This window comes from Taudactylus pleione, unplaced genomic scaffold (genome assembly GCF_031769625.1).
Source record: "Taudactylus pleione unplaced genomic scaffold, aTauple2 ptg000329l, whole genome shotgun sequence".
Taxonomy (NCBI): Eukaryota; Metazoa; Chordata; class Amphibia; order Anura; family Myobatrachidae; genus Taudactylus; species Taudactylus pleione.
This window is the reverse complement of record NW_028284730.1, coordinates 13,716,543-13,860,721: the sequence shown is the minus strand read 5'-3', so window position 1 is coordinate 13,860,721 and position 144,179 is coordinate 13,716,543. Positions and strand designations below refer to the sequence as shown.

General features: G+C 44.7%; 3 protein-coding genes across 12 annotated transcripts; 1 reads left to right on the top strand and 2 right to left on the bottom strand.

Annotated features, from left to right (window-relative positions):
• The first annotated feature begins 24,282 nt into the window (after nt 1-24,282).
• NKX6-3 (NK6 homeobox 3) lies at nt 24,283-27,391 on the top strand. Its single transcript, XM_088443272.1, has 3 exons — nt 24,283-24,652; nt 25,454-25,623; nt 27,161-27,391. The coding sequence occupies exons 1-3, from the start codon at nt 24,283-24,285 to the stop codon at nt 27,389-27,391; spliced, it is 771 nt and encodes a 256-aa protein (XP_088299398.1).
• A 10,959-nt stretch (nt 27,392-38,350) lies between these two features.
• On the bottom strand, nt 38,351-110,480 carry LOC148509393 (inositol polyphosphate-5-phosphatase A-like). 8 transcript variants are annotated; one of them, XM_088443437.1, is made up of 17 exons: nt 110,228-110,480; nt 109,311-109,382; nt 99,586-99,627; nt 99,402-99,502; nt 98,780-98,867; nt 59,342-59,405; nt 52,962-53,065; nt 50,398-50,450; nt 47,335-47,454; nt 46,951-47,029; nt 46,781-46,852; nt 40,461-40,535; nt 39,471-39,544; nt 39,261-39,372; nt 39,096-39,164; nt 38,961-39,017; nt 38,351-38,555 (listed from the first exon to the last, which is right to left on the bottom strand). In XM_088443437.1, the coding sequence occupies exons 2-16, from the start codon at nt 109,365-109,367 to the stop codon at nt 38,964-38,966; spliced, it is 1,164 nt and encodes a 387-aa protein (XP_088299563.1). In that variant the 5' UTR covers nt 109,368-109,382; nt 110,228-110,480; the 3' UTR covers nt 38,351-38,555; nt 38,961-38,963. The 8 variants fall into 8 exon arrangements, with proteins under 8 accessions (XP_088299563.1, XP_088299561.1, XP_088299560.1 ...); XM_088443435.1 differs by lacking the exon at nt 110,228-110,480 and adding an exon at nt 109,967-110,147 and having other exon boundaries at nt 109,311-109,421; XM_088443434.1 differs by lacking the exon at nt 110,228-110,480 and adding an exon at nt 110,003-110,147 and having other exon boundaries at nt 109,311-109,421.
• A 5,970-nt stretch (nt 110,481-116,450) lies between these two features.
• GPAT4 (glycerol-3-phosphate acyltransferase 4) lies at nt 116,451-132,055 on the bottom strand. 3 transcript variants are annotated; one of them, XM_088443430.1, is made up of 13 exons: nt 131,956-132,055; nt 130,216-131,030; nt 129,140-129,209; nt 128,217-128,508; nt 128,063-128,137; nt 126,143-126,232; nt 125,599-125,692; nt 125,395-125,510; nt 125,113-125,168; nt 123,376-123,461; nt 123,167-123,295; nt 117,547-117,626; nt 116,451-117,465 (listed from the first exon to the last, which is right to left on the bottom strand). In XM_088443430.1, exons 2-13 carry the CDS (start codon nt 130,378-130,380, stop codon nt 117,357-117,359), a joined length of 1,362 nt encoding a protein of 453 aa, XP_088299556.1. In that variant the 5' UTR covers nt 130,381-131,030; nt 131,956-132,055; the 3' UTR covers nt 116,451-117,356. The 3 variants fall into 3 exon arrangements, with proteins under 3 accessions (XP_088299556.1, XP_088299555.1, XP_088299557.1); XM_088443429.1 differs by having other exon boundaries at nt 131,864-132,053; XM_088443431.1 differs by lacking the exon at nt 131,956-132,055 and adding an exon at nt 131,667-131,834.
• Between the last annotated feature and the right edge of the window lie 12,124 nt (nt 132,056-144,179).

The following is a 144,179-nucleotide window of genomic DNA, read 5'->3' as shown; positions in this document are numbered from 1 at the left end:
CCTGATTCAGAGCTGCTCGTAAGCGGCCGCTCGTTCGTTCCGAGCGATGTTCGCACATCTGCGCATGCCTATGGGTTGTAATACGCATGCGCGAACCAGTCAGTGCTGTCGGAAATCATGTGCTCGCAAAATAGCGAATGCCTGCTAATTTGAGTGACAGGGTGAGGCGTATGTGGGTGGTAACAGGGGAAGGTGCTTGAAAACGGGGAGTGGAATTCCGAACGCAGGTGTGCCAAAAGGTCAAAAAGGGCGTTTTAAGGGTGTGCATAATTAACAAAGCAGCGTCATCGACCACGTCAGTTGGTTGTCTTTTAGTCTGAACTGCTCGCATGATTGCGATAGGAAAATGCAACCACAAGAATAGCGAGCAGTTCATACGCCTTTCGATGTACTCGATTAATCTTATAAATAGCGGAGATGACGTATGATGCGAGCGGCCAGGGGGCGTTTTTAACAAAATAACGACCGCATGTTTTGTTCGCTCGTTCAGACATGGAGGCGTCAACAGACCGCAAAGAGCAAATGGTCACTTTAAATAGCGTCCGGCTCTGAATCAGGCCCTCTGGCCCTGATTCAGAGCCGGACGCTCTGACAGAACGCTCGCTCTGAATCAGGGCCGGCCTTCTTGTTTTTTAGAGCGGCCTCCTGGCTGCTCGCATAGCTGTGGGTGACCACCCACAGCTATAGCGAGCGGCCAGGAAGATGGTCGCGATGGTCAAGACCATTGCGACCATCGGGCTTGCGACGAGACCCTTGTGGTAGGGTCTCATTCATCGCAAGCCCCAGAGAGCTTTTGGCTCTAACAGAGCCGGAAGCTCTCCACTGACATCACTCGTGATGTCAGTGGGGCCGCCCCCAAATGGCAAGCATTCCCTCGGGAACGCCTCCGTTTGGGCAGCCACCCCCCACAGCCCGCCCACCAAACGGGGGAGTATTCACTCAACATCGACAGCTCGCCCCCTTTGGTGCGAGACCTGGAGTGACGGATTACCCATCGCTAGCCAGGTCTCGCGCATGCGCACGACGGAGCCAGCTCCGTCGTGCGCATGCGCTGTGGGCCACCATCGACCCGCTGCAGCCATTTTCCCGGTGACCAGCGCATCCTCTATAGACTCTGGGCGCACTCTAGTGCCCAGAGTCTATAACTCCGGCACTGGCCGCGCACAGCTCAGTGCGCTGCCGGACAGAGAGGAGGGGACCCATGTCGGAGACTGCACACGGGCCCCCTCCTCTCTAGAAACGCCCCTGGGTCCAGGTCACCACCCCCACGGTCTCCCAAACGCCACAGTATGGGACTGTGAGTGACCACGCAGGACTCGCATGCACACACCCACAAACATCCTAGATGTACATAAACCAATGGGACTCTGTATATCTCTGAATGTTCTTAAAACACAATATGCTGCCTGCATTACAGACAACTACAAGGAATACAACGAAGTACAGTAAGTAAAAATCGGTTGTACCACTGACTCACCCCTCCTGGGTTGCAGAGTTACTGTACAATGCTGTACTTGGTCCAGGGTCCAGGAACTGCTGCTCCCCGATTGCGGGGTTTGGAGGGTTTTGCCAGAAAAAAACCAGGGGACCAGGGGGCTCCCACACTAGTGGCACATTTTCCAGGAGACCAGGGGAGGAGCTTAGCGAGACCAAGGCATAGCAGCACACTGAGGACACAGTGTCGTATGCCGGGGGCGGAGCTTACTGTGGCCAGGAGGCGGAGCTTACCTCGATAAGTGGGCGGAGCTTAAAGTGACAAGGTGGCTCCCCCGCTGTGGGAAAGGACTTCGGAAAGGCCAGGGACGGATCTTAGGGCAACCAGGAGGCAGCGTTTACCGCGACCAGGTGGCTCCTACACTAATGACACAAGTTTGGGGGCGGGGCTTAGCGCGAGTAGGGGGCGGGGCTTTGGTGGTCAATGCTGGGGGGGGTATGGAGTGGACGATGCCTTTGCCGGTCTGGAGGATAATGTGCTGGGCTGCTGGTGGTGACAGGAAAAACTGTTTCTGTCACCACTGTTACTGTGCACTGCAGGGGATCCTGTGTGGGCCTATTTTCATGGGAGGCTTGGAGCTGAAGCTCCACCCGCCCCATTGTTAATCCGGCCCTGGTAGGCCGGCACTCCTGTGCAAAGTATAGTGCTATGGCGTCTGGTGCCCTCCTAATTACCTCTGCCTGTGAAGGGAGGGAACCATGTAGCAGTCGAATGGGCGGCAGGCACTCTGGACGAATTGTATAAAACACACTAAAAATCCATTTAAGTTATCAACAATTCAGAACTTGTATTCGTCCTCTCAGTAATCCTGATGTAAGAATAAATACAAGTTCTGAAGCGTTGAAAACTTAAACAGATTTACACATACCCATACCCATACCCACACATATACACGTAAATTGGGAGGGTACAGGAATTTGAGGCACACTTAAGGGGGCCGAAGCAGGTGTGGTGAGATATGTTGACAGTCATAATGTCAACATTCATTATGTTAACATGAAAATGTCGACATCAGGGGTTAGGCACTAGGGGAAGGTTAGGGTTAGGCTACGGATGGAGGAGGTTAGGATTAGGCTACATGGGGTGGTTAGGCACCCCATGTTCGCTGACGACATCTATCATTGCCCGTACTTACAGGGCAACCTGACGATATCGTCAGGCTCTGCAAGTACGGGGTTGAGAGAGGGTGACGTCACTGAACAATATATCGTTCAGTGTGGGTGCTCAATGTCATTAATGACATTGAGCACATCACTGTTAGGGAAACACTAGACGATATTGCTCATGGAGCATATCGTCTAGAGGATACACGCCTTTAGACTGCGGGGGGGAGGAGGTTAAGGTAAAGACCTATAAGGTAGGGGTAGGCATTAGGGTTAGGGGGGAATTCGCACAGGAAGGCTAGAGCAGCAGAGGTCATGACCGCTGGGACCCAGAAGCCGCACTAGAGTCACTGCAGCCGTCAGGAGCAGGTTAGACAGCACTGGGCCAACAGGGATGATATGTCGACATTCTATCACTGACATGAATAACTTCAACACTATGACCATGTTGACAATCTCCTATCAACATGATGAATGTTGACATATCACACCACACCCGCTTCAGTCCACTTAACTGTGCCTCAAGCGCTTGTACCCTCCCTATTTACCAGTGTGTGTATGATATATATATATATATATACACACATATATATATATATATATATATATATATACATACACACACATATGAATATATACACGCACTATATATAAATATATATATATATATATATATATATACTGTATATATACACACACACCTAATTTAATGTGTGTATATATATATATAGATATGTGTGTGTATATATATATATATATATATATATATATATATAGGGAGAGGGAGAGAGAGATATATTATACACATACACACACACACACACACACACACACATTTGTGTAAAAATCCACAAAGAAGAACCGCACACACTTAATAGAATTAGCGGATGCTGAGGTTACATATTGTAGCATATATCATATTCAATCCCAAGGGATCAAAAAACGAGACCAGCACACCTTTAACTTAATGCATGTAAAATGGAATGTATTAAAACACAGCCATGCTTAATCGGGTTATACACAAATGCACGTCACATCTGCTATGCAGTAGATTCCTGTTATACTTATCAGTGCCTGGTGACCATATGTATATATTCAATCTAGAGCCCGACAGGCGTTTCAGTGGCAAACCACCTTCATCATGAGCACAGAGTAAATGGGCCTATCCATCAGAAGACTTTTTGAATAATCCGACCAAAACCAGGAGGTTTTGGTCGCTTCGCTCAGAAAATCATCTAATGGATAGCCGGCAAGGACCAGCGATGCGTGTGCAAGCTGGGTCCCTGCCGACTATCTGTGGAACATGCCCGTCAACCTGACGATGATCGTCAGGTTCGGAATGTTCTCAGATAGGAGGTCGGTCTCCTGCACTGAATGACGTTCAGTGAACGCCGTTCAGTGCGGGCACCGCACCTAGGCGACCTGAAGGACTGAACGCTAGTCGTTCAGTTTTTAAGTCACCTAATGGATAGGCCCCTTAAGTGTCAAAGCATGGTGTTAAATAGGGAGTGTGGCGCCAAATCAAACAAACATACATAGATCTCACCTGTCACCCGGGGGCCAGACTACATGCTGGCAGCCGCGTCCCGGAATCAATGTCACAGAGAGTTCCATCTAACCAGCCGGACACATGGTCAGGCATAATAGGTCCGCCCAGAGGGAGAAACACGCTGCAAAGGGGCCAATGCCAGTGTGTCTCCTGGGGGCCGGACACGATGCAATGTGATCACGGCCATCAAACAAGGACCAATAGCTAGAAGCACGTGACTCACATACATCACGTTTGTTTCAGTCAATGGAACATCAATGTTATAGGCGTTGACATAAATGTTATAGGTGTTGCCATAGAAATCAACATAGGTAAACATAGACAAGATCTAATGGTGGGTACACACTGGGCGATATTACTGAGCGACTGCACGATTACAACATCGTAATCGTGCAATCGCTCAGTAATCGTGCACAAATCGTGCACTTTTATGTCGGAAACGACCAGCGATGCGCACTCCCGCTGGTCGTTTCCAACATTGTCCATCGCCTGAACATGCAGCACAATCTGACGATGTCGTCAGGTTGCTGCATGTTGGGGAATGGGGGAGAGAGCCCGGCGCTGAACGATATCGTTAATGATATCGTTCAGCGGCTGTGCTCAATGTCATGAACGACATTGAGCACACCCTGCCGGGGACACACTAGACGATATCGCTCAGGGAGCATATCGTGTAGTGTGTACGCACCTTAACAGTGTGAGTGTCTGACAGGCACCAAAAACTTGGCAAACAGACTAACATATAAGACAAAGATATTAAGCGCCAAGATACACAGATGGCCCAATCACCATATTAAATAAATGTGAACATATAATATGGCGCACTCAAATAAAACCCCAAAAGAGAAAATAACGACATTAATAAAACTAATAATTATTAATGGAAAACAATTATTAATGATTTTTTTATATATAATATGCATATATATATATACATAAATATATACACACATATGTATATGTACATATACAGTACACACATGTATATATTCACACTGACCTGTATAAACGGACAAGCTGGGCTGATATACAAGTAACCTTGTAGGTGGTGCAAGGATTACTTTGTCAGGGCTCCCCTGCGTTTGTACTATACTTCACTCAGTGAATGCTGCACTTTCTCCCTGTACTTTGGATTCATATGTATATATATATATATATGCACACATATGTATATGTACATATACAGGATACACATGTATATGTAACATATACATGTATAATATGTTCACACTGACCTGTATAAACGGACAAGCTGGGCTGAGCTACCTTCCCTCTTCAGCTTGGCGATTGGTTGAGAGCAGGAAGGAACAGGGGGCGGGGCTTCGGCGGACCAAAGGTGGGCGGGGCTTCATCTGCCGAGTGTGGGCGGGGCTTCGGCTGCCGCGGGTGGGCTGGATCGTCCAAGAGGAGGGGGTCAGAATGGGCTAAGCTAAGCTGTTCTGGCGGCTGTTAGGTGAGTGGCCTGGGCTGTTAGTTGGTAGTGTCAGGAAAGAAAAAAAAATATTTTTTCTTGCCTGCACTGCAATGCAATCTGCGTGGGCCTATTTTCAATGGGAGGCCTGGAGCTGGAGCTCCACCCGCCCCATTGTTAATCCGGCCCTGCACTACGCTGATACCTCTATCTACACTAAACATCCCACGATAGCACTACGCTGATACCTCTAACATGATACTTTCAAAGTATTTCAGATAGTCTTCTGTTTGTTTGTCAGTAGTACAATAATAAACACAAGTCCTATTCTTTCTTGGCTAACCGTAGTGTAATAAAGCTGTAAAATTTGAAGAGACAAATTATGCACAATATACTGGTAGATATAACAGGTGGACTAAATAAATGAATGAGGATATTTCCAGGTGTGGCCTGTTTTTCGTAAATAGCCTACTAGGGGCCATATTCAATATGGGGTTGAGAAGTCTGTTATCGGCGATAATTTATCGCCGATTACGTCATTTTCGCCTGTTTCAATTTCAAAGACTTTTCGCAGGTGCAAAAAAGTCTTTGTTAAAAAATGGGGATAACTTTCCACCATGTAACACATGGCGAAAAACAATGCAGAATTGGGGTTTTGGGGTACAAAGTAATAAAAAGTAGCCTGCACCCATTGTAATGTCCCCCAAAGGTTTTCTATCTCAAAAATGTTTAAAAAAAATGACCTCTGGTCACCCAAAAAATGTACTTTTGTTTTGGGGGTGATTAAAAAAAATGGGGGACAAACTTCTAAAGTAGCGAAATTGATTTCTCAATGGTTCCCAAGTATGCGGCAGGTGTTTTCTAGAACGCGGGTTGTAGCGGCAGGTGCATTTTTGAATAATTTCAAAAATGACTCTAGGGACTTAAAAATATGCTTGCACCCATTTTCATGTTCCCCAAATTTGATGGGCGTATTTATTTTTCCCCCAAAAAAAACCCTAAGTGCTATTCTTCATCGCTTCTTCTAAAGACGCAGACAACTGTATAGATTGGAAAAAAGAGGTCACAGCCAAATTTATTAAGATCGAATTAGAATTGTCAAATTAATCCTGGTGGCGAAAAAGCAGTGATACCTCGGTCCACAGCTCATAACAAGTGTTTATTTACCAAAATGGGGTGTAGTTTCCGCCCTGTGCGCAAACCATCTTGGGTGGTATCACCTCCCCTTAACTAGCACATTGCTGGTCCTCCGCTAAAGTAGTAACCGACTCGCCTCGCACAAAGGGGAAATGCTAGCCAAGCTCTGCTGCACTAAATTGAGCCACCGAGGCTTTGCTCCCGCTGCGCCTCTCCTGCTGGAAGAAAAACATAATGCATTCCAACGATAATTATTGGTATAAAACAATTTACGAAATATGTTGCGTGGATGGTTGGGATCACAAATCTGCAAAGAGGAAGTTGACTCCTCCAGCCCTAATATAACACTGCTAAACCCCGCCTCAACGTGGCAGTCAATAGGCTACAATTAATGATTGATAACTCACGACCACCAATTATAAATTATCAACAAAAACCAGCTCTAACTAGAACTGCTCCAAATAAAAAAACAGGGTGCTTATATCCTCTCGGGCTTATGCAAGCTTTCAAGTATTTAATTGGTGAAAAAATTAGGTGGACGGGCAGGGTTTGGGAATTACCTCAGGCCTTGCTGGCCTTCATTTGTTAAAGAATTGTGCTCCCCAGGACTAGAAAGGGAGAGTTACCAGGATCGCTGTAGAAAGTGGCATCACTGGGGGGGATGTGGACTGCACTGGGTGTCGCCCTTTGAGGGGGTGACACCAAAATGCTGGCTCCTCCCCAGTGACAGGGAGCTGGGTGCGGCACACTAACATCACTGTGCAGCTGCCGGTCACTGAGGAGCTGACAGTGCAGAGAGCGTCTCTGGGGGCAGCTGGGCATCAACGGGAATGCTAAAAGCTCCTCCAGCGTGATCAAACCGGCAAGGCCACGCCCCCATTTTGGCGCATGCAGGGGGTTTACTTACCACACTGGGGGTTTCACCGACCCCAGTGACACCACTGATTGTAGAAACTGAGTTTTACTGATTAGGAAGATTAAGTAATAGAAAAATAAAGTAGATTACTGTAGTTTAGATAAAGCTAGTTAAGGACATACTGTAATGTTACTGAGACAATGCAACAGAGACTACAGCTGCTGAGACAAGGCTGTCATAACCATGATGCAGAGATTACAGCCACCTAGCCAACACTGCAAAGACTACAGCTGCTGAGACAATGTTAGCACTAGTAACATTCTATTACATTACTATTTCTATTGTGGTCATTGTGTGGGCTGGGGAGGGGGGTTTCCAGGCAGATGGAAACCCCCCCTGCGTTTGCCTATGAGAACCCCTCCACCACCTTCGTGCTTCCTGAAGCCTTTACCTGAGGTGGAAGTCAGCACCAAGATCCATCCCACCAAATTCAATATGGCGCGTGGTGATTAAAGGGGCCTGAATCGCTGCAGATGCAGGCCTGCCACCATTCTCCATGCTGTTGTGATCTGGCGGATTTAAAAGGTGTGAAATGGTTTAAGTTTGCACTTTCTATTAATGGTTGAAAAATTATCAAAAGTAAGTGTTTTTCATCAAATTAAAATATTTCCAGCATTTTGGGGTACAGAAAAATGTCGGTATAGTAATTTTTCAGTGTTTTTATACAAGTTTGTAAAAAGTTGGAATAAACACTTTTACCTTTCATCTGTAAATTCAAAAAACCCCTCTCCCATCAATACAACACCTCTACATACATGACCAAATCATTACAAATCCACACACCTGTCCCACATCACCTGCACCTCCATGCACCTGTCCCACATCACCTGCACCTCCACGCACCTGTCCCACATTACTTGCCCCCCACGTACCTGTCCCACATTACTTGCACCTTAATGCACCTGTCACACATCACCTGCACCTCCACGCACCTGTCCCACATCACCTGCACCTCAGAACAGAAGGAGAATCCCGATGGCGCAGGTAAGTCACCTAACCCTACCCTCCTCCCCCCCTTTACCCTAACCCTCCCTTGGGGGTGCCTAACCCTAAAACTCCCAGGGTGCTGCCTAAACCTTACCACCCCTCCGTGCACCCTAAACCGAACCCTCCCGGGGGGGGTTGGGGTGGCTAACCCTCCCCCGGAGGTGCCTAACCCTACCCCATGCCACAGCTGCAACACTAAGGGGCATATTCAATAGGCTGCAAGATTAGCAAAAAACCTGCACCTGCGAGCTTATTCCTGCAGGTGCAGGTTTTTTGCTATTCTATCAGGTGCATGGTTATTTATTAAACACATACCGGGAGGTTTTTTTCCTCGCACCTCCTGAGCAAGCGTGATTTTTCCTAAAATCGATGATTTTAGGCTAAATCACCGACACTTGCTCTGGCACCCCCACGGCACCCCCCCCACGAGGACTAATTAAACAATTGGAAGTATCCAATTAGCTTAATTAGTCCTTAATTACTTACCTCCAGCAGCGCTGTCTTCATCCTGCGTCAGGAGCCGGCTCTTCTGCAGCAGTGGTGAGTATGTCAGTGTGTGTGGTGTATGTAAGTGTGTATGTCCGTCCCACTGTCAGTGTGCCCCCACATTGCTACCCCCGGTATGGGCGCTGGGAGAACTACATTTCCAGCAGCCCTTGCTCCTCCCACCAGCCACTGGGACTCCCAGCAGCCCCCTCTCCAGTAAGAGAGGGGAGGCCGCCGGGAGCCGCGTAGTCTACTGGAGACCCGCAGTATGGTAAGTGGTGGGGGTTTTTTCAGTTAAAAATACGCGCCACTGGGTTTTCAGAACTGAAAACGAACGAGCGAGCGCAAATAGCATCCGGCTCTGAATCAGGCCCTCAGTACAGGACATATAGATGGGGGTGTGAAGGAAAAGGAAGGCCGGGGTGAAGCAATAAATGCAGCATGATTTACAAAATGTGACGTGATGTATAGTAATAAAGAAACTTATTCATTTTAAACTCCTAATCAATGTACGCTTTAATGTACAAAGGACCTGGATATCTAATAATCTCAGTTACCATGGGAGAATGGAGAAGATGGCCTGATAGAGGTCTAACCAGAGAAGCCATATTGCAGAAAACTTGTTCAGCTTGTTAGAGACAATACAAAAACTATATGCCACATTATAACCGTACCAAATCTTTTGGATAATGGAGCTTAATGAAGGTGGACATTTTCCAGTAAGAACAGATTTGACAATGAGTAGCATTAAGTATCTGCCATAGAAAATGTTTCTTGTGTTGGGAGACATCAGGAAGTGTAATACGGCCGCTATGCAAGGTATTACGCCTAACACTGTGCTCTGCAGCTGCTCAGGAGGACGGGAGCAGGTGACATGACCAGTGTCAGGCAGGTGGCAGTGGGAAGAGAGTGGCAGTGGGAAGAGAGTGGCAGGTGGCAGTGGTAGTCCTGAGGTAACAGAGAGGAAGTCCTGAGACCTGCGCACCTAACTGGCAGCATACAGCAGCAAGCAGCAGCCGGAGATGAGATAATCTGCAGACGGAGCACAGCAGCTACCAGGGACTTCCGCTGGTGATAAGGGAAGTCCGGCCGATCTGAGAGAGGCGGTGCTTTCCGCTGACGTCCTCCCTATAATCAGTGAGGCCGGGGAGGTAGAGAGTGGGAGTGGAGCCCAGGCGGCGTTAACACAGGACCAGCCAATTAGTGTAAAATGGATAATGAGTCAGATTTTTAATAGTGAATAAACTCTTGTATTGTTTTAAAAATTATATTGGTAAAACACCTTGTTGCCTATATTAACGCCTAACTTACTGGGAGCACTGATAAGAATCAGGAGACAAATCAGACTGGTAAGGACACCTCTATATTACACCACGATTGGGGCCATTCTAAAAGAGGTTTATCACAGAAGGGTTTGTGGGAGTAGAACGTAGAAAAGAATATGTGTATTAACCTGCATAATGCTCAAAATAAAACAATTGTATGTCTGAACTCTCATATGGAGCAGGGTGACAACAAAGAGGTGACATTTCCGGAACATTTTTGGGATCCAAAAAGGAAATAGGTGCCATCAGAGGAACATCTTGATAGTATAATCACAGATACGCATGCAGGAGGAGGATATTACGACATTAGACCTAATATAGGTCTAAATTTCAGTCTCAAGAGTCTCCCCTGTGTCCTGCTCCCAAATCATCTCATTAGGCTCTTTAATGGGGGATTTGGTTGTCAGTGAGAGTACATAGATCGAGGACAACCAGGAGGTTCTGAGCTAACAGAAGATGCGAGAGCAATATGTCAAGGCCGATCACATTGTCTACACAGAGAAATAAAAAAGTGATTCAGAGTAGAACACATCTCAGCTGCATCTCCACTTGTGGCTTAGCGAGTATAACTGGCCATTCATACGTAAAATAAATGTGCCGTGGGTATGTAGACAGAATTGCAGGCTACTCAGAGGGGAGCTTACATACAAATCCATCTGATTTTAGACTGATCTCTTGAACCAACAATAGGGCCGATGCAAGTCTGCACAGATAGTGATGACATTTAACAAGTATATAGGTGGATATTTGTAGTTATTTCCAGGCATGCAACTTTAAATCAGACCCTAAGTAAGAAAACAACAGCGGCGAGCCATTTATAGACCTTTTTTATTTGTAGTTCAACTACACAATGTGTTTTTGACCAAATACAGAGTATAAACAGCACTTGGGCATGAAGCAACTGCAGTGGATGGGATTATACTACAAATATCTGTGCATATTATTTCTGTTACCACTCAAACTAACAGAATATGCAGCACATTAGCATAATGCTCAGGGATGTAGGCCTCTATTATCAATTGGGTTCACATTGTATGTAAAAAGTTGTATGGATTATAATGTGCATTACATCTCTCCCTCCACAGGGTTCTCTACATTGGGTAAGATGCTTTGGCTTCACTCCCCTTTGTCTCATCTCAAGTAGAACCACAGTGATCCAGGTAGAATGACAATAGACAGAGATGGAAATCTCCTGATTAAAAGCCATATCTCAGTATCTAATTTGGTGATACAGTATACAAGTTTGGGTCAATTTGCTCTCATTGTTTGGCCATGACCTGCCCTATATGATTCTTTGGCTACCTATATTGGAGCAGATCTCGTGAAAAATCCTGCGGGTGCCACCACAGTTCAGGACACCCCTGCTCCAGGAATACTTATGCTGGGATGTGTAAGGTTTACCCATTATTAAATAAGACTAGTAAGAAACATTTTTGGAGACTTCTGCAAATAAGCACCTGAGATCACACATGCCTCTTTTCTGTCTCTCAGGCTTCTCTTCCTCATACCATGAATTAGTAGTGCCTATAATTCCCTGGTCTGAATACCTATATATGTCCTATTAAGAGAACATTGTTGACTGTTTTTATAGGTGTTGTTTAATGTATATATTTATTATATGTTTCGTACAATCACGTACATATACTCTAGATCACTGGATCTCAAACTCGGTCCTTAGGACACCACATGGTTCATGTTTTCCAGGTCTCCTCACAGAATCAAAAGTTAAATAATTATAACCACCTGCGGATCTTTTAAAATGTGTCAGTGAGTAATGAGTACACCTGTGCACCTGCTGGGTGACCTGGAAAACGTGACCTGTGTGGGGTCCTGAGGACAGAATTTGAGAACCACTGGGCTAGATACATTTAGAGTGGCTCAGATGCATTTATATTGAATGTGGTTAGCCAAGTATACCTCGTATATTTTGAAAGGTGCATTAACTAATTGGGTGATAACTTTCATACAATCAGCCACAGTAATTGTATTGTCTGATTTCATCTTCAGTTAAGCAAATGTGGACAACTTAGGACACCAGTTATTTAATTTATGGTGTAATATTTTTGACACAACTAATTCTAGTAATTGTATCCATGTGTTTGTTAACCACTGGCTCCAAAATATACTACTAATATCTCTTTTCAATCTTCAGAACTGACTGTAGTAACTTTCTTATTAGCTGTTCAATGCCCTAGAGGCAAAACTGAAAGCAGAAGTGAAAGAACAGACGTAATTGCAGAAATCTTTATCTTTCAATAGAACAGTGGGCAGTACACATCTCTCATTCACCATTCACTCCCTAATTGGCACACTATCCTACGATCATCTCCATTTATCAACACTGGAATATGCAATAAATGTACCTTCTTCAATTATGAGACATACACTATATGGACAAAAGTATTCAGACGCCTGACCATTACACCAAAAGAGACTGTAATGACATTGTATTCAAATACATATACTTTAATATGGAGTTGGTCCCCGCTTTGCAGCTATAACAGCTTTCACTCATCTTGGAAGGTTTTCCACAAGATTTTGGAGTGCTTCTGTGGGAATTCGTGTCCATTCATTCTGTGGAGCATTTATGAGGTCAGGCACTTATGTTGGACGAGAAGGCCTGGCTTGCAATCTTCGTTCATCCCAAAGATGCTCATTGGGGTTGAGATCTGGGCTCTGTGCAAGCCAGTCAAGTTCATCCACACCAAACTATGTCTTTATAATCCTTGCTTTGTGCACTGGCATGTTGGAATAGAAAAGGGCCTTCCCCAAACTGTTGCCACAAACTTAGAAGCATAGCATTGTTCAAAATGTCTTGGTATGCTGAAGCATTAAGATTGCCCTTCACTGGAGATAAGGGACCTAGCCCAAACCCTGAAAAGCAGCCCCATACCATTATCCCTCCTCCACCATACTTCACAGTTGGCACAATGCAGTCAGGCAGGTAATGTTCTCCCGGCATCTGCCAAACCCAGACTCACCTATCCCAGCATCCGCCAACAGAGAAGCATAATTCGGCATTCCACAGAACTTGTTTCCACTGCTCCACAGTCTAGTGTTGGTGCGCTTTACACCACTCCATCTGACGCTTGGCATTGGACTTGGTAATGTGAGGCTTGCATGCAGCTGCTCGGCCATGGAAACCCATTCCATTAAGCTCCTGCCGCACAGTTTTTGTGCTTACATTAATGCCGGTGGAAGTTTGGAACTCTTCAGCTATGGAATCAGCAGAGCATTGGTGACTTTTACGCACCATGCGCCTTAGCAGTCGTTGACCCCGCTCTTTGATTTTACATGGTCTTTCGCTTTGAGTTGATGTTGTTCCTAAACGCTTCAACTTTCTAACAATATCATTTATAGTTGACAGTGGAATATCCAGTAGGGATGAAATTTACGAACCGTCTTATTGCAAAGGCGGCATCCTATCACAGTACCACGCATCCTATCACAGTACCACGCTTGAAGTCACTGAGCTCTTCAGTATCACAAATGTTTGCAAATGGAGACTGCCATGGCTAGGTGCTTGATTTTTTACACCTGCGGCAACAGGTCTGATTGAAACACCTCAATTCAATAATTAACAGGTGTGGCTAAATACTTATGTCCATATAGTGTATGTTCCCAGTAAAAAATGCAATAGCATAATGATACCTGGTGCATATTAAGATGTGTTTGTGATTAGTGTCACTTGTATTGGTTTTTTGTACATCTGTTATTTTCACAGCTTGTGAGTATCAAAGACTATTTGGATAGTCTTAAGTCTGTGATCCCACCACTATGCTTTTCAACACTCTGACAACACAAAAATGAATGAAAAAAAATGAGCAGTGATAATTTTTAGCACATTAAGGTCTGGAATAAAGTTTTATAAAAAGATATTCCGTTGATAAGAGTGCCCCCCTCATATAGAGCACTTATCTTTACCTATTTTCCCAATAGTTACCTATTACTCTTAGAAAGTACTGCCCCTCCCAATCTGTAGGACCTTACAGTCCATATCTGTGATATATTGGTTATCTATATAATCTATAACAGCCTCTAAACCAGTGCAGGAGTCAATTCCTCTTCCATATGTATGTAATCACTGTATGGCTGTAGCTCACTTTGACCGGCTTGAATTGACCAACACCACTTATGAATTGAGACACTTTCGTTTTTCATACTCCTTTAGGGGCTGATGCAGAATTAAATGCAAGTTGGCCACAACTGTACCTGTATTGCATGCACTGTGCTACATGTGGATATATGCCCATATGTTGAGTTGTACCTATCTATATGAACACAGAGCCATTATCCATATGCTTGTCCTTATAGCTATTTCATTATCAGTGCGCACTTGACCCAGTCTCATCTTTTTTTTTTTTTTTTTAATTGAGTTTATTTATGAAAATTTTTTGGTTTCCATAACAAAACACAGTACCAATACACAAAAACATAATCCCCCCTCCCCCCATAAACCTTAAAAAGAAAAAAAAACATTTGCATTATACATCCATTTTCATATAATCTCATGAGAATAAAATCATAATTAAAATATCTGCGCAATACCTCTGAACCATAGAAAACAGCAGGAGAACTACAAATACAGATGCAGAAAGCCAAATCATCATTGTGGCACCCCGCCGGGTGCCAATCCATCAGCGTCTGAATTCCACCCCCCCCCCAGCAACATAATGGGAAGAAGCAATCCAAGGGCCCCAAATACCCTCATATTTGTGAATACAATTTCGTTTAGTATATAGAAATCGTTCATGCCCCACAACTTCATTCATCAGCCCACACCACTCAGCAAAGGTAGGGCCCCTAGATGCCATCCAAGTGCAGGCAATACAAGCCTTTGCCAAAGTCAATGCATTCACTATATATTGGCCCTTTAAATGATTAACCCTGTCCAAGAGACCCAAGCCAAATATACACATTTTAGGGAATAAAAGGGGAATTACTCCTACTCCTGTTCTAGTGAGACAATTGGTGAATCGGGACCAAAACACTTGGACAGCAGAACACTCCCAGAGGAGATGCCAGAATGAACACTGTGGAGTAGAACATTTAGGACACCTATCAGAGGCACCAGACCCAAATCTACTCAATAGCACGGGGGTAAGATACAATCTATATAATAAGAAAAACTGAATCTGTTGAAATTGCACTGCAGAGATGGCAGACAGGGCTATTCAACATTAAAGTCCACTCTTCGTCTTCTATTGGTCCCAAATCCTCCCCCCCCATTTAAGTCTAAGCGGTGCTAGGGCGACATCTGAGTTAACAGAAAGGAGGTAGTTGTAAATTCTGGAAATTAATCTCTTACCACTAGTTACTTGCAACCGAGCTTTAACAGGATCAGGAGCAAATTGTGGAGGGCCAGAAGAAAACTGGACAGAAAGGGCATGTCGGAGCTGTAAATAGTGGAAAAACATAGCATTCGGGATCCCAAATTCAGTCTTAAGAGTATCAAAGGTTTAAAAACCTCCATCACTATACAAATGTCCAAGGGAGAAGACCCCTCTCCTGGACCACAAAGAGCTGCCATTAAATAGGGCCAATTCTCCAAGAGCGGAGGAGTGCCATAAGGACAATTCAGGGTCAATACCCTCCGCCCCCACTAAAGTACGGACCTGTTTCCACAATGTATGAGCCTGTGTGACCAGTGGAGCCCCCCCCAGGACATCTGTCATCAAGTAAGAGCTGGGGAGCATCCTCTAGAAACAATATGCACCAATAAAGTAGGTAGATCCTGGCTCTCCTCACCCAAAACCCACCCCCACAGATGGACTAACTGAGAAGCCAGATAATAAAGGCGGACATTTGGCAGTGCCAAGCCACCCAACCCTCTCGGCCTACATAGAGTATTCAATTTAATTTGAGATTGTTTATTTGCCCATACTAAAGAAGACAAGTAACTATCTATCAATCGAAAAATACGAGGCGGAATATAAACAGGGGCCTGCTGAAAAACATATAAAAATTTGGAAAGAACTGTCATTCACCCGACCTGTAACGGTCAATGGAAGTTTATTCCAAACGTGCAGTTTAGATTTCAAGAAGTCAACTTGTGGCTGGACATTAAGTGGGATAAAGTCTGACATAGATGACGTAATCCAAATTCCCAAATATTTAAACCTGGAGGTCCATTCCAAGGGAGTATTCGCAGCCCCAACAGGAGAGGAAGGACCATGAACAGGAAGAATGCAAGATTTACTCCAGTTAATGTGCAGCCCAGAAAATGGTCCAAAATAATCTACCACGGAGAGGAGGGTGACCAATGAGATGCATCAGACAAGAATAACAGCATGTCATCTGCATAAAGAGCCACCGTGTCAACCCTTTGCTTTATCCGAATCCCCATATACCAGGGTGACTTCTAACAAGACATGCTAGGGGTTCAATGGCCAGGGCAAAAATGGTCGGGGAAAGAGGACAGCCCCGTCTTGTACCTTTAGAGAGGCGAAAAGAAGGAGAAACATACCCATTAATGCTGACCCGCCTTGAAGGGGAAGAATATAATAATTTAACACAGGCTATAAACCTAGGTCTCATCCCAAAACGGAGCAGAATCTCCCCAAGATAGTGCCACTCAACAGAATCAAAGGCCTTGGCGGCGTCCAAGGACACCACCACTGCCCCATCATCGACCGAGTCTGCCAGCTGCAAAATAGAATACAATCTCCTAAAATTCTGTGAGGTGGATTTTCCTGGCATAAAACCGGTCTGATCGGGATGCACAACCTCACCAATCACCCTATTAAGCCTAAGTGCAAGCATTTTAGCCAATATTTTAAGATCTGTGGAGAGGAGAGAGATTGGGCGATAAGAGCCAGGATCAAGAGGGTCTTTGCCAGATTTAGGGAACATAACAATAATGGCCTCAGACATGGAATGGAGAAGAGAATCTAGGTCACACAGCTCATTAAATTGGTCAAGGAGTCTAGGGAAAAAGAAAAGGGCATGCTTCTTATAGAGCTCGACCCAGTCTCATCTTTAGTGCAAACGAGTCATGTACAACGCTGCATAGTCTGCAATTCCATCGACGTGCCCTCATTAAACTTGACCTACATGCAAGGTTACCACCGATTTGCGCCCCTCCAGCAGCCAATGGAGTAACTAGGAAGCTGTGTATGACTGAATCGCCGTTGAAGCCGTATCTCATGATACCACAAAAAATACGTCAGAATGGATTTGTGTCCAACACTACATCAGCCTCTGAGTTTGCTACATCAGTGACCTCCATGATCTGACTATTTTTTTTTAAGTCAAGTACATTTTCATTACATCACAACTTTTATACACAGACAAAAAAGAGAGAAAGATAAACAGTAGAACATTATATTACCACTGTTGCTGATAAAATACAAAAAGTAAATGTCAGGGAAAAACAGACATAGCAGTGAGGAGAAAAAGTGTTGGCACAAGTCGATTAAAACAAAACCAGGTAATAGAGAAAATTGGAACCGGTATATATAATCAATAAATGAAATAACTAAAGGAAAGCCAAATACAATCCCAGCATATGAAAGCAACAAAACAAACAGAAACAAGGAGGGAGACAATGATCTATTAAATGGAGACTTCCTGCGTTGACCTCCAGAAACAAGGGGGTACTGAGACCATTTGCATATTTTTGCGTACGGGGTCACAGTTGCCATGGTAATAGCGTACATCTCGGAATCAGACCAAAAGTACTTTATAAGCTGCCTCCATAAGAGATACACAGACAATGATTACATTCATTTCCATATGCAATCCCAATTTGGAATGAATGAGGTAAAAACTAAATGTTATTCCCAAGCTCTCACATGACCATATTACATGGATATTAAGCCCAACTAGATGGTCTTTCCAGTAATGTAGGGAAATTGCATTCCTCAAAATGGTGATAACATTCATGTCTGCTTTTTAGATCAATAAACAAAATCAATCAGTTTCAGATTAATTGGTTTCATATCCTCTAAGTGACATTACACAGAGACATAGCTAGAGAAAATATAGATGTCACCTAAAAACAATCTGCAGGACTGCATTCTGGGGGCGATTGTAATTGTATCATATAATATGTGAGGGAGAGATTTTATTGAATGCCTGATGTCCTCCATTTAAATGCTGCAGTGTGCGAAAGTTTCTCTGAGAAATGCATTGATGTGATCTTTCATTGTCTCAGACTTGCCTATGCTGACCCTTATACCCAAACGTCTCCATTGCACAAAGTCGATTTGATATAGATATTTTGGCGGTTGAATAAATGTTACAGCTTCTATGCAAGTCTAAAATGTGTGTTGTATAGAATTACTTTGAACTACGGATGAGCAGTTCAGTTTTGATTTGGTTCTTTTGTAAAATTAGCACAAGTTCGGATTAGTTTGGATTTATCTTATTGGCTATCCAAAACACGCGAGAGCCGGACAGCCAATATGATGCCGCTTTTGAGATCTGAACATAACTGAGTAAAACCGAACTGATCATCTTTACTTTGAACCCTACTACTGCCAGATTATTACATACAGTCAGGTGCATAAATATTGGGACATTGACAAAATTTTGATATTTTGGCCCTATTCACCACCACAATGGCTTTGAAATGAAACAAACAAGATGTGCTTTAACTGCAGACTTTCAGATTTAATTTGAGGGTAATTACATCCAAATCAGGTGAACGGTGTAGGAATTACAACGGTTTCTATATGTGCCTCCAACTTTTTAAGGGGCCAAAAGTAATGGGACAAACTAAACAAACCTAAATCTAACTTTCACTTTTTAATACTTTGTTGCAAATCTTTTGCAGGCAATTACAGCCTGAAGTCTGGAACGCATAGACATCACCAGATGCTGGGTTTCATCCCTGGTGATGCTCTGCCAGGCCTCTACTGCAAATGTCTTCAGTTCCTGCTTGTTCTTGAGGCATTTTCCCTTCAGTTTTGTCTTCATCAATTGAAATGCATGCTCAATTGGATTCAGGTCAGGGGATTGACTTGGCCATTGCATAACATTCCACTTTTTAGCCTTAAAAAACTCTTTGCTTGCTTTTGCAGTATGCTTCGGGTCATTGTCCATCTGCACTGTGAAGCGCCGTCCAATGAGTTCTGAAGCATTTGACTGAATATGAGGATATATTGCCCGAAACACTTCAGAATTCATTCTCCTGCTTTTGTCAGCAGTCACATAATCAATAAATACAAGGGAACCAGTTCCATTGGCAGCCATACATGCCCACGCCATGACACTACCACCACCATGTTTCACTGATGAGGTGGTATGTTTTGGATCATGAGCAGTTCCTTTCCTTCTCCATACTTTCTCTTCCCATCACTCTGGTACAAGTTGATCTTTGTCTCATCTGTCCATAGGATGTTGTTCCAGAACTGTAATGGCTTTTTTAGATGTTGTTTGGCAAACTCTAATCTAGTCTTCCTGTTTTTGTGGCTCACCAATGGTTTACACCTTGTGGTGAACCCTCTATATTCACTCTTGTGTAGTCTTCTCTTGATTGTTGACTTTGAGACATATACACCTACCTCCTGGAGAGTGTTCTTGATTTGGCCAACTGTTGTGAAGGGGTTTTTCTTCACCAGGGAAATAATTCTTCTGACATCCACCACAGTTGTTTTCCGTGGTTTTCCGGGTCTTTTGGTGTTGCTGAGCTCTCCGGTGCGGTCTTTCTTTTTAAGAATGTTCCAAACAGTTGATTTGGCCATACCTAATGTGTTTGCTATCTCTCTGATGGGTTTGTTTTTAATTTTCAGCCTAATGATGGCTTGCTTCACTGATAGTGACAGCTCTTCGGATCTCATATTGAGAGTCGACAGCAACTGATTCCAAATGCAAATGTCACACCTTTAATCAACTCCAGACCTTTTACCTGCTTAATTGATAATGAAATAACGAGGGAATAGCCCACACCTGTCCATGAAATTGCTTTTGAGTTGATAGTCCCATTACTTTTGGCCCCTTAAAAAGTGGGAGGCGCATATAGAAACCGTTGTAATTCCTACACCGTTCACCTGATTTGGATGTAATTACCCTCAAATTAAATCTGAAAGTCTGCAGTTAAAGCACATCTTGTTTGTTTCATATTAAAGCCATTGTGGTGGTGAATAGAGGCAAAATATGAAAATTCTGTCAATGTCCCAATATTTATGCACCTGACTGTATGTAAACCCTGCTCACCTTTCTGTGGAGTTGTGGGGCAGTGTTGTGACGAGAGTTGTAATACCAGGCAGTATTGTTAAAGGATGAACAGGCTGCCTTTAACTAACTATAGTGGTGCTAAATAATATTCTCAAAGTGTGGAGAAATAGGCCTTTAATGATCGGTACAGATTACCTTGTATACTAGGCTATCACCACTAATGGAATGTGCATTAAATTACCTGGTGCCACCTGCAAGAACATACAACTTTACTGAAGTCTGATGCTCAGTATGGCAACTGATCCAGGTAAACAAACTGGGAAAGTTCAACCAAGACTCCAGAATCTTTATTAATAAAAAAAAAAGGAAGCATCCATCCCACTGTTACGATTGATACTGTAGCTTACTTTTGTGTTAATGTATGAACCCAGTCTGTCTTTGGGATAACAGAAGTCTTTGTTTGCTGTAAATATGAAAGGATGGGTTATTACTTGCATATCTCATAGTAAACTCAGTGGGGTACAAACTTTTTATAATAAGAGCCAGATATTCCCTGATATCTAGTATTTTTTCAAAACTGAGACACTGGAGCCATGTGTAGCGCGTATGGGATCGCAGACGCAGGATGTGACACGCCCCCAAACCGGTTGCGACATGACACAGTCCCTGTTACCACCCCAAAATGCCCCCTGACTGTCAATCACACTGAAAATAAATACTCACTGCCAGCAACTATGGTAATATACTTTGCCGTATGCACAGAGAGACTCAGACGTATGCACAGATGCCTGATAATCGCTCAACTGCAAAAACATCAACATGAATCCGGAGATTTAGTGCCAGCCAACCAGCTCCTGTCATTTTTCAAACACAGCCTGTGACATGGCAGTTCGGAGCAGTGGTGTCCCTCTGAGAAGGGGCATGGCCTCGTGTGAAGGGCATGGCCTCACGGGAAGGGGCGTGGCCTTGCGGCCTAATCCCCCGTGGTCCCGTTTTTAATATTACTGGGGGGGGGGGTGCAGACTGCTTGTGTTGCAGTGCCGGCTCCATCACAGTGTCAGGAGCCGGGTGCTGCTCTTAATACTACAGGGCAGCAACTGGCTTCTGCCAATGTGAGGGAGTGTCAGTCTGCACCTTGGTGTAACCCCTCGGCGGGTGACACCCCCTTATGACGCCACAGGCTAGGAGCTGATTGGCTGGTACCTTATCTCTGTTCACTTTATCGCCATCCAAGGCTTATTATATAGACCCTACAGACTCCACTTTATCTCTCTGGAAGGTTTGATACTTCTCTTCAGTACACAACTTAGACCTGGCACTATGGGGGAATGGAGGGGCATGGTCAAGTCCCATTGCAAATATAGTCCCCTATGTAGATGTTGCACTGCTGAAGGAGGCATGACGACTCCATGTTGGCGTGGGCTGTGCCCCTTTGGCTCTTTACCCAACTCCCCTCAAGCCCCGTCCCCCATCACCACCCCAGTATCCCTGACTGGGGCAACTGCAGTCAAATCCCATTGAACAGGATTATTCAGCCCATAGGCAAATAGTTACACCAAGATTGTGGCACTGTTCATGTACAGGTGCTTCTGTGTATAGCACTGCTCCTCCTCTGTCTCCAGATCACAATACTACCTTCCTGTTACATCTCTCCAACATTGTGGCTCTATTTATTCTACAAAAAAATACTGTAAGAAAAAGGGAGGGAACTGCGCTAATAATAATCTGATTGTAAATTGTGAGGTAGTCACGGCTCCGTACATTAAAAAATATATTTGTATTTAATCGCATAAAAAACATCTATATATACTGCATATATAAGCAATAACATACAATAAAATATAAATTGTTGAATATCAGTAATTAGTTATATATAAAACAGTATAATGCATATTCCTCTGAAAAATCCCCTAAAAGATTCTTATTTAATGAAGGGGAAAAAACATTGTTTAGTGCAAAATGTCACTAAATTACAATTTGAATCTAGCCCAAAATAAAAAAAAGATTTCAATATGGTGATGTTGGGTCCAAATTAGTAAAATACTGCAACACCGTCTATATGTATCATATGAATAGAACACGCTATTAAGTCACAAAGAATGGTGACGCATAGTACCTACGGACAACTGTAGTCAGCGTATCCTGGACAAATAACACGAGAAGATGGATTTAGTCTCCGATATATCTTCTATTTATTCTCCACTAACTTCCTAGAGTGACAAATCTACTTCTACATTGACCTTGAAGACATTAGTCCCTCACAAGCCAAATACTAGTCTCATTTATCCCAGAACCAAGCAGTATATGAATAGCTACATTAGTAGGCCCAAAACCTGCACCTGAGCTCACTGCTGACTACCTCACGTAATCCCCACATCGTTTTCCTTCTCTTTTATGCAACATACTACATCTTATCAGCAATTGTCATATCTTAATTAACCGAGATATGATTAGTACTTTCTAAGATAATTTGTGAAGAAAAATCCTTAGTATTACATAGGAGTTGTATAATCAGAAAGTGAAAACAGACCCCCATAGAGATTTCACAATAAATATAACTTTGAATACTTCAAAAAATAAAAAGTGATAATAGAAAAGAATTGACAAAAGATAAAAATGGTGTTAAAGGACTGTGTACTGCAATCTTTTAGCTTGCCATAAATCCCATTGTGCAGGAGAGGGGATAGGCAGCGCGTCAGTTTGTGGACAAACATCTCTGTGGAAAAATCAAACTCATTAATTCCCTATCTTAAAGTTCAATTTATCTAAGGATATCCGGCAGGGTGTGAAGGCTATGGGGAACGGCCAATAATTGGCCATCACCCATTGCCTCGGCCAATAACCGAGTGATATGGATAAGTGGGGGGAGGTGAGCCAATGTGAAGTGTAGGCTCACCTGCTTGGTATCCTTATCAATTGGTGCCAGCAGGGTTATAAGACAACAGAAAGTTATTGAGATTGTAGAGGAGGCTATTGGGAGAAAGGTGCGAGCAATGCTGGTTATAAGGCAGGGAAAAGAAGTAGAGGTTCTGAAGCAGTAAAAGGGGATTCAGAAAGGAAATTGTATTTAGAGGCAAACGATATAATAAAATAGGAGAAATCCAGCAGTGAAGGAGAGCAAGCTCCGGGGAATATAGGTAGAGGAATCGACGAAAGGAAAGTGAACAAAGGAAAAGATGATTGCAGAACAAATGAGATGGAGTGGAAGGTAATAGAGGGAGAGAACAAGATAGAGGGGGCAAGAAAAAGAGAGAGTGGACTAGAGAGACACCGAAGGAGTGAGGGAGATGAGAAATTAGATTTTGAGAGAGACATTGACTGAGTGAGAAATAGTAAGGAACGTACATACAGTGGGGCAGGGAGAGAGAACAAGGTGAGACAGAAAACCGGAGAGGATAAAGAAAGGAAGAGTGCGGCAGAGAAGAGATAAACTGGGACCGCAGAAAAGTGAATAGAAAATCAACAAAGAAATATATATATATGTGTGTGAGACTAGGAGAGGTGAGCAGGTATACGGGGAACGTGAGAGTGCAGGGTAATCAGGAAAGTAAGCCTGGAAACTAGTTGTACTTCTGAGTGTTGCAGCGGTCTCCCTGGCAGCTTATTCTGTTTTACCCTCTCGACGGTCAGCCACCAGAACCACACATTGAGGAGTTCCAGCACCTGTCCATGGGTTTGACCCTCTGCGAAATTTCCAGCAGCTCCTTTGCTGGTGCCATATTGGGAGTGCAGGCGAACTAAAGAAATCTAGGATATGGAGACTCACCATCCCGGAGCCTTTATGCTGCCTTCTTACTCCAACATAAAAGCCCCTGGTTGCCAGTTCCCTACCCATGCCACCTTTCACAAGCTGAGCAGCTCCGTATTGGGATGCCATCTCCCATCAGGGACACCGCACGGCATCTCAGACATTCTTGGGAGACCACTACCCTCTCCGCATGGTGGCATGTTGCCAGCATACCCTACTATGCCAGGATATGGAAGAGCTTCAGCTCCCGGGGGCTGTTTTGCAGAGCAAGGTGGCATTGTGGCCAAAAGTGGAAGCCCATACAGCAATCAGAACCAAGGTGACTGGATGGATATCGGGCAGGATTGGAGAGTAGGCAACAGGACGCTTAGTAATGGTAAGTAACATATGGAAAACCTAAATGGACATTATGGGAAGGGAATAAAATAGGGACAAAGGAAAAACATTGAAGGAAACTAAAAGGGGAAAAATAGACAGAATTAGACTGTTATTGTTTTGTTCTTGTGGACAATGTAAGTCAGCAGGTGATAGTGGGCTGAGGTGTTCATGGTACTAACTAACAGGGAATATAAGAAGGTATAAAGCAATTGATGGCTGCATTTTCAATTAATGACTTAACAAAAACAGTCACCATTTGTCATTCATGTGTAACAGACATTTCACAGTGTAATAACTGATACCTGACATTATTATTGAAACTATGGCCAAACCAATTGATCTTAATACAGTTTCCAGTTGAAATGCTGACAACAGGCAAAGTTTATAAAACTGGACAGTTAGTGCACCAATGGCTGCAGATATCTGGAATGAATGTCATTTGCAGTAAAGGAGAGAGATTGTGGATTACCTTCCTAATGATATGAAGCCAGGGCCATCTCTTTGGGACAAAGCAACTTCTTATTGTACGCCATCTTCATGCTTGAAAATAGGGAGCAAGCAGAATCCCGTCATATGTTTATAAAGTGTTCAGTACAATAAATGTTTCACTCTTTAAAATATGGTCCTGACATCATTACAATAGGATGGCATCCAAGTTGTTATACTGTTCCTTATCTCAATGGAAATGTAATGTTGGTATTTACCATTATTATGCAGAGTACATGATAGGGACAATAGGTTGAGCTACCATTAGAAACCTTTATATACTATTTTTTCAAAATTTCTTGTTGTTCTTCAGGCCCCATGGGGAGCGCAGATGTTTCCACCAGGAAGAAACACACCAGACCCACTTTCACCGGTCATCAGATTTTTGCCCTGGAGAAGACCTTTGAACAAACGAAGTACCTTGCAGGCCCAGAAAGGGCGAGATTGGCTTTCAGTCTGGGCATGAGCGAGTCTCAAGTGAAGGTGAGTTCTGTGTTATATTCAGATTTATGGTCACTGTATTATTTCCCATGGAAAATATTCCACATACAGAAAGTATTTATTTCCCCTGGCATGTCCCCATTAATCATAATTCATGGGAGCTGAGATATGGTTTGCACTGCCAGCCTAAATCAGCATGCAATACTCCAAACACACAAAAGAGCCACCTAGTGGCCAGATCATTATGAAAAATATTAGAAAGCCTGAACGGTGTTGGCTAGAAATAACTTAAAGCAATTTTCAGATACTAAGTACTATTAAAAATAGATAAAAATTATTATAATCTACAATCTCATTTGTAGATATGAGATACGCAAAGACAGATATGAGACATATACTGTAAGTTAGACACATACAAGATAGACAGTAGGACAAACAGATACAAGAGAGATACATAGATATTAAATACATAGAACATCAGTTCTAAACCTGGGGTACGGGTAAAATTTTCTGTAATGGCAGAAGTACATCCAGGTGATCATTAGGCACACAGGGAAATCATTCTCCCAGGGATCTCTATCCACATGCATCATAGTAGGATGTGGATGACAGGCAGGAAAATACAGTGATATGATTTAGTGATAGTACTGTGTTAGGTGCCACGGAAATGTTGTGGCGCCATAGAAATAAAGGATAATAATAATAAATAATCCAGATAATTTCTGACACAGCGCCCCCAAATGACAGGGCTAGTGACTATGACAGTGGTTCCCAAACTTTTTTTTAATCAAGGCACCCTAGAGTATCAGCATTTTCATCATGGCGCCCCTAAGCCAAACATTTGTTATTGAGAAATACAGAAAAAATTTAGTAAATTGTGCTGACCTGTCATCCTTAGGGTCAGTTATGTGGTGGTTAACAGGTTTGCACTTTTGTTTGTCCACATATTTATATTACATTACATTGACCATAAATAATTTGATTTGGTGCGGGACCACCAGCCTGAGACACCCCTGCAAGTGTCCCGAGGCACCCCAGGGTGCCACGGCACACAGTTTGGGAACCACTGGACTATGACATAAGCCCATTATATAATATGTTTTACCAGTTTTTAGTTGATCCAAAGTAATAAACTTGTAAAAAAAACATATATGCAATCATAAATAAAAATGTCTATCCCTGTAATAGTTAGTACATAAAATACTGGTAAAATAAAATTGTAATTTGTTAAAAAATTATATTTACAATTCATTCTATCGTTGGTTTGTTTTTTAATTTGGTTTATAGTATATTTGTTGCTTTTATATATAGTGGTGCCTAAAGATTTGTTATTATAAGCAATTATATTGATTACAAATGTTTTGTTGTACAAATGTTGTGGGTACAAGTAACGCAAATGGGCTGCCAGGGGGTACCTAGGTGAAAAATGATTGAGAACCACTGGGATGGATGGATATGAGATAGATAGAAGACAGACAGATATGAGATAGACAGATACAAAAATATATCAGATAGATGTCAACAATATAAATATATTATCAGACATATTCATATATAATTTGTATTGTTATTCCACCAGGTCTGGTTTCAGAACAGACGCACAAAATGGCGTAAAAAGACCACTGTGGAACCCTCCGGCCCCCCTTCCCTTGGTTCCCGGGCCCCTGGGGACCTAACACCCTCTGAGAATGAGGATGATGAATATAGCAAACCATTGGATCCAGATTCTGATGACGAGAAGATCCGGCTGTTACTGAGGAAACATCGCGCAGCGTTCTCTGTGCTTAGCCTGGCCCCTCACAACCTGTGACACAGACTGGCAGAATAAATCCAGGAGCTTTAATGGGACTGAAAAGACCTTTAGACTATAGAAAGGACACCACAAAACAGTACCTAACATCAGCTATAAAAAGATCTCCCAAATAATGGGCAAGCATGCTGCGGTGTACACCTATATTCTGTTACCACTGATAGGGAAATGCAACTGCTGTGCTTCATATAGGGCAGAAACATGGACTAGGCTATATGTGACACTGATAGAATCAGTCAGAGAGTGTAACAGGGGACACGTGGCAATCTTACTGGGATATTGACTCCCTAAGACCTGGCACCTTCTGCGCTGGGCACTTTAAGTACTTTTCATATCTAGTCGAAGGGAACTGAAAACTGGCCTATACATGATGATACCAAAGGGTCTATTTACTAAGCAGTGTTAGGAGACAGAGTGAAAAGTGATAAGAAAGTGATAAGGTGCCAGCCAATCAGCTCCCAACTGTCATTTCAAACACAGCCTGTGAGAGGACAGTTGAGAGCTTATTAGCTGGCACCGTATCACTTTCTTATCACTTTTCACTCTGTCTCCTAACACTGCTTAGTAAATAGACCCCCGAGTCACTTAGGGGCCCATTTATCAACAAGTGATATTCTTGTCATCACTCGTTACTAATCTTAAATGGTGCTCTGACCAAACAACTCCTTTTTCAAACACATGACAGGAGTTGATTGGTTGAAGCACCATTTAGGATTAGTATTGAGTGATAACAAGAATATCACTAGTTGATAAATGAGGCCATTAATTAGGTAGAACCCTCAGACTGACTCAGCAGGATCATAGTATCTGCAGCTTTTGAATATTAAGAACTCTGTTTTCATTAATTACCCCAAATCTGTACTTCTAAACCCTGATATCTCTGTAACCCAGACTAGCTGCAATGCAGTCAGTGAGTTTTGATAAGTAATTAGAGTAATATCCAACAGTCATGACTGGTTATTCTAAATATACCATATTCCTATATCTGTATCCATCAGCTGACATACCCTATGCTGTACTCTGACTGATTCCCCGGATATAGGAGAGAAATGACAGAGTACCCCATGGTATCTGCTGCCATTGTTACAAAAATAATATATTTCACGTCTATGAACTCTGCACCTTAAAATCTATGAAGCCTTTAATTGTGAACACCCACTCATACTTCAGCAGCAGCTGTCATGTACAATTATGTTTGTTTAGGGTGTTCCTATAAGTTATAATGTGTATCCTACAAGACCATTAGAAACTGTGCCAGGTCCATGATACTCTGGTCTGTAGATGGAAGAGGCTGGACAATGGGGTGAGACACACCTGATTGGGGCATGCAAGGGAGTGGATGAAAAATGCAACAGGGAGAGGTCATTTATCTTAACGACACCAAGACTGATAAACAGAGGTGTAAATTCTGCCATTTAACACAGCAGTCAATGACCCTTACATGCTTGTAAAATTATATCACAGCGGTTTACATGACAGGCAGGACTGCAGTTTTGACATAATAGTGAAAAATTTACACACAGCGAAGGATAATAAAATATACAAGAGAGGAATTACTAGCAATTCCCATAAAGCATAGGTTCTCATATAGTGGGCAACACTGACCATAATCTGTTGGTTCAATATGACCTACAGGTATAATTTCCATAACTGATGGTTGCAGAGATACATACAGAGCAAGAAGACACCGGCACCGGGTAGCTTCTATGGGTAGAAATAGATGTGATGATGGGGACAATTCTAAATGATGAAATAATTATTCATTAAATACAAGTATATATTTATACATGTGTATGTGTGTGTCTGTCTGGCTACTAGTGTTACACAACCAAACGAGTACCAGTTTCCTGCTATGTGAGGGGTCTTCGCCCAGCATGACTGACTAACCAGCAGGCCGTTTGCAGGGAGGATGAGAAGAAGCAGTTACCCGCACAGGGGCACACAGCCAGACACATTGTGATCAATGCCAGGGCACGGGAGAGGAAGAGAGGGGGTCTGTTCAATTCCCAACACTTGTTTCAAACTGCTCTATGGGTCCATCAAACAGAAAATACTGTTTATTTGTCAATTTGTTTGTTTTTTAAATAAACATTGAAGTCTCATAACACAATAATTAGTTTGCATGTGACTCTCCAGTGATGTAGTACTACAAGTGTCAGCATGTCCTGACATTCAAAGACATGGTGTAATGTTCTGGGACTTCTAGTTCCACAGCAGGTGAAGTGACACCAGTTGTTTAACTCTCATTGCAGATCCACACTTTATTTTTTATTTAAAAAAAAAAAACCATCAGAGAGAAAACAGCACCTGTCACCTTGCAGTCCTTACTCCATTCAGCAATGCAGAGGAGAAATCTAATTACAGTTCTCCCCACTCGAACGTTGTAACAGAAATCAATAACAAAGTACACACAGCAACGCAGGCATTAGTGTCGTTTATCTTAGGAGGGCATGAATGGCATGAATCATACTTGAATATTCACCCACAATGTTTGGGAGACCTCCAATTTTGAGGAGCTCTCTTGTCTGGGATTTCAGAAAAGGAATGAACATTGACCATTGATAGTTAACTACCAATGACGGTTAACTACCGATTGTCGATTGTTGTTAATTGTGGCATTTACAGAACAGTGGTGGCAGAGTGGCATCGCTGCTGCATGTGCCCCCTGACCTAGTCAACTATAATGACACACACAGAAGATCCACCTATCAGACACAAATTATGTAAGTCTTATAGCAAAATGTGTTTCACAAGAATTACGTACCTGACAGGACTAAGATGAAATAAAATGATATATGCAGAGATTATAGCAAATAAAACAGAAGACAAATACCACACACCAAACTGACACTCTGCAAGTGCATTCCATATATCATACAGAGGTATGGTACGTGATCCTGGCGGTCAAAATACCAGCAGCGGAATCCAGATGGTGGAAATTCTGATGCATGCTGGTAAGTGTTCTAACCCTTCCCCTAACCTAACCCTAACCCCTCCACCCTCCGCAGCCTAACCCATCCCTCCCCCCAACCCGAATACTCATCGTCGGGATCGCACCTGTCAGGATTCTGGCAAAGGGATTCTGACTGCCGGCATTGTGCCTGGGATGCCCACTACATCCCATCATATGGTGCCATTATAAGTGGGCTAAACAAGGAATTACATTCACTCTGCATATGTAAACACGTTGGGGTAAATGTAATACCCTGCACGAGTCATCATATCAAATGAACAAATGTCAGGAATTTGTGCATTCAAAAAAACATTCACTCAATAAGGTTGTCAGACATATGTCCGTATTCAATTAGAGGCGAAAAGTCGGAAAAGTTTTGCCTGTCCGACTTTCCGCCTGTTTCAGATGTGGAAACTTTACGCACGCGTCCCCGCTTTTCTCCATATTCAATTCCTACACGAGAAAACGGAAAGCGGCGAATGCGGTACAGGCGGAAAGTACTATCAGTAATGGGGAAATCAGTATGTACCCCAAAAAAAGATGCACTAACATAGGGAATCACTGTAGATGTGTACTAATAGCCCTAATAAAAAAGTGTTTGGGGTACTTAAGTAGTTTAAATAGCTGCTTATTAGCATCTTTGCAAAAGTGGTGAAGAATGGCATACAGCAGTATATTTAGGTGAAAATAAGTAGTCCAGTCAAATTTGGGGTACTTGAAAATGGGTGCTGTTTTTATATCTGTAAAGTTAACTTTTAATGTGAAAAACCACCCTCATGCACACACATGCAATCCCAAAAACACTTGGCCCCTCCTTACAGCACCCCAAGATGTCTATTTTGCTAGGTTTTATAGTTGTCCCCACACTGTTTCACCTCCAAAACTAAAGTACTTTTTTGGGGTGTTCTGAGGTAATTTTTTTGATTATTTATCCTTGGGGGGCTGTCCCTTGGGTTCTGCGTAGTTTCCTCATCGTTTGCACCCCAAAATAACAATTTTACCTGCTATTCATAGGAGATACTTTTCCGCCTATTACAATGCATTGACTTTCCGCTTAGGCGAAATCGTCCTGGAATTGAATATGGAGATACTTTGAAAACAGGCGGAAAGTCCGAATCCGCAGAAACTTTTCTCCAAACGGCACTTTTCGCCTCTAATTGAATCCGGCCTATAGTATAAGACATAGTGGACTCAGGGCAAGGATCACATTAGTGGGTCTATCACACCCTTTGTGACACACAAGGGGCAACATGTATTCACAAAGTACATTGCATTCTCTTACTTCAAAGCAAAAATGTTTTAACTTGTAAAACAGTCTGTATGAGATGCTATAACATATTTAGAATTTGCTGGGCAAGAGAAGAGATCTTTTAGGAGTCAGTATAGCTTTATAGCTTTTTCTGTTAGGCTGGGGCTAGATATACGTTTAGACTTTTATTTGAGATTGGGTTAGGTCTAGAATTGGACTCGTATGAGTGTTTAACTATGTCTAGCTAGGTTTGGGGTAGAGATTGGTTAGGTCTAGGCTTGTATGAGTGCCTTGGCTACGGTTAGTCTTGGAGTAGGTTAGGACCTAACGTTAGGATAGGTTAGAATTGTGTTGGATAGTGTTATGAATCACACTAATTATCTCATGACAATCATATTAAGAACCAGAATCATCTGCAGGAGACGTCTTTTCCATATCCAGGTTTGCTTACCGTTACTTAGATGCCGTCAGGACTTCAGGTTGAGTAATGATGGCTTATCAATGTTTAGTGTAATTCTAAAGGATAAATGGGACACAACTCTGGTGTAACAAATAAACAATACACATAGAACCACAGACAAGGTTCAAAATGAATGCAGCTAATGGAGTAACTGAGAATTGAAGAAAGAATTTCTGGCATGAGGTTTTGCAGCAGCACAAAACACACAGTAATAATAATGATAACAGTACTGCTAGTGTAGGGTAAGAGATTGCAAACACAGTAATAAAGATAATAGCAAGTGTGAAATAATGGAAATATTAAAATGGCTAATAAAAGCACAAATTATCTAATATCAAGGGCTGAGGAAGAAGAGGAGTCAGGAATACTCCAAAAGTCAGAGCAGGCAGAACAGTATCAAATTCAGAGGACAAACCAAAGTCAAAACCAGGAATCAATCAAACAGATTAAGAGAACAAGCAGTCATTCCTGCACAACAGGGCAGTAACCAGAGGTGTTGGAAGCAGTGCTGTCGCAGAGAGAGCGCAGGTCTAGACTGTAGGCGTCACTGTCACTGACCCACGGCCCCTGCATCTGATAAAGCTGGATGTCTGGAACGGCACCCTGCAGCCAGTATCACTGCTCTGGACGCTCCAGACATGCACCCTGCAGTCTGTACAGTTGCTCGGAGTGCCCTGAAGATGCTCTGGGCAGTGCTGTACTTCCAGCTTGGACAGCAAATAGGATAAATCTGAACTTGCGCTAATTTGGCAAAAAGAACAAAGTAGAACCGAACTGATTCTCTCTCCCAAAAAATAAGCTCGGTTTTACTCAGTTACATTTCGGAACTAAAAAACTGCATCTTATTGCACTAATTTGCCGCAAAGAACCAAGTAGAACGGAAACCGCTCATCTCTACTAAATATAGAATAGTGTGCCCCGCACCCATCTGATAGGCAAATGCCCATTTAGTAAGACTTTTGCATTTTCAAACAAATATTTCATGTGCCCCAGAAAAAATAATGGCTTCCGGGGTGTTCCAGACTGCGCTTTCTATTGCTGCTACAGCTGTCAATGTGGATTCCATGTGTTGTCAATGATTGGGTTTCATAGGTTTTGAACATACTATGTATAACAACCACCTACAGTGCCAGTCCAGGCTTTTTACATGAGTTATGCTGGGTACACACCAGCCGACATATTGGCTGTTCAATGGAACTTCAGATATATCGTGTATGATGTCGTTCACAGACATATTGTGTGGCCAGTGCAGCACAGCCGATGGCAGATATATCTGCACATCGTGCTGTGTGTAGGCCGGTCAGACGACCATCCGTACACTTGTTGCACAAGCCGCCGGGGAGTGGGGCGTGACACAACCCCGGCCCAACGGGACCCCCAGCCAGATGGCAGTGATGATTGTTCAGTGTAGATGAAAATTAACTATAAAGATATAGTAAAAAGATGATGAGTGGTCTTCCCAGCAGCTGCAGAAGGGAGGTAGTCAGCCTCCTGTATAACAGTAGAAAAGAAAGTGTGCAGCGCTAATAAAATGTACGCAATTTAATAATTAAAACAAATACAATACAACCAATAACACATTAAAGAGCATAAATGAATAAATATGGATTCACAGATAGTAGTGAAAGGTCAAATTACATAAAACCACATATATCATGCATGATATTAACCCTGTAGGCACTAGTTGCTGCAGCAATAATATTGGGAATGGACACTGAGGAAATATCTTTCAAGAAGAACTGGAGTACAGTTGCAGATCCAACATTGGGGAAATGGTTTACCAGCTTGAATTCAGATGTAATGAGGATCCTAAAATTAGCGATGGCATCACAACCGGCGAACATCCAACGCAAGGAAATACCTCTGGGAAGTCGATGCTGGAACGAAAAAGTGCGTCCCAAGTCCAATAGAATGCTCCAGTACAGATCCTTACGAGTGTCCAAATAATAAGTGCCTAAATCAGGGAGAACCACCAATGCGTTTCGCTACCACCAGGTAGCCTTTTCAAGATGTGATTGTTCAGTGTGTATGAATAACCATCATCTGCCGACTTCATTCACAGACATATCACGCCGGCTGTGCTGCACAGCCGATGGCAGATATATCTGCACATTGTGCTGTGTGTGCAGGCGGTCAGGCGACTGCCCATACACTTGCTGCAAAAGTCTGCTGGGGGGGGTGCTACGTGGCCCAAGGCCAGTGGGACCCTCGGCCAGATGGTTGTTCAGAGTGTATAAAAAAAACATCATCTGCAGTTATACAGTGAGGTGCATAAATATTGGAACATTAACAGAATTTTCATATTTTGGTCTCTATTCACCACCACAATGGCTTTGAAATTAAACAAAACAAGATGTGCTTTAACTGCAGACTTTCAGATTTAATTTGAGAGTAATTACATCCAAATCAGGTGAACGGTGTAGGCATTACAACGGTTTCTATATGTGCCTCACACTTTTTAAGGGGTCAAAAGTAATGGGACAAACTCGACAATCCTAAATCTAACTTTCACTTTTTAATACTTTGTTGCAAATCCTTTGCAGGCAATTACAGCCTGAAGTCTGGAACGTATAGACATCACCAGACACTGGGTTTCATCCCTGGTGATGCTCTGCCAGGCCTCTACTGCAAATGTCTTCAGTTCCTGCTTGTTCTTGGGGCATTTTCCCTTCAGTTTTGTCTTCATCAGGTGAAGGCATGCTCAATCGGATTCAGGTCAGGGGATTGACTTGGCCATTGCATAACATTCCACTTTTTAGCCTTAAAAAACTCTTTGCTTGCTTTTGCAGTATGCTTCGGGTCTTTGTCCATCTGCACTGTGAAGCGCCGTCCAATGAGTTCTAAAGCATTTGACTGAATATGAGCATATATTGCCCGAAACACTTCAGAATTCATTCTCCTGCTTTTGTCAGCAGTCACATCATCAATAAATAAAAGGGAACCAGTTCCATTGGCAGCCATACATGCCCACGCCATGACACTACCACCACCATGCTTCACTGATGAGGTGGTATGTTTTGGATCATGAGCAGTTCCTTTCCTTCTCCATACTCTTCTCTTCCCATCACTCTGGTACAAGTTGATCTTTGTCTCATCTGTCCATAGGATGTTGTTCCAGAACTGTAATGGCTTTTTTAGATGTTGTTTGGCAAACTCTAATCTGGTCTTCCTGTTTTTGTGGCTCACCAATGGTTTACATCTTGTGGTGAACCCTCTATATTCACTCTTGTGAAGTCTTCTCTTGATTGTTGACTTTGACACATATACACCTACCTCCTGGAGAGTGCTCTTGATTTGGCCAACTGTTGTGAAGGGGGTTTTCTTCACCAGGGAAATAATTATTCTGTCATCCACCACAGTTGTTTTCTGTGGTCTTCCGGGTCTTTTGGTGTTGCTGAGCTCTCCGATGCGTTTTCTTTTTAAGAATGTTCCAAACAGTTGATTTGGCCACGCCTAATGTTTTTGCTATCTCTCTGATGGGTTTGTTTTGATTTTTCAGCCTAATGATGGCTTGCTTCACTGATAGAGACAGCTCTTTGGATCTTATATTGAGAGTCGACATCAACTGATTCCAAATGCGAATGTCACACCTATGAAAATTCTGTCAATGTCCCAATATTTATGCACCTGACTGTATATGTCAGGTGTGTACCCAGCTTTAGAGTACAGCACGCTGCATATTGCTGCTTCCAAACATTTTTAATTTAAACTAATTCTACTGAGCTGGGCTTAAGGTTCACACAAGACGGCCATATTACACATTTATCTGATGTAAATATTTTACATTGTCTTTCAATGTGTGCCCAGGCCTCCTACCAGTATAGAAGGTGCCAGGAGTCAACAGTGATAAAAGCTTGAAAGCGGAAACCAGTTTGCTCATGACCTCTCTGCCATGCCTTCCGAATTTGGGTCCAAGCTTCAGTTCTTCTTGGAAACCATTCTAGATCCAGTTGGGATGACATAGTTGTCCAACATTGTGGACCTTAAGAGTAATTTTTGAGGTGATCCATTGGGATAGGAGCCTAGGTACTGCTACTACTGTATTCTATATAATCTGTTCCTCCACTCCCGTAATTATGATTATAGTTTATTTATATAGTGCCAGCATTGTACTGAGAGAATACAATCATTCACATTTATTTATTAGGAAGATAAGGGCACAGATTACAGTTACCACCATACTTAGAGTAATGTACTATGTTCAATAAAGCCGTTCTAGAACAAAGACACTTGTGGAACCATTATTAATTCAGTTGGCACAAACTTTGCATTAACCTCTGGAATGCCAGTGCTCACAGCCCTAACCAGCCCAAGCAGAAAGGTAGCTGGCAGCGGTACATGGAAGTACTGGTTTCAGACTATAAATAGCTTAGTTATATATGACTTTTGGAGTAATTAGGAGTAATTAGGACCTACCCCTCTGCTGCCTTTTGCAGACTTGGTAGTGATGCGGACATTGCTTTAGACATAATTCTAGAAATCCTAACTTATCTTCATACTGCCTCATATGCCCCATAAAGTTTTATTACTGTAAATGCCTTGCTAGAGCGAAATGGGTATGAAATCCCGGCAGTCGGGATGCCTGCTGTCAATATACAGACAGCGGCATCCCGGTGCTCAGGATCCCGACAAGGGTTGGGTAAGTTTACTTACCCTCCCCCCCATTCTTCCCCTAACCCTCTGTTTCTACATCTTAATCCTAACCCTCCCTGTTTTTGCCTAAAGCTAACCCTTCTCCCCCCTTGGTGCCTAGACCTAACCCCCCCCCCCCAGTGGTGCCAAACCCTAACCTCCCCCTCCCCTAGCCTAACTCCGCCCCCCATGATGCCTAAACCTAACTCTCCAAAACCCCCGGTGGCTAAGTCCTAATCAGCCTCACTATACTTCCTTACGTTCGGCATCCTGGATTTCGGGATTCCGGCGTCGGGATGTCACCTCCTGTCGGTATTTCATCGCATGTCTTCTAGCCGGGTAGTGTAGTGGCATTCCGGCGCCGGTATTTCTTCAGCCGGGATGCCGTATGTCACTATAATAACTACATCCCGTTAGAGCACCCTACATTCCTCTTTCTAGTTTCATGTGTACCCACACTCAAAGGCCAGAATACGGATAGCGGTCAGTGACTAATCCCCAGGGACAGCCTCAGGTTTTAGGTCTTTGGTGCCTATTCATGAAACGATAAATGGCCAGGTAACCATGTGGAAATGCTAGTTTTTGTATATTTAAGTTACCGGGCCATTCATCATCAGGGGTCCGACAGGACCCCCTTGGTATTCAGAACCTCTTCTCTTAAACTGCCCCTGAGTAAGTCATAATGGGCCTGATTCAGAGATGAACACAATGCAGATATTTACACAGTTGAGCGATTATCGGGGGGCTGTGCAAGTGTCTGAGGCCATTACCAATGTCGCTCCCAGTGAAGTGAGGATTTATTCACAGAGTGATTGACAGGCAGGGACCTTTTGTGGGCGGCAACAGGGAGGTAGCGACTCAAACTGTGCCTGTGATCCCGTGCGCAGTGAAATGGCATCCGGCGTCTCACTTCCTGTGGCCATACTCCGAAGTCCGTTAATTGACTGATCTGCGGCCAAGCTGTGTCTTTGTACGCAGTTGCTTGGATTTGCATAGATGAAAATGGGAGTGTCAATACAAATCCTGGTGGATGCGACATTTGCATATTTTCGCACAGCCGCTGCTTACAAATTTGCAGTTGCGGCAGCATTAGCGTCTAGCTCTGAATCAGGCCCAATGTGTCCAACATCACAGAAAATGGAAGTGCCCTGAATTGTGTCTCTGCGCCTAATACCATTGTATTACAGATATGGGGTTGGGAACCCTTGAAGTATGTCGTTCAGCAGTTTGTGTTATGTATTACACTGAAATCTGAGCACCTGTCTTCCTACTTACTGACTGGATATTTCAAAACTAACTACAGTATACCACTCATGTTCGTTTGGATATTAGATAACGATTGTGGCTAGTTGTTGGTTTTGCGGCAGACATTATGGTGGTTTTGCCATATACATATACACGTTTTTCAATACTGTCATTGCTGTACTTTGTGGGAAGAAGCAAACACTGGGCTTGGCACTGACCACATGGTCAGCCCATCTGTCACTGGTTATAAACCTATTACTACACCCAGCCTAGCAGGAGACTAACACTCTGCTATTCCTGTCTGCAGGTTAACACGTGTTTGAATGTATATGCCTATTATTGCTGTTGTAGAGCTATACTGTATAGAAAGAAGCATAAATAAACCAAAACACACTGCATACTATTTACAATAACAGCAGTTTATACAGTATAAGTTGCACTTTTAAATAAAATTTCAAATAAACTAGTAAAATTGGAACAGATGTCTGCAGAGCTTACAATCTAAAACAAACATTTTTCTCAGGAAAAGACAATTCTATAAAAACACAAAAGCTTCATTTTATATATAACGAATGTCCTCGTCTTGTCTGATGGTAGTAAGGTCCAGACAGACGGGTTCCACCTGCTGGAGATAAAAGATTGATGTGATTTTTTGGTTGGTGGGTACAATTTAATGATGTTTAGGCATCCTAATCCTAAATACTTATTTACAGATGGTAACACTGTGGGTGTCGTCGTTAATATTTAGGGTGTGGTCCATCTCTCATACTTAGGATTCACTTAATTCATTGGCTGAGCATGATAAATACATTCTTGTACTCAGTGACGATGTGGGGGACAGTCTCTCATATTAGGGTACAGTCAGACTGAACAGGGACAAGCTTAGTCACAACATGTAAGAAGGGATTCCGTCACTCTTTACTTTTTGAAGGACATTTTCTCAGGGTTAGGGTGGATACGGTACATGAGAGTGAAGAACTTTCTCTTATAATAGGGTTCAGTGATGCTGTGAGGAGCAGTACAGTATTACCTGTCAAGTTTCACGCTGGTTTAATTGTGACTCCATTTTGAAGTAGAGGAACACAGGCTAGATGGAAGAAAAAGACCCCTTAGTGTGTGGCAGATTAAATATAATGCGAGTCTACAAACAATTCCTAGTTCCCACCTTGTGATCCCCCATACAGACATCGCCTCCAATCCGCCCATATAGAGTACAGTCCTCTCCATCCTCACCCTGTGGAGGACAGGACAATGATGGGGAGAACAGTGAGGTAGAGATGTGGTGATATCATGGGAAAGAAGAACAGTGGTGATTGGGGAGATTCCTGACCTTCTGCAGGAGACCTCTGGCAGCGTGAGACATGAGGACCCGGTCACACCATGCAGGACATCGTGTACCCATGAACTGTGAGGGTTCCATCACATTTTCACTGAACGGGTAACTGGGAACACACACAGCAAAGTCTTAATGATGATAACCGTAGTGTCCCCGTGTGTGACATCACCTGGTATAAATAATCGGCCTAACTGCTCTACTTACGTGGGTGGAAAGGAGATTGGGACCTCAGTTAGATCACTCAAGAAGGGGATTGGTTCATGGTCAAATCTGAGCAGCTAAGGAGAAAGGTACATGGGTCAAGTGGTAGTATCTACAAAAAGACAACCTAATCTGATTCTCTCCTAAACATGTACCTATTAAATGTTTTACATTGGTGGTCTGCCTTATAATTAGGCCCATAGTCATGTTGGATGAACGCTCATAAATTTTGTCCAACAATAACTGGTCCCAAATGCATAGACAGGCTGCGCTCTCATGAATATGGGTTTAACTAACACAATTACCATCATTAATGTATTTCAGTGTGAGATGCACTTTTACTGAGAAATAATACATACATGGAAATTACCATGTACAGATATACATAAATGAAGTGTTTCAGATAGCTACCATGAGAGGCTTCTTGAGCAGTCCCTCTTTTTCTGTCTGTACTAGAAAATTGATGTAGATTCTCCATAGGATATTCCACCTATTGTACTTTATGCTTGGTGAGGATCTTGAGGTTAACTTGACAAGGTCACCTCTGCAATGCTGACCCTACAAGCTGCGATGTAGCCTACCAATGAGGTTGTTATAAATAAAATTGTTCACAAAACAAATGATTGTCAATCTGATTAACATCTGACCTGGGACGAGTTAAATGCAAACCACCTCGATCCAACAGTATCTGTCATCAACCCAGGTTGGAGCCATAAAGTCTGAAGGCTAAGCAATCATATCTGTCCAATTTGACCACACGCAGTGGCCTAATATGGTATATATTCAGTCCCTTGGGCAGTGCTGCTAAATACATGTATAGGCAGCTTAATATCAAGTTCTGGACAACATGGGAATCTGGCTGGCATGGCATAAAACATAAACTGAAATATAGAATTTATTTATTAGTAACATCCTTGTCATTTTCCTATATAATTTTCTTCTTAATCTTTCCCTTGTTACCTGAAGGTTCCTACAGAAATGATTATGTCTCACCATATGTCCACTGTCATCCTGAAAAATCTTTGCATTCTGATGTTCAAACATCTTAATCTTCATGACAAGTTGAACCTGAGGAGAATGGCAGGGGGCCAGGTGGTAGGAATGAGTGAGGGGAGAGAGGAATGGCAAAAACACATATGAGTGAAGCAAATGGGAAGGGCTGAGTAACGAGAGGAGTAATATGTGCAGGATTAGGAAGGGAGACAGAGAAAGATCTCTGAGTGAGATAGGAGTGTGAGGAATATATAGTTTGGCAAATCAGACAACCCATAAAGAGAAAGGGAAAAGAGATAAGAAAAACAAGGAAGGGCAGGCAAGTAACTGTGTGACGATACGGCTGAAAAATATGAGATATGGTAAGAACTTACCCTTGTTATCTCTATTTCTACGAAGTCCATAGGGTTCCACAGGATACCTTGGGGTATAGGCGATGACGTCAGACATCGGGCACCACAGAGTTAAGTTTTCAGCCTCCCAGGATGCACTGGGGTCCCCCTCCTATACCCCGCTCCCGAGCCAAGGCAAATCAGTTGTAACAAGCCATAGGCCGGAAGAGGAGAAGAAAGATCTGGAACACACAAGAAATCACATTCTCACTAGAAGTAGACGGAAAAACCGGTGACCAGAGCAAAGCCCATCTGCAGTACAGGTGCAACAGGGCGGGAGTCCTGTGGAACCCTATGGACTTCGTAGAAATAGAGATAACAAGGGTAAGTTCTTACCATATCTCATATTTTCTACTTCAGGGTCCATTGGGTATCCACAGGATACCTTGGGGATGTCCCAAAGCAGTATCCTTTAAGGGTGGGGATGCTCCTGTGCTGAAAGGAGAATCCGCAGCCGGAAGGAAGCATCCTGAGAGGCAAAGGTGTCAAATGCATAATACCTCACAAAAAGCTAAATAGCAGAGGTGCCACGTCGAGCTGCCCACGAAGGACCCACAGACCTAGTGGAATGAGCCCTAACAGAGGATGGAACAGGAAGGCCTTCATGAATATAAGCTTCCGAAATTGCCATGCGAATCCATCCTGCCAAAGTTTGCTTAGTGGCAGGCCAACCCTTCTTACGGAAGCTATAGATGACAAACAAGGAGTCAGACTTCCTAAAAGAATTGGTGCAGTCAATATAAATCCTTAGAACCCGCACCACATCCAAGGTGGCCTCACCAACCGAGAGGACTGGTGAATTAAAGGCCGGCACTATGATTGCCTTGTTGATGTGGAAACTAGATACCACCTTCGGGAGGAAACAAGGGCGAGTGCGAAGCACCGCCCTGTCCCTATGAAAAATGAGGTCCACATGAGAGAGCCCCCAATTCTGAGAACCTTCTGGCAGAAGCAATGGCCAGAAGGTATACAGTCTTAGCTGTAAGCCATTTTAAATCCACTGAGCCCAGTGGTTCAAACAGCGGTCCTTGGAGAGCAGTCAGGACCACAGCCAGATCCCAAGGAGCCACTGGTGGAACAACGGGAGGCTGAATACGAAGTACACCTTGCATAAAGGTGCGGACATCAGGAAGCGTAGCAATCCTACGCTGAAACCAGACGGACATGGCAGAAACCTGCAACTTCAGAGAAGCAAGGCGAAGACCGTGATCTAAGCCCGCCTGTAGGAAAGCCAACACTCTGGACATCCGGAACACCTGGGGATCATAGCCTCTAGGACGACACCACTCAAAGAAAGTATGCCATACTCGATGGTAAATTCTTGCAGATGTAGGCTTCCGAGCTCTTAGCATGGTGTTAACTACAGAGCTGGAAAAACCCCTGGACCTTAAGAAGGCTGTCTCAACAGCCACGCCGTCAAAGACAGATGAATCAGGTCCGGGTAATGACAAAGACCCTGTGACAACAGGTCCGGTCGTAGAGGCAACAGCATCGGAGAGTCTACATAGAGACTCCGAAGGTCTGAGTACCCAGTGATGTCTGGGCCAGGCTGGAGCTATCAACAGGAGCATGCCGCCTTCTTGCTTGAAATTTCGAACCACTCGAGGAAAAAGGGAGAACGGAGGGAAGAGGTACGCCAACTGGAATGTCCACCGACCTACAGAGCATCTACCAGAAGAGCCTCATCGGTCTCTTGTTCTTGACCCGTACACAGGCAGCTTGTTGTTGTGTCGGGAGGCCGTGAGGTCTATCTCTGGAAGGCCCCACTTGTCCAACAGGAGTTGAAACACCTCCTGGTGAAGAGACCATTCTACCGGATGCACGTCCTGTCGGCTGTGAAAGTCCGCTTCCCAGTTGAGGATTCCCGGGATGAACACCGCCGAGATGGCAGGGAGATTGCCCTCCGCCCAAGTTAGGATGCGGGACACTCCTGCCAGCGCTGCCCGACTTCAGGTTCCTCCTTGGCGGTTTATGTAAGCCACCGTGGTGGCGCTGTCCGATTGTACCTGCACGGGTTTTCCATTGAGAACATGTTTTGCTTGCTGGAGAGCATTGAATACCGCGCGAAGTTCCAAGATGTTTATTGGAAGCGCAGCTTCTGCCGGGGTCCACCTGCCCTGGAACAAGTGTGGGACCCGTGACTGCTCCCCAGCCTCGGAGACTGGCGTCCATCTTCAAAAGGACCCAGTTTGCCACCCAAAAGGGAAGTACCCTGTTCAGGTGAGTCGTTTGCAATCACCAGGCCAGAGACAGATGAACCTCTGGAGAAAGCACCATGGTCTGCGTCTTTATCCGATTGGGCAACCCATTCCATCTGGAGAGGATCAAGTGCTGCAGAGGTCTGGAGTGAAACTGGGCAAATTACACCATGTCAAAGAGTGACACCATGGAGCCCAGTAACCTCATCGCTGAGTGAATAGACACTCGGCGGCTCTGAAGGCAACTGCGTACCTTTGCCTGTAATGCAGAGATCTTTTCCTCCGTCACATAGATCCTCTGTTGTTGAGAGTCCAACAGGGCCCCGAGATGGAGCATCCTCTGCGAGGGAACCAGGCTGGATTTCTTCCAGTTTATTAACCAGCCGTGATTCTGCCATACTGAGATTGTCAGTTGCAGATGAAGCTGGAGGACCACTGGAGACCCTGCTAACAACAGAAGGTCATCCAAATTAGGCTACAAGTGGACCCCCTGCATCTGCAGGTGGGCTGCCATTACCGTCATGACTTTGGTAAAGACACGAGGCGCTGTTGCCAGACCAAAACTGCAAACCTGAGGAATTGCTGATGCGTTAAGATAATGGGGACATGCAGGTAAGCGTCCTGAATGTCCAACGACACCATGAAATCCCCATGCTCCATCGCCAGTATAATGGAACACAGGGTCTCCATCCTGAACCGAGGCACCCTAAAGGACTTGTTGAGGGATTTGAGGTTGAGGATGGGTCGGTAAGACCCATTGGGTTTCTGCACCAGAAAAAGATTGAAATAGAAACCCATGCACCTCTAGGAGAACGGAACAGGAACTATAACTCCAGCCTGGAGCATAGAGTAACACTTTCTGTAATTCCAGGGCTTTGTTCTGGTCTGAATGAAGGCCGGTGGCGAAAAACCTGCTGGGGGGCCTGCGACCCCCGAGAGACAACCTCGTGTACCCCAGTGTCCCTGGTAGTCAGGCACCAACACTGGGCGAACCAAAGCAGGCGGCCTCCCACTCTGGGAGCTCCCAAAAAGGAGGCCCGGTCAGTCAGGCCGAAGGCTTATCGTCTGACTTGGGAGTGGGGCATCTTGTACTCCAAGCATGTTTCTTGGGCTTGGTAGACTTCTTGGACCTGGCCTATCTCGGAAAGGACTGCACTTTGGACTTACTCTGGGCCCTGCAGGGCTGAAAGGATGAAGTACCAGACCCCGATGGGACTGTAGTCGATGGCAGACATGCAGACTTAGCTGCTGCCAGAGTGCCACTATCTTGTCCAGATCAGTGCGGAACAGGACCTGTCCATTAAAAGGCAAGCATTCCAAATCTGCTTCCGCTTTCCAACAGCGCAACCATATGGTGCGACGAGCGGCCACAGCTGCCGAGGAGATTCTGGAGGTGAGGAGACCGATATTCAAGGCTGCCTCATTAATGTACGTGGCTGAGTCTCAGAGATTGCCCACTAACTCCGCCTGCTCCACAGAAGAGTCAGAGTCCAGAAACGCCCCCAAACTATCAACCCAACGCTCCATGACTCTGGCCACCCAACACACGGCCATAGCCGGTCTGGACGCCCCTCCAGCAAGGGAATAAATGGATTTCAGGCATATTTCAACCGTGCGATCCGTAGCATCCTTTAAGGAGGACATGGAGGGCATGGGCAAAGTGGCACTCCTCACTATGCGTGTTACATGAGAATCCACTTGTGGAGGAGATTCGAACTTAGAGAAATAATTATCTGCAAAGGGGTATGCAAAAGCCAAACGTTTCTGAGGCTGATACTGTTTACCCAGTTTTTTCCACGCCACCTCTAAATGATCCACTAGCTGACCAGATAGAGGAAAATACAGTGGCATCAACCTCAAAATCCTTAAAGAAGGCGTATTTGGATTTGGCCACAGGGGGATCGCCATCCTCAATAACCGAGGCCGTACAGACTGCCCGTATAAGGCCAGGTATAGAGACCTAAGACTTAGACTCCGCCTCCTTAGTGCAGAGGGGATCCTGGTCAGATAGGTAAAAAATGTCACCGCCATCAGACGACACATCATTCGCAGTACCCAGTCGCTTACCTGCCCCCTTGAATCCGGCCACAGTCCCCGCTAGCTGGGACCCCAGACACCCACCAGCATCCCCAGATCAGTACCGGCGTTCTGGTCCGGCGGGGTGGAGGAGTGACAGCATAGACGTCAGTACTGACTATCTATGCTGTGCAACTCATCTTGTGCAGCCACAGCTGCCTTAAAGAACTTCAAGGGCCATAACAGGCCCCCTCTGTTAAAGGTGATCCAACTTCGAGCCGGTCACCTATGAAACTGATTTGCCTTGGCTCGGGGGTGGGGTATAGGAGGACGACCCCAGTGCATCCTGGGGGGCTGAAAACTTAACTCTGTGGTGCCCGATGTCATCGCCTATACCCCAAGGTATCCTGTGGATACCATATGGACCCTGAAGTAGAAAGGGAATGACATAAGGGAGGCAATTAAGGGGCAGGAAATAGTTATGGCAGGAGGAGTAAAGTGAAAAAGCAATTAGGAAAGGGAGTGTAGGAAGGGAAGGCGGGCAAAGGAGTCAAGAAAGGGAGGGTTGCATATAAAGCGAAGGAAGCTCAAGCAGGACAAGTTGTAATAAAGGCAGATGAGGGAGTAATCAATAGGAAGACAGGTATCTGAATGAAGTAAAGGAGAGAAGCACTAGAATGCAGATGAGTGAGAGTAGAGGAAGTGAAAGCAAGTGAGTTGGAGGCAAGTAATGGAGTGAAGGAAGGAAGGAAGAGCAGGCATGTGACTGAAGGAAAGCAAATAAAGAAGTGAAGAAAAGAGAACTGAACAAATGTGCAACATGGAAAGGTGTGAAAGAAACAGGAGTATTAGATGTGGCTGCTGGAGAGTGAGCACTCTATACTACTTTGCACAAGCCCAGAAAACTGAGACTATGGGGCATATGTATCAAAGCTTGATGTGAGATAAAATCAAATATACAGTATATCACCAACCAATCAGCTCCAAACTATCATTTCTTAAACACAGCATGCAAAATGTAAGACGAAGCTGATTGGTTTGTGATATAAATCTCACAATTTTATCTCACATCAAGCTTTGATACATATGCCCCTATAGTACCTGCTTCAGCCAACAGAGGTGGGACGGGAGAGGGAAGAGATATTCTGAATACATACAGAACAGACAAGTATATATTTGCAGGTGGCCAGGGGCAGGTACAAATAGCGGATGAGGATAACAATGAATCATTTGTGATTGGATGATTGCAAATGCATCACTGATGCTGATAGGAGCTTTCTGCATTGCTCGGGCATATATTATTGCTTTGTGCACCTGGTTTAGCAAATCGTTTCTTTTAGTAAGTGGGATGGGGAGTTGTTTCTGTTGTATTAGATAGGTTTTAGCATGACTAATAATAAATGCATTTTCACAAGCAAAACAAATGGACAGAAACAAGTAAGTAAGTAAGCAATGCATGTCTGGCATAAACCTGATGGATATGCTGCTGGTATGGGGCCGTATAAATATGTAGTTATGTACTGATCTGCATATGGGTAGATTTATGCTATGTTTGTGCCCATTTATTTAGCGGAAATTACGCCCATTTTGGACCATCCCTACATAAGCCTCTATGAGTGCAAACATTAATAAACTATTTAATAATGTGTGATATGAAATGTGTAGATGCTCTGAGAGCTTGGGACCGGTATAATAGTGACAGAATAAGTCTGACCTCTCCATCCTGTTCATATGCAACAGTCTGTCCATCTGTCTCACCGGGGACACTCGGGGGCCAGCCCTGAGCCTGCAACAGGCAGTATAATGTTCTATCACACAGTATACTGTATTCCATATGACATAGCAGACAACCATTACAGTCATTTCCATTCATGATATTCACACCTGAATGAGGCTTTTCAAGTCCAAACGGAAATTAAAATCTCCAAACAGAAAAAACGGAGCATCAGAGTCATCTTGTAACCTGGGGAAGATATTAATTAATGCAGACACGTGTGATGCCACCTACTGAAAGCGGAGATAGAAGGAAGGGAATTATGGAGTGGTTTTACCATAGAGGTAGGATACCACCTAAATGTCAGCAATGGTCCTTTTCCTCCTAACTCCTTCCATTTAGATTCTCAGAAAGTGATCACAAGAAGATAATTTGCAGCATACACAAAGTCACTCAGCAAATGTGATCTTCTCTATATACATACCACTGACGTGGGAACAAGCTCCTAACAGAAGAGATCTCAGGTACAGCTTATATTAGACAATATCTGGTACCTGGCCAGCACATGGTATAACGCTCTTCTGCGATTGGAACTGTACATGGATGGGGAGGAGTCACACGACACAAGATTTGAAGCATCGTGGAAGAGGTGAAGATTCACAAGGTCAAATAGCCTTAAAAACATAAGAACACAGACAGTGGTACAATTGGCAGGGGTCAGTCACAGAACATTGAGCACCAAGGTAAAAGTCAGTCGAGGTGCAAACACAAGTACTGACAGTGGGCCTGTTTCACTACAGAATGCAATATGCGTACGCACGCAGCTCAACTGCGATAATATGCTAATCCATTGTGATCGCAATGCAAACTGAGCACTACATAAGGACGCCCACTTTACTTTACACACATCCATAATGCTTAGCAGAATAGCGAAACCATCGGTACAATCGAGTACCATCGCAGCCTCACGTGCACAAGCCCTGACCTTACTCAGGAATTGCTAACAACCACGTACGCTATGAGACCTCACACTGCGTATGGCATCGCAGTGGCTAATTTATACACGCCCCTGCAACGGCTTACGAACACACTGGCTCACCTACATTTCCCAGACCCCCCACCCGTCACCTCCCACAAACGGTGATTCCTGTCAATCACTCTACGAGGGGTCTGCGTAGTTTCTGCGATCCCAGACACGATCGCAATAGCTAGTTTGTGCACGCACACTGCAATGTATGTGCAGAATGCAACAATCGGCTAATTGCGTGCGTATTAGCAACTGCGATCCAAGCTGAATCAGGCCCACAGTTACCTGCTCTTGTGCTTTGCTTAAATCTCAGAATTGGTCCTAAAATGTTTAATCAGCTCAAATTCCCACAAAGTAATGCAGGGGCAGATTACGGGGTCAGGCCACCCCTAGGCACAATATTATTGGCTGCTCCCAGCCCTCCCCCACATTATAGGCACGGTGGTCTCACATTTTCTGATTTACGTCTCAACACACTGCCCTCCTCCCAGCGCGCGCACACTGCCCTCCTCCCAGCGCGCACACTGCCCTCCTCCCAGCGCGCACACACTGCCCTCCCAGTGCGCACACACACTGCCCTCCTCCTCCCAGCGCGCACACACTGCCCTCCTCCCAGCGCGCACACACACACACTGCCTTCCTCCCAGCGCACACACACACACTGCCCTCCTCCCAGCGCGCACACAAACTGCACTCCTCCCAGCGCGCACACACTGCCCTCCTCGCAGCGCGCACACACACTGCCCTCCTCCCAGCGCGCACACACACACTGCCCTCCTCCCAGCGCGCACACACACACACTGCCTTCCTCCCAGCGCGCACACACACACACTGCCCTCCTCCCAGCGCGCACACACACACACACTGCCCTCCTCCCAGCGCGCACACACACACACACTGCCCTCCTCCCAGCGCGCACACACACACACTGCCCTCCTCCCAGCGCGCACACACACACTGCCCTCCTCCCAGCGCACACACACACTGCCCTCCTCCCAGCGCACACACACACTGCCCTCCTCCCAGCGCACACACACTGCCCTCCTCCCAGCGCACACACACACTGCCCTCCTCCCAGCGCACACACACACTGCCCTCCTCCCAGCGCGCACACACACTGCCCTCCTCCCAGCGCGCACACACACTGCCCTCCTCCCAGCGCGCACACACACTGCCCTCCTCCCAGCGCACACACACACTGCCCTCCTCCCAGCGCACACACACACTGCCCTCCTCGCAGCGCACACACACACACTGCCCTCCTCGCAGCGCACACACACACTGCCCTCCTCGCAGCGCACACACACACTGCCCTCCTCCCAGCGCACACACACTGCCCTCCTCCCAGCGCACACACACACTGCCCTCCTCCCAGCGCACACACACACTGCCCTCCTCCCAGCGCGCACACACACTGCCCTCCTCCCAGCGCGCACACACACTGCCCTCCTCCCAGCGCACACACACACTGCCCTCCTCCCAGCGCACACACACACTGCCCTCCTCGCAGCGCACACACACACTGCCCTCCTCGCAGCGCACACACACACTGCCCTCCTCGCAGCGCACACACACACACTGCCCTCCTCGCAGCGCACACACACACTGCCCTCCTCCCAGCACACACACACACACTGCCCTCCTCGCAGCACACACACACTGCCCTCCTCGCAGCACACACTGCCCAGTGGAAGCTTCTGCTCTGCCTTTTGGGCAGCCCTTCACGGCATCTAGGGGCTGCAGCAGACACCGCTTGCAGAAGCCGGTGTTATGCGCACTGTGTTATGACACTGGTCCCAGTGCCTGCCAAATCCATTGTGCAGGTGCGGGGACCAGACAGCCGGACCACCAGCGGCAGACCCCTCATGCAAGAGGGTAGGAGCCACTGCTGCAGTACAGCATGGTTTGTCCAGGTGCACAGTCACTTGCTTTGTCTGCTCTGCTCCCAACTCAGAACCAGACTTTTTATATTGCTTTGATTTTATGGCTATTTTTGCTGAATTCAGTTACAGCCAGTAGATTTCCTTACTGATGCAATAAGCCTTATTAATGACATAGTACTGGTGTATTACTTTAAGAACAGCATGTTGCATAGGCTGAAGAGGATACGCCGTAAATATTTTGTCCAGAAGTTATTGTTTGGTAAATCTGCTAAATTATAAAATTAATAATTATGGATATAAAGTAAAAAATCACTTAAACAACAGTTGAAAATAAACCTTACTTAGAATATCTCTATCACCTGCAAAGTAACATTATGATTTTTGTACCCCCCTCCCTTCCTTCCCCCGCACATAGAGCATAGAGAGCAGAATTAATTGGCACCAGGAAAGCTCTGACTTGTACACTTGAGCCAGTAGACATGACTGCAGTGCATCAAGCTCAAGGAAGTATTAGGATCAAGGGTTGCTCATTATTGGAGATATGAGTCAAATACAAACACATTTATCACAGTGATTGCCAACCTGCAGCACAATCACACTGCTCTGAGCATCAGAACGGGGAGGGTTTGGCTGTCATTACCTGCACATGTAACAGGTGCATGTGTCATTAGCAGAAAGCCATTAGCAGGGGACTGCGACATACATACCTGTTGTGCATCAGCCACTTTGTCCTCATGAATCCTTTGCGGGTCCACGCAAACTGCAGACACAACAGGAGCATGTTAGAGCTCACGCTAAGCCAGAGACTAGCCATGAATATGGAGACACAATGGTACACACGTTTACATACAAATAGCCACCAAACTAGTAGTTACAAGGTCTATCATTTCAACAAGGAATTAAGAAATTGCCAGCGCTGGACTTTCCCCTGAATACCTGATGCTTACCTATAGACTCTAGTCGTTCTCCTAACCCTGTCCAATGCACATTGTTGCTCATGTAAAGTTGACTTAAAATAACCGCATCCCGACTATTGGTGTAAATCTCCGTAATACTAGTGTGTTGTGTGAGTAGCATCCTACAATACAGAGTAATACAGCTATGGCCGCATAGAAGACGCTCTGGCTTATAGATATAGTAAAATATGCCATTTATCATAACCAACTCGATAATAACTAAAGCCAAACTCATTATTTTCCCCGCTTCCATGGTCCATCATCTCCCCACTGCGGTCCATCAAGTCTGCTGCCTGGGTATCATCCTCAATTCCTCCCTTTCCTTTAAACCTCAAAATATCTCTCCTGCCATTTCCACCTCCCTAATATATCTAGAATCAGGCCCTCTCTCACTAGTGATGGCACCGAGACACTTATCCACTCACCCATCACCTCCCAACTCTACTACTGTAACCTCCTCCTCCCTGGACTCTCCTCACTCACCTGTCCTCTGTAATACAGAGCAATACCCTGAATGCTTCTGCTGCTACTGTTAATGTCCTCTCTTGTTGCTCAGTGTCAGCCTCCTCCTCTGCAACCAACTTCAATCACTCTTTATACCGCTTACAGTCCAGTTTAATTTCCTTACACAAACATATAATTAATTCCACCACCCCCTCTTACACATCCAAAATCATTTCTGTACACACACCTCACCTCCACCCAGGTTACCTCCTGTCATGCCTGCCTCCTCCTCTGGAACTCACTCCTTCACCAATTCTGACTTTCTATCACTCATACTAGCTTAACATGTGCTCTCCTGGTGTCATCAGTAGTGGCAAAGGGCTTGTTACTAGATAAAATGCAAATGTGCAAATGACAGGAGAGATTTTCATTAAATCCTTTAAAGTCCTCCTCCTAATCTCCATTTACCTCAAGGCACTTAACCTTCTTTTCCCCCTTGTTCTTCCACCAACTGTTCACTCAATGCCTCATCTCTTGGTCCTCCCTTAGCACTATCCATGCCACCTGTGCCTCATCTCTTGGTCCTCCCTTAGCACTATCCATGCCACCTGTGCCTCATGGGTAGGCCCCTCATTCCTCTCGTTCCTCCCTTAGCACTATCCATGCCACCTGTGCCTCATGGGTAGGGCCCTCATTCCTCTCGTTCCTCCCTTAGCACTATCCATGCCACCTGTGCCTCATGATAGGGCTCTCATCTCCCTTAACATTATTCATGCCACCTGTGCCTCATGGGAAGGGCCCTCATTCCTCTTGTTCCTCCCTTAGCACTATCCATGCCACCTGTGCCTCATGGGTAGGGCCCTCATTCATCTTGTTCCTCCCTTAGCATGATCCATGCCACCTATGCCTCATGGGTAGGGTCCTCATTCCTCCCTTAGCATTACCAATGCCACCTGTTCCTCATGGGAAGGGCCCTCATTCCTCTTGTTCCTCCCTTAGCACTATCCATGCCACCTGTGCCTCATGGGTAGGGCCCTCATTCATCTTGTTCCTCCCTTAGCACGATCCATGCCACCTATGCCTCATGGGTAGGGCCCTCATTCCTCCCTTAGCATTACCCATGCCACCAGTGCCTCATGGGAAGGGCCCTCATTCCTCTCGTTCCTCCCTTAGCACTATCCCATGCCACCTGTGCCTCATGGGAAGGGCCCTCATTCCTCTTGTTCCTCCCTTAGCATTATCCATGCCACTTGTGCACCTTCTTGTCTCCAAGTCCGATCGATGACCAAAATACTGTATGCTTGCCCTTACCATTTGTTAAGGCTCATTGACTGACAAATTGTCTTCCCTCCGTAAAATAGTCATGTAAGCGCTTGCACAACTAAACAGAAAAGGGAATGAAGGACAACCTACAGCCCTCCAGTAAGCTGCTCGTCATGCTGGGAAAATGAGTTCAGTGGCAGCACGTGGGCTGCGGTTAGTAACACCCCATAGCAGAAAAAAAGGACATCTTAAATTTTCTAAGATGGTAATTTAAAATAAAACCCCTACAAAGATCAGTCCAGGTATAAATTTACATTGAAAGCATGAGAAATCTAAATTCAAAAGAGCCCAGCTAGAAAGAGAGCTCCTAACTAATGTCCTTGTGCCAACTGCAATCAAGGCTCTAATAAAGGACTACTAGAAGCGGCCTACTGTACAAAGTACTGGAAGTACAGAACGTGACAAATAAATGGCTTTATCTGAGCTTTCAAGAAGGCAATTGTTAAAGCAGAAGTTACCCGATACACGGTGACAGCAGGTGGACCCCTGATCATTTGCACAGTTTCCACTGTACTGAAAGGTGTAAACCGCTATACTATTGTCTGTACCTCTGGCCAGAAGTCCTGTGGGAATCTCTCCTTGTGCACATAAGGACAATCCTCAAGAGAAGTAATCCATGCCTCCTGGCCTGAGAGGGACACAAACTGCCTTTCTGAGAGATAAAGGAGAGAGAAAAACTGCTGAAGATATTACTGCCAAAATATCCATGGGTGTGCGTTCCACAAATAGAGCGCCCCACGGTTCCTCATAATATTAACAGTATAAATGTAGATTTCTTGCTGATTATAAATAGTGTACACAGAGGATATACCAGATCCCCATTATATACAGTGTACACAGAGGCTATCCCAGATCCCCATTATATACAGTGTACACAGAGGATATACCAGATCCCCATTATATACAGTGTACACAGAGGATATACCAGATCCCCATTATATACAGTGTACACAGAGGATATACCAGATCCCCATTATATACAGTGTACACAGAGGCTGTACCAGATCCCCATTATATACAGTGTACACAGAGGCTATACCAGATCCCCATTATATACAGTGTACACAGAGGCTATACCAGATCCCCATTATATACAGTGTACACAGAGGCTAAACCAGATCCCCATTATATACAGTGTACACAGAGGCTATACCAGATCCCCATTATATACAGTGTAGACAGAGGCTATACCAGATCCCCATTATATACAGTGTACACAGAGGATATACCAGATCCCCATTATATACAGTGTACACAGAGGATATACCAGATCCCCATTATATACAGTGTAGACAGAGGATATACCAGATCCCCATTATATACAGTGTAGACAGAGGCTATACCAGATCCCCATTATATACAGTGTAGACAGAGGCTATACCAGATCCCCATTATATACAGTGTAGACAGAGGCTATACCAGATCCCCATTATATACAGTGTACACAGAGGACATACCAGATCCCCATTATATACAGTGTACACAGAGGATATACCAGATCCCCATTATATACAGTGTAGACAGAGGCTATACCAGATCCCCATTATATACAGTGTAGACAGAGGCTATACCAGATCCCCATTATATACAGTGTAGACAGAGGCTATACCAGATCCCCATTATATACAGTGTACACAGAGGATATACCAGATCCCCATTATATACAGTGTACACAGAGGACATACCAGATCCCCATTATATACAGTGTACACAGAGGACATACCAGATCCCCATTATATACAGTGTACACAGAGGACATACCAGATCCTCATTATATACAGTGTACACACGGGATATACCAGATCCCCATTATATACAGTGTACACAGAGGCTATACCAGATCCCCATTATATACAGTGTACACAGAGGATATACCAGATCCCCATTATATACAGTGTACACAGAGGATATACCAGATCCCCATTATATACAGTGTACACAGAGGATATACCAGATCCCCATTATATACAGTGTACACAGAGGCTATACCAGATCCCCATTATATACAGTGTAGACAGAGGCTATACCAGATCCCCATTATATACAGTGTAGACAGAGGCTATACCAGATCCCCATTATATACAGTGTAGACAGAGGCTATACCAGATCCCCATTATATACAGTGTAGACAGAGGCTATACCAGATCCCCATTATATACAGTGTAGACAGAGGCTATACCAGATCCCCATTATATACAGTGTAGACAGATGATATACCAGATCCCCATTATATACAGTGTAGACAGAGGCTATACCAGATCCCCATTATATACAGTGTAGACAGAGGCTATACCAGATCCCCATTATATACAGTGTAGACAGAGGCTATACCAGATCCCCATTATATACAGTGTAGACAGAGGCTATACCAGATCCCCATTATATACAGTGTAGACAGAGGCTATACCAGATCCCCATTATATACAGTGTACACAGAGGCTATACCAGATCCCCATTATATACAGTGTACACAGAGGCTATACCAGATCCCCATTATATACAGTGTACACAGAGGCTATACCAGATCCCCATTATATACAGTGTAGACAGAGGATATACCAGATCCCCATTATATACAGTGTACACAGAGGCTATACCAGATCCCCATTATATACAGTGTAGACAGAGGATATACCAGATCCCCATTATATACAGTGTAGACAGAGGCTATACCAGATCCCCATTATATACAGTGTACACAGAGGCTATACCAGATCCCCATTATATACAGTGTACACAGAGGATATACCAGATCCCCATTATATACAGTGTAGACAGAGGATATACCAGATCCCCATTATATACAGTGTAGACAGAGGCTATACCAGATCCCCATTATATACAGTGTAGACAGAGGCTATACCAGATCCCCATTATATACAGTGTACACAGAGGATATACCAGATCCCCATTATATACAGTGTACACAGAGGATATACCAGATCCCCATTATATACAGTGTAGACAGAGGCTATACCAGATCCCCATTATATACAGTGTACACAGAGGCTATACCAGATCCCCATTATATACAGTGTAGACAGAGGCTATACCAGATCCCCATTATATACAGTGTACACAGAGGCTATACCAGATCCCCATTATATACAGTGTAGACAGAGGCTATACCAGATCCCCATTATATACAGTGTACACAGAGGATATACCAGATCCCCATTATATACAGTGTACACAGAGGATATACCAGATCCCCATTATATACAGTGTAGACAGAGGATATACCAGATCCCCATTATATACAGTGTAGACAGAGGCTATACCAGATCCCCATTATATACAGTGTAGACAGAGGCTATACCAGATCCCCATTATATACAGTGTACACAGAGGACATACCAGATCCCCATTATATACAGTGTACACAGAGGACATACCAGATCCCCATTATATACAGTGTACACAGAGGATATACCAGATCCCCATTATATACAGTGTAGACAGAGGATATACCAGATCCCCATTATATACAGTGTAGACAGAGGCTATACCAGATCCCCATTATATACAGTGTAGACAGAGGCTATACCAGATCCCCATTATATACAGTGTACACAGAGGATATACCAGATCCCCATTATATACAGTGTACACAGAGGACATACCAGATCCCCATTATATACAGTGTACACAGAGGACATACCAGATCCCCATTATATACAGTGTACACAGAGGACATACCAGATCCTCATTATATACAGTGTACACACGGGATATACCAGATCCCCATTATATACAGTGTACACAGAGGCTATACCAGATCCCCATTATATACAGTGTACACAGAGGATATACCAGATCCCCATTATATACAGTGTACACAGAGGATATACCAGATCCCCATTATATACAGTGTACACAGAGGCTATACCAGATCCCCATTATATACAGTGTAGACAGAGGATATACCAGATCCCCATTATATACAGTGTAGACAGAGGATATACCAGATCCCCATTATATACAGTGTAGACAGAGGCTATACCAGATCCCCATTATATACAGTGTAGACAGAGGCTATACCAGATCCCCATTATATACAGTGTAGACAGAGGCTATACCAGATCCCCATTATATACAGTGTACACAGAGGATATACCAGATCCCCATTATATACTGTGTACACAGAGGATATACCAGATCCCCATTATATACAGTGTACACAGAGGACATACCAGATCCCCATTATATACAGTGTAGACAGAGGCTATACCAGATCCCCATTATATACAGTGTACACAGAGGATATACCAGATCCCCATTATATACAGTGTACACAGAGGATATACCAGATCCCCATTATATACAGTGTAGACAGAGGCTATACCAGATCCCCATTATATACAGTGTACACAGAGGCTATACCAGATCCCCATTATATACAGTGTAGACAGAGGCTATACCAGATCCCCATTATATACAGTGTACACAGAGGCTATACCAGATCCCCATTATATACAGTGTACACAGAGGCTATACCAGATCCCCATTATATACAGTGTAGACAGAGGCTATACCAGATCCCCATTATATACAGTGTAGACAGAGGCTATACCAGATCCCCATTATATACAGTGTAGACAGAGGCTATACCAGATCCCCATTATATACAGTGTAGACAGAGGCTATACCAGATCCCCATTATATACAGTGTACACAGAGGCTATACCAGATCCCCATTATATACAGTGTACACAGAGGCTATACCAGATCCCCATTATATACAGTGTAGACAGAGGATATACCAGATCCCCATTATATACAGTGTACACAGAGGCTATACCAGATCCCCATTATATACAGTGTAGACAGAGGCTATACCAGATCCCCATTATATACAGTGTAGACAGAGGATATACCAGATCCCCATTATATACAGTGTACACAGAGGCTATACCAGATCCCCATTATATACAGTGTACACAGAGGATATACCAGATCCCCATTATATACAGTGTACACAGAGGATATACCAGATCCCCATTATATACAGTGTAGACAGAGGATATACCAGATCCCCATTATATACAGTGTAGACAGAGGCTATACCAGATCCCCATTATATACAGTGTAGACAGAGGCTATACCAGATCCCCATTATATACAGTGTACACAGAGGATATACCAGATCCCCATTATATACAGTGTACACAGAGGATATACCAGATCCCCATTATATACAGTGTACACAGAGGACATACCAGATCCCCATTATATACAGTGTAGACAGAGGCTATACCAGATCCCCATTATATACAGTGTACACAGAGGACATACCAGATCCCCATTATATACAGTGTACACAGAGGATATACCAGATCCCCATTATATACAGTGTAGACAGAGGCTATACCAGATCCCCATTATATACAGTGTACACAGAGGATATACCAGATCCCCATTATATACAGTGTACACAGAGGATATACCAGATCCCCATTATATACAGTGTACACAGAGGATATACCAGATCCCCATTATATACAGTGTAGACAGAGGATATACCAGATCCCCATTATATACAGTGTACACAGAGGCTATGCCAGATCCCCATTATATACAGTGTAGACAGAGGATATACCAGATCCCCATTATATACAGTGTACACAGAGGCTATACCAGATCCCCATTATATACAGTGTAGACAGAGGATATACCAGATCCCCATTATATACAGTGTACACAGAGGCTATACCAGATCCCCATTATATACAGTGTAGACAGAGGCTATACCAGATCCCCATTATATACAGTGTACACAGAGGATATACCAGATCCCCATTATATACAGTGTACACAGAGGCTATACCAGATCCCCATTATATACAGTGTAGACAGAGGCTATACCAGATCCCCATTATATACAGTGTAGACAGAGGCTATACCAGATCCTCATTATATACAGTGTACACAGAGGCTATACCAGATCCCCATTATATACAGTGTAGACAGAGGCTATACCAGATCCCCATTATATACAGTGTACACAGAGGATATACCAGATCCCCATTATATACAGTGTACACAGAGGCTATACCAGATCCCCATTATATACAGTGTAGACAGAGACTATACCAGATCCCCATTATAAACAGTGTACACAGAGGATATACCAGATCCCCATTATATACAGTGTACACAGAGGATATACCAGATCCCCATTATATACAGTGTACACAGAGGCTATACCAGATCCCCATTATATACAGTGTAGACAGAGGCTATACCAGATCCCCATTATATACAGTGTACACAGAGGATATACCAGATTCCCAATACACATGTTGAAATAGAATATACCAGACTCCTCAAATACACATTTCCCATTATACTGTATATGCATTTGCTGTTTGGCTGCATTTAAACTGCTACAACCGGTCTCATATAGGAGAAACAATTCCCTGATTTGCATACACTAAAATAACAAAAAACAATCATTGCTTAAACACATTGTCATGAATATTCTGTGCACAGGTGACGCAGCACCAATCAGTGTCAGCGGAGCCAAACGCATGCATTTCGCTAGATCCGTAGACAATCATCATCATTCGATATTTGCAACTACTGGACCACTGCCAACCTGCAAATAATACAGGTTACCCAAGTGTATATCCATCTCTTTTTTTGGTCTACATGTATTCGCAATTGTGTGACTTTGCCCGTACTGTACTTGGCGTCAACCAGACAGCCCCCCATCAGTCCCAGTCCAACCGACCCAGGTGCAAGTCACTGGAGACGGACGTAAGTGGCATAGAGTCAGAAATCGGCTGTTCTGAGCATACGCCAACTGGCGTAGCAGTCATTCTGCATCTGTCCCACTGCTGCCAAGCATACAATGCCTATAAAGACAGTACCATCTTTGTCAACACACATACACTATAGCAATGCCAGCCCCTTCTTTATTTCTTACCTTGAAAGTCATAGATCCTAACACTACGCAGGGAATCATGTATGAAATAGACAGAGCCAAGTGCCTGCAAACAAAACATATACGCAGAGTTAATAAAGCAATCATTTGTAGACAGAAGAGAAATGGTTTATACAATGATTTTGTGGGGATTTCGGGCACTGTAGGGGTTAATGAAGTCAGCACCTATAGGTTCCTACAGTCTGTTCTATGGACAAGTGTACAGGTGGACCCATCAACCCCCAGCTGGTCCTAGGGGGCACACGGGCCCCTCCCACCCTCACGGCTCCACTCGGCTGATTAATTGGGAGCCGGCGATCAATAGGAGGCAGAAAATTAAAACTATTTTTAAGAGATTAAGTCGTTTAACAGCTGTCTGGAGCTATGTCAGAGAGGGATACCACAGAGACAGGGCAGGGAGGGGAGCAAGCAGAGGAGGAGGGGGATAGATGAGCAGTTATAGGCACACAGAATGTGAATTTAAGGAAGGTAAGAGACAACGGTGCACCAAACCTTCCCTTAACTTACTTCATAAATTTGCAGACCTTATTATACTGCAGAAGTGTAACATAATGGCACTGCATGGCCTAGTATGTGGTTCTGCCACCTATCCGCTCTGCTTGAAAGCAGCCAAATGTTTCTACTACTCTCATTGCACAACTTTTCCCTTAACCTGCCAGCCAGATTAAGACCCCATTGGGGCTCTAGGCCACATACTGGTTTGGGTCCTCTAACACCCTCCATTTATACAAAAAAAAATAAAAGATAGGTTAAAATAACCTGGGCCCCGGATGCAAAATGGGTGATCCGGCTATACGGCAACACCCTGATTCATAGCAGGAGGTGTATGCAAAAATCACAAGTCATTAAATGTGATGAAAGGGTTAAAGAGGGGGAATCAAGAAATGTCAGTGGGTTGGTATTTGGCACCAATGATACTGGTAATGTAGTGATGCCCAGTAATTGGCATAGTGGGGTGCAGGTTCTTGTTGGGGTAACTGGTTTCTCAGTCACATATTGTAGAAGCATCAGGCCGGGGAGGGGTTAACAGAGTGATGCACCACAGGAGGGGTGCGGAGACTCACAGACATGTTCATAAATCAGAGTCTCGCACGAAAGAGTCGCAAAAATATAGAGTACCAAATAATTGCCTATCAAAAGAGAGTTAATAACCAGGAGGGAGAAGGAAGAGACAGCGCTGCCTGGGGAGAGAAAGGCAGCAGACTACTGAGAAAAGACAGCTGAATGGAGAGAGAATGAGAGCAATCTAGTGAAGAAGAGAAAGCCGACAGGATAGTGGGACAGCAGACTGATGAAAGAGACAGCTGGATGGAGAGAGAATGAGAACTAGTTAGAGAGAAGACTGACTTGAGAGAGGACAAAACTAAAGACTAGAGAAGAATTGATGACTCAAGATAAAAAACAGAAAGAATAAGAGACAGCTGTCTGGAGAGTGAATAAGAGAGATGCTAGGGCCAGAGAGACAGCTGTCTTTCTATTGAATAGACAAAAGAATATGAAAGTAGAAAAACAGATGAGATAGCTGACTGGAAAGAGAATAATATAGCGCAGACATTATCCGAATTAAAGATCACATGAGTAACAGAAAGATAACGGACTTGAGAGCTGACTAATGAAAGAGACCAACGACTGGAGGAAGAAAGAGACAAAAACTATAAGAGTGTAATTTAGAGAAAGACAGCTTACTCTGTGGCGTGGAACTGGAAGGACAGCACAGGGAAATAACGCAGGGAAAACTGGTGAACATAAAAAGACATCCAAGGACCATGAGAGACCCCAGAACACAAGGGCATAGATGAAGGGGAGAGATGCTTTAGTGTAGTAGAATCTGTAGGCAGACAGTTTTTATTAAGTTATATAGTACAATACTGTATACAGGTACTGTGAGAATTACACTTCCAATGATATGGGTGACGAGACAGCATGGTCTATCTGACAGCCAGGACTGCCCTCAGGGTGGGACAGATGCCAGTGACCTGTGATCTCAGGATACCAGTGGCTATTATTGCAAGAATTTACAATCCCCCCCACCACAAAAAAAAATAAACAAAACATTAAATGTATTGTTCTAAACTTAATTTTATGAATTGAATTAGAAGAAAGTTTCAACATCTAACTATTAAAGAGGTGTGGGCCTGGGATCGAAAACTGTCAGGGGGCTCAAATTCTTTTGCATAGGCAACCCAGGTGACGGTGCATTCGTAAGTCTGATTAAATCACTTGGGAGCTCATGTGGAGTTTGTTGGAATTCACTGCTAAATGCACCCTGGAAAAATATGCATCTTGTTTAGATTGCACAGCTGGCCGTATGGCAATTAGTGCCCAGATCAGCAAGGGTATCTAATGTGCTTCATTTGTCAGGTAAGGAACACCACCGACTGCACACCCTAATTTTAAACATAATAGGAGGTGCTACCATGCTGAGACTTGCAGTGCAATGCAGGGGATAAAGACAATAGGTGCACACACTGAGTACTAAGAACAATGATAGTCAAAATAATCATGATAAACTCTACAATTAAAAAAATTGGTCAAACTTGTACTAAGAACCTCACTTATACTCCATTTTAATTGTAGAGGTTATCAGGATTATTATCAGTCACTAAGGGGTAAATTTACTAAAGGACTATTTCAAATCGATCTAAATCGATGTTGTGCTTCTGAGGCTAAATCTCACATTTACTAACACTTAAAAAAATTTAAATCGACCTTTAGTAAATGTACCCATTAGTGTCACTACCATTGTCACCGGTTTCCCAGTACACTAAAAGGGGCAGAATGCAGGGGCTGCTGCCACCGGCAGGATGTTTAGACCTTTTAAACAGAAGTAAGGGGACACAGACCATCCCGCAGATACTCTCAGCTACACCGGCCGCCTAGCAAATGCCAAAAATGACAGAACGACATGTTAGGTGGGGAGCACTTCTGTATTCTGTATCTGACCCAGACATGCAGAAACACACTGTTGACCGATGGATTCATATATACTGACAGATATAGTAATGTCTGTATCTTAACTGACTGTAATATTTCATCTTTTTTTTTTGTATAGGGAATGAAATACCAGCAGTCAGGATGCCTACTGTCAAATCCAGACATGCTCGGTATCACGACAGGGGTCGGGTAGGTATCCTAACTTTCTCCCCCTAACCCTCCCTTCTTGCATCCTAACCCCACTGTGGTTCCTAAACCTAACCAGTGTATTACAAGGCAACCACTATAGTGTATACATCATGAGCCTTATACTTATATGTTTATTCAGTCATATAGAGAATTCTAAATGTCGGGGTTTTGCATGGCCATAACTGAGAGCTGTCTCTTATTTTCTACCAGTTTATCCTCGCCCATGTATGCTGTGCCATACGGCTGGGTACAGAATTGCACATGTATGCATGTGACAATGAGCATAACAGCATTAAGATGACTATGTGTCTAAATTACAGCAAACGTACACATAGGAGCCATCACTATGCATGTTTCAGCACCCCTGATATCTGTGCTATCACTAACCATGACTGGGTTGGGTATGGGATGCCAGTGGTCAAAATCGCAACACAGGCATCCCAACAGGGTTAGGATAACGACAACCAACGGTAGGTATCCTAACCCTCCCCCTCCCTCCCTGGTGCTTAAACCTAACCTCCTCCCCTAGTGCCTAAACCTAACCACCCCCTCCCCGCACCTTAAACCTAACCCTCCCCCCTTAGTGCCTAATCCTATCGCTCACCCTAACTCCGCTACTTACCTTCAGGATGCCGATACCGGGACTCTGACAGGTGACGGGAATTTATTATTAGAAGTGGTGAGGGCCCCCCTGCCCCATTCATTTTTAAAAGTTCCCTCCTATGAACCCACATAACTAACATTTCCCAAGACACGTTACATATTAATGACATCACAGCTAAAATGCAGATAAGTGTTTGCTGGTCACTACACTACAGTGCACCCTCTTTATAATGCCACCTTACAGCACAATCCGAAACTAGTGTCACTAGAGGGGATATAAACATAGAAAGCTGTACTTGACTAGTTCTTACACAGCACTGGTCTCAATAATATTACAATGTCATATGCATTACATATATGTCACACAGGTATCAGTAATGCATCATGAGCATTGCATGGACATGCATGCTACACTGGTAACAATGTCATATGCATTACATACACATACTCGTTGTTACACTGGTATCAATACCACACTGTGCATATGCACATACATGCCACACTGCGCATATGCACATACATGTTACACTGCAAATTCCGAGCTGAATAGAACTAAATAACTATTGTTAATAGTGTTTCAGCCAATATTGTACATAAATAATGCCTTAATACATTTTATTTCCTTTCCAATATAAAAACACATTTCTGTATACGACAAACTATCTTGCATACAGTGTTTACACACACACCTCACACCTCTCTCTATCTCCCTCCCTCACTGTATTTATCACCCTGCTGACACGATCAATACTTTTAATCTAGAGCTAAATTTATTAACTATGGTAGACAGCAGTGCAGATAAATGTGACCCCTGCCTCTCACACAAGCACAAAACATAACTTCCCCAACTTCTTTTGGGGGGGGCCACAAAGTTTCTATGTGTAGGTAATTATGTGTAGCACCTGTATGACTGACACTGCAGTGTAGCGCCATTAACACTATTCCCCAGACCCGTATGGCAGACACGTTCCTGCGGTGTTCCTGGGTGTTGACTCATTTCTTAGAGGCCCACGTTTTCATGCAATGTTGCTTGATATGAGGGCAGGGATTTGAACTGGGGTGACAAAGAAATGTTTAGATCTAAGGTCTGTGTGTCTGAGTTGTGTCCTCTCAAACAGTGCCCATATAAGGGAAAGTATGTCTCATTACTTAGCCAGCAATAAGTCCTAAGCAAAGCTAACTGAATGGCTGAATCACAGCATGTAGACCCTTCAATTTAAGCTGTATTTAATGTTGGAGACTTTTGTTTTTCTCAAATGGTTACCTACCATAAGATATTAAGGTGCCTAGTCATCAAGGAGAATGAGTCCGTTACAGTAGTTTCTGCATGTTTTTAGGGATGTGCAGGTTTGGATAGGTTCGAATTTGCACGAAGATCGGATATTTCCCTCCAAAATCAGGTCTCAGAAAGAGGGAAAACGTCATCTTCCATGGACTTTTGTCCAGGAATGATGATGTTTGTCCATGAAAAATTACGTTTTGGGGGGGCGTGGCCTGGACGAGCACTGAGGCAGACATGGCTACCATTAGCTCCTGAGACCTTGGAGCCTTATACCCACTCGCTACACCCAACCAGTCCACTTTCATACTCTCCTGGGCCACTGCTGACCGGGTCCCCACCCACTGCCCATCTTGAACCCGGAGCGGTGTCTGAGCCAGTGCCCCGTGCTCAGGGCCTATAGCTGGGCTGAACCCGGGGCCTAGATTCAAAAGCCGCGGAGGTCGCAATAGGCTCCATCCCACGGCCTCAGATTACAACCCCGGTCCCTGGAGACCTCGTGGAGCAGCTCGCGGGACCGTCACTGCCGGAACTCTGCAGCGGCCTTTGCCGGGCGCGAAGCCGCGACATCAATTAGAACGTCACTCCCGGCAAGCCACAGCCGCCGACATACACGCGGCCTTACCTCCTATCCCGGCTCCTGCTCCATTCCGTCCGGAGGTCCCCACCTGTGGTGGTGAGATCCCCACTGACGGCTGTCTGAGGTAGGTGTCTCCTCGTGGAGACTCCTGCGTTCTGACCAAGAGGCAGCCGCGCCCATCACCTGACAGACACCCGATGCCCAGGCAGCCACGACTGAACAACTGAGGCTGCTGCTCATAATCTCCCCTCCTGGTTAGTTAGTTGACTTCCCTCCTCTATGTGAATGTCCTGATTAGAGACCTGCGATCTCCCCCCAGGTAACTTGCTCTCTGTTTCAGGCTCTGGATCCCCTCACTGCCGGTGCTGACCTACGGAGCTGGGGATTGTCCGACATCTTGGTCCCCTCTGCTGTGCTGAGCTCCGGGGTGCCTGTCGGGGTCTGATTCTGGGGCTTGTTTACTGCAGGTTGGCCCGTGTCTGCTGCTCTCAGTGCAGCTCAGCCCTAAGGCACTGACAGAGGCTTAAGTCCTATCTCTGCCCTGCGTGCAGTTGTCAGGTCCTTAACCCTGACTATTTGAGTACAATGACACACTAAGTGGGCATGCCCCCCATCCCCTGGGTGCTTTGACCCTCTATATATTTTATTTTTTCATTTTTTTCTCTCTAGCCTATTTGTTCCCTGACATATTTACTGGCACTGGGTCTTTTTTTCTCCGGCAACCCTGACACTGGTGGCCCACACATGCAGAAATCTACTACCAAGACTCCTAAAAAAGGGGGAAGTGATATTTCGCAGCACTTCACGAGAGGCACGAAATCTTCTCAACAAAGGGGTCCCCCTTCCCCCCCTTCCATTGCCATGGATAAGGATGGTTCTCACTCACCCGCTCCATCCACTAAAGAAGACATTTTAGCTCTTCGCTCCCTCATCACGGAGTTTAAGGACTCTCTTGAAACCAAACTCGACAAAGCAGTTGCCTCTATCAAAGCTGAAGTTTCAACTCTAGCTGCAAGAACCACTAAACTTGAATCTCGCCAGGACGGCTTCCAAAAAGCCTTAAATGAGACCAGCAGACCTGGATCATATCGTTACTGAACTTTCTGACCTTCGTTCTAAAAACGAGGATCTGGAAAATCGGGAACGTAGGAACAATATCCGCATTCATAACATCCCGGAATCAGTTTCTCCTGATGCCCTGGAATCATATCTTTAAAGACGTTTCTCTTTCCTACTCCCTGACCTTGGCTCACGCTCACTACCACTTGAAAGGGCTCACCGCACTCTTCGGCCGAAGCCCAGGGATAGCGACCCTCCTCGTGACGTCATTATGAGGTTCCTTAGTTATAAGGACAAAGAACTCGTTCTTAATCCTACAAAGGGTAAACCACACATCCTATTCGAATCAGCCAAGCTCCAATTCTACCAGGATCTTTCACCCCTGACGATTGCCAAGAGGAGAGACTTTCGAGACTTAACCAAGGCTCTTCATGATAGAAGAATCAGATATCGCTGGGGGTTCCCCCTTTAAGCTTATTGTAGACCTGAACGGCAAGACTGTTATCATTCGAGATCTTCGTGAATGTAAAGACTTGCTTCACTACCTAGAAGAATCGGGCCCCTCCCCGGAAGGGAACCCCGACGTTTCGTGAGTGCCTTACCCACCAACGATTGTGCCTTGTTCCTGCTCTACTATTCTCCACACTTAGATCATGGTTGTAAGTTAGTAAAAAAATCAAGACTTGATTACTGGTTTCCGCTCTGTATTCACCCCACCCCCTGTCTCTCCCCTTTCTTGCTCATCTCTCTTCTAGGTAATATAGTTGAGATGTAGATTGTTTATTTACTCCTTAGATATGGTTACTATTTGTTACTAATATCTGTATTATGTTCTGTATCTATATTTCATACACATATATCTAGCTGCTCCCTTATTTAAGGTACTAGCTCATACTGATCTGTTATGATATTTACTGTTTATGTTTATTTAATTTTTTTTTTTTTACGAAGTCTAGAGTATTGAGATATAGTAGTGATTTCCTGTCTTTTTTCTCTTTGTAATGATAGTAACTTTTATGGTTATCATTTGTTGCTATTATTGGGACAGTTCTGTATTATGTCATGCATCCACTTTCTATACACAGTATTGATCTGTTATGCTACCTTACTGTTTATTATTTCTATGTCTTGTTTTTTTAATGATGTTTAAGAGCATTGAGATTTTGTAGTGATTCTCTGCCTTTTTCTCCTTACTACAATTGTAATCTATAACTACACCCTATATGTCTCTTCCCTTTCTTATTTTTTCTCTGCTTTTTCTTTTGTATGTCTCTCTAAGTTATGCTCCTTTTGTGATTATAACTACCAACCTGTCACTTCTTTCCCCTCCCCGCTCCCTTCTGCGCCCAGGGGATGCTCCTGCTCTCATACAAATCCTTTTCTGTTCTTTTCTTCTCCTCTCTTTTAGGAGATTTATATCTTTCTCTAACTGTGACGCTGTTAACATTATTATATTTTATTTTTGTTGTGTTTTTACTTTCTTAGAGGTTTATCTTGCTTTTTTTTTTAAGCCTGCTCCTCTCTGGATTTCTAAGTCCAACCTATTGAGTACATTCACCTCCTTCTTTGTAGGTAGGGTTTTCGTACTCAATCCCTGCTGTTGTTGCTGGTTTCCCTTTTTCTTTTTTTTTTCTTTTCTCTCCTCTTCTTATTTTTCCCTCACCTTTTTTTTTTTCCCTATCTTCCCTTGCGAGCGGAGACCCTTTTCTTCATTCTACTGCTACTTCCCAGCCTACCCAGAGCTAACCTGACATGCCTTTCACTATAGCTTCAATGAATGTTCGCGGCCTTAATACTCCCCAGAAGCGTTCCCACCTATTTTGTACTATTCGGTCAATAAAAGCCTACATTGTCCTTTTGCAGGAAACCCACTTTCGTTCACCAAGCCACCCTTCTCTTATCTCCAGAAACTTCTCCACCGTGTTTTATTCCTCCAGTACGTCTAAACATAATGGTGTGGCCATTCTCATTAAAAATAATTTACCTTTTTCTCAAGACTCTGTATACACTGATGCAGATGGTCGATACATTTTTCTCACTGGCAGGCTTGGACACACAGAGGTGACTATCGCCGCGGTATATGCCCCTAATGTAGGCCAATGTCGTTTCTTTAATTCATTTTTTAAAATATTGCATAAACGGTGGCGACTTTAACTCTGTTTTGGATCCGACCCTGGATAAGTCTTTTTCTAGGACCCGCCCCTCTACTTGTCCTATATCTAAAATTCTCAATAAACATATGAAAACAGCTGGTCTTTTTGACACATTGTGTTCCCTCAATCCCTCTTTTAAGGATTACACATTCTATTCCAATCCCCATCATACTTACTCCAGAATTGATTTTATTTTATGTAGTCTCCCCATCTCCAAACACCTTATAGATGCGAGTATCATTCCTAATTCCTGGTCTGATCACTCTATCGTTACTTCCTCCCTCAATCTCTCAGACAGCCTGGTCACCAGGCCCACTTGGTGGTTAAATGAGACCCTTCTTAAAATCCCTCATTTCCAAACTAAAATTACAGATGTTTTAAAGGATTACTTTGCTCTTAATGTTTCCGGCTCCGGATGTTCTCCCATGGAGTGGGAGGCTCACAAATCTGTCCTTCGTGGGCACATCATCAGCTTTGCTTCTCACAGAAATAAAGAACACAAGCGTCTTCTTCGATCTCTCACAGATCAGGTTCACTGTTTGGAGTCTCTCCATAAGCGCACGCCCACTGACGCTCTCTACAAATAACTTAACTCCATTCTCTCTGAAAAAATTGAAAAATCTCTTAGATGGCTGAATCAGCGATTCTATGAAAAGAGCAATAAGGCGGACACTCTTCTTGCCAATCGTCTAAAGGCTCGCAAGATGGCTATGGCGATTCCTGCGCTTAAGGATCATTTTGGATCTCTACAATACAGCCCCTCCAAAATCAACTCTATCTTTAAAGATTATTATTCTTCTCTTTATAACCTTACGGATCAGGATCCGTCTCCAACCCCCCTCCCTATTTCCATTACTGACTACTTGACCTCTTGTGATCTACCCCACATCGATGCTTCCACCTCTGAATCACTTAATCTCCCTATAACTGAGGAAGAGGTTTCCTGTGCGCTTAAACATCAGAAACCTTCGAAGGCACCTGGTCTGGGCGGTCTCCCCTTTTCTTACTATAAAACATTCCAGAACTCTCTAATCCCCCATCTCACAAACTCTTTTAAACAAATTTTTGAAGGTAACTTTTTTCCAACTGATACCACCAGGGCTAAAATAACAGTTATCCCGAAACCGGGTAAGGACCCCCATTTGGTAACTAACTATCGACCAATTTCCCTTTTAAATACGGACCTCAAACTTTTTGCCAAAATTTTGGCAAATAGACTAAACCCCATCCTCTCTTCTCTTATCCACCCGGACCAGGTAGGCTTTGTCCCCTCCAGCCAAGCCCTTGATAACACTAGGAGTACAGTAGACCTTATACACCACGTAAACTCTATTAATCTTCCCTCTCTCCTTCTTGCTATTGATGCCGAAAAGGCCTTTGATAGGGTCTCTTGGCCCTTTATGATTAATACTCTCCTTGGCTTCGGTTTTCAGGGTAGATTTCTCCAGGCGATTAGGGCCCTTTATCACAATCCATCCACTTCGGTTCTTGCAGGAGGTCTTCTTTCTGACTCCTTCCCTATCTCAAATGGCACTAGGCAGGGGTGTCCACTCTCCCCGCTGATCTTCGCTCTAATTATTGAACCCCTGGCTTGATCCGAGGGAATCCAGACATTTCCGGTATTCATGTAGGTATACTCTTATAAAATTTCTCTATTTGCCGACGATGTCCTGCTTACTCTTACCAATCCCTTGATTTCCCTCCCAAATCTGTTCCAAGAAATCTCCCTTTATGGACAATTTTCCGGTTATAAAATCAACAACGACAAATCGGAAGCTTTGTCCCTCCATATCCCGAGGTCGTCTCTAGATCTCTTCCGTCTCAATTTCAATTTTAACTGGCACTCGGAATCCATTAAATATCTAGGTGTCAGTCTGAAAAAATCTTATTATGGTCTCTACAAGGCAAACTACCTCCCTCTGTTTAAGGCCATAGAACAAGACCTCTCTCATTGGCGCTCTTTATTTATCTCTTGGATAGGCCATATAGCAGTGATTAAACTAAATGTCCTTCCCAAACTCCTCTATCTTTTCCAAATCCTTCCTGTGGCAGTCCCTTCCCGCGTTCTATCTTCTTTACAGACAAGTTATGGTAAATTTATTTGGAACCACAGAAGACCTCGTATACGTAGAGCAGTCCTTTTCAAGACCACTTCAGCTGGCAGGCTAGGTCTCCCCTCGTTATCCAAATACTACCAAGCCTCTAGACTTAGTCAACTAGTCACCTGGCACTCTTCCAAGGGAACCAAACGATGGGTTGATCTTGAATCTGCACTCACCAAAACCCCATCGGTCTCAAACCTACCGTGGCTCCCCAGAAAACTTAGACCTCTCTCTATCTCATTGGTCCCATCAGTTACTCTTACTTTATCTGTATGGGACTCTCTCAATACTAAGTTCTCTCTGTCTACTCATCCCTCGCCTCAGACACCTCTTTGGTTTCACCCTTCTTTTCTCCCTGGCCATTCACCCCTCATGATCTGTACATGGTCGGCAGCGGGCATCACCCGCTTTCATCACATCCTGGGAAATTTTGCCCCCCAATCTTTTACAGAGATGCAGGAGATACATTCTTTACCGTAGTATTGTTTCTACCAATATCTTCAGATCCGTCACTTTGTCTATTCGTCCCTTTCTTCGCTAGACGCATTACGAAACCCCACGGCTATGGAACGCCTTTGTATTTATAGACCCACAGAAAAGGGCTTAATCTCTCAGATCTACCATTCTATACTAGATCAGGATTGCCCACCCCTAGAGACACATGAGCGTTGTTGGGAGATGAACTTTAGTACCTCTTTGGGAGAAGACACTTGGGAGGCCATACGCCTTAATATATCGAAATGCTCAATTAGTGTCTCCATTAAGGAAAACTCTTATAAGGTATACACTCGCTGGTACCTTGTCCCGGAGCATCTTCACCAAATATACCCTAACTCTTCCAACCTTTGCTGGAGACAATGTGGACAGGTCGGCTCCTTCTACCATATTTGGTGGTCGTGTCCATATATTGTCCCTTACTAGTCCATGGTCCAATCTACTATATCGTCAATGATTCCTCATGCTCTCCCTCTTTCTGCTGCTTCGTTGCTCCTGTGTGCCCCGGTCTGTCAACTATCCAATCATGAGAATAAGTTGGCCCTACACATCTCCTGTGCCGCCAAATATCAGATTGCTAGTTCTTGGAAACAACCACTCCCTCCCACTCGTCAACAGTTTCTCAACCGCGTCTGGTTTGTGGCCAAAATGGAATACATCACGAGTCTCCAACACAACACGGTGGACAAGTTTAACGCAATCTGGTCCCCCTGGTACGGTTCCCACGGTGTGACCCCTCCTGGTTCCTCATAATTATCTGCCTTCTGCTCTTTTTCTTTCTTCTCCCCTCTATTCCTCAGTACCTCCTCCTCAAATTTTTTATTCTATCCCCCCAGCTCGCTCTCTCCCTCCCTTTATTTTTATTTTTTTTCTTCCCTAACTTTCCCCTCTACATAATTTCCAAACCTTTAATTTGTACTTATTTATTTACTTATTTTTTTTTTATTATTATTATTATTTTGTTAAGGTTTTGCTGAAAAAAAAAAGAAAAAGGGGAAAAAAAAAAGAAAAATTCAATTTCAATGTCAGTATATTGTTATACCTGTTGTTTATCTATTTGTATGAGACGATTATTTACTGTTTATTTCGTTCCTTAATCCCTCTTGGGGATTGAAATCTGCTTTTTTTTCTTTTGCTGTTTCTCTGGTATTGACACCCCAATAAAATTATATGATTACAAAAAAAAAATAAAAAAATTAAGTTTTGCCTCTTTCTGAGACCCGATTTTTGGAGGCAAAAATCCGAACTGGGCGTGCAAATTCGAACCTATCCCAGCCTGCACATCCCTAGTTTTTAGTAACAGACCCATTGTCCACTCTGTAGAATTTTAAATCATTATTGGGAGTATGAAGGGAAATAAAACCTAGAAAAAATGGTATATATCATGATTCTTGTTATAGCCAGCAACAGCTATTTAAAACAACAACAAAAAGTCCTAGTTTCTTAATAGGATTGCTGCATTAAGTTCTTTTAAAGAGTATGTACTCACTGACTACACACAGAGGAGGTAATTTGTGAAGGGCAATATGGGATGTATTGCATAGCCATCACTAGGTTACTCTTTGTATTGTATGTTGGTCACTTGCAGGGCCAGATTAGCAATGGGGCGGATGGAGCTAATGCTCCAGGCCTCCACATAAAAATAGGCCCATTATCATGGCAGGATGATGATGACCAGCTGCCTTGCTGGCCACACAGTTGCCATAAATCATAAGTATTAAACAATTATTTCTGGGCTACTCACAAAATTATGATTTTTCTGTATTTAGGGTGACAATGGGGCTGTACACACCCACTTGGCTCAGACCACACCCACAGAGCACTGGTCACAGCTACCATGCATCTTATAATAGGCCCTTGAACATTTTCAGCTCCAGGCCCATGTGGCCCTTAATCCAGCCCTGGTCACTTGGATGCTCTCTACAGAGCTTTAACTTGGAGTCTGCGGTCAAAAGGCAGATAGGGACACACCGTCGCAGCCCCAGTGGCACCTTTATGTGGCACAGAATGAAAAGCTGCAGAGTGCACTTGGTGCTTCCTTCTGTAATATCATAATACCACATGTAGGGGGACAGAGGTGGCCCAGAGCACATTAGTGCCCTGCAATGACACTGGCTCTTTATATTGTATAGCAGTCATGTGAATGCTCTCTGTATTGTACTGTGATCATAAGAATGCTTTCTATATTGTATAGCAGTCATAAGAACGCTATTTGTATTGTATGGCAGTCACAAGGATATGGAAATCGATACGTTATACCGCCGGATGTCAACGCGTCGGATGAAATACCGACGCCGGAAGGCCAGCAGATGAAGATCCTGAAAGGGGAGGTAAGTAGGATATCCCTAACCCTCTCCCCCCCTTAGGGGTGCCTAATCCTAACCTCCCCCCAGTGGTGCCCCTAAACCTATCCCCGCATCCTAACCCTCCCGGGGGGGTGCCTAACCCTAACTTCCCCCCGGGTGAACCTAAACCCAAATAGGGCCCTTCTCATGAGAGTTTATATTTTAAAGGGGAGGGGCAAACAGACAGGGGTGACACAGATGGGGCAGACAGTGAGGAAGAACAGTGTGTTAGGATCAGAGATGAATGGCTTTGATGAAGAAGTGGGTCTTGAGTGCCCATTTGAAGTTTTGCAGAGAGGTGGAGAGTGTGATAGGGAGAGAATTTCAGAGGTAGGGAGTAGCACGGGCAAAATCTTGGAGGCGGGAGAGGGAGGAAGTAATGAGTTGGCAGTAGGGTTGGCATGCATTTGTGGAGTGAAGTGGGCGGGCAGGCGTGTGACAGGAGATAAGATCAGAAGTAAATAGGAGAGGATTGGGCGAGAGCTTTGTGAGTGAGTGTGAGAAGCTTGAATTGGGTTCTGAAAGGGAAGGGGAGTAAGGAGAAAGGAGGAAAATATAGTATGTTTGGAGAGAAAGTTGAGCTGGGCAGCAGCACTAAGGACAGATTGGAGTGGAGAGAGGTGGGAGTCAGGGAGGCCAGATAGGAAGAGGTTACAGTAGACCAATCTGGAGGTGACCGGTGAGTGAATGAGGGTCTTAACTGCCACCAGGGTGAGAAAGGGTCTGATTCTGGAGATATATCGGAGATGGAAACGGCAAGACTGCAAAAGGTAGTGAATGTGTGGTTTAAAGGAGAATGAGGAGTCCAGGATAACTCCAAGACATTGCACTTGGGGGCTAAAGGAGATAGTTATGCTGCCAATAGATAATGAAATTGTGGGAGGTGAGGTTATGCGAGAGAGTTCTACAAGATACCTAGCCTAACAGATATTTTAGGAACAGATTTCCCTGGCCTAATGCATGATAAGATGATGCCTCAGGTATAAGTATGTACAGTGTTAGATACATTACAGCAATTTCCGTGTCACCGGCATCTTTTCCCCATGAGAGCTGAAGTAGGAAATGATAGAGAAGGACTGGCTGCCTATGTGGCGTGCCTCATGAAAGTGGATGATCTTTCTGCCGGAGATGGATCCTTTGCAGATTATGATTTGTAGGATCCCATGACCCTTCTCTTGTGCATTTAAGTATCAGACATTTCATTTGCCAATGACAGGAGAGGGGGGATAATTTGGATTTAGCAGAGACAGCATTTAGTCAGTGCTACATTCACGCTCATCATACTATTGGTGTATAGACACTTATTGCCATCCCATTGTCAACAGTAATAATGCCAGTGTGTATCTTATGCAAATTAGGCATATTCTACATGTAAATAGGTGTATAATATATGTAATAAAGGAGGAGGTGTATCAAGCCTTAGAGAGAAAGTGGAGAAGCTGTGTTTGAAAATGACAGTTAGGAGCTGATTGGTTGGTGCTTAATCTCTCCATGGCTTGATAGATCTCTCCCAAAGTGTATTATGCATACATCCTATGTATACACATAAAGGGTCTCATGTAGAGTCACAGTAGCAGTCCATGCATACCAAGAAAAATACACATATGTCTATCTAGATTGTGTATCTAACACTTACAACTAGACAGGCAGAATGGGAACCGAAGGGGTAGGCACACGCACTGCAGACCAAGTATAAAAGGTCAGGTTCACATGGATCTCTTGCAGCGGAATCGGTATGATATTCCGGCTGCAGCATGGCCGGGAGTTCGAATCCCAGCAGTGGCAGCCCAACAAACCAGCAGAGCCCGGCAGCGGAAGCCCGACAGCGCTGGAAATCCCGATCGTTCTAAGGTAAGTATCTACTAACCTAACCCCCCCTAACCCTCCTTAGGGGTACCTAACCCTAAGTCCCCCCCCCCCCCCCGGGGGGGGTACCTAACCCTAAGTCCCCCCCCCCCCCCGGGGGGGGTACCTAACCCTAAGTCGTCCCCCCCCCCCCCCCGGGGGGGGTACCTAACCCTAAGTCCCCCCCCCCCCCCCGGGGGGGGTACCTAACCCTAAGTCCCCCCCCCCCCCCCGGGGGGGGTACCTAACCCTAAGTCGTCCCCCCCCCCCCGGGGGGGGTACCTAACCCTAAGTCGTCCCCCCCCCCGGGGGGGGTACCTAACCCTAAGTCGTCCCCCCCCCCCGGGGGGGGTACCTAACCCTAAGTCGTCCCCCCCCCCCGGGGGGGGTACCTAACCCTAAGTCGTCCCCCCCCCCCCGGGGGGGGTACCTAACCCTAAGTCCCCCCCCCCCCGGGGGGGGTACCTAACCCTAAGTCCCCCCCCCCCCGGGGGGGGTACCTAACCCTAAGTCCCCCCCCCCCCGGGGGGGGGTACCTAACCCTAAGTCCCCCCCCCCCCCGGGGGGGTACCTAACCCCAAGTCGTCCCCCCTGGGGGGGTACCTAACCCCAAGTCCCCCCCTGGGGGGGTGCCTAACCCTAAGTCTCCGCCCCGGGGGGGTGCCTAGCCCTAAGTCCCCCCCCTGGGGGGTGCCTAACCCTAAGTCCCCCCCCAGGGGTGTGCCTAACCCTAAGTCCCCCCCGGGTGCCCTAAACCTAAAAGGGCTGTGAGCTCGCGGCGCCCGCCATCCCTTCGATCGGGATGCCGGGCGCCTGTCTCCCGGTGTCGGGGAAATGACAGGCGTCTAGATAGACGCCAGGCATTTCACCTTCGCCGGGATATGACAGTCGGGCAGCCGGCTTCCCGATTGTATACCCTTGCAGCTTCTGGAGGGCTGGGGCGATGATACACAATGATGATGACTAGCCACAGTACTAGCTAGCCACTTCTGATTGGCTAAGGGCATAGCCATCTGCTATAGCATCAGCCCCCCAGCTGGTTCAGCCCGATGCTGGTTATAGGAAAAAATTTCCATTTTGTCAACAATAAAGTTGTTGGAAAATTGGATATAAATTACTTTAAAAATGAAGAGCGCTGAGACAAACCGTATTTCCACACATACGCAAGGCCATAGAGGTCTCAAAATGTGTCCATATCGCCAGCATATGTGGGATGTTTAGGACAAGTCATCCTCCTCTTGGTGTATTTGCACATGCCCCATAACAGGCACATATGAGTGTTTCTGCAGGCCTGCATTTGGGTAAACACGCCTTTACTCTACATGGCCTACGCTAGAATGCCTCTTCCATACTCCATCCCACCAGCTCAGGTGGGTATAAGGCCCAGGATGGCACAGGTTTGCATGGTTACGTCAGTAGGCGTAGAGAGCGCAGGGCTGTGGGGGATTGCAGTGTCACAGCCCATGCTTCCGTCTAGTAGGGTGCTTGGAACGCAACCTGCAGCCAGGATCGCTTATGCCCGGGGGCACCCTGCAGTCTGTACAGTGCTGTACTTTCCGGTGCTGTCAGGTTTACCCCCGCTGCATGATGTCATGTGATCAGGGGGCGGGCCAGCACAGGGCACACTGCAGCCCTGTACGCTACTGCACAGTGATTGCACGCAACATACTCTACACAAACTGGGGTATATGCAGGGCCGGCCGGCCGGCCCATTACGCCGACTACGCAGGTGCGTAGGGCGTCAGCCATCAGAAGGCGCTTGGATTAGCCACCAGGCCACAACACAATCCCTAGCACAGCCTCATTCCTTCCCGTCGCCGCACTCCTTCCCGCAATACCACCCACCTAGCCCCCCGCCGCCACACTCCTCCCCCCCCCCCTGGGCCACAGCAGGGAGGCCCAATTGCGGGCGCCCGCTGAGTGTGTTACCAGCGGGCGCCCGGCTCCTATTCAAACCCCGGCGGCAGCCGGAGGACGGAGCTCCCTCCATCTTCCGGATCCCGCAGTGCACTATGGGAGTGACGTAATGACGTCACTCCCATAGTGCCGAGAAGCGGACGCCAGGGATGGATGGCAGCAGCACTGGAGCGGGGGGGATAAAGGTAGGTGTTTGTTTGTTGTTTTTTTAGTGTGTGTGTGCGGAGGGGGGGGGGGGGGGCCCTCGCTACTGGGGGCAACTACAGGGGGCTCACTACAGGGAGCATTACTACTGGGGCACTACTACTGGGGCACATTTACATGGGCACTACTACTTGGGGGCTAACTACTTGGGGCATTACTACTGGGGGCACATTTACAGGGCATTACTACTGGGGGCACATTTACATGGGAACTACTACTGGGGGCTAACTACTTGGGGCATTACTACTGGAGGCACATTTACAGGGCATTACTACTGGGGCACATTTACATGGGCACTACTACTGGGGGGCTAACTACTTGGGGTATTATTACTGGGGGCACATTTACAGGGCATTACTCCTGGGGGCACATTTACAGGGCATTACTACTGGGGGCACATTTACATGGGCACTACTACTGGGGGCTAACTACTTTGGGCATTACTACTGGGGGCACATTTACAGGGCATTACTACTGGGGCACATTTACATGGGCACTACTACTGGGGGGCTAACTACTTGGGGTATTATTACTGGGGGCACAATTACAGGGCATTACTACTGGGGGCTAACTACTTGGGGCATTACTACTGGGGGCACATTTACAGGGCATTACTACTGGGGCACATTTACATGGGCACTACTACTGGGGGGCTAACTACTTGGGGCATTACTACTGGGGGCACATTTACAGGGCATTGCTACTGGGGGCACATTTACAGGGCATTGCTACTGGGGGCACATTTACAGGGCATTGCTACTGGGGGCACATTTACATGGGCACTACTACTTGGGGCATTACTACTGGGGGCACATTTACAGGGCATTACTACTGGGGCACATTTACATGGGCACTACTACTGGGGGGCTAACTACTTGGGGTATTACTACTGGGGGCACATTTACAGGGGGAACATTTACATGGGCACTACTACTGGGGGCACATTTACATGGGCACTACTACTGGGGGCTAACTACTTAGGACATGACTACTGGGGTACTTTTACAGGGGCCTTACTATTAGGTGCAGTACTACTGGGGGCATTATTGCAGGGGCATTTCTAATGGGGGTACCAATACAGGGAGCATTATGTTTGGGGGCACTATTACAGGGGCACTACTACTGGGGGGCTAACTACTTGGGGTATTATTACTGGGGGCACATTTGCAGGGCATTACTACTGGGGGCACATTTACAGGGCATTACTACTGGGGGCACATTTACATGGGCACTACTACTGGGGGACTAACTACTTGGGGTATTACTACTGGGGGCACATTTACAGGGCATTACTACTGGGGGCACATTTACAGGGCATTACTACTGGGGGCACATTTACAGGGCATTGCTACTGGGGGCACATTTACAGGGCATTGCTACTGGGGGCACATTTACAGGGCATTGCTACTGGGGGCTAACTACTTGGGGCATTACTACTGGGGGCACATTTACAGGGCATTACTACTGGGGCACATTTACATGGGCACTACTACTTGGGGTATTACTACTGGGGGCACATTTACATGGGCATTACTACTGGGGGCACATTTACAGGGCATTACTACTGGGGGCACATTTACATGGGCACTACTACTGGGGGCTAACTACTTGGGGCACATTTACAGGGCATTACTACTGGGGGCACATTTACATGGGCACTACTACTGGGGGGCTAACTACTTGGGGTATTACTACTGGGGGCACATTTACATGGGCACTACTACTGGGGGGCTAACTACTTGGGGTATTACTACTGGGGGCACATTTACAGGGCATTGCTACTGGGGGCACATTTACAGGGCATTGCTACTGGGGGCACATTTACAGGGAATTGCTACTGGGGCACATTTACATGGGCACTACTACTGGGGGCTAACTACTTGGGGCATTACTACTGGGGGCACATTTACAGGGCATTACTACTGGGGCACATTTACATGGGCACTACTACTGGGGGCTAACTACTTGGGGCATTACTACTGGGGGCACATTTACAGGGCATTACTACTGGGGCACATTTACATGGGCACTACTACTGGGGGGCTAACTACTTGGGGTATTACTACTGGGGGCACATTTACATGGGCACTACTACTGGGGGCATTACTACTGGGGGCACATTTACAGGGCATTACTACTGGGGGCACATTTACATGGGCACTACTACTGGGGGCTAACTACTGGGGGCACATTTACAGGGCATTACTACTGGGGGCACATTTACATGGGCACTACTACTGGGGGGCTAACTACTTGGGGTATTACTACTGGGGGCACATTTACAGGGCATTACTACTGGGGGCACATTTACAGGGCATTACTACTGGGGGCACATTTACAGGGCATTGCTACTGGGGGCACATTTACAGGGCATTGCTACTGGGGGCACATTTACAGGGCATTGCTACTGGGGCACATTTACATGGGCACTACTACTTGGGGCATTACTACTGGGGGCACATTTACAGGGCATTACTACTGGGGCACATTTACATGGGCACTACTACTGGGGGGCTAACTACTTGGGGTATTACTACTGGAGGCACATTTACAGGGGGCACATTTACAGGGGCACTACTACTGGGGGCACATTTACAGGGCATTACTACTGGGGGCACATTTACATGGGCACTACTACTGGGGGCTAACTACTTGGGACATGACTACTGGGGGTACTTTTACAGGGGCCTTACTATTAGGTGCAGTACTACTGGGGGCATTATTGCAGGGGCATTTCTAATGGGGGTACCAATACAGGGAGCATTATGTTTGGGGGCACTATTACAGGGGCACTACTACTGGGGGCATTACTACTGGGGCCACTACTAATGGAAGCAATGAATAAGGGGTACCACTGCTGTGGGCATTATGTGTAAGTGACACTATAGCTGTAGGCATTGTACAAGGGACACTACTACTCTGGGTATTGTATTAGGGGCACTACTACTGTGGGCATTGTGTATAAGGGGCACTAATGTTGGCACTGTGTATAAGGGGCACTACTGTGTATGTGTAGTTTGAATTGGGAATACTATTGTGTGACCACACCCCTTTCTTTTGAGACCTCGCCTTTAGCATACCTCCCAACCACCCCGATTATGGCAAGAAAGTGTCCCAGATGAGGGGGGAAATGGTGAATAGATGCCATGCGCAAATACGGGTCGGCGCTCATGATTATGGCTTTTCCCATGAGACCACACCCCTTTCCTTAGTCGGGTGCACACACCTTCGACGCGTGCAAATTCCACCAGGGGGCGCCAAAATGTATCTTCGCTTACCGAAAATATTAGGCTCGGGCCGGCCCTGGGTATATGCCACGCTGCATCAGACCCATTGGATGTAATTTACAGCTAGGAGTAAATCCACATAGAGAGTGTAATTGCAAACATTGGCAAAGCCAAGTTGTGCTGCTGAGGGAACAATTTAATACGTATGTACAAAAACAATAAAGTTACCCAGTATGTACATGCTACATGCAGAATCAGGCTCTATTTTGCCTGCATGCAATAAACATGCAAATTGCACCATAAAGCTCAATTTACTCCCAACTGTAAAGTACGTCCATAATGAGGCTTATGTTATATATACTGAGGTGCATTATAACTATATATATATGTATATATATATATTTATATATATATATATATATATATATATATAAAAATAACACAACAGCGACCGGCACTCCAATAAAAATTTAATGTACGGCCCGGTGCAAATCCTGGCAGCCCAAACTGACCCCCTCACACAAGCAATAGTATAGGCAGCACTCCAGGGACTTCAAAAAGAAATGATCACATCACACGGCTGAATAGACCAATGTTTCAGATGTGTACTACATATTTTTTCAAGAATTAAAAAAGATGTAGTAAACATCTGAAACGTTGGTCTATTCAGCCGTGTGCTGTGATCATTTCTTGAAGTCCCTGGACTATTGCTTATACCATTATATATATATATATATTATATATATATATATATATATATATATATATTACACATGTTGAAGTGTGCACTATACATCTATAGGTGTGTATTTTACATATAGAAAATTGTGTGTTTTCCATAGGTTGCTGTTTGTTCTACATCAATTCCTGTGTATCCTTCAGACTAAAGGGGCACATCCACTAGATGATCTACTCCCTGTCCAATCTCTAAACGATTTTCCCTTGATTTTTTCCCTTGAAATTTTATCTTTCAGTCTGAACGATTTGCAAACGGTTTACAAACGATTTGCAAACTATCTTTAATAGATCAAGTGAAATTGACCTGCATGTTCAGTCGACTGACAAGATGATCAAACGACCAGCAGGAGCGTACATTGTTGATCGTTAACGACCAAACACTGCACGATTTATAAACGATTTTGAAAGGATTGAACGATAACGACGTAGTTATCGTTCAATCGCCTGCTAAAATTGTGTAATGGATGCCCCCTTTAAGGGTGTATTTACTAAGCAGTGTTAGGAGACAGAGTAAAAAGTGATAAGAAAGTTTTAAGGTGCCAGCCAATCAGCTCCCAACTGTCATTTTTCAAACACAGCCTGCAAGATGACAGTTAGGAGCTGATTGACTGGCACCTTATCACTCTGTCTCCTCACTGCTTAGTAAATAAACCCCTATATGTATTGGGTGATGATCTGGTTGGTCTGAGTGATCTTTTATTTTCCACACCCTGATCTGGTTGTTCAATCTGCAAATACGATGCCAGATTATCTGCTGCAGATCAGATATTAGCAGATAAGGAGGAGGGAGCTGGGGACTGTGGGCACAGTATGCTTTGTGTATTTATGAGGAGCAATGTGTCTTTCCACGGCAACAAATCGATTTTTCTTATAACTTAAACAATGATCTCTCATTTATATCTCTGATTATCCTCTCTTCCCTACAATTCCTGCCTCATACATTATAATGATTTTTTTGTTTATTCATGATCCATTACATTGCGCCTGTAGAGCAAAATAAACTATTGATTTGCATTTATGATCAAATGGGTCAATTCATTTATCTAGTCCTTATTGATCCCATTTTATGATGTCAGCTTGTACTACAGAGGGGGCGGAACAGTACATACTGAGCTCCATAGTATTAGGGCTTAATCCTGGGCTAAACAATGTTTGGTATAATTTCTGCCAGTATTTCCATACACCCATACTGTACCCACAGCAAAAAGTTTTTTTTTTTTTTTTTTTATATACAGTACCAGACAAAAGTTTGGACACCTTCTCATTCAATGGTTTTTGTTTATTTCAATTATTTTCAACATAGTAGATTAATACTGAAGACATCAAAACTATGAAAGAACACATATGGAATTATGTTGTAAACAAAAAAGTGTTATACAAATCCAAATATGTTTTATATTTTAGATTCCTCAAAGTAGCCCCCTTTTGCTTGGATGACAGCTTTGCAAACTCTTAGCATTCTCTCAATCAGCTTCATGAGGTAGTCTCCTGGAATGGTTTTGAAGTAACAGGTGTGCCTTGTCAAGAGTCAATCTGTGGAATTACTTGCCTTCTTAATGTGTTTGAGACCATCAGTTGTGTTGTGCAGAGGTAGGGTTAGTACACAGTGGACACCACTATTTGACTACTGTTGTAATCCATATTATGGCTCCAACCCTTTTGCTTGGATGACAGCTTTGCACACTCTTGGCATTCTCTCAATTAGCTTCATGAGGTAGTCTCCTGGAATGGTTTTCCAACAGTCTTAAAGGAGTTCCCAGAGGTGCTGAGCACTTGTTGGCTGCTTTTCCTTCACTCTGCGGTCCAACTCATCCCAAACCAGCTCAATTGGGTTTAGGTCGGGTGAGGAGGCCAGGTCATCTGACGCAGCAATCCATCACTTTGCTTCTTGGTCAAGTAGCCTGGAGGTGTGTTTGGGGTCAAATGATGGTCCCAGTAAGCGCAAACCAGATGGGATGGCATGGCGCTGCAGAATGCTGTGGTAGTCATGCTGGTTAAGTGTGCCTTGAATTTTGAATAAATCACCAACAGTGTCAGCAGCAAAGCACCCTCACACCATCACACCTCCTTCTCTATGCTTCACAGTGGGAACACCACATGCAGAAACCATCCGCTCACCTTCTCTGCGTCTCACAAAGACACGGCGGTTGGAACCAAAAATCGCAAATTTGGACTCATCAGACCAAATTACAGATTTCCACTGGTCTAATGTCCATTATTTGTGTTTCTTGGCCAAAAAAATTATCTTCTTCTTGTTGTTCATCCTCAGTAGTGGCTTCTTCGCAGCAATACGACCATGAAGGCCTGATTCACGCAGTCTCCTCTGAACAGTTGATGTTGAGATTTGTCGGCTACTTGAACTCTGTGAAGACTTTATGTGGTCTCTAATCTGAGGTGCTGTTAAGTAGTGGTTTCTGAGGCTGGTAACTCTAATGAACTTATCCTCTGCAGCAGAGGTAACTCTTGGTCTTCCTTTCCTGGGGCAGTCCTCGTGAGAGCCAGTTTCATCATAGCATTTGATGGCTTTTGCAACTGCACTTGAGGATACATTCAAAGTTCTTTAAATTTTCCGAATCGACTGACCTTCATGTCTTAAAGTAATGATGGACTGTCATTTCTCTTTACCGAGTTGAGTGGTTGGTGCCATAATATGGATTACAACAGTAGTCAAATAGTGGTGTCCACTGTGTACTAACCCTACCTCTGCACAACACAACTGATGGTCTCAAACACATTAAGAAGTCAAGTAATTCCACAGATTGACTCTTGACAAGGCACACCTGTTACTTCAAAACCATTCCAGGAGACTACCTCATGAAGCTGATTGAGAGAATGCCAAGAGTGTGCAAAGCTGTGATCCAAGCAAAAGGGGACTACTTTGAGGAATCTAAAATATAAAACATATTTTGATTTGTGTAACACTTTTTTGTTTACAACATAATTCCATGTGTTCTTTCATAGTTTTGATGTCTTCAGTATTAATCTACTATGTTGAAAATAATTAAAATAGACAAAAAACATTAAATGAGAAGGTGTGTCCAAACTTTTGACTGTTACTGTATATATGTGTGTGTGTGTCTGTGTGTGTGTGTGTGTGTGTGTGTGTGTGTGTGTGTTTTAGTTATTTTGAGTATGGGCGCCAACTCCTTATATTAGTAGGGTGGCTTAGCTTGCCTGAAAAACTTTATTCATGGAATACAGTCACACTTCCCACTTTCGTCGGGGGGAAACAGTCGGGAAGCCGATGGACGGAATCCCGACCGCCGGCTTCCCGACTGTCTAATCCCGGCAAGGGTTAAATGACAGGCGTCGAAATCCCGAAACCGGTCATTTTCCCAACGCTGGGAGACCGACACCTGGCTTACCGATTGAAGGTAAGCCGTGCGACGGCGCGGACAGCCGCAGGGGAGGGGAAGGTTAGGTTTAGGGTTCCCGGGTTGACTTAGGGTTAGGCACCCCCCGGGAGGTTAGGTTTAGGCTAGGGGAAGGTGGGGTTAGGGTTAGGCACCCCCGGGGGGACTTAGGGTTAGGCACCCCCCCTGAGGTTAGGTTTATGCTAGGGGGAAGGAAGGGTTAGGCACCCCCGGGGGGATGTTAGGGTTAGGCACCCCCTCCCCCCGGGGACTTAGGTTTAGGTGGCGGGGGAGTTAGGTTTAGGCACTCAGAGGGGGGATTAGGGTTAGACACTTAGGGGGGAGGTTAGGGTTAGGCACCCCTAAGGGAGGGTTAGGGGGTAGAATAGGTTAGTGAATACTTACCTTGGGACGATCAGGATTTTCATCCTTGTTGGGCTGCTGCTGTCGGGATTTGAACCATGCGGCCGGCGGTAATTCATACTGAATCCCTTTCTTCTGTGGGTGGCAGCTCAGTTCTCCAAAAGACCGTTAGGTGATACTGTGCAAAACATTGTAGTAAGTGGGGTAGAGAACAAGCACCTAATAGTGTAGTAGTATAGAATTCCGTATATGTGAATTCAAGTATAAAATATGTGTACCAGATTAATGCCAATAATCAGCATATCAGCAGAGGTCTCTATCTCCCATACACTTAATGCTCCTTGATGGTTATTTTACAACCTCCGCACAGATTAACATCAGCTTTCAACCTCAATAAATATAAGAAGTCTCCATAGTGCAGTATTTTAGTATAAATTTACACACATTTATATTACAGCACAATATAATACACGAAACAACGTACAAAAGAAGGTAGATTTTGGCTCATCTGTAAATTCTGGTCGCTGGATGTAGCAAAAAATTCATGTTGGAGGAAACTGGTTCCTAATTGATTGTTCTCCTAGAAGTAGGTAGAGGTGGATGCATCAACGCGTTTCACCAGTAAATGGCTTCCTCAGGGTTAATGATCTAGGTGACTTTTAGGGGTATTTATACCGAAACCTATTAGACCATTAATCACTCTGTCTGTGGCTTTCTAGCGCCAACCGGAAGTGTATCTCCATTCCCGGACCGGAAACCGGAAGTTCGCGTCTAGCGTGGAACCAGAAACTTATTTAATGAACGCCGCCATGTCCTTTAAAACATGGCGGCGTCCATTAAATAAGTTGAGACTTCAACAAAATGGTACCCGCAATATATAGAGTCATACTGGACCTTTTCAATAAACATCCACCACCCAATACCATTATACTAGCTCTACTGAGCATCAAAAATAGGCGGCAGCTGCGCTCGTAGCCACAGCATGGTAGGTTTGACATCCACTCGCCGGACCCAGACTTCCGGTTCCCCGCTAGATGCGGACTTCCGGTTTCTGGACAAACATGAACATACAATATACACACATTATATTATATATACTAGATAGATATATATATAGTGTAGTCTCAGTAGAGAGCTATAGGGGGGTCCTGCCCCCTCTCTAATAGCAACTCTCACTGGCTGCCCATCTGCTCGCCCACCCAGGTAATACACCAGCAGCTTACACTACACAGCAACGCTGCCCTCAATCACGTTGGCCCATCTGCCCACCCCACCCACAAATAGCACTCACTATAAAGCAACCTTGCCCTCAATCAAGCACCCAAGATTTCTCCTACGTATTTCTTATACAATAAAAAGATTTTGTTCACATTTGCTTACAAAAAGAAAGACCTCTTCCTTTTTGTATAGAGGAAAAAAAAATATAAATAAAAATTGTTTAGGTAGACTAATAAATAAAAACAATTTAAAGTGTGCCACATGACTAAATAAATATAAAATAAAATGGATGGGGATGTTGCAACTGTGCAATCTACTGTATAAAAGCTCCAAAAGACCCTTGTCTCCGGTAGCTAAGGCCATCTACAGACGACGATAGCAACTTCTTTCCATTAGCGAGAGCTATCGGAGCGCAAAGAGGGATCTCCCTCCAGCTCTGTCAGTGTGCATGGGCCGCATGAAGACCATGAGAAATTGGCACAAATCAAAATACCTTTACCGCTGTTATATGCAGCAATAAAGAATGATAGTTTTCGGGGCCCCACTTTTGCCAATGATAAATAGGCCCTAAATCTTGTCATGAAGGACTCTGGTATATCTGTAGTTAAAACACAGGTAACAGGACAAATAAATAGAGATTAACATTCTTTTAGCAAACGCATCTGGAGGGTGAACCTAGTTTGTGCTCTGATATCTGACACATACCTGCAACTGACATTTGTAACAGTTCTATAGTGCTTGCTGAGGTCCTGTAATCGGAGTTCGTGCAATTCTCTCATTACGTTGTAGATAAGGGAAACTGGCCTCATGACCCTTTATCAGGCTAGAAACGATAAAACTGGAACAGATAATGGTGTTACCAGTACAGTCCAGCATCATATCACTTAAGCAGAGTTGTATATAGGCTAATTACTCTCACTTTTCGTTTAATGCTGGGAACACATTAGACTTAGAGGGGTATTCAATATGGGAGCGAAAAGTCCATGTTGGACTTTTCGCTCCACATCGGAGCTTTTCCCCGGACAAAGTATCGGGCGCGCGCCCGCTTTATCTCCGTATTCAATTAAACAGCTACGGGAGCCGGCAAAATTGGATCGGTGAAAAAAACACGTAATTTACCTGGAATAAATTGTAGGACCCCCCTAAAGCTGTCAAAACATGGGGTATCACTATGGGTACTCCCGTTTTAGCCTGCAAATGAAAGTCGGGGTTTTAAATAGCGGCAGCAGGTGTTTTCTTTCCGACATTGAAGAAGTGATGCAGAAGAGCACTTAGGTTATTTTTTTCGTTTTTTTAAGTGGTCCCATCAAATTTGGGGTACATGAAAATGGGTACTAGCATATTTTTATGTCCCTGAAGTAATTTTTTTTAAATTCTGCAAAAATGCACCTGCCGCTAATAGCCTATTCTAGAATGCACCTGCCGCTAATAGCCTATTCTAGAATACACCTGCCGCTAATAGCCTATTCTAGAATGCACCTGCCGCTAATAGCCTATTCTAGAATACACCTGCCGCTAATAGCCTATTCTAGAATACACCTGCCGCTAATAGTCTATTCTAGAATACACCTGCCGCTAATAGCCTATTCTAGAATACACCTGCCGCTAATAGCCTATTCTAGAATACACCTGCCGCTAATAGCCTATTCTAGAATACACCTGCCGCATACTTGCAGAATAGCCCTGAACCTATTTCCCTATTTTTAAACACTTTTTTCACCCCAATTTTTTTATTTTTTGGGGTGTCCATATTTTTTAAAAAACTTTTTTTGACACAGTTATTTTTAAAATGTCATTCCCAGGGGTGCAGGCTATTTTTTTTTTTTTTAAGTCTGCACCCCTAAACCCCAATTCTGCACTTTTTTTCGCCACCTATTCAGTGGTGTTTTTTTTTTCAAAGACTTTTCGAACCTGCAAAAAGTCTTTGAAATTGAATACGGTACGGGGATAACTGAAATTGGCGAAAACGACATCGCCGATTCCCAAATTTTCGCTCCAGATTGAAAATCCATGCATGTGTACTGCAGGACGGCACAATATAATCGGGCGGTCCGTACACGCTGCACAATCTGGTGTACGACCGCCTGATAGATCGTTGCCCGCCGCATCCAAAGGCGTGGTGTCAGCCACCGGATCTTCTGATCTGCCGTGCATGCACGCACCCATGCGACAAATGATGCACAGGAAAGTGCAATCACCCATACCAAGCGATGTAGCCGATACATCGTTCGGAATGATATATCACTTAGAGTGTACACACCTTTAGAGTGTCAGGGATTTCACAAACCATAGGGGATGGGGAACATGTTTAACCTGTACAGGAAAATTTAGAGAAACTATTTTTCATTGTGTTCTGACATGCTGTTAGGTGATGGTTACAGTTATGACAAGGTACAGAAGGTACTGAGCTATTACCTTCTAAGTAGGCTTTAAGCTATAATGAAGGAAGTAATCCGACCAGTCAGAATCACACACACACACACACACCCCATGTTCTCTGTGCAGTATAAACAGTGAGTATTAGCTATTCATCTAATTTTTAAAGCAGCAATCCCACATAAAAGACGTATTTGTATTTTCGTCAAAGAGCAAGTTAAGTACCTTTTAAGCATGTTTCTGATTTTTCCTGAGCTATTTTGCAATAATTTCATTATCTCCTATACACAATCTGTCTGGTTGGCAAACAAAAATGGCTGCCAGACAGTGTCAGTCTGCTACACAGCATCCCAGCTCTATGCATGTAATGTGATAGCAGATGGGTGAGGAGGAGGGTGTCACAGTGCAATCAGAGTTCAGATGGATATTCCTAAGCTTCTCTGCTCACTAAATCATGTGACGGTGGTTGCCATGTTAGTTCAGAACCATAAATCATTAATAGCAGCCTGAAGAAGAAAAATAAGGGCACGTTTTTTCATAGGATCACTGTTCAAAAGCATATTTACGCAAGTCTGATCTCCTTTATGAGCAATCAAAGCCAAGTGCAGGGGCTCCTACAATTGAGGGGACAGGTACATGGAGGCATAACCACGCAAGTTCTGAATGAGGCATGGCTAAGCTGCGCCTATATGTGGCCACAAGCAGGTCAACCTGTCAGACTGCTGAACAATCACATCTGATGTCAATTTGGACACCTACAAGCAGAGCCAAACTGCACAGATGAGGCCGGATAACCAGATTCCACAGCAGAGAGGAAGTTTCCTACTTTCTTACCAATGACGCAACACACAGACCAACTACTTGTGCCATGACCACATGACTGGACACAGGTGTTGGAATCTTGGGACACCTCATTTAAAAACAAATAACTTGGCCAACCAGATCTGTACAAGTCTCACCAGCACACTATTAAAATATTTATGGTTCCATGTCCAGATTGGTCAAATTGAACAGATCCAAATATTCTGCAGTGAGGGTGAACCAACATAAGACTCCATAAGTCTGGTTGGCTGGTGACCACAGAAACATAGCATTAGCAACAATCCACAGAACCAGGGCCGGATTAATGTGTGTGGGGGGGGGGCCCGGTCAACTGTGGGGGGCCCATACCAAAAATAATTGTCAATATGTTATGCTGGCAATTTTATTCAAAAGTATAATGAGTAAATACTCCCAGCACCACAAATGTGTTAAACACACTGTAATACCCCAAGTTCACATAGAAAACCCAGTTCACCTATGCCACAGTGCCCCCAAGCTGGTAATGTAGCCATGTGTGGGGGCACCTGGGCGACCGCCCTGACTTCCCTATTGTTAACCCGGCATTGCACGGAACACTTTTTTGGCCATAATAATTTAAATTCTCTTAAATATAATTAAGGTTAATCTTTGGTAGGTGGGGCCACACGGTGTGAAGTTGGCTTCAAAACCCGCAGAAAAGGAATATTTGTCATTACAGTCCTTCACTTACTATGTTTTGAAATAAAAGCAGTATGTGTTGCGTATTTAAATTTGAAAACTGTGGACAAACTTTCCAGCAGGCCCCTCAGTAATGTCACTGCTTCCTAGGTAATTAATATGCTGATCTCTCAAAATAGCTGGCTGTGCTGTGTATAAGGGATAGGATGCACTTTATAGCAAAATTATTAAAATAATACAAAACCTAAATAAAAAAATTGGGGGTTAAGGTATTATGGGAATCAAGTGAACTAATATTTATTTTACCAGTTCATCTACTGAAGCTAAAAGACTGTGAAGGTCTGTGACATTAATGGAAGTGAGGGCAGATAATTCAGTGTCCTACAACTAATAATGGTTGGACTGCAATGTCACTACCAATAACCAAATGCAATATGTCATTGCTACAATGGTACACAGTCACACAGCTGTACATGCTTCACGGTGAAAGAGGAGGATGCTGCCACCTAGTGATAAAACAAAGTTATGTCTACAGTACTTCGAAGTGACTATGAAGGAACCTATTTATAAAACTGACAGCAATCCGAGCAGGGTGGTAACTAGCCTTGTGTGGATGCAGGACCCTAGGTGTAACACCGCAGCAGCCCCACAGCACCTGCATGTGGCTTGCGGGGTGCCTGGAATGGCACATTGTACTGTAGTCAGTAGCGCTGCTGTAGAGCAGCCAAGAGTGTCCAAGGGACGGTCCGGGCAGGCACCCTGCAGCCTGTAGAACTGCCCAGAGTGTCCTTAGGATGCCCTGGGCAGTGCTCTAGACGTGACATCATGATGTCACAGGTTTGGCGAGGCAGGGCCAGCACAGGGCGCACTGTCGCCTTGTACCAGCTAGGAATCCCAGTAATAAAATATTGTTAAATTGCATCAATAACTAATTTCTTATCTGCAATCTGAAGGCTGCTATTCTGTTCTACAGATGTGCTGGGTCTTGGTACAAGGATGTAGATAGAAGTCTGGTTTGAAAAAATAAAGCCTTTGCTGGCAGTAATTCACTTAATATACACAGCAAAGTCCTAACACCGATGACATCCACCAGCAGTAGGACTTTTATCGACACATAATATAAAAGGCAGCATGAGAGGGGCAAATTACAGCTACATCCTTCCTGGAGGATGCTTAAGCCACTGAGCTCCAGCTCCAAATGCTGTATGTCTGATTACAAGCTAAAAACAATTATAGTTTTGTGGGTTTTTTAAATTCCTTTAAAATAATTTTGAGTAAAAATTGTCACCAGCACACAGTAAACATTACAAGTATAGACCGCTAGCCACATGCTCCCTGTATACACAGCAATAGGATTGTCCCAGATGCAACCCAAGCTAGCCATTCTTGGATTCCTTCTATTTCAATACATTTTATTGTAGTGTTCGGTAACCTGGATGCATATACATCAATAGTTGCACAAAATACACAAACACCATTAATCCAATAGTACCAATTCCTCACCGTTTATTATTAGGATAGGAGGGATCAAACATAAAGCTTTGCTATTAATAATGTACTTGTACAAAAATGGGAAAGTAGATTCTGCATACTCTCAAATCCCCCATGATGTCACAGAGACCATTAGGACCAGATTAAGGCTTGTGGGGTTCCTAGGACAAATAACTTGTGGGGGCCCATAACAATAAAAGTGTCGGATATGCTGGCAATGTTATTAAAAAGTATATGTAAATACTTCCGACACCACAAAAATGTTTGAACATTAAAGTTGTATATGTAATATCGTTAAACTCAGCAATACTCAGTTTCTGACAAATTATTTGTTCTTTAAAATTAATCAAAGTACTTACTGCTCTCTTTATAAATACTGCCCTATGCATCTGACTTGTGTGCCTACTATCTTGTATGGTAATACTGCCCTATTCATCTGCCTACCTTGTATGGTAAGACTGCCCTATTCATCTGCCTACCCTATATGGTAATACTGCCCTAATCATCGGCCTAGTGTGCCTACCCTGTATGGTAATACTGCCCTAATCATCTGCCTACCTTGTATGGTAAGACTGCCCTATTCATCTGCCTACCCTGTATGGTAATACTGCCCTAATCATCTGCCTAGTGTGCCTACCCTGTATGGTAATACTGCCCTATTCATCTGCCTAGTGTGCCTACCCTGTATGGTAATACTGCCCTATTCATCTGCCTAGTGTGCCTATTCTGTATGGTAATACTGCCCTATTCATCTGCTTACCCTATATGGTAATACTGCCCTATTCATCTGCCTACCCTATATGGTAATACTGACCTATTCATCTGCCTACACTATATGGTAATACTGCCCTATTCATTTGCCTACCCTATATGGTAATACTGCCCTATTCATTTGCCTACCCTATATGGTAATACTGCCCTATTCATCTGCCTACCCTATATGGTAATACTGCCCTATGCATCTGCCTAGTGTGCCTGCCCTGTATGGTAATACTGCCCTAAAGATCTGCCAACCCTGTATGGTAATACTGCCTTATTCATCTGCCTAGTGTGCCAACCCTGTATGGTAATACTGCCCTAATCATCTGCCTAGTGTGCCTACCCTATATGGTAATACTGCCCTATTCATCTGCCTAGTGTGCCTACCCTGTATGGTAATACTGCCCTATTCATCTGCCTAGTGTGCCTATTCTGTATGGTAATACTGCCCTATTCATCTGCTTACCCTATATGGTAATACTGCCCTATTCATCTGCCTACCCTATATGGTAATACTGACCTATTCATCTGCCTACACTATATGGTAATACTGCCCTATTCATTTGCCTACCCTATATGGTAATACTGCCCTATTCATTTGCCTACCCTATATGGTAATACTGCCCTATTCATCTGCCTACCCTATATGGTAATACTGCCCTATGCATCTGCCTAGTGTGCCTGCCCTGTATGGTAATACTGCCCTAAAGATCTGCCAACCCTGTATGGTAATACTGCCTTATTCATCTGCCTAGTGTGCCAACCCTGTATGGTAATACTGCCCTAATCATCTGCCTAGTGTGCCTACCCTATATGGTAATACTGCCCTATTCATCTGCCTAGTGTGCCTACCCTATATGGTAATACTGCCCTAATCACCTGCCTATTGTGCCTACCCTGTATGGTAATACTGCCTTATTCATCTGCCTAGTGTGCCTACCCTATATGGTAATACTGCCCTATTCATCTGCCTAGTGTGCCTAACCTATATGGTAATACTGCCCTATTCATCTGCCTACCCTATATGGTAATACTGCCCTATGCATCTGCCTAGTGTGCCTGCCCTGTATGGTAATACTGCCCTAATGATCTGCCAACCCTGTACTGCCTTATTCATCTTATTCAATGATCTGCCAACCCTAATACTGCCTTATTCATCTGCCTAGTGTGCCAACCCTGTATGGTAATACTGCCCTAATCATCTGCCTAGTGTGCCTACCCTATATGGTAATACTGCCCTATTCATCTGCCTAGTGTGCCTACCCTATATGGTAATACTGCCCTAATCACCTGCCTATTGTGCCTACCCTGTATGGTAATACTGCCTTATTCATCTGCCTAGTGTGCCTACCCTATATGGTAATACTGCCCTATTCATCTGCCTAGTGTGCCTAACCTATATGGTAATACTGCCCTATTCATCTGCCTACCTTGTATGGTAAGACTGCCCTATTCATCTGCCTACCCTGTATGGTAATACTGCCCTAATCATCTGCCTAGTGTGCCTACCCTGTATGGTAATACTGCCCTATTCATCTGCCTAGTGTGCCTACCCTGTATGGTAATACTGCCCTATTCATCTGCCTAGTGTGCCTATTCTGTATGGTAATACTGCCCTATTCATCTGCTTACCCTATATGGTAATACTGCCCTATTCATCTGCCTACCCTATATGGTAATACTGACCTATTCATCTGCCTACACTATATGGTAATACTGCCCTATTCATTTGCCTACCCTATATGGTAATACTGCCCTATTCATTTGCCTACCCTATATGGTAATACTGCCCTATTCATCTGCCTACCCTATATGGTAATACTGCCCTATGCATCTGCCTAGTGTGCCTGCCCTGTATGGTAATACTGCCCTAAAGATCTGCCAACCCTGTATGGTAATACTGCCTTATTCATCTGCCTAGTGTGCCAACCCTGTATGGTAATACTGCCCTAATCATCTGCCTAGTGTGCCTACCCTATATGGTAATACTGCCCTATTCATCTGCCTAGTGTGCCTACCCTGTATGGTAATACTGCCCTATTCATCTGCCTAGTGTGCCTATTCTGTATGGTAATACTGCCCTATTCATCTGCTTACCCTATATGGTAATACTGCCCTATTCATCTGCCTACCCTATATGGTAATACTGACCTATTCATCTGCCTACACTATATGGTAATACTGCCCTATTCATTTGCCTACCCTATATGGTAATACTGCCCTATTCATTTGCCTACCCTATATGGTAATACTGCCCTATTCATCTGCCTACCCTATATGGTAATACTGCCCTATGCATCTGCCTAGTGTGCCTGCCCTGTATGGTAATACTGCCCTAAAGATCTGCCAACCCTGTATGGTAATACTGCCTTATTCATCTGCCTAGTGTGCCAACCCTGTATGGTAATACTGCCCTAATCATCTGCCTAGTGTGCCTACCCTATATGGTAATACTGCCCTATTCATCTGCCTAGTGTGCCTACCCTATATGGTAATACTGCCCTAATCACCTGCCTATTGTGCCTACCCTGTATGGTAATACTGCCTTATTCATCTGCCTAGTGTGCCTACCCTATATGGTAATACTGCCCTATTCATCTGCCTAGTGTGCCTAACCTATATGGTAATACTGCCCTATTCATCTGCCTACCCTATATGGTAATACTGCCCTATGCATCTGCCTAGTGTGCCTGCCCTGTATGGTAATACTGCCCTAATGATCTGCCAACCCTGTACTGCCTTATTCATCTTATTCAATGATCTGCCAACCCTAATACTGCCTTATTCATCTGCCTAGTGTGCCTACCCTATATGGTAATACTGCCCTATGCATCTGCCTAGAGTGTCTGCCCTGTATGTAATACTGCCCTAATCATCTGCCTAGTGCGCCTACCCTGTATGGTAATACTGCCCTATTCATCTGCCTAGTGTACCTACCCTGTATGGTAATACTGCCTTATTCATCTGCCTACCTGTATGCTAATACTGCCCTAATCATCTGCCTAGTGTGTCTACCCTGTATGGTAATACTGCTATAATCATCTGCCTAGTGTGCCTACCCTGTACGGTAATACTGCCCTAATCATCTGCCTAGGGTGCGTACCCTGTATGGTAATACTGCATTATGCATCTGCCTATTGTGCCTACCCTGTATGGTAATACTGCCCTAATCATCTGCCTAGTGTACCTACCCTGTATGGTAATACTGCCCTAATCAGCTGCCTAGTGCGCCTAACCTGTATGGTAATACTGCCCTAATCAGCTGCCTAGTGCGCCTACCCTGTATGGTAATACTGCCCTAATCAGCTGCCTAGTGCGCCTACCCTGTATGGTAATACTGCCCTAATCATCTGCCTATTGTGCCTACCCTGTTTGGTAATACTGCCCTAATCATCTGCCTAGTGTGCCTACCCTATATGGTAATACTTCCCTATTCATCTGCCTAGTGTGCCTACCCTATATGGTCATACTGCCCTATGCATCTGCCTAGTGTGTCTGCCCTGTATGGTAATACTGCCCTAATCGTCTGCCTAGTGCGCCTACCCTGTATGGTAATACTGCCCTATTCATCTGCCTAGTGTACCTACCCTGTATGGTAATACTGCCTTAGTCATCTGCCTACCTGTATGCTAATACTGCCTTATTCATCTGCCTACCTGTATGGTAATACTGCCCTAATCAGCTACCTAGTGTGCCTACCCTGTATGGTAATACTGCCCTATTAATCTGCCTAGTGTGCCTACCCTGTATGGTAATACTGCCCTATGCATCTGCCTAGTGTGCCTGCCCTGTATGGTAATACTGCCCTATTCATCTGCCTACCCTGTATGTAATACTGCCCTAATCATCTACCTAGTGTGCCTACCCTGTATGTAATACTGCCCTAATCACCTGCCTAGTGTGCCTACCCTGTATGGTATTACTGCCCTAATCAGCTGCCTAGTGTGCCTACGCTGTATGGTAATACTGCCCTATTAATCTGCCTAGTGCGCCTACCCTGTATGGTAATACTGCCCTATTAATCTGCCTAGTGTGCCTGCCCTGTATGGTAATACTGCCCTATTCATCTGTCTACCCTGTATTGTAATACTGCCTTATTAATCTGCCTAGTGTGCCTACCCTGTATGGTAATACTGCCCTATTCATCTGCCTAGTGTGCCTACCCTATATGGTAATACTGCCTTATTCATCTGCCTACCTGTATGGTAATACTGCCTTATTCATCTGCCTACCTGTATGGTAATACTGCCCTAATCATCTGCCTAGTGTGCCTACCCTGTATGGTAATACTGCCCTATGCATCTGCCTAGTGTGCCTGCCCTGTATGGTAATACTGCCCTATTCATCTGCCTACCCTGTTTGGTAATACTGCCCTAATCATCTACCTAGTGTGCCTACCCTGTATGTTATACTGCCCTAATCAGCTGCCTAGTGCGCCTACCCTGTATGGTAATACTGCCCTAATCAGCTGCCTAGTGCGCCTACCCTGTATGGCAATACTGCCCTAATTATCTGCCTAGTGTACCTACTCTATATAGTAATACTGCCCTAATCAGCTTCCTAGTGCGCCTACCCTGTATGGTAATACTGCCCTAATTATCTGCCTAGTGTGCCTACTCTGTATGGTAATACTGCCCTAATCATCTGCCTAGTGTGCCTGCCCTGTATGGTAATACTGCCCTAATCATCTGCCTAGTGTGCCTACCCTATATGGTAATACTGCCTTATTCATCTGCCTAGGTTGCCTACCCTATATGGTAATACTTCCCTATTCATCTGCCTAGTGCACCTACCCTGTATGGTAACACTGCATTATTCATCTGCCTATCCTGTATGGTAATACTGCCCTATTCATCTGCCTAGTGTGCCAACCCTGTATGGTAACACTGCCTTATTCATCTGCCTATCCTGTATGGTAATACTGCCCTATGCATCCGCCTAGTGTGCCTGCCCTGTATGGTATTACTGCCCTATTCATCTGCCTACCCTGTATGGTAATACTGCCCTAATCATCTACCTAGTGTGCCTACCCTGTATGGTAATACTGCCCTATTCATCTGCCTAGTGTGCCTACCCTGTATGGTAATACTACCCTATATGGTAATACTGCCCTATTAATCTGCCTAGTGCGCCTACTCTGTATGGTAATACTGCCCTATGCATCTGCCTAGTGTGCCAGCCCTGTATGGTAATACTGCCCTATTCATCTGGCTACCCTGTATGGTAATACTGCCTTATTCATCTGCCTAGTGTGCCAACCCTGTATGGTAACACTGCCTTATTCATCTGCCTATCCTGTATGGTAATACTGCCCTATGCATCCGCCTAGTGTGCCTGCCCTGTATGGTATTACTGCCCTATTCATCTGCCTACCCTGTATGGTAATACTGCCCTAATCATCTACCTAGTGTGCCTACCCTGTATGGTAATACTGCCCTATTCATCTGCCTAGTGTGCCTACCCTGTATGGTAATACTACCCTATATGGTAATACTGCCCTATTAATCTGCCTAGTGCGCCTACTCTGTATGGTAATACTGCCCTATGCATCTGCCTAGTGTGCCAGCCCTGTATGGTAATACTGCCCTATTCATCTGGCTACCCTGTATGGTAATACTGCCTTATTCATCTGCCTAGTGTGCCTACCCTCTATGGTAATACTGCCTTATTCATCTGCCTACCTGTATGGTAATACTGCCCTAATCATCTGCCTAGTGTGCCTACCCTGTATGGTAATACTGCCCTATTAATCTGCCTAGTATGCCTACCCTGTATGGTAATACTCCCCTATGCATCTGCCTAGTGTGCCTGCCCTGTATGGTAATACTGCCCTATTCATCTGCCTACCCTGTATGGTAATACTGCCCTATTCATCTGCCTACCCTGTATGGTAATACTGCCCTAATCAGCTGCCTAGTGCGCCTACCCTGTATGGTAATACTGCCCTAATTATCTGCCTAGTGTGCCTACTCTGTATGGTAATACTGCCCTAATAATCTGCCTAGTGTGCCTGCCCTGTATGGTAATACTGCCCTAATCATCTGCCTAGTGTACCTACCCTGTATGGTAATACTGCCCTAATCATCTGCCTAGTGCGTCTACCCTGTACGGTAATACTGCCCTATTCATCTGCCTACCTGTATGGTAATACTGCCCTAATCACCTGCCTAGTGCGCCTACCCTGTATGGTAATACTGCCCTAATCATCTGCCTAGTGTACCTACCCTGTATGGTAATACTGCCCTATTCATCTGCCTAGTGTGCCTACCCTGTATGGTAATACTGCCCTAATCAGCTGCCTAGTGCGCCTACCCTGTATGGTAATACTGCCCTAATCATCTGCCTAGTGTACCTACTCTGTATGGTAATACTGCCCTAATCATCTGCTTAGGGTGCGTACCCTGTATGGTAATACTGCCCTAATCATCTGCCTAGTGTGTCTACCCTGTAAGGTAATACTGCCCTAATCATCTGCCTAGTGTACCTACCCTGTATGGTAATACTGCCCTAATCATCTGCCTAGTGTGTCTACCCTGTATGGTAATACTGCCCTAATCATCTGCCTAGTGTACCTACCCTGTATGGTAATACTGCCCTAATCATCTGCCTAGTGTGTCTACCCTGTATGGTAATACTGCCCTATCCATCTGCCTAGTGTGCATATATCCTGTATCATAATAATACTGCCCTTGTTAGACATAGTTTACTCACTGTGAATTTGTCAGGCTGGGTAAAATCCTTATCTATGAAGGCTCGAACACACTGGTACTGAGGCAGCTCTTCACTCCTCATCAGCTTCCTGTAAATCAGCCATAGTTAATGTACCTGGTACTTAGATTATATAGAACAATTCAAGGAAAGATTTATCAATCCTTCTATAGAGGATAAATTTAGATATTGCCCATAGCAACCAATCAGAGTGTAGCTATCATTTTATAGAATGTAATAGAAAAAAAGAGAAAATGTAGTTGGTTGTGGTTATAGGTAACACCTCCATATATCCTATTTAGAAGGTTTGTTAAAACTCACCCACAATCACTGCAGCATGTGCTGGAAAACACAACTTAATATGTTCCTCTCCCAAAACTACATTATTCCAATTTTTATGAAGCATTAGATGCCATGATCATCTATGTAAGAGGGTGTATGGTCCTATACATACACCAGGTAATTGCACAACTTCAGTGGTCTGGTTCTAGCAGACCTAATTGGTGGAGAGTTTTCAGACAATGCTTTAAGTATTTGTAATCTGTTGACAATAGTGGGACTCTTATAGCTCATAAAATACACTGGACTGTAGATGTTCCTCTTTATATAGGGACTTAGTGGCTACCTGATAAAGTGTTCTGCACAGCCCATGTTCTCCTGGTAGTTTTTGCCCCCAAATTCCTGCAGATGAAGAGCGATGAAGGCCGGCTGGTGGTCCTGCACCGTCTGATTGGCAGAGAAGGCAGATAAGGGTGAGGAGGGAGACAAGGGGAGATGTCTGGGTCACACTATGGCCTTTGCTAGATTACCTTATGGAATTCTTGAAGCCAGTTTTTCTCAATCTCTCCAGGCTGTTGGAATGAAAGACATAAAACCTCAGATATGAAAATGAAATGAATGTGTTCAATGTCAGCACATAAAGACTAAATGACATCACATTTTGTAAAATGAGAAGCCGCGTACCTCATAGGGAGACATAAGTATGCCTAGAGGACAATGACGCTGATTGAAGATGGTAACACTACATGGAGACAATCTCCATTACCATTACTAATTTATAGGATGGGGCATATACAGTACCGCAGAAGGATTTCCACACCTATTTATCCCTGCTCTAATTATGAGTGTTTTATCAACTAAGGTCATCTGAGACCTACACAGGCCCATGTAGCAGTGACTGAAAAGGTCTGAACTCATGGGACATCAGACATCAGGATAGTCTGCGCCTTGTTCTCTAGCTTAAAGGCTGACGACATAAGGATTGGTCAACTGGGTTGAACCTGCTTCTACAGCGTAAAGCCACTGGTGAATAGAAGAACAGCAACAGCACTGTGACCAGACACCAGGTAGGGTTAGAACAAACCCAATATGTAACCATAATACATGAAGTTTGCAAACCCCATTACTGTGCTGCTGGTCCTTACATTCTCGGGAACATTGCATCAGCACACACAGGGGCTGCTCCCATGTCTGTGGGTCACAGATTTACTATTTAAAAATATCCAGCAATAAATCCATGGGAAATGTTGATTAACAGAAACTTGAAGTATAAAATTGTATATTTTGTCTAGAATTTATCTATATAAAGCTCTGTGTGTCCTGCATTGTTAGGATATAAGTGCCTGCAGGAATCAGTGATTATTATGGGCAAGTTATTGGAAGGGAAACAGTTTATTTGGTTGTGGCTTACAAATGCTAGTGCACAAAGCTGCATGATGACACTGTACTTACGTGGGAAGGAGTCTAGAGGTCCATTAGGTGTTATTTGACAATAATTTGCATAGTCTGAGAAAACAAACATACCGCCTAGGCCAGGGCATCATCCTTAAGGTGCATACACACAACGATTTTTGGAACGATTTGTCGTTAACGACGTCGTTATCGTTCAAAAAATCGTTCAGTTTCTGAGTTAGAACGATGAACGATAATCGCGCGCTCCCGTTTGTAGTTCATCGTCCATTTCAGACTGTCCAACATAACGATTTTCATTAAGGGAAGGAACAGTTTTCGTTCATAGTTGTAAAAATCGTTCATCACACGTCAAAAAAAAATCGTTCACTTTTTCAAGGCAAAATCTGACAGATAATAGTTGGTTACAAAATCGTTACGTGTGTATGCACCTTAACTAATAATTGCCCTGACATGGGTGTCATTACATCATAGCTTCACTGGGAGTGACATTCCTAGAAATCACTGTGTTGCAGAGTCGCTGAAAGTAACTTTTTCTATTACGTCCCTAGTTTAACTTAACCGATGGAATAAGGCATCTATATACTGAGACAGCAATGTAAAGCTAGCATTGTATAGGAGAGGCTGCATCTACCACACAACACTGAGTAAATCTTCTCACCACAAAAGCCCTGATAAACGCAGATACTAAGGGGAGAAGCTATATGGACAGCATTACCCATTATTATTATTATTATCTATTAGCAGTAAATACTGAGAGTACATTCTGGAATGTACAGGCTGAGTCTCCCATATCCAAAATGTTTGGGACCAGAAGTATTTTGGATATCTGATTTTTCCGTATTTTGGAACATGTGCATACCCTAATGAGATATCTTGGGGATAGAACCCAAGTCTAAACACAGAATGCATTTATATGTTTTTATACACCGTATTCACACAGCCTGTATGTAATTCTTATAATTCAGTGCATCAAACAAAGTTTGTGTACATACATGAAATTCATATACACCTTATACACACAGCCTGAAGATAATTTTGTGCCTTAATCAAAGTTTGTGTACATTGAACCATCAGAAAGCAAATGTGTCACAATCTCAGTCATGCTAAGAAAAAATGCTGTATTTCGGAATATCTGGATATGGGAGACTCAACCTGTATCTTATTTGCATTTTCCAGTTATTGTAGATATTTGCCCTAGGTACCCTACAGATGTAAATATATATTTTCTATAGTCTCTATACATGATTCAGAGATGAATGCTAATGCGATCGCAGCTGTGATTTAGTACAGAACACATCTGCAAAATATGCCAATAGTTCCAAAGCTTACACGAGCATAGGGTCTCCCACTGCTGCATTCTCATCTGCGTATGACGTCACGTAACAGCGTAAATATCGCTAACACGACGCACATCGACCAGCAATGCCGGCCTTGCGCCAGGTCTGACCAGCCACAAAAACTACAGCTCTCCTGACACGCAGAGTGCTCTCAGGCTGCGTATGTGATCGCCATGGCTAATTTAAGCCCATGTAACGGCATTTAAACGGTAAGACGCACCTGCGTTTTTCTGACCACCCCATGTTACCTCCCCCCCAAATGCTGACTAACGGTCACTCATTTTGCCAATGGGTTCTCTGTGCGTCCGGAATCGCAGAACAATTCTACTGCGTGCATAGTAGTGCGGCTTTAACGCTTGCGCAATGGCAAACACTCGCTCAATCTGCATAACAATCGCCATTGTGTACATTACTGAATCAAGTCATGAGCCATTCTATAAAATAACCCAAAATGTAGGAAAAGTGTAACAAGAAGTGGAGGAGCTCTGTAGATATCAGTAAACTTCGGAATCAGAGCATAGGAAAGTTTGCACAAAACCCGCAGCCGAAAGAAACAAGGTGAAGACCTTAAGTACAGGTTAAGCCAATAAAATTTTAAGTTAAGAACTGAAATTAGTTTGATATCTGCAAACACCGACCTCTGAATATGCCACAATTCCGTCTCCATGCCCAGAGCCATAGCAGCCACATCTGTGATGTCACCAAGACAGAGCCGACCAGGAAGTTGAGCCCCAAGCATGTCCTAAGGATATGTGATACCCCATAAGGATATCATTTATGTGGACTTTTATGTACTGCCCTGTGTTGGGAAATGTTCTGGATCTGCAGTGAGGAGAGACTCTAGGACCCAGGAGCAGCCAACTGTGAGCAGTATTACACAGCTCGGGAGTCGGGATTGAAAGTAAAGCCAAGGAGGAGAGAGAGGAGCGTGACAGGAGCCATAGTGTGTGCTGGAGAGTGCTGTGACTGAGGGCACAGAGAGCAGGGATCAGCAGCTGATCGGAGTGACTGTGATGAGGAGACCCCCTTCCATGTAAGGCAGCAGGACAAGAGAATCTGACAAGACACAGATCTATTGAAGCTGCTGCAGCCCAAAGGAGAGGAGAGAGTGTGCATGCTGCAAAGACAAGTGCTGGCAACTGGACAGGTACCCCAAGCATTACAGCACATGTCACATGAGAAGCACCACAGTAAAGACCGAGATCAGTCAGCACATAGAAGTCTGTCATCTCAGGGCAGCCAGCATACTGCTGTACAGTGAGAGAAGCCTGCAGCAGGATATACAGCAGTAGTGTATAACACAGAATTGTGCAGTGACCCCCACGGTTGCTGCTATTTCCTATGTGGCTAAAGGACCTCTGTGACATATCCACCACTTGACCGCTGCAGGAGGCTGGACCGCTTCTGCGTTACCAACCACTAGGGCATAGAGGGGAAATAAATATTTGTGGCGAGCCACCGAGCCCGAAGCGCGGCGAGCGCGAGCCCGCGAGGGGACACTTTTTGTCCCCCGTTAGCATTCCCGCCCCTCCCCCTTTCAGGCCGGGTCACGTGGGTGTGACGTCACAGGTCCATCAGCCTTGTATAGTCTAGACCTAACCATGACGCCACAGGCAGAGACAGTGACGCCATTTTGGATATCAGTAATACAGTTCAGTGTCATCTATAAAGTCTGTGCACCAACGAAAGGCTGTACAGTGAATGCTGAGTACTCCCAGGGACATTGTGCTCTCTATTGAATTTATAGTTGAACCATTTGAGATTCTGCCAACTACAACTGCAACTTGTTATATTTAGTTTAATCACCTCTAACACAGAGGGAGCAGGTTGGCATTCATCTGTTTAGTCTGAGGTTTTATTAGAAGTATACAGTATGTATAGAGTGAATCTAAGCTTATTAATGTGATATCCTATATGTGTACCTTTAACATGCAACAATATTGCATGTTCTAATGTTCATTTAGAATTGTCCTAGTAGAAAAGTGATCCAGAGTAATAAACCCCCATTTCTTTATATTGGTCTGGTCTCTGTGCTGGGTTCTGGGGGGTCTCCTGTCTCTCTGCTATGAAAGGAGGAGCCTGAAAGAGGAACTGCACTGATCCACGCCCAAGCAGGTTCCAGAAGAAAAGCAGGTACGATCCACTCAGTGACATCCCACCAAATTGGGGGTGTTACAGATACGCAGGGCAGCTCTTCAGCGGATCTGCAGGCTAAAGGGTGCCATTCCATCCATCCTGCAAGCTAAATACTGGTGCCACGTGGCAACAACAGTGCAACCCCTTCAACCTTGTGCCTTTGGCGGTGAGACCGCTCACATACGCCTACTTACAGCCCAGTCCAAGCCCATGGAACATCTTGTGCGAACAACATTGTGGCTCGTTACACCTATTTAGCTGCAAATGGAAATGCCTCTAAGGAGCATGCCCGCAGAGATACGTATGTACACACCAGGCACGTTTAGTGTGGAAATTGCAGATGCAGTCGTTTTGAGTGGAACTCTGGATCAGGTCCTAGATGCATGTTGATCGTTGTCATCATGCTCTCAGTTAAATTCTAGATGCCTAGAGTAGTGCTTATACGGTTCCACTACTAGACAGAGTGAAGGAGAGGTATCGGCGCTGGTCAGGAACACTCTGGTAATACCATCTCCTGGTGACAATCTGCAAGATATAGGTCGCTTTCTACTTGGCACATTTGGAAGCATACTCATCCTCACATTCACTGAGGCACAAAGGCTCCTTATCCAGCCTGTAATATAGCTTGAAATTTATACATGGCAGATCCACCAAATAGAATTTCAGAGACTGATTGTGCAGGAACTTGTGCATTTCCTTTCCACCTTTGGTCTCTCTTGCGCAGGTGGCAAGCATCTCAGGCTTCCACGTTTACTGCAAGGAAGCTATTGCTCATCTCCTATTATTTAGTCATTATAATGTAAGATTACACTATCACAATATATTCTAATCACTGATAAGTAGGACGGATTTCTGGCAGCGGTTCCCGTAACCATTACCTGGTGGCGTGACTTTACACTTATATTCCCACTAACTGGGGCTGGGGATACTGCCAGGATCGGAGAGGGTCATCATGAAATACACTTGTCATTTAATAGGTCAATTACCACTTTTCTGGAAACAAGTTAAATATTGTTTGTAACAAGTTACACGGGTCTTATCAGGCTGAAATCTATAATCTGCCAGGAGTTGTTTTCCTTGTAAGAGAATGTAGTTATACAGCTCCATTAAAATGTGAGAGATTAAAACTAGTTGGATATGTTTTTTGTCTCGTTGCTAGTTTTCAACACATTTATAGGCGTTTTTAAAGTTTACACATCCCGATTATCCGCTACTCTACTATTCTAAATACTATGGTGCACAGCCTGAGAAATGGGATGTGGTTATCAGACCGGCAGGCGGCATGCCGCCGGTTTGAATCCCGATGCTGCAAGCCTGACACAGGATTTAACATAGGCTTACATACTGATTCCTGAGAAATCCCAGGTAAATGAGATGTCCCTCAAAAGTTAAGTAACCTGGTCATCAGGAGTTGCTCATTTCCCCTCATTCCTTCATTTTTTACCTTGCCAACTGCTCAAACCCTTTTTTTGCCAGCTTGCAACCCTACCATTTACAAGACGGGCACAACCCAGTTCCTTAGCAAGAGAGATCAACACCCTCGATTATGACCACCGTGAGTTTTAAAATACGGAATTTAAATGTAAATGGAATTGAACATACCATAAGAGAACAATGGTGCTAAAATATCTGAAACCACAAAAAGCTCATGTACTGCTTCTCCAGGAAACCCACTTTATACAGACAGACTCAAGCCTAGTAAGTAAGGCATCGCACCAGGTGTTCTATGCATAAGAACAAAGGGGAGACAATGGATTGGATCTGTGTTGCACAGCTCATGGAGACACCTCTAATACAGGTCAGCATGAAGGATGTATTATGCTTGTGGGCAAGGTGAACTTAATACCGAGCATGATATCATCAGTATATGCCCATAAAAGGGAGCCTTTCTTGAAAATAGTTTTATGAAACTCTCTTGAGTCCCCATGGGGCGGATTATGATTAGTGGAGTACTCAAATCAGTACTTCATCCCAACTTAGAACGTTCCCGGACCACTCAATTTGCATTTGAAGCATGTAAAGCACCTAGTCTGGTCTGCCTGCTTGTGCACCACGTTCTCTATGACGCTTGGAGGGTTTTGCTCACAGCAGACAAAAGATTAACTCACTATTCAGTGACACATACTTTATACTTGTGCTTGGATTAGCTCTTCATTATCAGAGCTCCACATCAGTCGTATAAAGAAACAAAACATTGGTTTGTTCATGCCCTAACAGAGTTCCATGAATACAATAGACCCTTGTACACTGAGCCTATGATCAGATAGGAAGCTCACACACAGTGACTATAAGAGGAATGCTCAACAGTTTAAAGGACAGGGGAGAAAAGGGCCTTGAAGCACCAAAACTCTGAGTGCGGTGGCCACTGCATCAGTGGCAACCGATACAAAAAAGGTCCTAGCTGTCAGGGGGCATCACAACCGACTGCTATACAACAGAGTGGCCAAATGCCCTCCACTGGCTGCAACAGAAATCTTATTACAGCAGCGACAAGCAGGACTCTCTTTTGACTGAATATCTGATTAATAAGCAAACACGAAGCAGAACCATATTACTGAAACACTAGGCAGAGCACCTGAATCACAACCCCAGGGTAATGCTCACTGCTTCCGGGACTACTATGACAGGTACAGTCAGCAGGATGTCTCCCTCTCCCCCAGTCAGCTCGGTGACCAAATAATTACTTACCATGGTGTAATTTCCAAGGTTTATCAAAAGGTGTAATCAGACATTCCGTATATTAACAGGTATGTATACAGCGCCAGCCTTTTCCATTAGGCTTTACAAATGGGAACAAAACAGTAGTAAAAGGGTAATAACAGACAGAGAGGTAAGAGGGCCTTGCTCGCAAGCTCGCAATCTATATTATTAGATCCAGGGGAGTCTTTAGAGAGGAGGGGGTCTGTGTGCACTCCCCGTGCGGGGCCCCCTCATCTCTTCCCGATGGCCGGCAGCCGACTGACGCGGTTAGCCAGCCACTTGAGCCTTAGTAGACTCTGGGCACTAGAGTGTGCCCGGAGTCTACTGCGCATGCACAGAACGCCAAAAAATGGCAGCAGCGACCATTTTCCGGTGTTCTGAGCAGCGCTGGCGCCAGAGGCGGGACCACGGACAGGTATGTTTACAATAATATGGACCCGGGGGCCCGTGTGCCCTGCACACACTGCACCCATTATAGATACACCACTGACGAGATCACCCATGAGGAACTCAATCATGTGATCGCATCACTAAGAGCGCTGCAGCTCCAGGTCCCGACAGTGATTCGCTATAAAACACTTGTGTCGTTAATCTCCTACATTTACTAATAATGAAATGGGGAATAATATAACTTAATAATGAATGATAATCTAGGATCACCAGCAATGCCTGATAACAATATAACTAGCAGGATAATTGGGGTGACCTAAATAAACAGGGTTGCGTCAAATCTACATCTTCTGAACATGATGAACTATGAAAATAATAACTAACGATATATTGAACCTTTATGCTCCTAGAATATACAGATCGCATGTGGAGATCCGAAATATAATGTTCATAATACTACAGAGGACGTTTTAGTGATGTTATCCATAGAGATTGATATTGCACTCATGAACTTTAGGACTAAGAAGTAAGTAACTTCTGTCAAACGAATGGGAGCAACTAACCAATATGACATCTTATCAGCTAAGGCCCACTTAGCTTTAAAGTTTAAATAGTTCCTTTGTTGTACACTATGTAGACAAAAGTGATTGGACACCCCCCGCGCAATGCCCACTAATGTGGCGGTTTCAACGAACACTTGGTAGGGAGGCCCATGCACTTGCAGCTCTATGGAAACAACAAATGTGTTTATCAGGACGACAATGCGACCTGTCATGTTGCCAGGGGGACCCTGGCCTGGTATACAGAACATTCAGTAATCCGGATGGACTGGCCAGCTCAGAGTCCAGATCTTAACCCCAATGAGAACCTCTGGGACGAATTGGAGTGATGGGTGCAGTCTAGGCTGACTCAACCTTCTTCAGTGTCACAGTTGGTCACTGTACTTAAGGCGGAATGGTACAAAACATACCGTCTGCTTTTGGCCAGGAACTTGTGGACAGTTTGCCAAGAACGGTGTCTGCAGTAATCACTGCACGTGATGGACGTACACAGTACTGACCTCAATAACATCTCGTTGATCTGTTTGCTGTCAGTGTCCATTCACTTTTGTCTACATAGTGTAGGATTGTCCTCTTCCCTTGATAAAGAATAACAGTGAAACGCACGTCGATGTGTTTGACTAAATAGCACTGATAACTAGGCAATGGCAGATTTTACCTAAGGCCTGAAGCCCCCATAGTAACAATCCGCCACCCGCATGGACTGCCTAGCAGTGGCATTCCATTGGAAGTACTCTGTGCTAATCACAGTCGAACAGGCAGTCCCAGAGAGAGGTGTATTTTCCCCCCTGGGGCTGTCAGTCCAGACTGCAGTTAGCAGAGAAAGCGAGTCCAATGTGAAGCACTCCTCTGCTATTATGGCTGTCCTTACTGGCTCTTTGGGGCTGCAGCCGAAGCAGTCACTAGATGCCGGCCAGTTTGCCAATTTGTGTGCATACAACAGCATTGCGATACTGCACATGCGCATAATTACATACACCCCCCGGCCAGACAGGTAAGGAGCCGCTGCTGTAACTAGGGAATACTGTCAGCAAGACTGTGAATATTTACTAAATGTGTGATTAAGTAGGAATCAGGGGCGTAACTAGCCAGGGTCTTCTGCAGCCCACCGGAAAGAGATCTCACAGTACCAGAGTCTGCACATGCAACAATTATTTGTTGGACTCTTATTGGTGCCCAAATCCCATTGATTTAAATTAGTACATTTATCAAATCATTATGCCCCATTATATGATGTATGCATCCTTAATAAAACAAAGTACAAAATATAAACAAACTGGGTTACTGATGAAAAAACTTCAATGATCAAATATAAATTTATATTCGCTCCGGTCCTAAAATTAGTGCTAAAATGACTGAGGGTAATAATTAAAACACGTGAGCTTAATACATTTGTGTTTTGTAAATAAGCAGCACAACACAGATATTTGACAGGCATTGAACAAGCAAGGTTCAGGGTTTAGGTTTTGTGCTAAAACCAGTAAATTAGCATCAACATAACATTTGACTATTTCCAAGGCAGCCGGAATATGCAAAGGAGTGTGGTGGGAAGTGACGAGGCACTGAATGGTGAAATGAGGATTGAGAAGCAGTGGTATATGTTACATAGAGAATGATTGGCCATGAACAAAATGTGTTTTAGTAGTAGTAGATGGAAATATAAATTGGTGGTTATGAGAGATAACAAGTAGAAAGATGTAGGTCTTGGTTCATACTCACCTCATCAGACATAGAGCCAATATTGGATGTGATGAGAAGGACTCCTGGACTCTCCATGAGTTAGATCACAGACTGCGAGGTACAGGATACACAAATACAATGAGACCGAGACTGTGTGGCACAGGGACAAAAATACAATGAGACCGAGACTGCGAGGCACAGGGACAGAAATACAATGAGACCGAGACTGGGAGGCACAGGGACAGAAATACAATGAGACCGAGACTGCGAGGCACAGGGACAGAAATACAATGAGACAGAGACTGAACTGAGGCACATGGACAGAAATACAATGAGACAGAGACTGAGCCACAGGGACAGAAATAAAATGAGAGACTGTGAGGCACAGGGAACAGAAATACAATGAGACTGCAAGGACAAAATTTAAAGAAAACAAAATAGAGAAGAGCAGGGGCACAGACACATTAAGACCCAAGCTGTAACAGGAAATATAGAATAAAAGATCTGGAATGATGGGCACAGGGGCAGGATAATGACAGAGCAGTGAAAAGTATATAGGACAGAAAAGTGGACACCACAATCATATATCAGAAGGAATAGCCAGGTGTCACAGACAGCTAGAGGCAGAGGAACCAGCAGAGACTGACAGAGGTTTATAACCAGAGGACACAGGTAAATCGTATGCAAAGCATTACATGGGAGGCACACCACTGGCATTTGGAGGAATTAACCTGTCTGGATCCCTTGCAGGATACTCATTAATCCTGACTGTATCAACAACGTGATTTACTGCTGTCTAGAAACCCCAGGATCTGACTGTCTGTCTGTATTTATCTCTGCTGTTTTTTTCTAATCCATTGATCTCCCTCCTTCCTGGCTCAGGTCACAGGTGTGTCTGTCAGACCCCTCCTCCCTCCCACTGATCAGATGTCACATACAGCACCTGTCCCACCCACCAAAACACATTTCAGAGAGTCCTGGTTCCGGTCCCTGCCGTGTCCTCCACAGCCTGCCAGCTCTTCTCTTCCCTGTGTCCTTGTTACCTGGGGGGAGTCTTTCTGTCACCGAGTGTCAAGTTACAAGTAGTAGGAAACTGAAATTCTACTTTGCATGTTCCATTTCCAAACCACTACTACAGTCTTCCCCTTATTACATTTCCTCTGGAGCAGCCCCAATGCCTTGCATATAACCTATGCTGCAGCAGCAGCAGAAATTTATGTTATCCTTACACGGTTATGTTTGTACTGCACTTCCCTTTAGCTATTGCCCAATATGTGCTTGTGTGTACTTTCCACTAACTCAGTGTAAGCGTTAGCTGAGAAACCAGACCCCAGCAGCCCCATTGTGGCCTAGGCAGAAATGCTTTGTGATGTCAGCACTAGTTTGCTGCATGGGCTGCAGAGCTGGGAGTCCTGGGCAGGGTAATGACACTACTCATGGTCCAGAGAGTCGGAACATCTCAGCTGTACTGGAGATGGCGCTGCCTGAATGTAGTCACCTCACTCCTGGACAGCAGTCAAAGAAAAGTGGGATTACCACCATGTCCACAGCACAGATTAGTGTGAGCAGTCGCTGGGGACAAACAAACCCTCCAAACCCCAACAACAGACAATCCCGCAGCAGGGCTCAAGCTAAGCACCGCGAACCTGCCACCCGCCTATCAGCCTCGTCTCCGCGGATGTCTATGAAATCCAGACGCTGTGCTCCATACTCTAAAAGAAAGGCGACGTTTGCCCAGGACAGCCGGCCACCATCTGGGGGGACCCGAAGGTCACCAAGTGCCCACAAACAACAATCCCGTATCCATTCCAACAAACGTGTGCTGGATCACAAAGCACCGGGTAACAAGACTTCTTCCCAGCCATACTCCAAAGACACACACACAGGAATCAGAGGGAACAAGAAATCTAGAAAACACCCTTCCCGATCCAGAGCTGGACCCATGAAGGCGCCAAATGGCAGCAGCAGCGCACCTAGTAATGCCCCAAATGCCCCCAGACGCACCATAAACAGAAATAGACAGAAACCAACAGAGCGGCTCCATCAGATCACAAGAAGAGCAGAAGGGAATAGGGACGAGCATATGGTGGAGACGAGGGACAAGCATGTGGAGACCAGGTATCTGACAGTTACAATACAAACTACTAGAGAGACTGTGCCGGTACCTCTACCCGCTACCAGCCAGGGGACTGCCCCTCCCTGGGGGTTTGGGTTTCTCATACCTTTGCTAAACATCAACTGGAACATGACCAAGCCCCAAGTTCCATCTAACTTCACCTGGAAGCTAGAATCGTCCCCCTCGGGGAAACCATAACACTAACCCCGATCCCAATGTAGATGGGCTAGGGATGATTTCAGTGGCTATTCATTTCTGCTAAACTAATAAATAAGATGAGCATGATAATTGCATAATTGTGTTTTTGAAATCAAGCCGTAAAAAAAAGTACATTAATAGTAATACAGTCATGACATATTTCCCATATTTAAAAACAGACTTTGTAAAGCTCCCACAGGTTATTGTCCTCAGATATTGACATTTAATAGTTATAAAGGAGCTGTTTTATGGTTTGTTTCCTATGAGTTGCATCATCTTCTAACGTCCTGCAGGGGGAGCAGTGTGTGGCAAAGAATGACTTTCATTGCTGCTTGTATGCAATAGGTGCACATTAAAAGTAATAATTTACTAACAATTTCAAAATATAAATACATCATTTTCTCAAGCCAGGTAACAGATGCAGAGTAATTCTAGGGGTTATGCAGCACACAATGAAGGCAGTGCACTGAAATAAAAAAAAAAAATCACTACTTTAAACAGTAATCCTATATGAATTAGTTTTTATTTCTTACATAAATCACTGTTGCAGGCTAAAAGAAATTTGGCATTTACCATGATCACTTCTATCACCCTGGTATGATTAGAGTGAGCATAGCCGCTACCCAGGGTATTGTGACACCAGAGCTTATGTTGCTCGGGTAACAGTGTGAAAATGAATATTGGGCATTTACAAATAAAGGTTAAATGGTACTAGGTATAGTACTGCTGTAATATTTTTGTGTGGTTTACATAGTTATATATGTGGTGTTTATGCCATAACGTATGACTGTTGAATAAGACAGAGCTTACATTACAATATATACACTTAAGTGTGTCAGGGCCACAGTAATGGTACTCGGGGTGTTAAAGCATTTGAGGGACAGCAGAGAAGTGACCTATAGTTAGTGCTCTTGCTCTCGGAAGAATAGAAAAGGAATATACTCTTTCACAACATATAGTAACAATCTACTTACCAATTCTCCACTCTTGGGATGTCCCCACTCCCTGAATGTACATTGCTGACACCGTGGCTTCTGCACAAAGCTATATCTTTTCTGTCCCAGTGCAGGAGCCACCCGGATGGTTCAAATAGGTAACTACAATCGTGTTGCCCAACTGGAGTGGATTTGCCCTGCCAGTGAGACTGGAAACATCCTAAATGAACTGCCCAGTGTTCTTAAGAATGCAGTCTATGCAGATCATTCCCCAGCCTAGGAGACTGCCATATATAAGCACTACGTTCTTCTCTAGGAAGAACAATAATTGGCTTTAAGACAGTCGAGAGGCATCAATTACTACATCAGACTCCCAAATCTTCTTGTATATAAGATATGGATGATAGAGACCTGTGTCAGCATCTTTTTCCATAGTGGTTGCAAGTTTAGCCAAGTATAAAGGACCACTCTTATGACGGTCACCATTGATGCTACAAAGCCTCATTATCGGAGCCTGGAGCCTCCAAAACACTTTGGGAGAATCACAAAGCAGCAGTGGTGTCTGTATTCTTGCAGTGTGAGTTGCACATAGGCTTACACCACCTCTCTAAAGTGGCCCCTAATCATCAGGTTGTCCAGGAAGGGCCAAATCATAACACCCAAGGGGAGCTGCTATGGGGCTCAGGGCTGAGGGGGACCCACCTTCCCTGTTAAAGTTACACGTTATTTAGATTTTTCACCATTGGGTGGTACATAGGGGCTCTTACAAACTATTGCTATGAGGCCTTCAAATATCCAGTTAAACCCCTGATAACACCCTAGTGTGCCACAAATGCTGCCATTACTTTGGTGAACACCCCAGATGCACATTTAGTGCAAATGATCCTTTCACAGAGGAAACAAGAAAATATATCATGTCCTTCCCAGATGAGCACATAATCTATTAGCATCCTGGATATCTATGACCATAAAGTCTCAATTATTCCGTCACCTCCATTTCAGGAAGACACTGAGCACCTTAAGGACTGTGAGCCTGATTCAGCAAGGAACGTACGGATGCAGATGCGCGCACCCGTCTGCTCGCTGCGAGAATATGCTAATCGATGCATACGCACGGAGACCGCAGCACAAGTTGCAGACGCCCAGCCCCATACTATGCTGCCCATCTCCCTTTACTCACAGCCTGATCAGCACGCAAGATAGCACAAACATCGGTAACATCGAGAACCATCGGACTCATTAGCATAATAGTGGTTGACCTGAGCTGCTGCAGGACTTTGCCTGCTTCCTGCGTATGCCGCCACACTGCCTTAATTATGTACGCCCTTAAAACGCTGTCCAAAATGCACAGACACGCCTGCGTCTGCCCGTCCACCCCCACAAAACGGCACTTCCTGTCAATCACCTTTCTCTGGGTCTGCATTACCTCTGCACACACAGTACCCATCACAATAGCTAGTATGCGTACTGCGATGTATACGCAGAGCTAAAACATCGGCTGAGTGCGTGGGTACTCTCCTGTGCGCTCCTTACGGAATCAGACCCTGTATCCTTTGGGTGAAGAATAACTTCCTAGAAGAACAGCGTTTTGGTTCTCTCATCTTGCAGAGAAAGAGAGAGGATACTTTTATTTCTGAAATCCATATGGTACAATGTGCTGCTTGGCAATGTCAGACTAGCTGTTTATCGAAGTTTTGGCCACCGGGTGGCACTGTTAATGGCTGTATAGAGGTAATAAAGTACATTTTAAGCAGTGAAAGGTATATTTACTGTTTAATGCTCCTTTTGACAGTTGAACGTCTACTAACCCTTTTAGTTGCATATCTCTATAGCAATGGTTACATATATTCAGCTGCTCATGTAGGTTTTGGACAGTCTGACTGTTCTTGTCTGTAAATAATTATATGTAGTAATGTCGCCCAGTTTTTGTTTTTTCTTTTTATTGAACGTCACCAGTGTGTCCCCCATGAACCCCTAATATACAGAAGCACATAAATGACATTACCACTGATGCAGTCGTGTTCAGAAACCGCAGTGCTGAAATGTTCTTGCAGCGGCTTTAAACACTTTAGTGAAGAGGACAGAGGTGATGAGGGCTGGGAAATTCACTTCTGAAGCTACATACACACACAACGATTTAGTTAATGAACGATTTTAGTAAACGATTTTCTCCCTTGAAAATATGAACTAAAATCGTTTACTGAAGTTGTTCATTTACTAAATGTAATGAACGATTTTTTAGAACTACAAACGATTTTTACATATTAACTTACTGAAAATCGTTCAGTTGACAAGTCTGACTGAACTACAAACGTGAACGCGCATGAACGAAAATCGTTCATCGTTTTGACTCAGAAAGTGAACGATTTTTACAAACGATTATCGTTAAACGATATTGTTTAACGATAATCGTTCAAAAAATCGGTGTGTGTGTATGCACCTTAACAAACAAGTCTGTTTCCTGTCCTCACAAGTGCAGGGAGGAATTAACCCTTTGCAGAAACACAAGATTCCCTAATCAGACTAATGGGAGCTCTTTGTTACAGCCCACAATAAGCAATAAAATGCAATAATTAAAAAAAAATAAATCAGTATATTATAGTGACACCAATAAAACAATTGTAGCATTTAGAAAACTGTTTAAGTTTGCTATATGTACAGGCTGGAATATTATGCTAAATATGGGTTTAGAGATATTTGGTTTTCATTTATGTGATGGGTATGATAGGACGACAGTCCTAATGTCGACATGAGAATGCCGACATGGTCATGATGTCGATATTGACATTAATCATGTAGACAGCGGTGAAAAGACGACATGTTAGAATCCTTGGTGGCTCAGCGGTTACTCACCTGCTCGGGGCGGCTGCAGCGGGGCTTCCGGGTCCCATCGGTCATGTGACTGTTGCTTTCAGGTCAAATAATCCGATCCACCGATGTTCTTCTGCTAACCCTCCCCCTGCAGCAGCCTAACCCTAACCTGCTGCAGCCTAACCTTATCCACCCCCTGCTGCAGCCTAACCCCAATGTCAACATTCTAACATTGTCGACATTTCATACTTCAACATTATCAGCATGTCGACACATTGCCTGTTGACATAGCTGAACACATTATAATTTGTAGACAAGGTCTACAATTACATTTTGTCTACATCCCGTGACGATGTGGAGGGTAGAAATATCTTTTATTCATGCAGTGGAACTAAGAGGGGATTGATAAATTCGAGACCACTGATGAAACTTTTGCGTCACATGATCTAAAAGCATAAAACATTGGTCTCTCAATGTTGTGGGTTAGAAGAATTTGGGAACATTAATGTAAAACAGAATGTCAGAATCAGATTACAATAGAAAAGTTTGGGCCTGTAAGAACCAGAACATTACCTGTTCAACCACAATGGCTCAAACATTCCAATGATTGGTTATACTGAGGAGCTCACATATCACTGCGCCTGCTGGCTGAAGCAACATTTTGATATAGTCTACTATACTGATCAGGCCTTCCTTGTGGAAGGCCAAAATCAGCACTTGTCACAGGGCGTAGGGAAGAGACCATCCTAAGTGAAAAAGAATCCCCCCAAATAGATACTAGTAAATTTGTATATTTTTGGTTCTGGTTGATTTAAGGCCACCCATACATCTGCAACGGATTGACACAATTCCCCGTTCTGCCAACGTCAGGGCTGGGAGATCAGGAATATTCACCTTGTTGAAAAATCTTGATTCCCCAACCCGAAAATGGTCAGAGTCGTCGAGTCGGGGATTTTAAATTTGATGAATCTCCTGGATCGCCGTTCGTCGCTGCCAGCGGATCGGCGGTTTTGGTTACCAATCCACAGCTCGGGTCGGCGTGTGTAGAATGGGAACTCGCGGCTCAGGTGTATAAGCCCCTTTAGACTTTTAGTTCTTGGCCCCATTGACCACTGGAGGGCGGATTGTTTTTTCTCAAGATATTTTATTTCAATGACTATATAAAATCAAAACAAGGAACGTGGCCCACAGCCCATGCAGGACAGGGTGTAACAGAAAAAGGGAGGCACATGTCTTACTTAATATGGGATCTGGCAGGGTCTCAAACACAGTGGCATCATTAACCCCCTGGATTTTGGAATACAGGATTGTTGGAGTCAGTCACCCTGTGACTTAAAGGAACTGTAAATAGCCTGAATGGGGTGAATGGGCAAGGCTGTACTGGGACGTTATAAAGATGCCATATATCAAGAAATTAAATTTGGGTTTCGGAGGGTCTCAGCCACAGCAGTTTTACGAGGTCCAAACATTGCTGGCGTAACATTAATTCCTGCAGGTGAATATGACCTTTAACCTTTGGCCTGTATACGATCCAATGGACTACAGAACTTGGAATCTGTTCTGTCTAGTCAATGGCGGCGGGGCCAGAGTTGGCTTTAGATGCCTTGAAGTCTGTAACAGTTTAAAGTGCCGCAGATGTAACATACTTTCAAATGACTGTTCAGGTTCTACAAACACTTTTTGTGGATCCTAAACATTCAAAAAAACCTTCTGGACACTATTGGGGTTGGAAACTTAAGAGGACTGCGCCCTTCAGAAACTGTGTTTCAAACAGTATTTGTGAGTAAGTGATACGGATCCCATGGGCGCAGCCATTAGTTTTTAGGAGGGCTTGCTGCGTCCTATGGCTCCCGCTCTTTCTGTTCCTCAGTTGACAACACATCCTTAAACCCAGATTTGCTCCCTGTTCTTGTGTCTCCTCGGCTCTCCCTCCATGGCTTGGATTCCTGCGGCTCAGCACATTTTTCCCATGGCCTTGGTGCAGCGGTGTGGCCCAGGTAAGAGCCTGCTCCCCGAGACTAGTTCTTAGGAGCGACTTCGGTTTTCCTGGCTTCCAGAGATGATACGACTGTACAATTTTTGTTGCTCCTCCTTAAATGCATCTTTGACCTTTTCACGTTTCAGTCCCCCATCCCTGCAGAGCAACAACAAAAGAATCAGCAATCCCCTGTGAAAGTGAAAAGACCAATAATATAAAATAATATTTAAGCTTTACCAAAGCAGATCAACAAGTCCACCCTGGCGTGCGATGGCAGATTTCACCCGGTTCGCAAAGTGCACAGCGTCTTCATTCTCCTGTGAGGCCACAAGTCAAATGTAAGAGTGGGGAAGGTGATTTCTTCTCTCTTTATTTATATTATATAGTAAGTATCTATATAAATTAATCTCTTCCCAGTAGGAAGAGATGTGCAGCGTTATATACAGTCAGGTGCATAAATATTGGGACATTGACAGAATTTTCATATTTTGGCCTCTATTCACCACCACAATGGCTTTGCAGTTAAAGCACATCTTGTTTGTTTCATTTCAGACTTTCAGATTTAATTTGAGGGTAATTACATCCAAATCAGGTGAACGGTGTAGGAATTACAACGGTTTCTGTATGTGCCTCCCACTTTTTAAGGGGCCAAAAGTAATGGGACTATCAACTCAAAAGCTATTTCATGGACAGGCGTGGGCTATTCCCTCGTTATTTCATTATCAATTAAGCAGGTAAAAGGTCTGGAGTTGATTCTAGGTGTGACATTTGCATTTGGAATCAGTTGCTGTCGACTCTCAATATGAGATCCAAAGAGCTGTCACTATCAGTGAAGCAAGTGATCATTAGGCTGAAAAATCAAAACAAACCCATCAGAGAGATAGCAAAAACATTAGGTGTGGCCAAATCAACTGCTTGGAACATTCTTAAAAAGAAAGAACGCACCGGAGAGCTCAGCAACAACGAAAGACCCGGAAGACCACGGAAAACAACTGTGGTGGATGACAGAAGAATTATTTCCCAACAGTTGGCCAAATCAAGAACACTCTCCAGGAGGTAGGTGTATATGTGTCAAAGTCAACAATCAAGAGAAGACTTCACAAGAGTGAATATAGAGGGTTCACCACAAGATGTAAACCATTGGTGAGCCACAAAAACAGGAAGACCAGATTAGTTTGCCAAACAAATCTAAAAAAGCCATTACAGTTCTGGAACAACATCCTATGGACAGATGAGACAAAGATCAACTTGTACCAGAGTGATGGGAAGAGAAGAGTATGGAGAAGGAAAGGAACTGCTCATGATGCAAAACATACCACCTCATCAGTGAAGCATGGTGGTGGTAGTGTCATGGTGTGGGATTGTATGGCTGCCAATGGCACTGGTTCCCTTGTATTTATTGATGATGTGACTGCTGACAAAAGCAGCAGAATGAATTCTGAAGTGTTTCGGGCAATATTATATGCTCATATTCAGTCAAATGCTTCAGAACTCATTGGACAGCGCTTCACAGTGCAGAAGGACAATGACCCGAAGCATACTGCAAAAGCAACTAAAGAGTTTTTTAAGGCTAAAAAGTGGAATGTTATGCAATGGCCAAGTCAATCCCCTGACCTGAATCCAATTGAGCATGCATTTCACTTGATGAAGACAAAACTGAAGGGAAATGCCCCAAGAACAAGCAGGAACTGAAGACATTTGCAGTAGAGGTCTGTCTTGCAGAGCATCACCGGGGATGATACCCAGCGTCTGGTGATGTCTATGCGTTGCAGACTTCAGGCTGTAATTGCCTGCAAAGGATTTGCAACAAAGTATTAAAAAGTGAAAGTTAGATTTAGGATTGTTTAGTTTGTCCCATTACTTTTGGCCCCTTAAAAAGTGGGAGGCACATATAGAAACCGTTGTAATTCCTACACCGTTCACCTGATTTGGATGTAATTACCCTCAAATTAAATCTGAAAGTCTGCAGTTAAAGCACATCTTGTTTGTTTCATTTCAAAGCCATTGTGGTGGTGAATAGAGGCCAAAATATGAAATTTCTGTCAATGTCTCAATATTTATGCACCTGACTGTATCTACCAACAGGTGGAGCTGACCGGTGCAGCGTTATACATCTACCAGTAGGAAGAGATGTCCAGTGCAGCGATATATATCCACCAGCTGGTGGAGCTGTCCAGTGCAGTGATATATATCCACCAGCTGGTGGAGCTGTCCAGTGCAGTGATATATATCCACCAGCTGGTGGAGCTGTCCAGTGCAGTGATATATAGCTACCACTGGTGGATCACAATCTCCTCATATTTATTTCAGGATAAGTATTGATTGTTTTCTTTAGGCTTTCCTACTGGTTTATTCATAATATTACTATACAATTAGTACACAATTATATCAAACAGTCTAAGTGTCAACTGGAAGAATTAGTACACACCATTATGTATGGCTTTATATCATGCAATGTTTGGATCCTGTTTGTATAGATCGTTGTTACTCACAGACAACCTTGTTGCTATTATACTGTGTGACCATACGGATTCTATGTAGAGTATTTAGGAAATATAATGAAGAGGACTAGCTGCAGGCCGGATTACCTGGGATATCACAGTCCTCCCAATATACTCCTGTTCTAGCAATAACTTGTCTGCAGTGAGATGTGCTCCCAAATTACTTTCCCAATGGAGAACACTGTATACCTGTATAAAATCATTTCAAAATGTCTGTCCTGTCTCCTCAGTGCGCAGTGGAAGCCTGGTTGTGCGGCCCAACGGCTAACACCGCGAGGGAGACGGGACAGATTTCAAAGAGGAGGACTGGCTGCCACGGCAAGTATGGGAGCTGGGACGGAGTGGGTGGGGGGAGGACAGAGTGAAGGCCGGGACGATGGGTCCAATTTTATTATCATCATATACACACACATATTATATACTGTATATATGTATTATATAATTTCACTATTCTACAGAGCATTTGTTGAGGAAGGTTTAGGACAGGGCTCAACAAAACCCGGGGACCAGGTCGCCATGGCGACCAGATTTGGCTACCTGGCGACCAGGTTTTCAGCAACCCCCGGGCCCTGTAGTGCAGACTGCGAGAGCGGTCCACACTACAGAGTAACAAACATACAGCCGCCGCTGACGGCTGTATGTTTGTTATAGCAGCCGATGAGAGTCTGTCAGACTCTCATTGGCTGCTGCGTCGCTCACGGAGTGAAAGGTGGAGCTCACTCATGAGCTCCACCTTCTGGCTCACCCCGCAGCAGGTTGGGAGAGACGTCATGACGTCTCTCCCATAGTGCAGAGCGGCCAGGAGGAGCGGACAGCGGCGTTCGTCGGTAGGAGCGGAGATCAGGTAAGTTACTTTTTTTTTTTCTTTTAAAGGGGCACTGAATAGGTGGGGGTGGCCGCTACTGTAGGGACACTGCATAGGTGGGGGCGGCCGCTACTGTGGGAGCACTGCATAGGTGGGGGTGGGCGCTACTGGGGACACTATGGGGGGGCTACTACTAAGGGTAATGCATAGTGGGGTCTACTACTGGGGTCACTGCAGAGGGGGGGGATTACTACTGGGGGCACTGCAGAGGGGGGGATTACTACTGGGGGCACTGTAGAGGGGGGATTACTACTGGGGGCACTGTAGAGAGAGGTTTACTACTGGGGGCACTGCAGAGGGGGGATTACTACTGGGGGCACTGCAGAGGGGGGATTACTACTGGGGGCACTGCAGAGGGGGGATTACTACTGGGGGCACTGCAGAGGGGGGATTACTACTGGGGGCACTGCAGAGGGGGGATTACTACTGGGGGCACTGCAGAGGGGGGATTACTACTGGGGGCACTGCAGAGGGGGGATTACTACTGGGGGCACTGCAGAGGGGGGATTACTACTGGGGGCACTGCAGAGGGGGGATTACTACTGGGGGCACTGCAGAGGGGGGATTACTACTGGGGGCACTGCAGAGGGGGGATTACTACTGGGGGCACTGCAGAGGGGGGATTACTACTGGGGTCACTGCAGAGGGAGGATTACTACTGGGGTCACTGCAGAGGGGGGATTACTACTGGGGGCACTGCAGAGGGAGGATTACTACTGGGGCACCCCGTTACTGGTGTGGCCATGGGGGTTGGTTGTCAGGGGCGTAGGTGCTCAGTAATGCTTCCCGGTGGGAAGGGGGGTCTGGCTCCTACACTTTCATCCTGGTTTAGGAGGTGTATGAGACATTAATGTACACATACAGCTTACTTCCTTGCGCATTAAACAGCCCTTCTAGTTGTGCCATGCTGTGGCGTGACTAGGTAAGAGCAGAGCGTCTTTTTACCTTCAATAGGAGACAGAATATAGGCATGCCACATATTATAATCAGAAACTGCTTGTGCATCCTATGCAAATCACTGTGCGAATTAAGATGCATTTGAAGGTATAAAAGTCACACAAAGATGCTCAGCACTACAGAGTTGCATGGTGCTCACGTGTTATGTATAACTGGACTTGGAGCGCATAGAGGTAAGATTTATATATGACAAAAAGGAACCGAGCAGTGACGATTTTAGTAAAGCAAGTCAATAAAAAAACGAACGTCCGAGCGCTTTCTTGGTTTACGCTGCCTAAACCGTTAAAGCTTTATCACGATAGACTATTTTATACCATGTAGAGATTGATGTGTGTTATCCGGTTTAACCAGAAAAATTCATGTAAGCCCTGTTTACTGATACAAAATTAAAAAGTTTCCCTTTTTTAACCATTTCTATGTCATTGATCTAAAAAAATATTCTTTAATTTCAAACTAGAGCCTGCTGTGGCATGCCAATAAATATAGCACAGACACAGAGGCTTAATGTGGCTGGAGTTGACCTACGTTAGACTATTTTGCTCATGGACAACTTTACATGCCCCTTTTGCGTGTCACGTCAAAACAATCTTTTCATTCACGTCAGGAGGAAAAAACGACTAATGTTGTCTATAGGGTCATATTGTAAGACCTGGGTTAAAAAAAAAAAAACTATCGCTTTCATTTTAAAATTGCTCAGTGCGAAGTCGGGGCAGGTCGCTAGTTTTATACATACATCTCTCTCTCTCTACATAAAATCTCCAACAATAAAAACATATTCCTAAGCATTACTGTGAAAAAGCTACAAATATTTTATTGTAAAGAACTAATGCAATTCTGTTGCAGTGTCTCATCAGTAAGTTTAGTGGGAAATAATGATTTATGTCTGGGTCGTTGAACCTTTCACTGGTCACCTTCCTATTGACCCACTGTAGAGCAAACATACACATGTCTGGAGATCTTTCTGTCTGGGCAGGGGCACAATGGATGATGAACGGATTCTGCAGGGTCCTAGAGACTATGTACTACCAGCAGACACATGCAAACACTGCACTTTCCACCCTCCCATGTGCTAGAGGTACTGATTTTCTGGCTGTAGTAGGTATGGCCACAGTGGGTATCCTATACCAAGAATATTTTTATACAATCACCCATTAGGCAAATATAACCAATATACAACAAAATACCTTTCAACAATAAATTACCTCTTAAGCTCTTTTGCTTGTAAGTCAAACATAAGATCCAAACATGCTGCTGCTTATTATCTAGAAATGCCCAAACTACATCATATAATACAGAGACAGAAGACCGGCACATACTGTACATATAATATTTTAGAAGACTATTACAGCAGAAAATGATCACAATTTACTTGCCATAAAATAAGTGGCATTAATATTTTTTTTATCACATAATATAATATTCCAGGAAGGAGCGTTAGGATGTGCTATATGGCCACACGCACTGTTAGGCAACCACAGATTCTAATGAGTTGTTCAGAGATTGAAATACAGAGACCTGCCAGGTGCGAGCTCACCTGACGTGTCATAGGAGGAAGGTACCAGACGCTGCACACTATGGCCCAGCTGGTCATCATTCGCAGGAGGTAGGTGATCATCCCATATTTACTGCTGTTCCAGAAGGCATCACCAAAGCGTGGATCATACTATACAGAGGGAGAGAGAGGACCAGTCAGTCACTCCACCGTTCTCTACCACAAGAGTTACACAGGGCCCCACAACTCACCTTGATAGCCACGGGATACACAGTGGCTCCTATCTCAAAGCTTCCCTTCTTGAACATCATTACAGACGTGTTATTGATGCAGGTACCTGACAGGAGAGAGACGTGGAGGGAATGAGCTGTAAGATGTGCGTTAGCTATAGATACTGACTGATTCATTGGGCAAAGAGCTCATACTGAAGAGTTCCTTCTATATTAAAACACTGGACATTCAGACAAAATGAAAGCACTGGTTGTTTTCTGAGTCCAGGAGAGAATCAAACGGTAACATTATTTTTACAAGCTTGTCACAAGCCCGTCTCCAAATAGTTATACGTCAGCGCAGTTCGTACTGGCACTGCTGCTCTAATATAACAAACATAAGCCTGACAGGGTTATAAATATCTGACCTACTGGGCACCATTTTCCACACGTTTTCTTAGCGCTACATTGTAACGACTTAGAATAGCTCCTCGGCGTGTTTACAGAGTAACTTAAGGGTAACCCAGGGCAGATGCTGACACATGACGGTTCACCACATGGTAAAAGTAGAGATTAATTCATCATTTACCTAATCCAGGAACATCAGTCCCCGCCTCAGAGACAGGACAATTTAATCTGCCTACCATGGGTACAAACATGTCCACAGCCGGCCCAATTTAACCAGAAGCTATACAACCTACTAACCTGTTTGTGGGGACACTGGAGCACCCAGACATAAACCCGCCTAACATGGGGAGAACATACAAACTCATCACATGTACCACAGTGACTGGAACTGCACACAAGGAGAGTTGGCAGTAAGACAGCTAGCCACCAAAGTGCAATAATTGTAAGTGCTTAACTACCAGATGCAGCCTTAAAAAAGGTGATCACCACTAATAAATGATGTTTTACTTTCATTCTCCCTTCTCTGCTGCCATGACAACCAGTTTACTTCTCCCATCCCCTTGTGGTGGTCATTTGCGTTAGTCAGCTTGTACCAGTCTGGCCATTCTCCTCTGACCTCTCTCATTCACCCACAACACTGCCACTCGCTGGATGCTTTTTTGTTGTGTTCACCTCTTTCTGTAAACTCTAGAAAATCCCAGGAGACCAGCAAATACTCAAATCCAGTATCATTTATCATTCTACGGTCAAAGTCACTTGGATCACATTTCTCCGCCACATTCCGGTGTTTGGTCTGAATAACTGAACCTCTTGACTTAATCTGCATGATTGTATGCATTGATTCGCTGTGCCTAATCTATGATGTATTATGTGTACCTAAGCACATATATGGATATCTATTGATATTGCATGACTGCATACCAGAATTTTTGTATTTAATGGCTGGAAGGAACCTATACATATTGTGTGTATGGTTGTAAGTCAGACGTCTAGAGCATTTGCTATGGTCTGAATGAATTGTCCATAATGCTAAATATATCGAACACAGAGTTAAAAAGAATAACATTTACACAGAGCTATTGTCGAGTAGGAAAAGAATTGCATTTATCGGGTTAAACTGGAAACGACCTTTGTGAGTGGTTAACTAATGAGATTAGTTGTAAAAATGGCTATTAGATGACAATTACCATATTTGCCTCTCAACACAATTAGCACATCCTGTCACGAGATTTAAAAGCGGACAGCTTATTTAAAGGCAAGTCCCGGTATTAAGCATACATACAATAGCGGCATTAGGTGACATACATGCGTCGTTATAAGCAAGGCGTATATATTCCCTGACGCAGGAGAACGGCTGGGCTCCTGTCTTACCTTCTGGAAATATTAGGATTGGCAGCTTACTCTTGTCCTGCACGTGGTCTGTCAGCCTGGTGAAAGGAAGGGACTGTTAGGATATGATGAAGAAAAGAGAACTATCAGATCTGACAGAAATAAAGGGAGAAGAGTAGTTAGATAATATACCACAAGGAAGCAGCAGTACGGTGGGTGAGATTAGAACATACACTGAATAGGAAAATTAGATATAGATATATACAATATACAGGCAGAATATTATTTTCTGTATATTAGATTGTCAGCTCCTCTGTCCCACACCTTTTAGCCACAAGATGTCGATCTTTGACTTCTGAACGTTCAAACCAAACATGTGGACAGGCCTTTACCATAGCTCTCTGTATAATCCCCATTAGGCCCCCGTGGATTTGTCCCACCTACAACAAGGAGAAAATACTATAGCACCATATTACAGATCACAGCGAAGCCACTGATTGGAAGACATCAAACCCAATCACCACTCACCATAGCATAGTAGCCGTCACTGGCCAGGATGATGACATCGATGGGAGAGGTATGATTGGCCACACAGATGCCTCCCTTCCTGGGTCTGTTCTCACTGTGAGGAGAAAGGATGCAGCCTGGCAGACTTACACTGAACAATACAGATTTCATAGGACATATAAGGGGGAATTCAATTGTTTTCCAGATCAGACGCGACTGCATTACTTATAACACCCAAATGCACTTAAAGTGGCTTATCCTGTGCAAAGTCCAAAAGGCTTTCCGCAAATTTCTGCTCGCCGCCTCAGGAGGGTGCGAGCAGAAGTCTGGGCGTCCGATCAGAGCAACGATTGAATAGCTCTGTCAGATGCCCATTACTGACAGCCGCCTAAACAACAATTGAATTCCCTCCATAGGGACCCTGGTTCTCAATTTATAATAGTGATGCTCACAGCAACATACTCTCTAGTGTGTTTCTAATCTAATGCATAGAATTCTGAAGACCATGCAAAGTAGAAAATATCATTTCATGTTGTTGCCTCTGAGGTAAGTGGAGCAGACTTACCTGCCATGATATGTAATAATTGCAGTCAGGGCGCGCACGCAGATCCGGTAACACATAAGATGCACGTGTTTGCTGAGGAACTCCTTAAACCTGAAGTAACCATACACAGTATGAGACAATCTGACACCAGAGGGCGCTAGTCTTTCATTCCTGCACAACATTTTGTTACAACTACGTTATAGAGCAGGGGTAGGCAATCTGTGGAACTCCGGCTGATGTGAAACTACACATCTCAGCATCCTTTACCACAGTTTTTGCATGTCCTAACAGTAGAACTGTGCCAAGGCATAATGGGAGGTGTGGTACCACAGCAGCTGGAGTGCCACAGGCTACCTTCCCGTTATAGAGAGAAACGGTACCACTCACTCACTGAATGAAGGAAACATCAGCCTGGCCCTCCTGAGCCAATTACTAGCCACATACAGGCTAGTCTCACCTCTCAACCTATGCTCTGAGCAATAGGATCACTGCCCAAGGAGGCTATATACAAAGGGGGTCAAATTGGATAATATATGGCCATTCTGCACAGGAGTGGAGCAGCCAGATCAGATCTGTTCCAGTGACACAGACACAGACACAGACACAGACACAGACACACACACAGACACACACACAGACACACACACAGACACACACACACACAGGACTATATCCAATTGAGTGCATTGGAATTTGCTGGCGCTAGCTATACAAGTAAATGTTAATAAATACATATTAGTAATCTTCAACCGCATTTACCACATGGGCCCGTATTCAATTTGAGACGAAAAGTCCAGACTTTTCATCAGCTGGACTTTTCGCCTCCTTCGCCTGTTTCCCAGGCGGACAAGTATCGCGCGCGTGCCCGATATTCCCCGGATTCAATTTCAAACTACGCGAAAACGGGATTTGGCGAAACTTGGAGCGGTGAAAAAAAACGGGAATTTTCGGGAAAACATCCTAGGACCCCCCTAAAGATGTCCAGACATGGTAGATCACTATGGGAACCCCCGTTTTAGCCTGCTGCTGGGTTTTGAAATAGCCGCAGCAGGTGCATAAATGCGGCTTTGAAGAAAGTGATGCAGAAGAGCATTTAGAATTTTTTTGGGGGGGAAATAACTATGCCCATCAAATTTGAGGTACTTCAAAATGGGTGCAAGCATATTTTTAAGTCCCTAAAATTATTTTTTTTTACATTCTTCAAAAATGCACCTGCCGTTAGCCCCTCTGGAATCAATTTCGCTATTTTAGAAGTGTGTTCCCTATTTTTTTTAACCCCCAAATTTTAAATATTTTTTGGGGGTGTCCCTATTTTTTTTTTTTTTTAACTTTTTTTTTACACACATTGTTTTTAATGGCCATTCCCAGGAGTGCAGGCTATTTTTTTTGAGCCTGTGCCCCTAAACCCCAATTCTGCACTTTTTTTCGCCAGCTAAAGGCTGGAGAAAAATTATCCCCGTTTTTTTACATTGACTTTTCCCACCGGCGAAAAGTCAATGTAATTGAATACGGGGATAATTCAAACAGGCAAAAATGGCGTCATTGGCGATAAAATGGGTTTTCGCCTCAAATTGAATATGGCCCATGGCCGGTAATAATCCAATCTATTTTGATCAGATAAATATTGAGTTTGCTGCAGAGTCACACATGCTGTGATATCGGATAAATTGCCTGATAAACCTTGCAGGGTGTGCAGCCGGCTTAGCTCTGACAGCAGGGATAGAACAGCAGAGAAATGGGATGGAGGGGAGCGAGACTGACCCAGTGGAAAGAGGAAGGAGACAGAAAGCACCGTGGGGCATAAAAATAGGACATCGGTTCTAAAAATAAATAAGTTAATACTAGCACGACATGAGTAGTTTACATTACATGTGCTAGTAATAGAATAATAAGAGTACAGGAACATACAACACACACCAAAATAAATGAGAATCTACTTACTGCCCATTAGGTAGGTATCCAACTATTGAAGTGCCAAACACCAAAAGGCTGATCCCTGTAACAGCCAAAGCGACCCTACAAAGGCACAATCATAAGTGAATGTCTGTCTCCAGACCACGCTGGGACCCAGGCACTGCACACGCCATATAGTCACCTGAGTGGCAGCAGAAATGTGTACCGGACCAGCATGCCCAGCCCCCAGAGCACGGTGAGCCGGAGACTGATGTGCTGAAAATTGTAGTTGGTTCTGCTCAGGAGGTTCCAGGTCTCCAGCTCCTCCGCTGAGAAGCGTTTGGTCACCTCGTCGTCCATAATGCGCTCCATGCCTTGCCGACAGAAGTAAAAGATGTCCGACAGCTCGAACTCTGGCTTGTCACCCGAGCGCCCATTGCCACGCAGTTCCCATATACCCTCCTCCAGGGACGTGCTCTCCTTAGCAATAATTCCTGTACATTGGGGAAGAGCAAAGAGAGAAAAAAAAATTACAAAAGTTGAGAAGGAAGAACTGAAGGTGAGAAAGGGCTATGGTGTCACATAGAGAGAAGGAAGGAAGAAAAACCAGAAGAGAAGATACCAAGAAAGGGAGATCGGTAACAGGTGTCCAATGATAAAAGACAGAAGAGCACTGAGAGAATGAGCGACGAGAGAAGCATAAAGCACCTCTGCAAGGAGACCGTGACAGATGGATAGAATAAAGAACAATGTACTGTGAGAGGAGACGTGTTCATATCAGTACAAGAAAGTGTGATAGGAGTAGCTGGGGTATGAGATCATGAGGTCGACACTCACTAGCTGTACAGTGAGTACATCGACCTCACAATTCCGGCATATTTTACTCTGTGGGTGTTAGAACTTTAAACATGCCGGTAAACTGAATATTTAAAGTTCTAACACCCACACAGGTAATATACAGTAAGGAGCATTAAACCCATGTTGGGATCCCGACACCAGCACTGTGAGATCACCATACTCAGGCTGACCTCCAGCACTGTTGTCAGATTGAGCGAGAGCGCCTCATGTAAAGAAAAGGCCATAGTGGAAGAAAGAAATATACAGACACATACAGAGCACACATACCATTACTTAGAGGCTTATACAAAGCGTGACTGTTTTCCTTTACTCCTCTCTCAATTCGTAAGGTTGCCCACTGTATGAAATACAAACATGTCATTAACTACATGAGAAGTGTCCACATCCGCACATTTATAGTAAATACAAACAGAACTTGTGTGTGTCCTAAGCGAGGACCAGCTAACAAATAAAGAAGGACACTAGACTTGGTGTTAAAGTAAAAAACAATTTAAATGAATTATCTCAATATCTACAAGTAACAATCCTGGGTACTCTAAAAAAAAACTAATCCATAGTAAAAAAAATTTAAAATATTAGAGTACTTAGGATTGTTACTTGTAGATATTGAGATAATTAAATTGGTTTTTACTTTAACACCAAGTCTAGTGTCCTTCTTTATTTGTTAGTCGGTCCTCGCTTAGGACACACACAGACTGAAATCACACTCATACACTATCATTGAGCGCTGGGTAGTCTCAATTTAAAGACACATTTGGTGTTGAGGGTGGTCACCTCTTCTGCCCGCAGCCGCTCCCTACGCAAGCGTAACAAATCATGAGTTAACCAGTTTGCAAACACAGAACTTGCACAAATTCATATAAAACCAAGAATGGGATTTGCATACAGATTTCTAAGTGCAATTTGCAAAGCTGAGCAAAATTTTCCCATTGGTGAAATGATCACCATTCAATTAGACAAACGTTACTATGTAACCTAAGGCACTAATCCCCAGGAACCATCAGACATCGCCAGCTAATCCCTTCTGATTGGGTACCAAGAAACATGAAACAGCAAGTCATTCCCGCCCCTGTCATTTTCATTGGCAGCATCCCACGTGTGTAATGAAGTTATCCCACGTCATCTGTACACAGGAAAGACCTTCAGTTCTAGGTCAGCAGGCCAGATGACACAGACTTCTAGGAGAAGGTACTAACTGCGCTACATTTCAGGCCAGCAGAGGTATCGTGTTTATTTTCAATACACACACAAAAACTCATACCATTTCACTGACACTAAAATAAAACAGAAATTGTAATATTAACACTATTATATATAGCATCAAATAACTTGAGTAGACTCACCGTGAAAATACGGAGCAAGGTTTTCATGTATAGTCGGCGGATTCCGAATGAGACCCCAAAGATAGCTGGTACGATGATGAACACGAGGAGAAGGGTGAACCACAGTGTAAGGGACAGGCCCAAGAGGTTACATAGCAGGCTGTCAAATGGGAGCAGGGAGATCATGGTGTGTGAGAGAATGGAAGGTAAGCCAGGGATGGTGTCAGGGGGAGGGGGTGATACAGGGAATAAATAATAGAAACGGCACTACTTTGAGGGGTCACTGGCTTTGTTATTTCCTCATAAGGAATAGCTGGAAGCAGTGGAGGTAGGCCATGATAGAGGACTAAAAATATTTTATAAGGTGCACGTCCTCAGTGGGAGAAGAGGCTCAGGTTTAAACGGCTTGTTAGTGATGTTCCAATGTGTCCTCAATGGTACCAGCTTTCCAGCGTCCTCCTCTGGCAGTACAACGCTAGTATATATGTGATGCTCGCTGGCAGTGATTCAGATTCCCTTGTTCCACCTGGTATGTTTTTTGTTGCGTGTGTTTGTAACACCAATATCCAAGTCCTTTCTGGCTGGAGACCATTGGCAATGTTTTCTCTCATCTGTGATGCCCTCTGTTCATGCCCAAGTTCAATCCTTTAACCCTGGCTCCCAAATCCAAAGTCCACTCTCCAGTCCAGTCTTAACTGAGCCCGTCCTGGCACAGGCATCTCTTGGTGGTAGGGGGCTGGGGGCGTGGGATTCCTCCCCTCACTGGGCATACGCTGGCTGTAGCCGTGCCTTCTTCCTCCTACTCCCGGGCAGGAATGCAAGATGCAATCGCCAGCCTGGATGAGACAGACACAGACAGCCGGTTAAGGGACTGCAGCCAAGACTCAGGGTCAAAAGGAGAAAAAAAAGAGTGGAAAAACAAGAAATGGCGAGAGTGAGGGGGAAGTGATCAAGGGATAAAGAGTAGTGTAAAAGGAAAAACAGGTCATAAGGCATAGCACGGTGCATGCTAAACTACAGCAGGTGAGCTTCACCCCTTATGTGCCATCAGTTCCACCAACTCGTGTCTATAGCACGCCTCATGCAAATATTACACTATATAAAAAGTCAAGGGACAGTTCTCCAGAGCATCCACCAATCAAACCACCACCAGCAAAAGCCTTGATACTTGTAAAGCCACATCATAGCCACAGTCCCTATTTAAACACCACAAGAGGATTTACACTGACACACGGGGACATTGTAACCCCGGCCGCTCATTATCTGAGTACGGCAGAAATTATAAGTAATATTTGCGCTGACGGTTTCTTTCTTTCTTTCTCTACAGAAACCATTTCTCTGTGTGTGCTAAATTAAATAAGAATATATCTACATTGTATTTGGTACCTGTCCTGGGTTCTCTTGAAGCGGAAAATAAAAACTTGCAGAGAATCAGGAAACATTTAGAACATTTCTATATAAGAAGCTAATACCTGATGACACTATACAGGCAGGAAGCTCAGTGCCCTGGGGTCCTCCTGGCCTCAGCACTGCACAGTGACAGCTGGCAGCGGGGTGTGAGGACACAGGGCCAGCCAACACAGGGAGAACACAGCACACCGGCCCGGGGGCTAGCACACACACATGTGACGTCTTGTACACCATCTGACGTCATGCAGCACAAACATACCTGTCCACGTCACGCAGTGCTCAGACTCCGCACAAACAGCCCGCAGGCCGGACACACACACAAAGGGCCCCCAGCAGGCAGGGAACACGCACAGAATAACGGAAGAGGATCCGGTTCCTTCCCGTCTCTCAGCCGCTTCTCTCCGACCTTGCGCGCTCCCGTCCCACTCTCCACTGTGTGACGTCATCGGACCATGGTCCGGCGGCGCGCACGGCCTGTCAACAATAGAGATGCGAGACATAACGGGACTGGGCGAGAGCGCCACCCAGCGGCACCTGCTCTTTTTTTGTCCGCAAGTAATTTTTATTAAAGAATTTCACAGTACAAGTACATAGACACAATAACATGTGAAAGTATTAAATAAACATGTCAGTATACAACCTGCTCTTTAGTGCAGTTAAGTAGTGCTAGTGCAGTAGACTGCAACAGCAGTCCTCATGATCTCAGCCAGCACAAGTAGCGGAGGTGCTGTTTCTTTTATCATCATTTCATTGACACAAAAGCAGGTGGAAATTAACATTATCACCTACTTTTGTATTGTATCGGACCATTCATTATAAAGGTAATGCAGAAGATATCACAGATATCTCCTGCATACCTTTCAACCCCGATCTGGCCCTAAATTCTGGATGTAGTTATGAGACTGGCGGCCATCAATCCCGACACTGTAATCCCGGCAAAGGATGTGACATAGGCGTCGAAATTCTGTAGCCTATGTTAATCCCAACGCTGGAACGCCGAGAGGACACCAGACCAATCGTCCCCCAGGGGTGAGTATACACGTAGCCAGAGATGGGGGGGTTAGGTTTAGGGACCCCCGGGGGGACAGGGTTAGGCACCCCCCCAGGGAAGGTTAGGGTTAGGCAAGGGGGAGGTTAGGTTTAGGCACTAGGGGGGAGGTTAGGTTTAGGCACTCCTATGGGAGGGTTAGGGGGGGGAGAGGAATAGGGATAGTATACTTACCTGCGCTGTCGGGATTTTCCCCTCCTCGGGCTGCCGACGTTGGGATTTGAACTGCCGGGCTGACTTCCGGCGGTCATTATGACTGATTCCCTAAATTCATCAATCTCCAAATATACAATATTTTCTGAGCTTGACTGTGGGAACATTCGCTATCGTCAGATGGTGATTGTTTCCATATAAAAATCGGACTGTACATGAGCGAGTGTGGAGGTGAAGGGGGCGGGGCCTGAGCTTGACTGCATCAAAATGCAGCAGCGTACTCACCATGGGTTACTGGTGCAGGGATACAAAAGTGCGGTTGCTACTAGGCCCGGAGATGCCTCCCCCTGCACCCAGCTCATTCAATGGCCAAACGCCGACAGGCTGCTGTGCGAGGCTGATGCTCTCAGCATTCCCTGGCCAGCCAGTGATAGCGGAGGGAGGAGGAGCCGACACTGGAGGTCTGAAAAGCTGCTTGAGACTGAGGGCCCAATTTAGACCCGCTCGCTAGGCTGCATTCGGACATAGCCTGCCAATGTTTGCAATCTCTGCATGCGTATAAGTCGCAGTGCGCGTGCACGAACCAGTCCATGTGATCGTGAAGCGAACGCCCCTTGACCATAGATGCCTCGCTAGAATGAGTGACAGGACGAGCCCTTTGTGGGTAGTTGGTCGATGGAAACGGGGGTATGGTGGCACTCGCAGTGCTTGCAGTAGGGTATGGTCAGCCAAAATTGCTGCGTATGGGTCCGATGTTACACGATGTTACCGATTGTTGAATACACTTCCTGGAGATGACGTGTATTACTAAGGTAAAGTGAACATCTTAAGACAGGCTGGTGGGCGTCTAAATACACACCGTGATCGCACGCCAAGACATAGTGGGCGTGCTAATGTCTTGCCGTGCGATCGCGGGATTTGCATACTTTGGCAGCTGATGGCTGCATGCAAATGCATCTAGCGAGCTGGTCTGAATCAGGCCCTGAGTGTTTCAGAGCTCACTGTAGCTCCTGCAAAATCTACTGATGTCAGTGCCACGGGAGAGTAGAGGGGGAGATCTATTAATGTGTGCGTGTGTGCAGGGCCGTAAAAAGAGAGGAGGAAGCCCGTGTACATTCCCCGTCCGGGGCCCCCTCCTCTCTCCCCGGCAGCCGGCAGCAGACTGACGCATCTGACCGCCGACCGCACCATTAGTAGACTCTGGGCACTAGAGTGTGCCCAGAGTCTACTGCGCAGGTCGCCGGGGAAAATGGTATGGTGATTACCTCACTGCACATGCATAAAATGCCGGAAAAATTGCAGTGGCGGCCAATTTCCGACGTTTTGTGCAGGGCTGAGACACCCAACGTGGGACCTTGGAGAGGTAAGTTTTAGATAATATGGGTGCAGGTTGTGCGGTGCGGGCCTCCCCTGGACCCAGGGGCCTGTGTGCACCGCACACCCTGCACCCATTATAGATACGCTCGTGTGTGTGTGTGTAGGGCATCTAGTAATGTTAATGTGTGTGTGTGGTTGGGACTAATGTGAATGTGATAGGGAGCTATATTGATGGGCTGAGCAGATCACACACCCTCAACGGCACGCCGCGCGCGTCGCATTCTACTGTCATCTGCAGTCTCCCTGAAAGTGGTGTTCAAAAGTAGGCAAGTATGACTTACATAGATACTAATAATGAAATATAGTGACTTACATATTGACTGATAGTGACTTCCATAGTGACTTCCATAGTGAACTATAGTGACTTCTATAGTGATGAATAGTGGGTAATACTGACTTACATTACATAGTGACTTCTATAGTGATTTATAGTGATTAATAGAGACTTACATAGTGTCTAATAGTCACTAATAGTGATTTGCACAGTGACTTACATAGTGACTAATAGTGTTTTTCATAGTGACTTCCATAATGACTAACAAAGGCTTACATAGTGATTAATAGTGACTTACATATGTAGAAACCCCCCAGAGAGAGTACAGATAGATAGATGTAGAAACCCCAGAGAGAGAGAGAGAGACTGTAGATAGAACACATCCAAAACCAAAACTTTCTCACTTCCTCTGTAGAATCCCAGCTATTGATCCTCCTGAGCGGGATCTCTGAAATCCCCTGAGTCAGATCTTTCTCTCAGGCTGTGTGCTCCCTCCTCTGTGCTGTATGCCATTCCTGAGTCAGCTCAGCTTTCAGTTTGTGGTCAGCACTGCAGGGCCGACTTCTGTTAGATGGGACAGCTCAAATAGAGATTGGAGCATCTAGTGGCATCTGGCAGTACTACACTCAACAGTGTCACTGACAGCAGCTCTCTATTCTGCGCCGGCTGGCTCATGAGAGCCATCCTCTGGTCGGAGCTGTAGATAGAGTATCTGCCAGCCAGTACTGAACAGGGGGGTTTCTGGGTACTCAGAAACCCCCCTACATGGACTATTGTAGAGCATATTTTAAGGTCAATATCAAGTACTTCAACCAATTGACTTATGATTCTAACACTAAAAAAACCTTATTTTAACAACACACTTAAAAAACTCCATTGATTTTGTTGAAACATTAACTTATTAAAAAAAAATTTGCTTCAGGGCCCCTCCGGGGTTAGGGGCCCTGAAGCTGAAGCTTCATTAGTTTCACAGTAGATCCGTCTCTGATTATGGGGCTTATGTGATAGGGTGTGATCTGATGTCGCTGTGGGAACTCCTGCAAGTCTTCCTGTATTTTTAAAGCGGCAATCATTTTAAAGGCAAAAACAAACTGGTTTTGCCTTTAAAATGATTGTCGCTTTAAAATACAGGAAGACTCGCAGGAGTTCCCACAGCAGCTGAAAGTTGCAAGCTATTACATAAGCCCCTATAACTTACAAAGTGACTTACATTACATTGTGACTTACATAGTGACTAATAGTGACTTACATTACAGTGATTTAAGTATTATTAATAAACTTTACTTAAAGGGCGCCACAAGTTGTCTGCAGCGCCGTACAGAGGGCATAACAATAAGACAGTATAGGATAAAACAGTACAGTACAATACAGTAGACAAGTAACAAATAGCACTATAACTCTCAACACAGCCACTGAAGCAAGGGATGCGGCGGAAATATTCAGCGTAATTCTGTGAATTTCTTACATTGCTGATAATTATTCTCAAATCATTTATTTCAGCTACGAGCGTCAGAAGCCACAGAGAATTATTAGTAATATCATTGAGTTTTATAAAGTGACCATTTTCTGTATTGGTGCACAGCTTGTAGGGATAAAACAGATACTGCATCTTAATGTAACATAAGCCAATAGATAAAGACACAACTGACGTCTGATCTTAGCTTAAAGATGCCCTTTACCTCAGCTCACGCCCGCAAGTCTCCCTGATCACATATGAGCTAATTACTGGAGAAGATAATCAGGGTAATTACCATATGTGCTACCCCACTGTTTTGGATTTTTGTTTTTGATAATACCTCAACATTCTGTATTGTCTTTAACCCACATAGTACAACTTAACCAGTGTTCTTTATAATCTGCTTTTAGACTGTTTATTACTGATCACTGTCTGTACATATCCATGTTAGAATATAATCCATATGGTAATTGTTTTGGAGCTAGACAGCCATCAGATGCGGTTCTCTAGATGGTACTTTTCCGTGACATAGATTACACATTGATCCATCCATGTGCCTGTGTATGTCATGGATTGGAACGGCATCCTGGATCTGTGGAAATGACCTTTCTATGTTATTGTTTACATTTTTTATATATTGTATAATGATAATAATTTGCCCTTTACCCATTATTTACATTTCAATTAGTCTGATAAGTTGAAAACTATAAAGGGAACTCCGATATCTCCTGCTGTTCATTCATTTTCAATCGCAAAAGCAGCCTCCATAGATTTCTGTGGGGGCTACTACATTATGAACTATATCAAACTCCGCCCACTTTTGGAGAGAGAGATCCTAAGGAACTGCCACACTTACACATGTGTGGTCCGATGCGCTGTCTGATGGCCGTGATGCCCGCGCATGCGCTGTCTGATGCCCCCGCATGCGCTGTAAGAATGTTGGGTCCAAACCCAGAAGTAAAGTGATTATGTAATTTTTTACACTTCGCAGGGACGTGCCCCTATGGGCAGTGCTGGAATAAAGCTTGTGGGGGCCCTAGGACAACTAAGTTGTGGAGGCTTCCTTCAGGCCACACGGAGTCTACTGCCCCCCCTCCCCTCCACCACACAGAGCCTACTGCTACATCCCCGCCGCTGATTACTCACCTAACCTCCCGGCAGAGCTGCTCTCTAGTCCCCTCATCAGCGTCACAAACGTGATGTGTCATGTGACGCTGATGAGGAGCCTTGGGAGCCGCTCTGCGCTGTATGCAGCAGTACTGACTGTGCTGCAGCAAGCACAGTGCTTCTGCGGCAGCAGCTGAGCCTCCACCCAGGAACAGGTTCCACTGTGTGAGGGCCCCATATAATGCTAAGAACATTACATTACATTGACATCCATATAATGCAGAGAACATCACACTAACTACCATATAATGAAGAGAACATCACATTGACATCCATATAATACAGAGAACATCACAAAGACATCCATATAATACAGAGAACATCACACTAACTACCATATAATGAAGAGAACATCACAGTGACCTCCATATAATGCAAAGAACATCACATTGACATCCATATAATACAGAGAACATCACAATGACCACCATATAATGCTATTCTATGGGTTGGTTACCACCATTTCTTTCATCTGCTGGGTTTACTGTGAAAAACTGAGGACTGTCACTTTAGAGACTGTGGGGTCTGTGTACTAAGCCTTGGAGAGAGTTAAACTGGAAGGAGATAAAGTACTAACCAATCAGCTCCTAACTGTCACTTTACAGGCTGTGTTTGAAAAGTGACAGTTAGGAGCTGATTAGCACATCTCCCTCTAAATATGTTCCTGCAGCTGCGTGTTTAAAGTTATTGGGGCTCATTCTGTCTTGAGAACAAATTAAAAAAAGCAAGAAATTTTCGTATCAGACCAAGTTGCAATGTAAGGGGGGGCAAATACATGTATTATTTTTGCATGTGTGGTAAATACTGGCTGCTGTTGCATGTAGTCCACAAATGCTGGACAGCTTTATTTCATAGTTACCGACTTTTAGCTCCCTCCTCCCAGGAGGGAGCTGCCGGGCTTCCACGGCGGGAAAGGTGTTGCAGCAAAAGGGGGCGGAGCATAGGGCGTGACCGCGCGATAGCGTAATCGTGGCCCCGCCCCCTATTCACAATGCCCAGATTAACGGCAATGTGAAGCCAAATTCAGCGCAAATTGAGTCTCCGCCCCCTCGCTTCCGGGGTCTATATTGTAATTGCAGGGGGGGGGGGGTCGCCGAGGGCCGGGAGGCTTGCCTGCCTTTCCGGGGGGCTGGGAGCGGAGTAGGCACCTGGCCGAATCTGGAGGGTAGGTAAATATACTTTATTTTTACATTGCAATTTAGATTTAAGTTTGGATACAACCCTCCCAAATCTAAATATCTGCTCATTTTACATCTGCCCCACCTGCGGTGCAGTATAGTTTTGCCAAGGTACAAATTTATTTGCTCTTTTTTTTTTTTTTTTTTAGCTGTCATCTCCCTCCAATGCCCACACAGTTAAAAAGGGTTTTACGTAGGCACTATCAGATAAGGGCACCACAGAGGGAAAATTATAATTTAAAAAACATGAGTTGCAATAACATATATAGCAGACACTTCTTAGAATATTAATCTTAACTTGTAGCTACACTCAAAAGCTACCGTTAAAAAAAACAGGTAGTCTCCTGGATATAGGATCAAATCTAGCAAAAAGGAACAGAAACGGCGCTGTAGTGTGTATGACATAAATACTTGCGGATTGATACACAGAATACACGGAAATATGCTCCCCCCACCCCCGGGAGCCCTCCTTCCCTCTCTTTTCCCCGAACACAGACTTCCTTGAGTAGGCTTAGTGTGTAGCACTGACCACACAGAGCACTTTGGGATAGAGGGGCGATGCAGGACAGCAGCAGGAGCTGAGGATGTCCTGACAGCCCAGACAGCAGCGGCAGCTGCTCAGCTCATTCACTTACATGATCGTCAGAGAGCTTCTGGGAGGAGAGGGCTAACATAGTACATATCTCCATGCATAAACAGCTTACCTTAAAAAAAGAGTAATTAGGGACAATGGCAGGTGTAGGTGGAGGCATGAGTGGAGGTCAGTGTGGCATTTGTTGTGGCATATGGGGAGGTCATAGTTGCATGTGGTGGTCTAAGTGGTTTGTGGAAGCGGTGGTCTGAGTGGCATGCTGGGTAGTCTGCTTGGCATATGGAGGCATTTTCAGTCAGAGCCGTCACTAGACTTTTTGGTGCCCTGTGCCAGAAAGAGCACTGGTGTGTGTGTGTGTGTCCCTATCCCTCTACCCCCCATTTTTCAAATAGGGACATAAGATAGTGCACCCGAAAAAAGGGCCATGGCCTTATGGGGAAGGGCCTGTGAAGAGATAGGGGAGGCCAGGAGATGCTGGGGATAAAAGAAGAGGAAGCTACAAGTAAGAATGATAATAAACAGGAAAATTGACAGGCCCAAACAGCGCCCCCTGCCCTGCAGTGCCCTGTGCCATGGCACAGGTCGCACCACCCTAGTTACAGCCCTGCATTCGGTGGTCTGATTGACATATGGGGTGATCTGATTGGTATGTGGAGAATTGAGTGCATGTGGAGGCACATGGGGAGGTTTGAGTGGCATATTTAGGCATGTAAGGTGGTCTGATTGACATTTGGGGTGGTCTGTTTGGCATGTGGAGGCACTTTGGGTGATTCAAATGACATGTTGAGGCACATGGAGAGGTCTGACTGGCATGTGGAGGCATTTGAGTTGGTCTGATTGGCATGGGGTGGTCTGTTTGGCATGCAGAGGTACATGGGGTGACCAGAATTACATGTGGAGGCACGGGGCAATATGTGAGGTGTTCTGGGTGGCATGTGGCATGTGGATATATGTGGTCAGGTCTGAGTGACATGTGAGTTTGTCTGAGTGGTATGTGGAGGCATGCAGGGTGGTATGAGTGGCATTTGGAGTTACCCGATTGGCATGTGGAGGCTCGTTGGGTGATCTGATTAGCATATGGATGCACGTTGATTGATCTGTGGCATCTGGAGGCATGTGCAGTGTTCTGATTGGCATGTGGGGGTACATGGAGTGGTCTGAGAGTGTCTAGGTTTGTTAATTTTTTTTTTAGCACTTTCTGATATAGTGTTTGTTGTTCATATTGGCTAACTTATGTTATACTGGATGTGGATACCAGCGCTACAGTATGCCTACCAATATTATCGGAAGCTGCTGGGCACAGAGTTGTTCAGACTCAAAGATAAGGTAATGGGTTAAATAGTAGTGTCCAGCACTAATCTAGTCTATTGACCTATAGAGAAGTTTATGTCCAGTAATGCAGAAGTGAATACAAGAATGTCAGATAGTTATGTAATAATGGTATTTATTAAAATAAATCTTATGTATTTCACAGAGTTGTTGATACTCCTGTATATATATTAAAATGTTCAATATTTAGAACAGTATCCAAATATGGTACAATGCAGTGAGGATTAAAGTTCCTGAGCAGTGGCTCTAGTGGATGAATAAGAGAGCTACTTTAGGCGCATAGGCTTTGTGGAGGAGAGCGGTGACCGGCAGTCACTTTCAGACAGCATAGGACGCATCACGACCAGAACTTCACTGTGCCAACGGTAAGGATAAAAGTGCGGGACGCCGCCCCTGTCTCTATTGTACGAATTTGAACATTTTGCACAACTGCACATTATTCATCTGCAACTTACCCATTAGTGAGGGCACGTATGATCACTCGTACGGAAGGTAAGCCCTGATTAAGGGTACACCTACACCATAACATAACGCCTTTGAGACATATACTTGAATTGTGACACGCCACATGTGCATGCCAGTACCATCTTCAATTACAGGCTGCCAGACAGGTGTCATCAGGGGTACGTAGGCATGGGGTGCTATACGGAAAGGGACCCCCTACAGGTACTACCCTATAATACCTGCACCTCTGTATAGGTATATATACCTATCCAGAGACATTTCCTGTAATAGGGACCATTGCAGTTTGGTCTAGGAACACGTAGACACCCATTGGTGGCCTACGGAAAGAGGCACCCTAAAGGAGCTCTCTTATTCATCCACTAGAGCCACTGCTCAGGAACTTTAATCCTCACTGCATTGTACCATATTTGGATACTGTTCTAAATATTGAACATTTTAATATATATACAGGAGTATCAACAACTCAGTGAAATACATAAGATTTATTTTAATAAATACCATTATTACATAACTATCTGACATTCTTGTATTCACTTCTGCATTACTGGACATAAACTTCTCTATAGGTCAATAGACTAGGTTAGCGCTGGACACTACTATTTAACCCGATCATATTGGCTAAGTCAGGGCCGGCTCCACGGGGAGCCATGCCCTGTGCAGGACGGGACTTATGTGCCCGTTGCCCGACCAAAAATAGGGGTGTGGCCTAATTACCATAGCAATGCCCCTTAATGAAATTATTTTAGGACATGTCCGTATGGCACGCCACCCGTTAACGTCAGACTGTCAGCGAGCCCAGCACTACGTCAGCAGCTGGGCTGCCCCCAGCCCTCTTCCTGCATTGAATGTATGCCGTGCGCAACAATGGTTGGGAGGATGCGCCCTCTATGGGGTGGCGCCCCTGTTCGACTGTACTGATGGAACATGCCTCGAGCCGGCCCTAGGCTAACTTGCAACATATGTATCTCAGGTCTATTCATTAAAACTTGTGATTGCCTGATGCAATTGATGGATCTGACTCATCGCGAGCTGTGGTGGCACGTCCAAGACTACTGGAGCAATTCATTGTGAGCCCTATCACTGCTGATATTGCCATGATTGGTAGTGGCGGAATATTACATTGCCAGGTTTGACCTGGCAGTATTACGTTGCGTGCATGAGCTGATTCGCAGGGCCGGAGGGAACCAAATGCATTCCTCTTCACAACCCAGACCTCATTCCCATAGGAAGGAGTGAGAATATGGGAACTAATGCCATATAATTGCAACGGCCTCCTGGCCGCTCGCTAAGCTGTGGGAGACCTCCCACAGCTTATGCGAGCAGCCAGGAGGCCGTTGCGATTATTGAGACCATCGGCCTTACGACGAGACCCTGTGGTAGGGTCTCGGCTACCGCAAGGCCGAGTGGACTCAGTAATGATGTCAGTAGGGCCTCCCACAAACGTTCCTAAGGAAACGCCTGCGTTTGTGCAGCCACCCCCCCTCCCCGTCTAAAAAAACGGGGTGAGCTGTCACTCACCATCGACAGCCGCCCCGTCTTGTAGCGAGGATGTGGCACGTGCATAGTGGGGCACCATCGAGCCGCTTGGGTGGCTCTGAATGAGCTCCTGTGTTCATTGCTCTTGTACTTCCAGTGTGTGTGTTTGAGCACCAATATAAGAAAAATAAAACAGTTTTCAAGGGGTGACATTTTTACATTTGCCCTGGACACCACCAACCCTAGTAACGCCTCTGGTCACCACAACCCAAGTTTCAAACACATGATAGCAGTGTCGTAACTCCTGGAGGCAACGGAAGCATTGGCCTCGGGGCACATGCTGTCAGGGGCACTGAGGAGGGAAGAAGGAGCAGTGGCAGACCCATGGGCGCTGATGGGGAGGAGTACCTGGACTCAAGTTCGCTGGAGGGGCCCGGTGGGGGTCTGGGACCACCGCTCCCCCCTCTTAGTCCTGTCAGTGGCAGCAGCGCCCAGCACTCATAGGCTGCTATGAGTACAGGGAGGCTGCTGCCGCTGGGCCCAGCATCAGTCCCCTCTGCCTGTACCTGATGGAAAGGGGGGGAGAGCTATCACATTAAGCCCCCCCCGGATCTGCCCCTGACTGAGGGGCACATGGGATCTCCCTGATTGATTCAAAGATGTACAGACATGCACAGCCGCTGCGTCTTTGTACACAGTGGCTGTGGTAATATATGCAAAAGCCACAGGAGGCGTCTTAAGTATAAAGATGCCCACTGCCAGCTTATCTGATCCTCTACTGCAGTGGGTCTCAAACTCGGTCCTCAAGACCCCACACAGATCACATTTTCCAGGTAACCCAGCAAGTGCTCAGGTGTAGTCATTACTCACTGACACATTTTAAAAGATCCACAGGTGGAGCTAATTATTTCACTTGCGATTCTGTGAGGAGACCTGGAAAACATACACTGTTTGGGGTCCTGAGGACCGAGTTTGAGAACCTGTGCTCTACTGTGTCTGAAGACGCAGCATCGGATAAACTGCATGAACATCAGACCCTCAGGTTACTCAGGATGTCCAGCAAAATCATGCTGCCACTAACTTCAGCATGCCCACGCTCTACGTTGCCACCCCCAAAAGCCAGCAGCATGTCAACCATGCTGCAGCTTTTGGGGCACTGTGACCGACATCTCCTGCGCATTAGCAGATTATTACGTAAATATCAGATTTACATTTAATTTCTCTCTCCACAAATGTCATAAGTGATATGCTGCAGTAACCCCGTTGCTCAGCAGCCCCTTGGTGGTCCCCTGGCAGGGCCAGCTGCCTGTTGCAATGCAAGTTGTGTTGTGAAGAAACCTGGATACAGACACCTACCCTGCTGTGCAGGATACTGATACAGGAGTACTAGACATCCTCATTGGGAAGGAATCATGCATTTATATATTTGTCTTATATAATTGTTGTAATGAAAGAAAGGAGAGCAGTAGTTGTTTAAAGGTGGTGCAGTAATTGTTAAAATATAACTTTTAGGGCTCTATTTATTATTATTTGATGCAATTTGCGGCAATAAGGACTGGAGTCATTACTCACCCAGATGTACCATTAGTGATCCTTTGCTCCCTCAGCTATGCTGCTGTGCATGTGCCAATGGACGTTGGCACATGTGCAAGCCAAAGCCATCGGGGGTAGGAAGGGACCACCATCTATTTCGCACCTGGTATGAACTTACCACCATGGATGATGGAGTGACAAAACTAACAAACAATACTGATTAAGTAGGATATGCAATAGCGATATCGAATGCAGTTGAGCGATTGTTCGCCATTGCGGATGCGTACAAGCCACACTGCACGTGCACAGCAATCGCACTGCGATTACAGATGCACAAAGGAATCCATCGCAGAGTGAGTGACAAGCTGTCAGATCTGGGGGGCGGTGACGGGGGAGAGGTCAGAAAAACGCAGGCCTGCCTGTCCATTCTGAAACAGTTTCATGGGGGTGCATAAATTAGCCACTGCGATTGCATATTCAGCTTGAGTACCCTCTGCGTGCGACGAGGGTTGCAGTTTCTGCGGCTG

Excerpts from the sequence above, each read along its gene's own strand:
- NKX6-3 (XM_088443272.1), top strand. The coding sequence starts at position 24,283 with ATGGAGACTCACCATCCCGGAGCCTTTATGCTGCCTTCTTACTCCAAC. Across the intron at positions 24,653-25,453 it reads CAACAGGACGCTTAGTAATG|GCCCCATGGGGAGCGCAGAT; the intron begins GTAAGTAACATA and ends GTTGTTCTTCAG. Across the intron at positions 25,624-27,160 it reads TGAGCGAGTCTCAAGTGAAG|GTCTGGTTTCAGAACAGACG; the intron begins GTGAGTTCTGTG and ends TTATTCCACCAG.
- LOC148509393 (XM_088443437.1), bottom strand. The coding sequence starts at position 109,367 with ATGGAGAGTCCAGGAGTCCTTCTCATCACATCCAATATTGGCTCTATG. Across the intron at positions 59,406-98,779 it reads CCCAGCCTGACAAATTCACA|GCACTTGGCTCTGTCTATTT; the intron begins GTGAGTAAACTA and ends TTTTGTTTGCAG. Across the intron at positions 40,536-46,780 it reads CATATGAACAGGATGGAGAG|GTTCAACTTGTCATGAAGAT; the intron begins GTCAGACTTATT and ends CATTCTCCTCAG.
- GPAT4 (XM_088443430.1), bottom strand. The coding sequence starts at position 130,380 with ATGATCTCCCTGCTCCCATTTGACAGCCTGCTATGTAACCTCTTGGGC. Across the intron at positions 125,169-125,394 it reads CGACATCTTGTGGCTAAAAG|GCTGACAGACCACGTGCAGG; the intron begins GTGTGGGACAGA and ends TCCTTTCACCAG. Across the intron at positions 117,466-117,546 it reads GGACTTGTTGATCTGCTTTG|GGATGGGGGACTGAAACGTG; the intron begins GTAAAGCTTAAA and ends GTTGCTCTGCAG.